Genomic DNA, 134,100 nt, shown 5'->3' with positions numbered 1-134,100 from the left:
TCTAGAGGCAGAGACCAGAAATGGGGGGGATTGGTCTCTGGTTCCTAAAAGTTTCCCAGGCCCTTTGTGAGGCCCTTTGAACTTGTGGTTTCTGAGTGACATTTATCTAGAATAAATCTTTTAAGCTAACTTAACTTGTACCCAAGGCAGAGCTGGGTACAAATTCAGTGTCTTGGGTTGGGCCCATAGTGTACTCAGCAATCCTTATACAGGGCAGCTTCTGCCACCATCCCCCATTCTGCTTCACAGAAAAAAATGAAGCCAAGGAGGAAGCAACTGCCTTAGTTTCTAGGCCCCTCCAAGCATCTGACTCTCCCAACCCTTCTTTCTCGGACAAGAGAGATCTCCCTTCAATCCAAAATTAATCCTTTCACTGTGATGTGTATTTCATTCCCTTTTGTCTCTTCAGGAACTTTGCTCCTTCACTTATGCCTCTCCTACATGGATATTGAACTTTTTCCTCTTCCCTATTTTTGATTTCAGCACATAAACTTGATCAACTAGCGCAACCTAAAAAAAAAAAAAAATCCAATTTTAATCCCACACACCACTGACTGTTGCACATTTTTTCCTTGCTTTCAGCAAGCTTCTAGGGAGTAATGTGACTCTCCATTTCAACTTCCTCACTTCCCATGCACTCTTTTAAATCTAGTGCTTAAATCTAGTGACCTCTTCCCAAGATCTCTACTGAACATACTCTCACTAAAGTTGCAAATGACTTCTGAACTGAAAAATCCACTGGAAATGTTCAGGTTTAGCTTAGTCGACCACTTGGTGTCATTTAGCTTCGCTGATCACCCTGACTCTGTACCCCTTTTCTCTCTTACCTCCTGTGGGCTACATAATTTCAGTTTCTTCCAACACTCACTACATACTGCAGCATCCTTCATGGGCTCCTTTTGTGTCATTCACTATTTAAATAAGAAAACAGGGCACCTGGCTGGTCAGGCAGCAAAGCATGTGACTCTTGATCTCTGGGTTGTAAGTTCGAGCCCCACATTGGGTGTAGAGATTACTTAAAAATAAAAATCTTCCAAAAAAATGAGAAAACAGTTTAACCCACACCAATTTCTCATCTCCTCACTCTTCCCAGTGATCTCCACAGCACTGACCCGAAGCAGACCTTGGTAATTCAGAGCTTCTCAGAATCTGATTCTCCTTCTTCTTACAAGTCTTGGAGGTAAGCAGAGCCTATGTTCTATGGCAGACATTGAAAAGGTTGACAGCTAAGACAGAGGCATGTGACCTAGGCCTGGCCAAGCAGCCCGCAGAAATGGAGATTGTGGAGTTAATGCTTCAGAGAAATAGAGCCATGGAGAATTCATCCTGGCAGTGGGCACAGCAGGGTCAGCGCTCTCCCATGCTTGGGGGCTGTAGTGATATTGGTACTGGTGGTGGTGACATCAAGCACCCACTGATGATGAAATCCACAGTATTCTCACTGTCTGGTTCTGACATCTGACTTTGGCTTTTGTTCTGGTAGCCTGGCCTCCCATTGTTCCCACTCATTTCCCAACCTTGCATGTCCTGCTTGGCAATACTGTGACCCACCCAATGCCCTTTCAACAAATGGCTTTTCTGTTTAAATCATCCTGTGTGGTACCCTGACTGCAGGTGACTAGGACTCCCAGATGTATATCTCCCTCCTTTGTGAACTTCAAGTTGCCTTTTGGATAAGTTACCTTTTAGACAGCTCCATTTGTACGTCTCACAGGCAAACACATCTTGTTGTCAGTCTACATCTCTTCCATGTTCCTAACCTCATAAATAGCAACTATGACTTGTTCAGCCTGAACCCTGAGAGAGAAGCATCTTAGACTTCTCCCACCCTCATTTAAACAAAACCAATTTTATCTTGTAAACATCTTACATTTCACCTCTGATTTTACAGCTTAAATTTTACACTTCACAGCTTAAATCAATCTTTCCTTTATACTCCTATCTTCCTCACCGAAATCATTGCACTGTCCTCCTGTCTAGACCCTCTATCCCAGTATCTACTCCTCTGGTCTGTTCTCCACCTGGATGTCCAGTGGAATCTTTTTAAAACACAAATCTGATCATGTCACTCCTCTATTAAAGCCCTTCAATGGCTCCTTCCTGCCCCCATGATAAAACTCTTACCCTTTCTATAGACCTGCTCGCAGCTGATTCTCACTGCTCCTTTGTGGGCATCTTAAACTCCAGCCAGGTCAAATCACATATTCTTACAGACCCTGCAGGACATATCTTTATACTCCATAAGTCCTCAATGGGCCTGAGAGTCACAAAGCCACCTCCATCCCCTACCGCTTTCATCCCACAGAGGTGGATACAAGACCCATTAGGCCAGGCAAGGGAATCCATCACCCTGCCCTAAGTGATTAGTTTAGACCTGAGTTTGTGATCTTAGTAGAGCCAATCGGTTTTCTCTTCAAAGCTCTCTTGTTTTTAAGGCTATGGTGCTAGGAGCATATGAGATTGAAGCTGCTGGCATCCGGCTCTCTCTGCCACATGGAGAAAGTGTGTCTGTGGCAGGAAAGAAAATGGGACCAAGGTACAAAGAGAAACAGAGCCCGGAGAGATGAAGTGAGGGTTAGCTGGTAACATTTAACTGAGCCCTTGAATTCAGCCCTGCCTAAAGTCAGTAATACCACTACACCTCTCAGTTCCTTTTGCGGATTTGTATTGGTTTCTATCACCTGTCACCCAACCAGTTCTAATACAAAAATGGAGTGGGATGTGCAGACTGTAGAATGGTACAACCGCCGTGAAATGGGGATAGTGGAGATCTGACAGTCCTTGGCTGGGAAGTTGGAAATCCCTGTTATGTGATATCAAATTAGCTGGTTAAATGGTCTTCTATTTTATCTTCAGATTTGGGTCATGTATCCATCCTAGATGGAGATCTCGGGGACACACTGGAAACATGTCTGGATGTTGAAGTGGGCTGGCCTCTTAACATTTTCATTAAGGTCCTGCAGTTCAGCTCACTTCCATGCTGGCAGAACCAGAATTATACCCAGCTTTGTTCAGAGTTGCCCTTTCTGCCTGTGGCCAGCAAGCTAGGCTGCCAAGGGTCATCACACATCTTACAGTTTATAAAAGCCAGATCCTCTTCCTCAAGCTTAAGTAAGTGAAAAGAAAGGGATAGATATGGGACATCTAACAGGAGATACTGGAGCTTATGGCCTGAGAAATTCCAGAGAAAAAGTCTAATCCTCCACACCACACCTGAATGCATCTTTTTTTCTCCCAAATTAAAAATATATGTATATTTATTTCACTTAGAATTCAGACAGTGCTGGGGATTCTGGTGCCTGGGGATATTGGCTGTGAATGCTGTGGGGAAATGTAGGATATATAGGTCACAAACCTCATGTGCCTTCTTGAATTTAAATCCCCACTTATGCCAGAAAGCCCCTTCACTTCCTCCTCTGTAGTGGAGATGCCACATGGTGGGCCGTGGGATCTAGCTTTCCAAGCAGTCACCTGGAGGCAAACGATGGAACTCTGAAGTACAGTGGAGGTAGCTCTCTGGGGCATGCACCTTGGTCAGTGGGAAACGGAAATGAAGAGGAAAACAGATGGCTAAATTCCCTCTCAATTCTCCCTTGGCAGACTGTTCCAAAGTGGTTTCTCCTTGCAAGCACCATGTGCTTAGCAAACAACACTGTCACGTGACCTGTTCTCTCCTCATGGCTCCTGTGAAGATGTCATCACTTCACATCTTTCCTGACTCATGCTCTCCTCCCTGTTACCACCCTGTGCTTCCCTCTCCCCAGACAGTGCGAGCACCATAACCCTTGCCTCAGAGGCTGTTTCTGGATACTTTGGCTAAGACATGGAACCACAATCAAAGTCTCTGTCCCCACATTGAGCCCCAAGAGTGAGAGAGCAAAAGGTCCTGTGGGCACAGCAGATTGCCTGCTCAAATGCAGAGCATCTAGCCCAGACTGCTGGCTTGCTATCAGGAGCCCAGAGCCAAGGTTGTGGGCAGGGGGGCAGGGATGGGGAGGGAAGTTGGGCCATTTCTAACCTACTCCATAGGGGAAGCTGAGACTCATTTCACAGGCTGTCTTCGTGCTTCCCTGCATTTTCTCCTGGGCACCTAATACTTACTTCCCTTGGGAAAAGTCAGACCCAGGCTTGCAGCCTTCTAGGTCTCTGCTCTTAGGCATCTTGAAGGCAGGGTGCCAGAGCCTGGAAGTTCAAAACCTCCTCTACAGATGGCCAGGCAGTCAAAGGCTCTGATCAGCCCAGGCTGCTGGAGGGTGGAGAGCGCGGAGAGCAGTGTGTAGAACCAGGGCTAGGGAGAGAAAGGGTGGCTCTCAGCCCTTTCCAAGTTTGTGCTTGGCACAGATTTGATCACCCATTTGTGGACCCCCACATGGCTCAGCCTGGAAGGGCAGCTACTGTGTTGGCTCTGAACTCCCTGCGCCTATGAGGTTTCTCCCTCACTGGTTCTCTGAAAAACACAAGGTTGTGTGACATCATTGTATACATATACGGGCTGTGAGGGGAGGCCCAGAGGCCAAAAACACCTGAGTCCCTGCTGGATTTGGCTGTGTCGTGATGCGGGCAGTTGAGGTCAGAACAGTAGAGGCCCAAAGATCACAACAGAAGCTGGAAATTATCGAGAAAGATCCTGTGACCTCTGTGTCCTTAGCACTTCTCTGGGAGGGCATTCCATGCTCCACTGAGGCAGAGGCGAGACTGCAGGTCTGGTCAGAGCACACAGTGGATTCAGAACTGTTTCCAGTGTCAGAGATCATTCATCCCATCTCAGACTAGAGGGCTTTTCTTCCTACATCTAAGATACCCAGGCTGCACCCAGGAAGAAAGACATGCCAGAGGCCCTGCCAAAGGCCGAAGATCCTGCCCACAGTCTCCAAGTGATACCAGTTCTCAGAGGGCCCACGAATTCAATATCCACAGACTCCTCGTAGGACTGCTTTAGTGATGTGGCCTCAGGGTAATAATAGACCATGGCCAGGGGGCTGGGAATGGAGCAAGCTGCAGGTTGGCCCAAATAAGTGCTTGTCCAGCTGCCTCACTCCTATCCCAAGCATCTCCTTGGGTCTGAGGCATAGGAGCCAGTACCACTCAGGGATTTCGACTATCTGGTCAGAGCTACTAGAGCACCAGCCAGCCAAGTGTTGAATAATGTTTCTTTGGGGGCACACCGAGCAGATTAAGATTGACTTATCACCATAGACAGACCATTGTGGAAGCCATGAAGCTGAGGGGGAGGGGAACAGGCAAAGTGTGACCTATTGCTAAAAAACAGAAACAACAAGGGCCTGATCCAGGTTCAAGGACAAGGATTCTGATTCTTGATGATGGTTACTAGCTCACAGAGGGCCTAGGAATAAAATCAATTGGTTTGAAAGGAATTGTATCACCAGAGAATCCTCACCCCTGGCATACAGGGCTCTGGGAATGCATAATTTCTAAGGCAGTCTTTGGGTCTGAAACCATTCCCAAAGGGAAGAAGAATGTTTCTATTCCAGAAGGAGCATCCTCTGAGGGATTTCCATGAACGACATTGGATAATAAGAGATACTTCCCAGGGGAAAGGACTAAAAGCAATCAATTTTGCTAACCAAGAAACTCGTTCCACTGCCTAGAACGATGTACTATATGCTATAGGTTAGTGACCATTGTTTTTTCTTCTCCCCTATTCCAAATGAAGGATTTCTTTCTTTAAAAAAAAACAACAAAAAAAAAACTTGGGGCGCCTGGGTGGCTCAGTGGGTTAAACCTCTGCCTTCAGCTCAGGTCATGGTCTCACAGTCCTGGGTTCGAGCCCTGCATCGGGCTCTCTGCTGAGCAGGGAGCCTACCCCCCCCCCCCCCGCCTCTCTGCCTACTTGTGATCTCTCTCTCTCTCTCTCTCTGTCAAATAAATAAATAAATAATCTTAAAAAAAAAGACTTATCCTATTCCCCCTCCCATTTCATATTGGTTATGCAGGGGTAGCTAAATCGATCTTTTAGTCATAGATTATAAAATCATAAGTTATATCCAGACCTGATCAAGAATTGCACATCACAAAGGGACCCTGGACTGAGAGTTCAGTAAAGCAATTGGACATGATTCTGTTTTGTCTCACATTGTTGGGCCTAGGATCATTTCACTGTTGGGCAGGCACATTTTTGAAAATGTAGGTTTGTCAAGAAAAATATAGGTAGCTGCTGAGCAATAAAGGGGTGGGATACAGTAGATTCATATTGCTTATTTACCCATCATCCCTTTGTTTGGGGACCCATTTCTCCCCTCCACGCAATCCTGGAGAAGTTGTCAATTATGGTGGCCTACTCTTCCACCCTAGGCATAGGCATGTGTCCATTGTGACCAAAGTCCTCTCTAGGACTTTAGAGCTAGAACTAGTGAGTCTGACATATAGAAGGATGCAGAGCCAAGGGATGGGAGACATCATCAACTGAACCCCTAGATCCAGCCACGCATGACAGCAGACCCATCCTTTGGTCTATCAGTTGTGTAAGCCAGTTAATTTCCTACTGGATTAAACATGTTTGAGTTGGGAGTTTGATACTTGCAACTGAAAGAATTCAGACTAATACATGCACATACAACAGAGACACAAACACTATATTGTTCAAACTCATTGGGTATTGTACACATCCTGCATGATCTTATAGGGGTCAGCAAACTTTTTGTCTAAAGGACTAGATAAATATTTTAGTTTTGTGGGGGCAGATACAGTCTCTGTGTCATACTCATTGTTTCTTTGTTTTATTTTCAGATCCCTTTAAAAAAACGTGAAACCGTTCTTAGTTTGTAGGCCATACAAAACAGGTTGCAGGCCAGATTTGCCCACAGGCCACAGTTTGCCAGCCCCTGATCCAGACCCTGCCGCCCTCTGCAGCCTTGGCACAAAGTTTATCAGTCCCTAACCATGAAGCAAAATGCGAAGTGCCATTTTGGTTCAAGTGTCTTGATATGACTTGGTAATGAGTTAAGGATCCGGGTGGAGATGTCTTCATCCCCATTTTCTCCCACATAATTGGCACGGAATACATGGTAATCATTATTATTTCTTGGTAATAAAGGTAACTTATCAAAATGGTGCAGCTGTCCAAACAGCTTTGATCAAAGTCCCAATGCCTCCTTGAAGACCCTTTTCTCCTTAAACTCCTTTACGAAATCTTTCTCCTACCTCCCTTTCTATTTGAGTCTGAATTAGATACTCTTCTGCTTGTGATTGTAGACCCTGTGAGGCCTTGGATTATAACTACCTAACTGGTCTGTCTTTCCCACTAACTCTGGGCATGTATCACATGCCTGAGCCCCAGCTCCTAGCAAAGTGCTTAGCACCTAGCAGTGAAAGGCCTCTTTGCCACCATGTGAGTATCTGTTTGAAGGCATGGGTACTTCACATGTCCTGTGTCCAGGGTGATCAGTCTAGGTGTCAGCATTGTGCTGGTGTAATGATGCCCTCCACACTGTTTCCCCTCTGGATTGGAAATAATTTGTTGATACACATTACACCTTACCTGGTGATGTCATTACCATATCTATTTTTCATCCCATTCCCTCCAAAAACGAGTCAAAGACAGAGGAACAGGTGGGAACAAGTTTTCTTAGAAACTGTTATGAAGGAGGAACCCTCCAACCCCACCCCCACATCCTTTCCTTTACTATCTGATGTGATAGCAAATCAGAGGCCTCCAGCCTCAGCGACATCTGGGGATCCGAGTGCCCACCACACAGCTGGGGCCCCATACTACTTTGATCCATGTCTGTGAGGTGGAGGGGAAATTAACCTCCCGGGGAAAATATGTGCAAGGCCCTACAGGCCCAGGACAGGCTGACCAAGGCAAGGTGAGTCATGGTGTTCTAAGCTGCATCTTTTGCCCATCTCACAGAAGCAGGCAGGAAGCACCACCATTGATCAGTTTTATATGGCACCCACTGAATACAACAGAGAGACAAAGACAGACAGAGCACACACCACTTCTAAGCTGAACACTGCTCACCATCTAGAAGCACCTTGGATAAGCACATGTGAGACACTCTTGCATAGGAAAGATGTACTTTTTAAAGGAATGAAGAAATATTTTGGCAAAACATCTACTTCCCTCCCAGGTCCTGGGTAAAGAGGGACCTCTAAATTCTGAAGCTTCTACATATTGAAAATGATCCCCTTCTCAATGGCAGTATATACAGTAGCAAATCTTCCAAGTCTGTTGTCACAGCCCTCTAGGTATATCCTGAATCTGCTTTACAGGTGGGCAAACATAGACTTGGAGACAGAAGGTGGCCTGGAGCAAGGGGACACTGGGGCTGGCTCAAGGTGAGGGGAAACAGGAGGTGTCTCGGCTCAGCCAGAGGCAGGGCCTCTGTCTATCCAGATGGGGAAGGGAAATCCTGGGGTGGTTAAAACTCCCTCTTTCTTCCTGTCTGGGGAAGCAGTGGTTCCACGGAAAAGGCTGTCAAGGACACTCCTGCTGGCCAGTGGGCCCCTTGGGATGGCAAAGGCCAGGGCAGGCCAGAGCTCCTCCTGGCTTCAGGGATATTCTCTGAGTTTGGGGATTGTGGGTTCCCTGCTTCCATAACCCTCTTTGTTGCCTGCATGGGAGCCTACCCCTAGACGTTAAGTCCTTCATTATTTTAAAAAGGTGGGGAGGGGGGACAATTTAAGAGGGAATGAGACACAGAACACTCTTTCCACAGCCTTCCTCTGCCTAGGCTGGGCTTTTATGGATCTCCTTCACCCTGTCTCCTAGGGATATTTAAAGGCAACTTGTATGAGACTCTATACTGTCTTTTTGTTTCTCTTGTGGTTTTTTTCCTTTTGTTTTTATTTTCTGTTTCCTTCTTTTAATTTATATAGATATATTTATATTCTTAAAAAAGCAATAGTCCTTTGGTCCCTAAACTCTAAGGAATGATATGATTTTGAAAGAAGTAAATCTGGGCTTCCCTTGCAGAGAAGCCCTTGGCACCCCCAAGGCCCTCTGCTGGTTCCCCTAGACAGTCAGTCCTCAGCCAGCCCCAGCTGCCTTGCCAGCCTGTGCTCTAAGCCACAGGCACGGGACAACCCACTTGATGAAAACGATCCTTAATGTGGCCTGAGCCCCAGGCGCCGGCCTGGGGTCCGATCCACCTCCATCCGTGGCTGCTCCTTCAGGAAGGGCTGCTCAAGCATTTCTGTGCTTTTCCTTTCCTTTCTTCTCACTCTTCAGTTTCTGTTGTTGGGGATTTGTTGATTAGGACAGAGGAAAGAGAAAATTAAGAAAAGGCAAAACTCACTCTGGCAGGCAAGACAAGAAGAGCTGCTTGCCCCAGCAATGACATTGCCGGTGAGTGGCTCGACCTCTCTTCCTGAGGAACAGAGCTGCTGCAGGGTCAAGGCAGTTGCCTGGTCCACTGAAGTGACCTTGGGGCCTCTGGGGAAGATGACCCCAGCCCCTCAGCCTCCCTAAAGGGCTCCCCGGGGTAGCGTCAGTGAGGCCGGGCCACGTGGACCTCTGGAGATGGCAAATCTCTAGAAGGTGCAGGCAGCTGGCCCTGCCAGAAACCTAAGGGAGCTTGTCATCTCTCTCCCCATCACCCCCCCCGGCCCTGCAGATCCTGCTTCTTTAGCTTATTTGCTTGTATCCTCATCTCCAGGTTCTCTGCCAATAGCCCAGCCCCTGCATCTTATCCCCGCTTTGCTTAAACTCCCCAGATGGTTCCCTACCATCTTCAGGATAAAGTCTCAACTCATGAGCCTTCACAACTATTCTGGTCTTGTTCTCCACCCCCTGCCCTTCCCCACACACAGCTTCTCTACTCCCCGCTGTGGCCACCTCTGGAGGAGAACTAACTAGTTAGATCTTGCCGTAACTGTCTTGCCCAGACTGTGGGGGCAGGACGGTGTCGAATTTATCTCCATCCTTGGACCAAAGGAGAAACACAAAGTCTCCAACTGAGGATCCCTCCTTAACTTCCAGCTCTTCTCTCCCAGACTTTTTCAGAGGTGGGTGCTCCTAACATCTCAAAAGAAACATCAAAGCTGACAGGGGCTCCATCACTCGGGCCCCATCTGCCCAGGGTCCACCCCTGGACTTACCTTTCTGTGGCTGGTCAGTGAGAGAAGATCAGTAAGGCCGATTGGCATCCTTGGGCCTCTTTAGCTGGACCTTCAGCCTCTTCATGCCAATTTGAAAGCCATTCATGGCCTGAATAGCTGTCTGGGCACTGGTTGGATTGTCAAAGCTAACAAACCCTAGGGGTGTGGGCAGAGAGGTCAGCTGGAAACTTAGCCTGGCAGGGCCTCCCTTCTCTCTGACCAGCCCGCTCTGTCCGTGTCCCCTCAGGCCAGTTCCAAACATATACCCTTACAACCTTCATTGTTTGCACGTGCACCCGCACACACACAAACACACAGTCATACTTACATAGGCAAATGGCCTAAGTCTCCTATAGGTGTAATTCTTGGAAGAACAGGAGGCAATTCTGAGAGTGCGTATTGGGGTGAGGAGTGTACTGGTTGGAGTGTTTCCCTCTTTCCCTGGCAGCGGTTGTATTCTCTCCCTCTACAGCCCCCATTCTGGTCCTCTAAACTGCAGCTAGGATTGGAGGGGATCTTTCACCTCAGATTCCTACTCTTCCTGCCCTTCTAGACTCTGAAGCCTGACCTGCTTGAACGTCTTCCAGACACCTGACTTTTCTGGGTGAACCTGAAATAGACTTGTACTTGGGCTGGGCTTAGTCCAGTCACTGGTCTTTGAGCCTGCTTTTTGCCATACACTCAGTCTCTGGGAGCCATTGACTTATGGACAGACACGCTTAGGGTCTGCAGTGAATCTCAAAGTTAGGAGTGGGAGAGGCCCATGGATGGGGCTCAGCTCACCGAAGCATTTGCTCTGGTTGGTGGCTCGGTCCACAAAGACTTTGGCAGACACAACAGCTCCAAAGGGCAGGAATGTCTGTATGAGTTCTGCATCACCAAACTCCTGAGGCAGGTGATAGATGAAGAGGTTACAGCCTTCTGGGCCTGCAGGAAGAGCAACAGACTGGTTCAGGGGAGGGACCCTGAGCAGAGCCCCACCAGGTGCTGATCTCCAGCCCCTTGTCCCTCACCTTCTCTTTGCTGCTGGGGCAGGGCTGAAGACTGCTGGGGAAAAGCTGTGCTCACTGGGGCGTAGGCCGATGGGTAGGCTGCTGGAGACAGAGGTGGGAGTGGGCAGTGACCCCCAGAAGCCATCCCCCAACCAAGCATGTCCGCATTTGCCTGGCCACCTTGGACCAATTCAACCCAGTCCAAGTAATTCTCCTTAGAGAAGTCATTCTGGGCCCAGGGGTGGGGGGATGGGAGGGTCGACTCAAAGAGAGCCTAACCACCCCACCCAAATCTCCCTATTCCTTTCTGGGGCCCTTCAAACCCCCCAGGCCGCGTAGCGCCAAGTGAAACCTGCGTAGTGGTGCATCCCAGCGTAGGCCTGCTGCAGGGGGTCAGCCACACCAGGGCTCTGGGCTGGGGAGAGAGGGGCGCGGGGCCCACGGTGAAGGCAGGCGGGTGGGGAGGTGGAGCGACGTTGTGAGAGGCAGCAGGGAAAGAGGAGTCCCTTCCCAAGGCCGTAGCCGCCTCCTCCCCCCCCCACCCCCACCCCCCCCCCCCCGCTCCCCACTCCATTTCGGGGAGATTTGGGCGGAGCGGAGGGCCCACCTGGGTAAGGGGAGAGCCCGTTATTGTAGAGACTGTCAGAGCCCGGCTGCCCGTTGGTCTGGGGAGTCAGGGGGCCAAATCCATTGACCCCGATGGGCGCTGGCAGACCCGGAAGCGAGCCCGGGCCACCACCAGGCGGGGAGCTGGCTGCTGGAGGCAGAGGAGGTCGGAGAGTCAGGCCATAGCCCTGCCTTGCGGGGTCCCAGCCGCCGCCCAGCCCCTGAGCACAGTACCTGCGGCGGGCAACAGCGGCGCGGCCACCAGGCTGAAAGCCGCCACGTGCTGCATCTGGGCCGCCACTGCAGCCACCGGGCCTAGGCCTGGGCCCTGTGCCGCTGCTAGCAGGGCCGCCTGGTGCTGCAGGATCTTTGGAAGGGAAGAAAGGTGTGTAGGACCAGCGGTGGGCAGGTGCCCCGGCCCCCGGCCTCCTAGGGGCGGGCCCACAGGCGCACACAGGCCCCTCTCCCGGGAGCGGGAGCAGGGGTTGGTGTCAGGCACCTACCGCGGTGGTGTAGGCTCCGCACGCCCCCAGCGGCAGCGGTGCGGGGTGGAAGGCGCCCAGCTGGCCGGCCATCTGCTGCATCCGCCGTAGCGCGCGCTCCCGGTCCGTGTCCGCCAGTTTGACCACGAGGCTGGACGAGGCGCCCTGGGTAGGGCAGGGGAGGCCGCCGTGACCAGTCCAGACCCCAGTAGGCCAAGCGCTTCGCTCACCAGGCTCTTTGCTGGGGCACTGATCGCACGTGGGGAGGAAAAAAGCCCGTCCCCACCCCACTGGCCTCACCCTGGGCCCCCGGTGCCCGCCCTCACCGCCATGGTCCGGCTGCCATGCAGACTCTGGATAGCTGCCTGAGCTTCCCCCTGACTCCCGAACTTCACAAAGGCACAGCCTGGGGCAGAATAGAAGGATTGGGTGGCTCAGGCCACAGGGGCCAAAGGGTCATGCGGCCCAGAATGAGTCAGGAAATCCCAGAGTCAGCTCAAGTCACCTTTACTGGTGCCATCAGGGCTTCGCAAGACGGTGCACTCCTCGATATGGCCAAAGGGCTGGAACAGGCGTCTGACGTCCTCCTCACCCTGCTGCTTCCCCAGCATCCCCACAAACAGCTTTCGGTCCTCTGGGGACAAATCCAGGAGTGATCTGGAGACCCTAAGTCCTCTTGGACTACCTTCTTAAGATAGCTTACCCCAGTCGAGCTCTGGGAAGAGGTATAGGGAGTAAGAAGGCCCTGGGGCTATAACGTTGGGTTTCTTTGAGGAACAGGATGATCTATAGACAGATCTGGAGGAAAAGAACTCAACCCAGATCCACCATGAAAACCTGGGTCTTGGGAAAGAAAAGAAAGACTGATTGCTGCTCTTATGGAAAGTGATTCAGTGATGTCTTTGGTTGGGTACAGCCCCATATGCAGCTTTTGTATTTTTGAGCTTTCTGTTCTGAAAGTTTGGGAAAGGCAATTTTGGACCATTTTAGCCCTGGGGGGGGGGTGGTATCCTAAGAGAAGGACTTTGTATTCAGATTGAATTCGGAGAAAAAAAGCACACCTTTGCTAGTCAGGCTGATGGCAGCACCATCAATGCCCCTTCCTGCTCAAATCAAGGAAGGCTCTGTGACCAAAAAAACAGCACAGAAAACAGTTGTCTCATTGTACTGCCTCATTCCCAGATGTTGAGCACTGAGAATGATGAATCTCTAAGCCTAGTACAACACTCAACTTGGGTGCTCCTCCCAAAGGCCTAAAGAGGGCAGGAAGCTTGGGTTCCTGAGCCTCCAACATTAGCATTTCTCCCCCTACAATCGCTAAGCCCTTGACCCCTTTCCTTAACTCCCATCTCCACTGCTTCATTCCCTAACTGAGCTTCCAGGGCCTTCAGTGAGCCCTTCTGCCTTCTTTCTGCCTTCCCTTGTGCTCTGCCCATCTCCTTCCCCAGGTGTTCCCACTATGGAAGGACAAGTTCTGCCTGTAGACTTGGATGGCCCCTTAGAACAAGTCTGATCCATCCCTTTGTTCTCTCTTCCTCTGGGAGAGTGTTCCTTGGAGAAAACTGGAGAGCTGGGACTGGAAACCAGGGCTTAGCCACACTTCTAGCAAGTTGGGCCTCAGGAGACTGTCCAGGAACCCCGGATAGAGGGGTCCATGTCACAGGGCCTGGTGTCAAATCCTGCTCCTTTCTGCACCAACATAAATCTCTGAAATAGGATGTGGCTTCATGCAGGCAACAGAAGTGGGAAGAGGAGCCGGTGAGAATCTGGTTTCAGGCTTCACCTTCAGATCCTGGAGCCCAAGAAAACCCATCCTAAACTCCTTTACTCCTTGACAATTTTGGCTAGGCCAGTGGGGATCCTTGGATCCTGAGTCCAAGGAAGACAAGGCTGGTGAGGGTCATAGACTGAAGCCTGGGTGGCAAAGAAAAGGAAGAACAGACTGCCTGGAGTTAGCAGTGGACGGACTTTCCAGTAGTGTTATTATGTAAGTGTCCAGATTTTATCTGGATGGTGTGGGATTCAGCCTAGGCTGCCCAGGGACCCTAAAGTGTCTGTCAGTGCTGTGTCTGTGAGGAGGGTGGGGGCTGTAGTTAAATGGGATGGACAGAATATGTTTCAACAGAATCCTGCCTCCTCTCCGGGGGACTACTGCTTAGTGATCTCAAGGGGGAAGGGATATGTAATGTACTTGTGGCTGGAATCTTAGAGGAAGTGCCGGTCTGATGTGGCGAGACACAGTCGGTGAGTGTCCTTCACTTCTGGGAATGTTAGCCACAAAATAGTGCTTTTGGAACAGATCACTGGTTTCCCAACCTTTTAAAAAAGCTGTGGAATCTGTTGTTCTAACAAAAATATTAGGATGAAGCTAAAAAATGAGCGACAAATAGAACTGCTCTGACTGAAACCAGAAAGGTGGGGTGTGGGGTTGGGGCTGAAGTTCCTTTTACTTCATCTTCTCCTAGTACCACCTAGAGGGGGTTGCAAGGAAAGTCCTTTTAAAACCACTGACTGAAAAGATAATGAATAGAGTTCCACATGGTATAGGCAGAGGGATCTAAGTTCACTCTCTTCAGGAAACCAAAAAGCTAAAGAAAAAATTGCCTCATCAGTCTGCTAGTGGCTTTGCCTTGACATTGGAAGACAGGCCCCATTTGGCCAGGGAATCAAATGTCAGAAGACTGTGTCATTGTTCTGAGCTGTGACTCTAAAGCATGCCCATGTGTCTCTCAAAGGCCCAAGAGGGACTAGAGAAGATCCTTTGGCCTCCAGAGTCCCAAGGCTTAAAGAGGGTTTAAATACCCTAATTTATAGTGCAGCTGTGTCATTGGATAGGGTCTGCAAGATGGTGATGGCTCCTAGGTAAGATATCATGCCACGGGGATCAGCATCCAGATAGCCCTAGGTAGGAAGTGAAATGTCAAGACTGAGATGGAGCCCCCAAGGCAGGAAATAGGTTTGTGTGGACAGTGGTCTGATCCTTTAACTGCCCTTCCTCTTGTTGCTCTTTCCCGCTGATGGTGGTTAGTTCAGGCTCATGCCACAGACCATGAAATTCTCTGATCCTTCTTTTCCAGTGCCCAGTCAAGAATTTTAATCTCCATGAAAAGTCACAGACCCTATGGTCCTGGACTACTGAGCTATACAGAATTTGAAATTGAAATAAGCCTGCATTATAGGCTGGGCTCTATACTGCCTGTTTCACAGGTATCACCTTGAATGCTGGTATTCTCTTTGCCACTTTACAGGGAGCTTGATAATGTTTGGCAACAGGATGATCAAGGTCACAATGACCAGGAGTTTCAGGTGATCCCAAAATGGTGGGATAAGTTTCTCAGGAGACCTGTCTAAGAGAAGTACAGGCTTGACCTCCTAGACTAGCCCCCAAATATACAGCCCTGGAGGTTCTGAGGTCAATAGGTGATGATGGGATTTAGCCCAGGTAATTCAATTTCCTCCACTTCAAACTCTACCAGTTAGGTAAAGAGAAGATTCTATAAGAAATGGATCAGAAATCTCTGAATAAAATCATCCCCTGGGTGGGTCCTCAGAAAGCTGGGAATATCAAATAAGGAGCTCAGCCTTCCTGGAGTGGAAGGAATTGGAAGACAGCATTAGTATAGAATTGAGACATAGTTGGATAGAAACACAGACGAATGGTATAACTGCCTTCTCCTGTTGTCAACTAATGTGTATGCCTTGCTCTTCTACCAAATGCTTTTTTAAACCCAAACCAAGCTGTTTGAGCCCCCGAGGCCCAGCTCCATAAAGCTGCCTTGTGCAGCTGGTCATATAGGTCAGGGATTCTAATGTAGTAAATGATGGGATTGAGAGATCAGAGTCAGAGTCAGTCCATTCCTTCTTCCTCAGGAAAGGCGCCAAGATGCCGTTCAAGAAAAGAGGCTCTACCTCAAGTCGGCTCAAAGGAATTCCCGAGGGGCCCAAGTTTCTAGCTTCTAGGCCTCTCATACTCATTCACCTTCCTGTTGGTGGGATGCCATGATTGTAGGGACTGTGTAGGAATGAAGTTTCAGCATTGGGGTACCAACTACCAAATACATCCTAAAAATACTCATCCACTTTTCAGTCCAAATACCAACCCAGGGGATCATGCTGGTGGCAGCATATGGAGCAAAGCATCTTTCCCCTGATGTTCTTAGTAATGACTCCAGCATAAGGAGCCAAGAAAGCCTGGGAAAGTCAATAAAGAAATATCCAGGGCAAACAGAGTCTTCTGGCCTGATCTGATAAACATCAAGAAGAGCTTTAATTCCCAAAAAACCACTGCTGGAAATAATAAACAAATCCAGCAAAATTGTAGAATACAAAATCAACAAATAAAATGGGTTATGTTTCTATACACTAGCAATGAACAATCCGAAAAAGAAATTAAGAAAGCAGTTCCACTTAAAATAGCATCAAAAAGAATAAAATACTTAGGAATAAACTTTAAAAAGGAGGCAAAAAGACTGGTATCCTGAAAACTATAAAACATTGCTGGGGCATCTGGGTGGCCCAGTGGGTTAAGCCTCTGCCTTCAGCTCAGGTCATGATTTCAGGGTCCTCGGATCGAGCCCCGCATTGGGCTCTCTGCTCAGCAGGGAGCCTGCTTCCTCCTCTCCCTCTGCCTGCCTCTCTGCCTACTTGTGATCTCTCTCTCTGTCAAATCAATAAATAAAATCTTTTAAAAAATTGTTGAAGGAAATTAAAGACACAAATAGATGCAAGACATCTTGTGTTCATGGACTGAAAGACTTAATATTGTTAGATATCACTACTACCTAAAGAAATCTACAGATTTAATGCAATTTTTATTAAAATCCCAATGGCATTTTTTGCAGAACTAGATAAATCCATCCTAAAATTCATATCAAATCTCAAGAACCCATTGTCAAGACAATCTTGAAAAAGAAGACAGTTGGACATCTCACTTTCTGATTTCAAAACTTACTACAAAGCTACAGTAATCGAGCAGTGTGACAGTGGCAGAAAGACATGCAGACCAATGGAACAGAAGAGAGAAGCCAGAAATAAGCCCTCACACATAGGTCGAATGATTTTTGACAAGAATGTCAGTCTTTTTTTTTTTTTTTAAGATTTATTTTTTTGACAGATAGAGATCACAAGTAGGCAGAGAGGCAGGCAGAGAGAGAGAGAGAGGAGGAAGCAGGCTCCCAGCCAAGCAGAGAGCCTGACGCGGGGCTCGATCCCAGGACCCTGGGATCATGACCTGAGCCGAATGCAGAGGCTTTAACCCGCTGAGCCACCCAGGCGCCCCAAGAATGTCAGTCTTTTCGGAAAATGGTGTTGAGAAAAAGTGGGTGCAAAATGACGACGTTGGACCCTTACTTTGCATCATATACAAAAATGAACAAAATGAGTCAAAGACCTAAGCATGAGTGCTAAAACTATAAAACTCCTAGAAGAAAACAGGAAAAAGGCCTCATGACCTTGCATTTGGCAATGACTTCTTAAATGTGACACCAAATGCACAGGCAACAAAAGTAAACTGAACCTCATCAAAAATTTTTTTAAAGATTTTATTTATTTATTTGACAGAGAAAGATATCATAAGTAGGAAGAGAGGCAGCAGAGAGAGAAGGGAAGCAGGCTCCCTGCTGAGCAGAGAGCCCAATGTGGGGCTCGATCCAGGACCCTGAGACCATGGCCGGAGCCAAAGGCCGAGGCTTAGCCCACTGAGTCACCTGGGTACCCCAGACTACATCAAAATTTAAAACTTCATGAATTAAAAGACACACTCAGTGAAAAGACAACCTACAGAATGGAAGAAAATATTTTCAAATCATGTTTCTGGTAATATCCAAATAAAATCTGGTAATATCCAAAATGAAGAGTTCCTACAACTCAAACAAGAAAACAAATCATCCTATTAAAAAGTAAGCAAAGGGCTTAAATAAGCATTTCTCCAAAGAAGATATACAAATGGCCAGTAAGCATATGCAAAGATGCTCAATATTACTAATCATTAAGGAAGTACAAATGAAAATCACAATGTAATATCACCTTACACTAGAAGGATGACTGTTGAAGAAGGAGAAAAAGAAGGAAGAGGAGGAGGAGGGGAAGATGGAAGAGGAGGAGGGGGAGATGAAGGTGATGAGGGGAAGAAGAAGAAGGAGAAGGAGGGAAAAAAGAATAAGAAGGAGAAGAAAATATATAGAAGGAGGAGAAGATGGAAGAGGAGGGGAAGAAGAAAATGCAAGTGATGGAAAGACTGTGGAGAAATTGAAACTTTTGTGCACTGCTGGTGGGAATGTAAAGCCACTATGGAAAACAGTATGACAATTCCCTCCAAAATTAAAAATAGGATTATCATATGATCCAGCAATACCAGTTCTGGGTATTATAACCAAAAGAATTGAAAGCAGAGTCTCAAAGAGATACTTTTTTTTCCCAAAGAGATATTTGTACACTTATATTCACTGTAGCATTATCCACAACACTTAAAAGGTGGATGCCACCCAAATGTCTTTCAAACAATGAATGGATAAACAAAATGTGGTAAATACATACCATGGGATATTATTCAGCCTTTAAAAGGAAAATCTGACACAAGCTACAACATGGCTGAACCCTGCGGACATCATGCTAAGTGAAATCAGCCAGTGACAAAAAGACAAATACTGTATGATTTCACTTATATGAGGTATCTAGAGAAGTCAAATTCATAGAAACAGAAAGTAGAATGATGGTTACCGGGGCTGGAGGGGGAAAAGGAAGTTATTTAATGGGTATAGATTTTGAGCCTTGTAAGAGAAAGAAATTCTGGAGATGGTTTGCACAACAGTGTGAATATACTTAACACTACCGGACTCTACACTTAAAAATGGTAAAGGTGATGAGGTTTATGTCATGCCTATTTTACTATAATTTTTGAAAATGAAGGAGATCTTTAAGGAGAGCTGAAAACTAAGTACACTGACCAAGGAAGAACAGAGACTTTATTGTCCCTTCATTCTGATCCAGGAGAACCAGGAAGTAAGGCAGAAAGGCAGACCAAGCCCGAGATTCCAAGTTCCTCCAAGAGAAAAGAATCTCAGCCTCCAGATTTCATTTTCCTTTTGCAGGCTGTATACCTGTACCTGAAGGGCTTGTGAGGATTAGCCATTTCCATGACCTAAAAGTGTTAACAATAATCTCTGGGTGATTTGCTCTGAGTCAGACTGAAGGGAAGCACCTCCCAGAGGTAGAGTTAATTTCAGGAAGTGAAACCTTAACTTGAGTGGTCTTAAGCAGTACTGTGAAACTTATCCAGTCAGGTCTTCCCTGGAAGAGTACTTCGAAGAATTAAGTAAGTCTAAGGATCAAAGACAGATAAGTGTGTCCACTGACTGGCAGAACGGTTGTACCCAAGATCCATACTTCATTTAGATCAGAGAATGTGTCCCAGTGTTAATGAAATTCTGAAAATTCTAGCTCAAAATTTAACTTTAACTCAAAGTTTAGTTGTTAAATCCTGAATGAAGTAGAATCCTGGATAAAATTACATAAAAAAACATGACTCACCTAGTTCAATAATTATATATATTTATTATTCAAAATCTGGGCTAATATTTAAACAAAACCATATAAATTCAGTTAGAAATTACCTAAACCATTCATTATAGGTTAGTGTTGGGAGGGTTGATGTGATAACAGGTAACTGGTCTCTTCAGTAAAGACAAATTTCAAGATTGAAAAAGAGATGCCTCACTTCAGAGACTGTTTTTAAAGTTTAAAAAAACTGAAGTGGAAAGAGTGCACGGGTTGATTACTTAGCTGATATCTGTACCTCAGGCATTCTGGGAAGAAAATCCTTGGTAAAAAAAATACTGCCAAGGTTGGAGAATAGAATGAGCGGAGCAGTCACTATTGTGATTTATGAATTTATTGATTTTATGTTATGAAATTTGAAAGAGAGGGAAAAATATACAGGAGTTTCTTTTTTTAATTTTCTTTTTAAAAAAATTTTTATTTTCTTTTTTTAAGATTTAATTTATCCATTTGACAGAGAGAGATCACAAGTAGGCAGAGAGGAGGCAGAGAGAGAGAGGAGGAAGCAGGCTCCCCGCTGAGCAGAAAGCCCGATGCGGGGCTCGATTCCAGGACCCTGAGACCATGACCTGAGCCGAAGGCAGAGGCTTTAACCCACTGAGCCACCCAGGCACCCCTCTCTCTCTTTTTTTTTCTTTTTAAAGATTTTATTTATTTATTTGACAGAGAGAGAGAGAGAGAGAGAGGGAACACAAGCAGAGGGAGTGGGAGAAGGAGAAGCAGGCTTCCTGCTGAGTAGGGACCCTGATGTGGGGCTCGATCCCAGGATCCTGGGATCATGATCTGAGCCAAAGGCAGACACTTCACGACTGAGCCACCCCGGCACCCCTATACAGGAATTGCAATGATTTTGAATATTTTGCCTTAGGTCTAAAAATAGTTTTCCTATTAGATTGGTGCCTACCATTAATCTTATTTTTTGTGCTTCCATAGAAGGGATCATGAAAGGAAAAATCAACTGCAGCCTCCATGCTGAACAGCAAGTAAAACAGACTTAATGACCAATGTCTGAAGGATTTGGGGGTCCCTAACCTTGTATAATTTGATGTTGACATTTTGAAATACACGACCCTTGAATTTTCATCCAGACATTTTAATGTTTACATTCAAATAAATCCAGATGCTGAGGAGAAAAGTTTCTGGCACTATGTTCATTTTTGATGTAGAAATGGGTGACTTTACTATAATTAGAGTATCAGGTCGTTTGGACAGTTAGGAGCATCTTCCTTTTAAGAGTATCGCTCGGGGCGCCTGGGTGGCTCAGTAGGTTAAAGCCTCTGCCTTCGGCTCAGGTCATGATCCCAGGACCCCGCATCAGGCTCTCTGCTCAGCAGGGAGACTGTTTCCTCCTCTCTCTGCCTGCCTCTCTGCCTACTTGTGATCTCTGTCTGTCAAATAAATAAATAAAATCTTAAAAAAAAAAGAGTATCGCTCAATGCCACAGGATGTAAAATATAGGCATGGAGTATGAAGTACATAAACAGCATGGAACTTAGCTGCAGAAATTATGGGAACAAGTTGAGATCACGAAAAGGCTGCTATAGGCGCCTGGGTGGCTCAGATGGTTAAGCGTCTGCCTTTGGCTCAGGTCATGATCCCAGGGTTCTGGGTTAGAGCCCCACATTGAGCCCCATATTAGGCTCCCTATTCAGCAGGAAGCCTGCTTTCCCTCTCCCACTCCTCCTGCTTGTGTTCCTGCTCTTGCTATCTCTCTCTCTCTGTCAAATAAATAAGATCTTAAAAAAAAAAAAGCCTGCTATAACATAGTCCATGAAGACCTGGATGGCCATCTAACGCTCAGAGTATCATCAGGGTTGCAGAGGATGACCATGGAAGAAGAGGACCCCAGCACCTTCTATCAGGCAGATTCTGTTGTGTTGCTACTATTATTGCATTGTAAGTATCGAATGTACAGGTGTTACCAGTAACTTCTAAAAGTGATACACATACAGTGTGTTTAAAACATAGGTTATTTCAACCATAAACTTCATGTCTATTGTTTTAAAATAAGAGGTATACTACTCTGCTGCATTGGCATCAAAATTCAAGAAAGATAATGTAAAGTAGCTGTTTTCATTAAAAGCTCATGTGTGCACAATAGATTCCTCCTATATGCAGATGGGAAAAATGGAAGTCTTTGGGCCAAAGAAGCAAAACTGGTAAGTTTGGTTAAGTTCTGGCAGTGCTGGTCAACTTTTAAAAGTGGAATCATTTGCCAACATGTAATATAATTAAATGTAAATTGTAATTAAATCATGACAGTCTCATCTATTTAAAGTTATCTACCTGGCTCCTGTAGCATTTGAGTTGGAAATCCCTGCTTTATTGAGGGAGGGGGATGGAAATCTAATAATCCCTTCCGGAAGAAAATGGTGGAATCTTGGAAGATTATACTGTTTGCCTTGATACCCTTTAGATTACGTCTGCATTGATATCAGTATTCTTTTTTAAAATTTTTAATTTTTTTATAAACATAATGTAGATACCAGTATTCTTAAAAGATATAGAAATCATTGCTATTCCATTGTAAACTAAGGGATTTAATTTCAGGAATTAAAAAAAACACATGAAAGTTTATAGGGATAAATATATTAGGACAGAGATAAGACTTGAATAGGGCAAGCCGTCTCACACTGATGTCAAATGTTACATTTCAAAAGCAAAATTCAGTACCATTTTAAAAAGCTGAGTTTCTAAAGCGTTAGTTTGTTTTAAAATTCAGCAGGAAGCTGAATTCACTTAAGAAGAAATATATAACATTGAAGAAAAGGAACACATTTTGATTACTAGCAAGATTATCTAACACAGATCAGTTGGTAGTTAAATACTTGTAAATTGTAAAGGCCCAACTGTTTTTGCAAGGCTTATTACATATGCCTCCTCTCTCCTGAAGATGTAGCAGGGAACATTTGGTGGCTCTGAGTGGAAGCAGGGAAGAATTGAGAGATGTGGTCATCTAAACCTGCAAAAAGGATTATTCATGGATGCCTTTGGAGTATATACTCATTAAGAACTATCACTTGTCAAGAAATACCTGTGCAAAACGTAACTACTAAAATTATGACTTGTACTGCCAGGCAGTCCTCTTTTCAACTAGATTTGCTTTTCCTGCTCTCTTCAGCTGCTCTGAATCTGAACAGGTGTATATAGGTGGGTACAGAATCTGTCAATGACATGACACCTGAATACTCTGTGCAAAAAGGGGAGGATAATGATAAAACTCCGGCTGATGCCACTGCATGGGGTCCAGATGATAAGGACCTATGGACCAGGCCAAGCAGAAGCATCATCAGAAGCATGCTTTGTAGAGCTGCCCTTTCCCCAACAAGATGTTTTGGACTCCAGACAGCAAGAGTGCCCCCAGCACTGTGAACTTAGTTCCTGAACCAGAGCCAGGTTGCATCATGTTCTGAACTCTGTGCATGCTATGCCCTTTGCCTGAGCACTTGCTCCCTCTCCCCTCCTTTCTCTATTTGACTACTACTTTTTCATCCTTGAGATCTCAGCTTGAATATTACTACCTCAGGAAGTCCACCTTGACCTCGCAGACTAAGATAGATGCCCCCTTGTTATTGTGCCCACAGTCCCTCCAGGACTTGAAAAGCACTGATCACACTGAATAGTAACCTCTTATTTACTATCCCCTCATAGCTCCAGAGCTCAATGAGGCCAGATGCCAGGTCACAGATGCTCACAGAGAAGTGCTCACATCTCTATTCCTAATGTGGAGTAAGTTACTAGGAAGATGTTGGTTGGATGGTTGAATAAACTACAGGCTCAACTTGCCTGCTTCTTAACTCACTTGGGTGCTCTAAACTAGCCACTGAGCTATGGAGTAGTTAATGTTTCTGGACAAGGCTTAGAAGAGTTCCAACAATGGCCAAAAATGGCCTTGATGCCTAACAGAGCTTCCCAAAAGGCAGAAATTCTCAGGACAAGTGAACCAGAGGTTCCGTAGGGAAGCTGGAACTTTTCAAAAACCTGTCTGGAAAGAATGAAGTGGGAAAGGAGGACATGTGAAGGGGAGGAGGAAACTTGTGAATATCTCTTCAAGGCAAAGTAGAAGTGGTAACACCTTGACCTCAAATTGAGAATCAGAGACCAGAGGTCAGATAATCTAAAAGGATAAAGGAGGATTTCATAGAGGATTTAACTCCACAATGGACCCATGAAGCTACCAGAGCCCCTTGTAAGTGCACAGTGAGCATGAAGTCTGAGAGGATGTGCACAGTTAGTAGGCATTAATAAAGGCCTGTCAGTTGGGTTCCATTCTCTCCCTGATTGTGGGCAGCTTGTTCCACCTAACAATGCCGTGACTGATCTTGGGTAAGGCAGGGAGAGAGTCTCATCCAAAGGAGAGAGTCAGCAGACATCAGGGCTATAGGCAGATATCCTGGAATGATATAAGAACCAAGGGTGGGAAAGACACCAAAGAACTGACACCAAAAGCTAGCATCACTTTTCCAGTGTGGAAACTGGCTAGAATGTAGCTGGTTGTCAAAAAGCACAGGCTTTCTACACCTCCTGTTCTTAAGGAGCATTGGTTCCAGGAAACAGTACTACAAAAAAAAAAAAAAAAAAAAAAAAACCTTCAAAGACTTGCCATGGTCCTCATTATAGAGTCAAATTCCTTCATATGACCTGCAAAGTCTGTCTTACCAGACTCATCTTTTACCATAAGTAACCAGGCAATTGCAGTGAGGAAATGAGTGGTCCCAATCCAGAGTGGACTGGGTCCTCTCTGATTAGAAGAATATGAAAAAAAAAAATTCCAGTCTGGTTTTTCAAACAAATCTGGAAATTATATCTGAAAAAACAGGAATGAACTCTCTCCAGGGCAAGGTGACAAGAGCCCCCCCTTCCTTTACCTCCAGCATCTTCTTAGTCTCTTCCTGCTTCTTTGGAGTCTAGGGGCCCTGGGACCCCATCTCTCCTCAGCCTGAGCTGGGAAGACTAAGCTGTTTCTGGTGATGAGCAATTCTGAGACCCACTTTCCCTTTGACCCAAGGGAGCTCTAATATAAACCATGGGTAGGACTGACTCGAGGAATAGGCCCACCATCCCCTACATAGGTGATACCCTGAGGTTTGTCACATAGGGAAGTTACCTCCTCGGCCCTCACTGGCAGCCGGCTTCACTTGGATCGGACGATTCATCTGAAAGACATTGGACCAACACACCCAGTCAGCATGACTGCCTGGTCCTGGCACCAGTCTTCTCCCCTCGAAGCCTCAGGATCTAAGCCCTGGCCCCTTTGAACTCTGTACTCCATCACTCTCATGGTGGACTATAGATTCTCTCCAAGATTCTTCCTTAAACTGGGAAATTCAGAAGGTAGGAAACCTGGACGGTGGGGTGATAGGAAGCTTGGTGACAAGCCAGGATGAACCGTGGCGGCTAAAGAGATTCAGCTCTGGGCTGGGACTACGTGAGACCTGTCCCTCTGGCTTCTAGACCTCCTTACAGGCTTTGGGTGAGGAGTTGGGTTGAAGGGTGGAATTGCTACTGAAGATTTGTGTTTTGTACTAAAACAGAATATAATTCTATATGTCATTTAGATTATACAATCTGGGAATCAGACTTAGTGCTGCTTACCCCAACTCTGCCTTTTCATGGTTGTATGACTTCGAGTAAGCCACCCTCTCTCAGAGTCAGCGTGTTAAATGGGGGAAAACCTTCCCCAGCTTCTGTGTCACCACAGTTTCTACACTCAACCCCTCAGTTCCTTCCCTGGACCCCCTTCCCACGAGGATGCTGGCATTCTCCAGCGTACCATCCTTGGCCCTGCTCATCCCGTTGTTCCCATTCTTCCTGGATAGTCTCGCCCACACCCGCAGCTTCAGCTACCGTCCCCGCAGGGCTGACTCAGAGCTCTGCATCCCCAGCCCACACCTCCCTCCTGAGCTTCAGACCCATGTACCCAGCTACTTGCTGGACAGTCCCGCTGGCATCTTCCACTCAACACACCCACACCAGAGCTTATCGTTTTGCCCCAACCTGATCCTTCCAGTCATCCAAGCTAGAAACCTGGAAAGCAGCTTGACTGTTCCCTTTCTCCCCTCCCCCACCAGCCAGATTCACCTTCTAATTCAGGGGTTCCCTGATAAAGGTGGATAAGAATCACCTGGGAACCATACCAGACTCTCAAGTTGGGGGATTGTACAATTTGCAAAAGCTTCTAGGTGATTTCAACATACACTCCCACACATTCCCAATCCCCCAACCACCCTGAGAGAATTCATGATTGAATCCCCATCTCACCTTCCTCTCATGGGTGTTGTGGGGATCACATGAGATAATGGGGACGCAAAAGGTCTTTGTAAACTGCCAAAAGCTGGGAGCGTAGGATGTGAGGAATTATTGTTGGGGGCAGACAGCTGAGTGCCGGGAGGAAAGAACAGCGGCCTTCCTGTTCATGGAGGAAGGGGTACTGATGCCCATCTGGCCTGAGAAGGTGATGATCTGACCCCCTCCCTTCAGGAAATGCACTGTTTCTGCACCAATCAGGGCCATTCCATCCTCTACCGATGTGCTCGTTGCCGAGACAACAGGCAGCTTCCTGTTACCATAGCCACAAGTGCTACCAAGTAACCATGGTAACGCCCTGGCAGTCACAGTTGAGCAATTTCCTTTGGATCAAATTTGGGGGTGGGGGACTGGGGAGGGCTTATTAAAAAAAAAAAGGGGGAAAGGAAAGGAAAAGAAAGGAAAACAGGCCAGGCCTGAACCAGCGCAATCCCCCTCCCACCCAGGGCTCAGGTTCTTATACGCTCTGACACACCCACCCGCTGGCAGTGGAGCCCCTGCAGTGTACCAGGTTGTGGGTGGGGGCCGAGACACCGACAGGACTCAGGCTGCAGTCTAGAGGGGATGACAGATCAATCCAAGCAGATCAGGGCGAGCTGGACAGGTCTGGATTGGCTGGGACCAGGGACCAGGAGGAACGGGAACCGTCCCTGGGCATGGCCACCTGTGATTGTGAAGGAGAGACCAAGAGACAGAGCCATGGAGAGCAGAGAAACAAGTAGAGATGAAGAGACATAAGAAGACAGAAATTATAAGAGAAAGAGACACACCCAGAAAGGGGCAAGGAAAGAGAGAAATACTGGTGGATATGGGAAGGAAACGAAGGGATAAGGGGTCAGGAAGGAACACAGGAAAGGCAGGGAGGAGTATGGCAGGGAAGAAGGAAAAAGGGCTAGAAGCCTGGGGTGGGGCGCAGTGAGGGTGAGCAAGACCATCATTATTTTATTAGTTCTTAAATAGATCCTGAGAATTTCTCTCTGGAACCTAGAGGGACAAGCACATGTGACAGCAGTGGTTTCCATGGCAGCTGCCTCCCTGGCTGGGTTTCTGGAGAGATGGATCTCATCAGTGCTCTGGGGGACACCCCCTTCCCCCTCCACCCTCCCCAACTCTTGAATGGAGGGTGGGCATTAGGTGATAAACATGTTCATAGACCTGGCAGAGTCCAAGCCTCAGAGTCTGGCGCCTAAGCTTACCACCGTTCGGGCATGCTGCCAGCGTGTCCTGAACTCTGTGAAGAGCCCCAGCCTGGGCCCTTCATGGAATACAACAGTGACCCTTGAGACCATGTCCTTGATGACTTATGGAGGGGAAGATAATGCCACCATTTCTTAAGAGCCCACTATGTACCAGCGCCTTTCTGGGACACCATACATACATTGTCTCTAAATTCTTTCCAACTGCTCTGCAAGGTAATACCATTGTCCCCATAGTATAGATGGGAAAGCTGAGGCTGAGGGAGGATAAATCACTTGTGAAAGTCACAGGATGGGTAAGTGGTTGAGCTGGGATCTGTCTCCAAGTCTGTCTGATGCTGAAGTCCATGTTTTTGCATTGTGCTGCTCAACTCCATTCTTAAGACATGAACACAAGGAATGAGGCATAGAGTGACCAGGGCCTTAGGAGGAGTGCAAGGTAGAATACTGTAGGAAAGGCTGACTCCAGCTGGAGAGGTTGACACAGGGAAAGCTTCACAGAGGAGGCAAAGTTTGACCTGGACTTTGCAAACTGGGGTCACTGAGCCATGTGGAGATAATGGGAGAGATAAAGCCGGAGGCTTAGCACTCCAGATGGCTGCGGGATCGAAAGGAAGCTGCAAGTCTGAAGGAGCAGGGATTCAGGTAGCCAGGGTAGAGCAAATTGCTTCTGAGTCATATGGATGTGGATTTAAATTGTGGCTCCGTCAGTGGCAACTTCTCTAAGGTCGTTGAGACTCAGTGTGCACATTAGTAAAAGGGAGAATTATGATCCCACCATGCAGTGTGTGTTTGCTTGTTTGTTTTTAGTGGAAGGGTATGAAGCTAAAAGGTAGCCAATGACCACGGTGGGAGGGACTGTGAAAACCGCAACAAGGAATTTTGGCTTTGTTGTATTTCCAAGGCAGCAGGGATCCAGGGAAGGTTATTAAATGGGGAAAGATCCCATGAGCTGTCACTATGCAGAAAAAAAGATCGGAAAGGAAAGATTAGAGGTGGGAAGATCAATGATATAGGTAAGGGGTGAGGGTGACCTGGACCAGGGCAGAAGGAAATGGACAGATTCAAGAGATGTTTAGAATGGATTAACTGGACTAAAGTTCTATTGGATGCGGGAACTGAGGGAGAGAAGGAAGTATTGGCTGACCTTTAGGTTTATGGCTTAGGTGTTGAAGAATTTGGCAGTTTGGGAGTTTGGAGATGCAGGGGGAGTCCCAGGGGAGGAGCCCAAGAGGATGAGGACAGAGGTGGGGAGAGTGGTTCTTCTTTGGTCCCCACTGGGAAGTGGTTAGGGAGGACACCTGGGATTTAGGTACACTCGGTATGACTGGAGGAAAAAGAGAGCTGTCTGCATGAACTGCCTAAGCAGCCCTACCCTGCCTCGTTCTTGCCAGCCAGCAGAGGGATGTGGAAGTAGGGTAAGGCAATCCCAGTTCCCCTTTGAAGAAGGGGAATTGCATCCTTGGCCAAGAATTTGTCCTGGGATCTCAGGTGAGCTCCTGCCCTTGGCTGAGTACCTATTCACTTGAAAGTTTCCCAGAGAGAGTCCAGGCCCACGTCTGCTTCAGGGCCCAGCCCTGGTAGGGAAATGAAGGGAGAGAATGTCAGAAATCAGAGAGAAGACCCTATTCTAGGCAGTGGAGTAGGAAAGTTTGGAGGCAGTTTAGTCATACATGAGACCCTGGTACTTTGGCCCCCATGAGTAGACAGGAAGGCAAGGCCCTACCCCCTTTTCCTGCTTGATTTGCCTAAAATTCCTGCTTTGGGGTCAGACTTAAGTCCATCAAGACACTTCTGTGTCTTACACTGAGCACTTTTGCCCTCAACTTCTTAACCACCACCATGGGAAGAATATTTATCAGAATTACTGGTGTGTCCGAGAGAGGTGTCATGGATGCAGGGAAGAGAGAGGCAGAGAAAAACAAACTTCACCATTTTCAGCTCTTTGATCTACCTACCCTCTCTTCTAATCCAATCCACTGCCAAATCCCACTAGTTCTAGAATCTATATGGATATCCTAAATAGCTCTCAAGGCTATCCTCTCTTCTCCATTCCTGCCCTATCCCCAGCGCTAGGCCAGCAAACTCATTCAGCTGCATTCAAGCAACAGTGTCCTAATGGATCATCTGCCTCCAGTGTTCTTTCCTCTCTAACCCAACCATCATACTATAGCTGAAGTGAGCTTTTAAAACCAGTCCCTCACTCTTCCTTGATTAAAATCCACCTATGGGGGTGCCTGGGTGGCTCAGTGGGTTAAAGCCTCTGCCTTCAGCTCAGGTCATGATCCCAGGGTCCTGGGATCAAGCCCCACATCGGGCTCTCTGCTCAGTGGGGAGCCTGCTTCCTCCTCTCTCTCTCTCTCTGCCTGCCTCTCCCCCAACTTGAGATCTCTGTCAAATAGATAAATAAAATCTTAAAAAAAAAAAAGTAAAATCCACCTATGGTTCCCTATTGCAAATCTCCCGATAAAGCCCAAGATCCTAAGACTGGCAGTCCAAGCTTGTGAGTCCTGCCTCCCTTGCTGCCCCAGATACACAACACTCTTCATTCACATAGAGCCTTGGCTGTCTTCGCTGGACACCTTCCCTGCCAGTCCTCACACTGTATCCAGAATTCCAGAAGTCATCTTGTCTTTCAGCTTTCTAGACCCTCAGATGTGATGAAATATGATCATATTTGGGATCATGTAGCATTTCCTCTGTGAAGCATCTCCTCTCTCTCCATTCCTGATGCTTCGTTTATGTGCCCAGGTGTAAACTGCACTGAGATGCAGTGAGTTATTTCTGGGCTGGAAAAAGCTCCTTGAGGGCAGAGTTCCGATTTGCTCACTAGGCAGCTGCTGGCACATACAGTGCCTTGTGTGAGTTACAAAAAGGCACTCCCCCAACTCTGTAGATGAATTTGAAAAAAAAAATATGCCTCTTCCTTTGGACTGACACAGCCCTGTGATAATGTGCATGGCTTGGTCAAGAGAGCATGGATGAATTTTAGCCCCCACTTGCCCTTTCCACACAAACTGTTTTGTGCAGGACACAACCTGCAAAAGCAAATGCACTCAGTTGTCTGTCTCCTTCACAGTGTTTGAAGGGATGAATGCCCAACTGAAAGGAAGTCATGAGCAGGGAGAGAGACAAGTGGGGGGGGCACCTTCTGGGCTAGGGTTGGGCCCACCTTCTTTAGGTGGATTCTGCAGCCTAAAATGAGGCTGCAAGACATAGCTTCAGCTTTATTAAGAAGCAGCTACAGAAGATGGGACAGAGCACTGAGGTTTAAAGGAAGTCCTGAGTGGGGAGCCAGGTTTTGATAGGTAACAGAAATTAGCAGGGGCATGTGAAGGGGAGCAAAAGGGAGATCCCAGTCTAGTAGATACTGTGAAATTTCCCCAGAGGTTCAGGCTTTCTCTTTGGGGAGCCCCAACCTTTATGGCTCCCAGAGTGACAGTCCTGCCTGTCTCTAGTAGGAGCCCAGATTAAAGTCTTCCCCTGCTTCTCCAGCAGATGGCAGCTCTGCCCAGGACCCAGTGTCTACAGAGAGCTGGACACCCTCCTCCCTTCATGCTGGTGGGCCTGAGGCCAGGTGACTAAAGCTGCTGCTGCCCCTGGCAGGCCCAGAGGAAAGATTGATGGCACGGACATTGCTTGGGCTGGCCAACAGAGCCATCGATTTTCATTTAGGAGAATAATTAAATATTAATTTTCACTTTGTTAAGCTGGAGAGGGTGAATAAAGCCAATCCTGGCAGTACAAAGGAAGGCCATGTTGGAAGCCTGCGGATGATATGGTGGGAGAGGGCAGATGTATGCAGTCATCATCCCCTCCAGACCCTTAGACCTGTCTGCCACCAGCTTGGCCCAGGTAATAGTGTAGTAGTTATGTGACTGAGCTCTGGAGCCAGACTACCTGCATCTTCTCAGGTCTTCCTACTAGTAGCTTCATAACCTTGGGTAAGTCACTTGTTTCCTTTGACTGAGTTTCCTCACCTGTAAAATGGGAAGGCCAATAATGCCTTCTTGTAGAGGATTAAATGACTTTGAACGTGCAAAATGCTGGGAACACTGTCTGGAATCAACAAATGCTAGTTATTATTTTTTTCTTTTTTCTCCTTCAGAAATTATTCGGTTAGTCCAGAGCCTCACAGCTCTTATCTCAGGTGCCCTCAGCCTCATTCAGTCCTCCCTTTCTGGAGCCATGTGGCTGGTTGAAGAGGGTTTTTGTTTTTGCTTTTTTTTTTTTTTTTTAGCTTTTTAAAAAATATTTTATTTATTTGACAGAGAGAAATCACAACTAGGCAGAGAGGCAGGCAGAGAGAGAGGAGGAAGCAGGCTCCCTGTGGAGCAGAGAGTCCGATGCGGGGCTCGATCCCAGGACCCTGAGATCATGACCTGAGCCGAAGGCAGAGGCTTTAACCCACTGAGCCACCCAGGCGCCCCTTTGCTTTTGTTTTTTAATTCCAAAGTTCATCTTAATTTTTTCAGTGCTCCCATTTGCTTTCAAGATAAAGTCCAAGTCCTTCATCCTGGCATCCAAAGTTTCCTCTTCCACCACTGCCCTCTGGTGGATCATCTCTCTGGACTGGCCCATGCTCACACAGGCCCTCCTCCACACTTCCAACCCCATTTCACACCCATCGTGTTCCTTCTGTCTCTGCACCTTTACTATGCTGTTTCCCACATGAAATGTTACAGTTTGTCTCAGTGACTTTCAATTTTAGCAGCAGAAGTCATTTTCTCCCATGGTTGGATGAGTAATAACTTATACTACTACCCCTACAAACGCTGCTGTTACTATTACTACTACCATCACCACCACCTAACCCATATTGAGTGTTTGTTGTCTACAAAGAACTATGCTAAGTACTTTATGTGAGTTAGTTCACTTAATTATTATAACTATTCTATGAATTTGTGTTTACATATGAGGATGCTTAGGCTTCGAAGTAAAGACGTGCCCAAGGTCATACACCAAGTTAGTGAGTGCTAGGCCTGGATCCATACCCAGGTCTGTCTGACTCCAGAGCCTACACACAGAGACTTGATGAGGATAATACGTTGGTGTTACTTAATGCTGAGTCTTCATGAGTGAGGCTCAAGTTGCTTCAGTTACTGGGATTAGTCTTATGAACTGATGGTCCACTAACAGCTTGATTAGCTCTAGACAAACCTTGCGCCATTGCTAGACAGCTCTGATTCAGAAAAGTGATTTCTTTACACTGAGCTGAAATTAGTGTCTGTTCTTTTATCCACTGATACTCATCCTGCCCTTTAGAACCACCCACAGCAAACCAAATCCTCTTAATAATCTGAAGGTGGTTGCCCCCACCCCAACAGTAATATTTATTGAGATCTTACTCTGTGCCAGGTATTTGCTAAACCTCAGTTAATCCTCGTGATAGCCCAGTGAATTAAGTGTTAGTATAACCCACTCCTTATAGATGCAGAAATTGAAGCTTGTGAGTCTAAATAACGTATCTGTGAGACACAGAACTTAAATGACAAATCTGGGATTCAAATCTAGGTCTGTGAGACTCAAAAAGTAGTATTCTTAATCATTATGTTGTGATACTTCCCTATTAAAGCCCCCATTTAACCCTATCTTCTCCAGCCAAATATCTCAATGTCTTCAAATCATCATCCAGGATAGTTTATGTCCCCATCCCATCCTGGTCTCTTTCTGATAGGCTAATGATCCTCTTAAGTCTGAAGCCTAAAACTGGAAATAGTCCCAGGCTTGGCCTGTCCAGGGCATTTGAATAGTGCTTTTGTTGTAGATCCATCACTCCTTTGACAAGAGAAAATGAGGTTCTGTTGTACGATTTGCTCTTGGTGAACCCACACTAGTTCTTAACAATCACCATTCTCTTCCTGCCACATGGTCTGTAGGTCCCACTTTGCTTTTTGTTCAGTGATTAGCCATTAGCTAATGCCATATGAGGTGCCACTGATATATAACGGCTTAACTGTGCACGTATAATTGGGTCCTCTTAGCTTTAACCAAGTGTTTGGGGGAAAAGAAGGAAAGCAATCTTGGTGAGTCAAGGCACCCAAAAAAAATTACAGGAAGAGGACAAAGGGAAGTGCTATAAAGGACCCTAGAACTGGAAAAAGGTAGGATACCAGCCCAGCAGAGTCTCTACCCCATGTATCTGCATATATTCTCACACCAGGGACAAATGACACATTAAGCCATGACTTTAGCCAAGGCTGGAAAATTCTAGCATAGCCCACAATACTTATGTCTCTCTGAAAAGGTAAGGTGGAATATTTGGCCCAAGTGTTAAGCCCATTTCTTTGAGTCAGAAGACTAAATATACCAAAGAACCTATAGCTGGTTTGGGGCATGGGAAAGCTAACTTCTAGAAAGGTGACTCTGCTTCTAGTTCCTGGTCCCATCCCAGCCCCTACATGCTACTTTGGCATGCACATAGGGCATGTCCCCAGCCTGAGGTGATCCCCACCCCCCAACCCTGGTGGACTTACCCCTGGCAGGGTCTTCTGCTCGTGCAGTGCACTCTGGGCCTTGAGAGCAGAGTCCCGGGCGCAGTAGGTGAGGAAGGCACAGCCTGGAGAGGAAGAGGCTGGCTCAGGGGGTTTCCTGAAACCCCCAAATTCTCTTCGTGGAAAGACCCCATTAAGTGACAAACTTAAGGCCACTCTCCTTTAACAAGGCACTGCTCTGAGAAGCCTTCTCTGCCTCCCACCTTCTCTGAATGGAGGGCCTTCATGTATCTGAGTCCCAGACTCTGGCTCCCTCTCATTCACTCCTGGCTTCTTGCCTAGGGAACATGTGTACCCACATCCAGCCACATGCTCATACAATCCCACATCTCCCCTCCCCACTCCAGCCATAAGTCCGGTTGGGGTTAAACCTCCCTAAGCAGCTTTTCCTTCAGCTTTAACCCCAGCCTCCCCCTTCCTTTTCGTATTTATACTCACAGAGTCTCCCAGAATCAGCCTCAATTCCTTCCCAACTCAGTTTCAGATGGGAGGAGGCAAAAAGGTGGAGGAGGGTTGGCAGTCAAACCCAAGGTATCACAACTTCTTCTTAATGCTTTCCTCCTCCAAGTTTGAAGCTGAGGAATGGGTTAATTTGAGGCTTGCAAGATGGGGCTGATTTAAGGACTTTCTGTAGAGAGGAGCTTTCAGGGACCTCCAATCCTACTGAAGAAGCTTGATCTGTCAGCTCTCCCAGTACTTCAAGATAGGGACTGTTAAAGGGTTATTGTGCCCCAAGTCTTACTTCTCTAAAAGAACCAGTAGTTATGGGACAGAGACTGGGTTGAGTCCAAGGATCAGTCCTACTCCTCTTAAGGTTCAGCCTCAGAAACTGTAGCCTGCTAGGAAGCACTGAGGCAGGGATCTCTTCCTTTCCAGTAGTCACTGAGCATTCACGCATTCAAAAAATATTTGTTGAGTACTGACTTGTTATGGTGGGGCATTATAACGGGCTTGGGGATGAAGTGGTAACAAGGCAGACACATTCCCTATTCTCATGGGGATCATGTAAAGAATCATGAGAGGAATGTAATTTGAGTCCAAAGGGTTGAGGAATGCTTCAAAGAACACATTGAATCCTCAATAACAAATAGGGCTTAACAAGGTGACAAGAAGGGTGGTGATTATTTCAGGCTGAGGAAATAGCATGTATGAAGACTGAGGCAAGAATTTGGTGTCTTGGGGGAAATAGATGGAAGACTAGTATGGTTGGAGATTGGTGAAAGGAGGCAGAGTGGACAGTGAGGTGTGTAGGGATCAGGTCATCGATAACCTTGTATGCCTCAGTCTGGATTTTGAACTTTTCTCTAAGAGCAATGAAGAGCCACTGAAGGATTTGAAGTGGGTATCTGACACAATAAGATCTATGTTTTCAAAAAGAGTCTTCTGAGTGTAGGAAGGAGAAAGATCGGAGGAAGAGAAAGTGGATGTGAGAAGCCATTAGGAGCTTCATGAAGTTTTCCACTTAGACCTCAGCAGACTAGGAAGGCAAATGGGAACATTTTCTCTGATGTCTTCTATGTGGCTGTGCCCTTAAGGTGGGTGACTATCTGCTATTCATTTAATTAAACAGACCTTAGAGAACACCTGCGACAAACTCTTACTGTATCAATAGGGAAACTGAGCCCAGAGAGTGTGTCAGTGGCAGAATAGGGTTTCGAATCTCCTAACTCCTAGGCTGATGTTGTTTTCAAAGCACTGTGACTGCCTCCCTCAGTACCCAGTCATCAGAAGGAAAATGAGTCACTCTGGCTTTTGGATGTCGCTGTCGCTGGGGAGAAAGGAGGGAAGATGTTGACTTGGAGACCCTCCCCAATCATCCTGCAAGGCAACCCTGCCTTGGAGAACTTTGGGTTGGTTTGGGGATATATCACCAAACACCTGATTTTGCTTACATCTCTGCTCCATCTTCTGCCACTCAGCCATATCAGCTGACGTCAGAACTGGGCAGGGCCGGGGCCCTGTCTGAAAGGCTCAGGGGCCCAATTGCTGCCCAAAGGAGCCCCGTGTGGACTACTTGGGGTAGGGGGTGGAAAAAGGAGGAATGAAAAGACAGAGAAGCATAACTTGAGGGAGAGACACACGAAAATAAAAAACAGGAAGAATTAGAGCTAAATGGAGAGGGAGAAAAAGGATGAGGGAACAATTCAGAGACTCTGATGGTATTTGAATGAGAAGAGTGATAATTAAAGGTATCTTATACACTTCCCTTATTGTACAGATGGCCCAGAAAGATTAGCTTGTGCTTACATACTGAAATAAAAGCCTAGAAAATAAGAAGATGAATTGCTATGGATGGATGGACAGCCAGGCAGTTGGACAGCATTAGAAGGAATCTGGGTGGCATAATCTTACTCTTTCATGCCCCCTTGTAATGTAACCCCACCCCAAAGTGTCAAAGACACATTGCTACCTCGCTGGTCCCAGATCTTCTGTGGGCATTTTTGTGAAACCCCTGTGTAAGTGTGCCTAGGGACGTTCCAAAACCTCCCAGTTGAAAAGAGGTGGCAGCCTCATTCCAGCTCTCAGCCCTTAGGAAAGTATCTTTAGCTGGTATCCAGGGCCCACCACTTTTTTCCTAGGAAAATCATGGAGGATAGTTGGTGACCCTTCCCCCTCAAATCCTGAAACTGAAGTGTGATGAACGTGGAGAGAGGTAGAAGTGTTTCTCCTCAAATAATTTCTTTCCCCTGCCCCTGTATGACATGTGACTCCAGCTCTCTTACTCCAGCCCAGCCTGGACAGACTTTTCTGCAAGTAAACAAGCCTCCTCCCTCTCTCTACAGGAAGAAAGGGGTGTGGCTGGAACAGGACTGTGGTGCCTGTCTCTCTAGCAAGGGCAGGGGGAAAAAATCCCTCTGCCTCTTCAACCTAACCCACCCTGAAGCTCTGGTCCACAGGCTTTGCTCCAGGACCAGCCTGTGAAAGAGGGAGAGCAGGAGGCTATAAAGAGGATTGGGGAGGGTGAAGATGAGGCACCTAGTGGGGAGATTAGAGGATAAAAGAAGCATGGGTTCACCTGACAGGAAACATGAAACAAGGGGGTACAAGGTGATGGATTTTCCCAGCTGAGGTCAGGGTTCTGGAATCAAGTCGGAAGAGGCAGAGTATTGGCATTCTGGCAGGGAGGTGGAGAGATTGGGTTATTGTCCAACATAAGGGTGGAATTTGGAGCTGAGAGCCTCCTTGAGGGGAATTGGATTTTGTGAGTTAATCAGGCCTGGATTCTGAAGAAGGAAGGACCTTGGGGTTGGGGGGGGTAGCAATCTGCCTCAAAGGAAGGCTCTGTAGGGGTTGGCTAAGCTTAGAGGCCAGAATGAGGGGTACAAGTCCAAGATATATGTGCAGGTGGTTAGGCTTGAGTGGGGTGGTACCAGATTGGGGGAGGAGGTCAAAAATGATTGGGTCCAGGGTTTGGGAGATTGAGGATATCAAAGGTCAAATAACTTTCCGAATTCCAGGATTTGGAATGTCTGATGAGAGGGGTGGATAAAGGTCCAGCTGAAAGGTCGGGACTGTTGGGATGTGAGAGGTGAAAGGTAGGGAGTTAGAGTTAGAGTGGAGAACATGTCAGGGGATCAGAATGATGATCAGTGGGAGGATATCGGAGAGAAAATTCCAGGTTGGGGGTTCTGTGATCTGGAGAGGAGACTGGGCTGAAGTGGGACTGGTATTGGATTGGTGTTGGACTGACTCTAGGTAGATCTAAGGTTGGGGCTGCGGTTGAGGCTGGGGTTTGGGCCGGGCCCACTCTAATCGGATTGGGGCAGGGCTGGGCTGGGCTGGGCTGGGCTGGGCTGACCCCGCGCACCTTTGTGGAGGCCGGTGAGCCGGTCCTTCAGCACCGTCAGCTCGTAGATGCGGCCGAATTCCTCGAACAGCGGCTTGAGGTCCTGCTCGTCCAAGCCCCGCGGGATCTGCCCCACGAAGAGCTTGATGGCGTCGTGGTCCTTCATGGGCACGGCAGGACCGGGGTTTAGCCCGCTCATGCCGACGCCGCTGTCCGCGGTGCTGAAACCCAGGCGCGGGCCGGGGCCGGCGGGCGGCGCAGACCCTCCGGGCGCCGCGGCCATATCCCCGCCCGGTCCGCCCTCCCGCCGGTCCCACTAGTCCCGTCGTCCCGCCGTCCCCTCCCTGGACCGGTGATGAGGGCCAGGGGGGAGGGGGCGGGGTCCGGGCGGCGGGGGTGGGGGGGCTGCACAGGGGGCGGGGTCCGGGTGGAGGGGCGTAGAGGGGGTGGGGCGGGCTGGAGAGGGGCGGGGCAGGGGGCGGGGCAGGACCGGGCCGAGGCGGCGGGACGCTGGGGTCTGGGTTGAGGTCCCCGCGCGGCGCTATCCGGGCTCCCGCCCGAGCTCTCCCGGAGCCGAGCCCCGAGCCCCAGCCCCCGTGCTTGGTGACGTCAGGCAGCCGGCTGCCGAGTCTACGCAAATGATTTGCATAATGAGGAAGCAGCGACCAATCAGAGCTGGAGTTGTCCGGGCTCGGCTGGGGGCGGGAGGGGCGGCTGGGCTCACGCGCTCCTGTTCGCCATGGCAACTGGACCCTCGGACGCCCTGTGTGTGTCGAGAGTGTGCGGGCGTGGCTGTGGATCGCGCGTGTGCGCCTTGGACCGCGTGAGGGGAAGTAGCTTCGTCATGCGTGGTGATGTCTGCGGGAGTTGGAGTTAGCCCCCTCCTCACACAGAGGCACACACGTAGCCACACACACTTCCAATCACTGGAGCGTTTCCTGCGGGGGTGGATGGGGATTCCTCTTCTTCATTCCCACTACCAAAGCCAGTTCCTCAGAGCCGATCCCACCCCGCCCCATCATACATCTCTCTTCGGTATGTTAGCCACGTGCCTCAAGCACGTTCGTCTCCCCTGCATCCCCCCAAATAAAAGTTAAAACAAATTCTTAATGAGAGAAAAAAAGAATAAAACAAAACAAAACTCCAAAACGTTCCTTGGACACGGATTCCTCCTCAGGAGAGTGAGGGAACTTATATTAGCCATATTTGCTCAGTTGCCTCGTTCATTCCAATTCCGTAAGCTCAGAAATGTTATCCTCCTTTTCTGGAGAAGGGAGCTGTGGCTCCGAGAGTTAAGGAGGACAGGACCGCTCTAACAACCGCTGAGCACAGGGTAAGAGAAGAAAGGGAAATACACATACAGTGTATCAAAATATTTAAAAGATACAAATCAAGTTACAATGTGCCTCTTACTTTCACAAAAACACGTCTATTTTTTTAAAAAGTACGTGTAGAGCTGTTTTTTATATGGCTGAAAGTTAACAAAATATCAGAGCTAATGGAATCCTATTACTCTTGTTTGTGTCTGAATGTTCTGATAGGCTAATGACGTTTGAACAGAAGAATCCAATAGGGATAAATAATTTATAAATTCTATAATTATTTCATAAAACTTTTTTCTTGCTTTCTTTCAATAAAATTGCTAACCTCTGCTGATTGACCACTCCAAGAAACTTAAAGAGCAGCAGTAGCAATCGGAATTAACAAAATATTCTTAGAGAAACATTCAATTTCAGAAATAAATTGTGATTTTTAATTTTTTAACTTTTAATAAAAGCTACCCTTTTAATTACCTAATTATGAAGTGTGTTGCCAAAACATTTCACTTTTATTCAGTTTAATGTATTTTTTAACTTCCTTGCAACTTGCTCTTTGACCCACGGATTATTTATAACTGTATTGTTTAGTTTCCAAGTGTTTGGAGAATTTCCCGTTATCTTTCTGTAATTGATTTCTAGTTTGAGTTCATTTTGGTCAGAAATAATCTGTATGATTTCAAGTCTTTTACATTTGTTGAGGTTTTGTGGTCCTCAGAACTTGATCAAACTTAGTAAATGATTTGTTGGTGCTTGAAAAGGATGTATATTCTGTAGGTCGATGGAGTGTTCTATAAATGACTATTAGAACCTGTTCCTTTATGATGTTGAGTTCTTCTATATCCTTGCTGACTTTATGGGCTGTTATTTTATCAACAATTACTTGTGAATTTAACTATTTCTCCTTTCAGTTCTATTAGTTTTTTCTTCACATATTTTGTAGTGCTGTTGATTGGTTCATAGAAATTTCGTATTGCTATGTCTTCTTGGTGAATTGACTCTGATCATTATGTAAAGTCATTCTCTGTTCTAGATCTTCCTCTGAGATCTACTTTATTTCTTGCTCTGAGATCTACTTTATCTGATATTAGTATAACCACTCCTGATTTATTCTGGTTAATGTTTGCATATTTTTTCCATACTTTTATTTTCAATCTACCTATACTGTTATATTTGAAGAGAATTTCCTGTAGACAGCATATAATTGGGTCATTTAAAAATCCAAGCTGTTGATCTTCATCTTTTAATTGCTGTATTTAGACCATTTACGTTTAATGTAATTATCCATATATTAGGGCTTAAATCTGTCACTTAGTTTTTTTGTTTGTTTTCTTCTTTTTTTTAATCTTATTTGAGATAGAGAGAGCGAGCGAGCATGAGCACAAGTTGGGGGGGGGCAGGGCAGAGGAAGAGTGAAAAGTAGGATCTCCACTGAACAGAGAGCCTGACATGAGATTCAATCCCAGGACCCTGGGATCATGACCTGAGCCAAAGGCAGACACTTAACCCAGAGGCCCTAGGTTGTTTTTTTTTCCCCCCTCTTTTGTCTTTTGCCTTCCTAAGGGTTACTTGTTCCTTATTCTAGGTATATCATACATAAATATCACAGTTTACTGGTATTAAAATTTTATGAGTTCAAGTGAAGTACAGAAAACTTACTACTTTTAACTCCTTTTATATTCCCTCATTTATAAGTGTCTTAAATATGTTCTCTCCATTTAAAAAAAGATTTTATTTGACAGAGAAAGACACAGCAAGAGAAGGAACACAAGCAAGGGGAGTGTGAGGAGAACCAGGCTCCCCCGCCCCAGCAGGTAGCCTGATGTGGGGCTTGATCCCAGAACCCTGGGATCATGACCTGAGCCGAAGGCAGGCAGTTAATGACTGAGCCACTCAGGCGCCCCTGTTCCCTCCATATTTTGAGAACGACATAAGAAAATGTTATTCAAGAACAATTTGGAAGACTGGAAAGGAGCAGTAAAGCTTCTTGTATACACCGATACTTCTGTTCTTTCCATTGTTCTTTCCTCCTTCCAGATAAGCCAAGATTCCTTCCTTTTTTTTTTTAAGATTTTATTTATTTATGTGACAGAGAAAGAGAGAGACAGTGAGAGAGGGAATACAAGCAGGGGGAGTAGGAGAGGGAGAAGCAGGCTTCCCGGTGAGCAAGGAGCCCGATGAGGAGCTTAATCCCAGGACCCTGGGATCATGACCTGAGCCAAAGGCAGACGCTTAACAACTGAACCGCCCAGGTGCTCCTCCAAGATTCCTTCTTTCTTCATTTCATTTACATATTAAAAATTTCTTTAGCTATTCTTTATTTTTTTCCAAACTGTATCCAGCTTTATTAAAGATACTTTTCATAAACAATCATGGTATTTCAGGCAGGACATGGGCAGGCAATCGTTAACAGTATACAACAACTTTCAAACTCCCTTCTTCAATGGACTACCAAAATCAGAAAGCCACTATAAAACCCAATGCCGTGTTCATGTGATGCTCAGAGCAGGGAAGTTTAGAGTGAGGGCGGACAGTTCACATTTAGCATATTGTTTAACAACTTTTCACAAGCCGACCCTGACTTTCAGGAAATGAAATGAAAATGGCAGGATTATCCATCTGAAGATCCACGAGCTAAAAAAGGAACTCTTTTGAGGGACGCCATCTCAGTGGTGACATTTTGTCAAGTCCAGATTGCCTGACATACTGGGAACCATGTCTTGGGGGTCAGGTTCCAACAGGTCTCTGGGTTTAAGGGAGTCAAGTCTATGTTGAAGGCAGAGAGGGAGAAGAGGACATAAAAACTGAATTTTAGTTTTTTCCACACCACCAAGGGATTTGTGCCCAGGCGGTTCATGTGTGTCAACGTCAAGGAACCCCTCCTCCTGGGAGCCAAGAGGAAGTTTCTCAAAACTAGGAGGGAAAGGTGTTTTTCCCTTTGTGTCAATCTAGCTTCAGAAATAGTCTATTAGTGACATATGCCCTTCCCCCAAAACAACAATGAAGTGTTCTGTGTGCTAACAACATAGCTTAAAAAAAAAAAAGTAAAACAAAATTCTGCATTTTTATAAAACTTGATAAAAAATAGTATTTCAAACTGTACAGTCACCAGAAGTACACAGTTATCAAAAATGCACACCCTTCACTTGGCATCTCCAGCACCTTCAGCTTTCTGTGCCTGGTCTGTTTTGGCATCTCCGTTTTCTGCAGGGTTATTCCCATCCTTGCTGGCATCAGCTTTCCCCTTTTTCCCTTTGGGTACCTTCTCTCCCTTCTTTGCTGGGGCCTTTTTAGGCTTGGGCTCTGGCTTTGGAGGAGCAGGTTTAGCAGATAACCTTGCAGATCTTCTCTGTGGCTCGTCCTTCACCTTGGCTTTATCTCCTTTAGCATCCCCCTCAGCCTTTCTCTTGGGCATGGTGGCGACGGCGGCGGGACGTAAGCGCTGGACGCGGGGATGCAGCGGCGCGCGGGCTTTGGCCCGTCCGGGGGTCGTTCTCGCCTCTTCTTCACACTGCTCCTTTAGCTATTCTTTTAAGATAGTTTTACTGCTGACAAATTCTCTATGTTTTCCTTCGTCTGAAAAGGTTTTGATTTCTTCTTTCTTGAAGGAAATTTTTGCAGATATAAAGTTCTAGTTTGACAGTTCTTTTCTTTCAGCACTTAAAAAATGTTGTGCCACTTTTTAAAAGTGGCATCCATAGTTTCTGATGAGAAATCTTTTATCATTCAAATTGTTTCCCACCACCACCACCACCATTGGTAAGGTGTCATTTTTTTTTTCTTGCTTTGAGAATTGTTATCTTTGTCTTTAGTTATCAGAAGTTTGACTGATGTGTCTTTTTTTTTAAATATTTTACTTATTTATTTGACAGAGAGACAGCAAGAGAGGGAAGACAAGCTGGGGGAGTGGGAGATGGAGAAGTAGGAGTCCTGTGAGCAGGGAGCCCAATATGGGGCTTGATCCCGGACTCTGGGATCATGACCTGAGCCAAAGGCAGACGCTTAACGACTGAGCCACCCAGGCACCCTCCCCCCCCTCTCTTTTTAAGAGAGAGAGAAAATGGGAGCAGAGGGAGAAAAAGAATCTCAAGCAGGCTTCATGCCAAGTGCTGAACCCAATACAGGGCTGGCTCTCACAATCCTGAGATCATGACCTGAACTGAAACTGAGAGTGGGACACCTAACCGACTGAGCCAACCAGGCACCCCTGTCGTAAAGTGAATTTATTTGGTTTTATCCTGTTTCGGTTTGCTCTGCTTCTTTATTTTATTTATTTATTTATTTTTGTAATGATTTTATCTGTCAGAGAGAGAGAGAGAGAGCACAAGCAGGCAGAGGCAGAGAGAAAAGCAGGCTCCCCGCTGAGAAAGAGTCCAATGCGTGACTCAGTCCCAGGACCCTGGTATCACAACCCCAGTAGAAGGCAGGGCTTAACCAACTGAGCCACCCAGGTGTTCCTGATCTGCTTCTTCAGTCTATAGATTTTTTGTCTTTTGGTAAATTTTTATCATTATTAGCCATTATTTCTTTAAGTATTTTTTTTAAAGATTTTATTTACTTATTTGACAGACAGAGATCGCAAGTAGGCAGAGAGGCAGGCAGAGAGAGAGATGAGGAAGCAGGCTCCCTGCTGAGCAGAGAGCCCAATGCGGGGCTCAATCCCAGGACCCTGGGATCATGACCTGAGCCAAAGGCAGAGGCTTTAACCCACTGAGCCACCCAGGTGCCCCAAGGATTTTTCTATAGATTTTATTTATTTATTTGATAGAGTGAAACATAGCAAGAGAGGGAACACAAGCAGGGGGAGTGAGAGAGGGAGAAGCAGGCTTCCTGCTGAGCAGGAAGCCCAATGTGGGGCTCCATCCCAGGACCCTGAGATCATGACCTGAGCCGAAGGCAGATACTTAACTACTGAGCCACCCAGATGCCCTCTTTAAGTATTTTTACAAACCTCTTCCTCTTTCCCCTTTTTCTCAAGGATTATGATGACAGGAATGTTACATCTTTTGTTATAATCCCATAGGTCCTTGAGGCTCTGTTAAATTTTTTAAATCTGTTTTCTCTCTGTTGTTCAGATTGGGTAACTTTTATTCTGTCTTCAAGTTCACTGATTCTTTCTTCTGTTATCTGCATTCTGATGTTGAGCCCATCTGATGAGTTATTCATTTTGGTTGTGTATTTTTTCAGTTCTCAATTCTCCTTGTGGTTCTTATTAATATCTTCTATTTCTGTGCTGAGACTTTCTATTTTTTTTTCTTAAATTTGTTTCAAGTGTGTTTGTAATTGCTTCTTGAAGCATTTTTTTTTATTTGCCAGAGAGAGAGAGTACACACAAGCAGGCAGAGAGGCAGGCAGAGGCAGCGAGAGAAACAGGCTCCCTGCCAAGCAAGGAGCCCGATGTGGGACTCGATCCCAGGACCCTGGGATCATGACCTGAGCCGAAGGCAGCAGCTAAACCAACTGAGCCACCCAGGCGTCCCGCTTCTTGAAGCATTTTATGATGGCTGTTTTAAATCTCTGGCAGTTAATTCCAATATCTATTTCATCTCAGTGTTGATTCCTATTATGAGACTCTGTTTTTTTTTAAATGAAACTCTGAATATTTGCAATTTCTTTTTTAGCAGGTTTCCTTTGACCCTACACTAATCATGAAACACAGCCTTGTTACTGACAGATGGGGGTGTAAGTTCAGGTTTCCTCCTAGGTCTCTGCTGAAATCACCCTAAATAGGAGGGAAGGTGGTCTTATTACTTCTGGTTGGAAGTAGGAACTTCCAACTAGGCCCCTTAGACACCATTCCAGCAAGGAGGGAGTTGAGTCCCAGATGATCTTCACTGAACCCAGAGAAGAGTAGCTTGTTATGTTGGGTGGGGATGAAAGTCTTACTTGCCCATTTGACCTCCTCTGACACCACCTTGGTGGTGGGAGGAGAAGGGGTACTTCTTATAACCATAGGCTAGACTACATGAATCAGAATTTCTGTGGTGTTACATAGGCATAGTGTTTCACAGCTGCCCTGTTGATTTCAGCGTCCTTGAAAACAAGTTTCAAAACTACTGCTTTAGAATTTCCTTTAGTGAGGAGTCTGTTGGTAAACTTTGCTATGCTCATCTGGAAATTTTGTATTTTGGCCCACTTCTTGAATGATAGCTTAGTGCGTGTATGATTATTTTCTCTAAACATTTTGAAGATATGATTTCACCATCCTTTGGTTTCCATTTTTGCTCATGAGAAGTCAACTAACAGTCAACTTGTCATTTCTCTGCAGGTAATTGGGTTTTCTTAATGGCTGCTCTCAAGATCTTTTCTCTTTTTTTCTATAATCTTCACTTTCAAAATGTGTTTAAGTGTATAATTCTTTTTCTTTAAATTGCTTGAGATTTCTTGTGTTTCCTAAATCAGCATATTTATATTTTTCTTCAATTTTAGAGAATCCTCGGTCATTATTTTCTTAATTAGTGTCTTTTCCCCATGTGGTATGATGTGCTGTCCAGGCCGTCTTCTCTCCCCTTTGGTGAAGAATCTGGTGTTATAGTTGCTGAGAGTGCTGTGGGCAGGCAGCCTTCAGCTGTCAGCACCTTCAGGGATTGCCTCAAGGTCATGTTTGGTTGTGGTATTTTTTGTGGTCCAGGGCAGTCCACATCCAGTGATTGATCAACAGAGGATTATAAAGCCGACATATCTCAGCCCAAATAAGAACAATTTTGAAGGCCAACAGAGCTCCTATGGGGTCATCTGTACTTGTTGTTGGCCCTGAATCACAGCTCACATTCTCCCTCTATCTATTCCTGCTTCCTCTCACTCTCTCTTTCCAATAGCTCTCCTTAATAAACATCCTGAATGATAACCTTGGTCAAAGAGGCAGCTTCCCAGGGAAACAAACCTGCACTATCCCATTCTTTCTAGTCACTCCCTCATAAAATCTGATTAGATATGTCAGATGGTCACACTCTCTTTTTCCCTATCTCTTTAACAATTTCCCCCAACCTTGACATTCTTTGATGCATTTTGGGTAATTTCCTAAGACCTATTACTTTGGATTAGCTCACTAATTTTCTTTTCAGCTATTTTTATTATGAATTCTGATTTTAAGATATTTCTTTACAAAATTTTGTAGCACACTGACTTGGAAAATTTTAATAAAATGTGTTTTAGGAGAAAAAAAGCATAAAACTGATTTTTAAAAGGCTTGGTGTTTTGGTTTGGTCCATCTCTTCCATTCAGATATCTGGTACCACACAAATATGTTCATACTTCTTCATTAGTAAATTTTAGTAATTAATAATTCCTTTAAAAACTCATGTTGCCGTGTTAATTGTATTTGTACAATATTTAATCCCATTTTTCTCAGTTTTTCCATTTCTTTTATTTCTGCAGCAGTATCTTGTTTTACATTCTTAAAGTTTCTCTCTCTCACTCTTTTTTTTTTTTTAAACTAGGCTCTGTACCCAGCATGGAGCCTAACATGGGGCTTGAACTCATGACCCTGACATCAAGACCTGAACTGAGATCAGGAGTGGACTACTTAACTGACTGAACTACCCAAGTGCCTCTCTCTCTTTTAAAAAATATTTTATTTATTTATTAGTCAGAGAGAGAGAGAGAGCACAAGCAGGCAGAGTGGCAGGCAGAGGCAGATAGAGAAGCAGGCTCCCTGCTGGACAAGGAGTCCAAAGCAGAACTCAATCCCAGCACCCTGGGATCATGATGCAAGCCAAAGGCAACGGCTTAACCGACTGAGCCACCCATGTGTCCCTCTCTTTTTTCTCTTGATCATGGTTGGCTAATGTTTACATTTTCCAAACAATAATCTTTTTGTATTATTGACTCTGTTGTAATTTTTCATTTCACTAATTTCTATGTTCATCTTTTTTGAAATTTTTACTCCTTACTGCTTGCTACAAGGTACGGATTGGTTCTCTAAAGCAACTAGTTGCTTTACTGATTTTACTGGTATACCCAGTATTATGCTGATTTTACCCTAAATAGGCACACTTCAGAAATATTGTAGGTTCAGTTCTAGACCCCTGCAATGAAGTGAATCTCACAATAAAGTTAGCCAAACAATTTTTTTTTGTTTCCCAGTTCATGTGAAAGTTATATTTAAGACTATACTATAATCTGTTTGGTGCCTGGGTGGCTCAGTTGGTTAAGTTGCTGCCTTCTATTCAGGTCATGATCCCACGGTCCTGCTTCTCCCTCTCCCTCTGCCTGCCACTCCCTCTGCTTGTGTTCTCTCTCAGTCAAATAAGTAAATCTCTTTTAGAAATATTATACTGTAATCACCTAAGTGTGCAATAGCATTATATCTTTAAAAATGCATAATTAAAAATACTTCACCACTAAAAAATGCTAACCACTATCTCAGCTTTCAGCAAGTCATAATCACTGATCACAGATCACCATTACAAATATAATAATTGGGAAAAAGTTTTAAGTACTATGAGAGTTACCAAAATGTGACACAGACATGAAGGGAGCAAATGCTGTTGGGAAAATAGTGCCAGTAGACCTCCTCAATTCAGGGTTTCCGCCAACCTTCAATTTGTAAAAAATGCAGTATCTGTGAAGTGCATGAAGTGAAACACAGTAAAATGAGGTATGCCTGTATGTATACTCTGGGAGATACCCTGAAACCATTCCCACTTATTGCAATAATTTTTTTTGGATTGAGACTTCATCTTTAATCCTAACCCAGTTCTTTTCTGTTTTAGAGAAATTACTCATAATTTTAACCCAATACTTTGAACTTGGTAGACATATCTTTTCCCAGCATTTTGTTTCTGTTACAGAACAAGAAAGGAGGGAAACACTAAGATTTTATTTATTTATCTAAGAGAGAGAGCACAAGCAGAGGGAGGGGGAGGGGGAGAAGCAGGCTCTCTGCTGAGTAGGGAGCCCAATGCAGGGCTCAATCCCAGGACCCTGGGATCATGACCTGAACTGAAGGCAGACACTTAACCTGCTGAGCCACTCAGGTGCCCCAAAACATTAAGATTGACTAGCTGTAGTAAGAGCTCACTGTTCATAAATCAATGTGACTGACCTGTGGACACTGAAAAGTAATAGTGAGAATCAGGAAACAGATATGACAAGGAGCAAGGGCCCAAGTTGAGCCAGGAGCTTTGTGCCTTGGTTCCCCATCTATTTCTGCTGTGGCAATAACCATGGGCCAAAAGTACTTACTATTACATAGTAATAGGCAATATAACCATTGAGTAGGGTTTTATGATGAAGAGGATAGCTTGTCTCCAAGGAGGGGGCCTCAGAATCATGTGGGGGACTCTGTAACCCAATTGGCAATGTCTCCAAACAAACCCCAGAGAATGCAGTAGGGTTTCTATAGGGCCTGGTTCACTTCATAATCAGGGATGCCGGCCTGTATGTTTGAAAGATTTCAAGGTTGATCGGTGTAAAGGATGTGACCACAGGGTGGCAGTAGCACACAATGAGTTTTACGTGTGTGGCGCTTTGACCGGTCTGCAAGGGGGGTCTTGGGGGTTGGTTTTTCTCAGAGCTGGAGACCTTCCAAGGTCACCTGCACAGGGGCTACCACCCAGAAGGGGAAGAGAGCAAGAGAACCAATGAGGGGAGGAAGACCAAAGAGAGGGTTTACATGTCTACATGATGCTCAACAGTGGCCTGGGGTCTTTATAGCCCTGGGGTTTATCTTATTTATGGCTTTTAATGTCAGCTTCAGTTTCATAGGCATTATGAAAATTAACGAAATGAAACCTTATTTAGAATGGAGTCAGGAGTCAATGGGAGCTCCAGCAGGGGGAGCTCTCATGCTCCTGGTAGATTGCAGATCCAGCTGGAAGAAACATACCTCGCAAGTCAATACCACTTTAACTACTACTTTATTACCCAAGAAGGAGGAAAAAAGGCTTTTCTCCTCTCTGGGGAACAGCCCAGCAAATAAAAGACTGTCCACAACTCAGTCAATGAAATTCCACTTTACTTCAGACTCCCAGTTTACTCCACTAAGCTTTTATTTTACTCCCAGTGTTACTCCACAGCCCTCCCGGAACTGCCCCTTTCTTCTGCAAAACAGCATTCCTCTCCTCTGTTTTCTGTACTTGCCCGTGGATTTGCTGTAGTTTGCTTGTCCTGAATCACAATTCCGTCATTCCCGATTGTAATAAATAAAATCTTTTTAAAAAAGTTAAAAACAAGTAAAATTATCCAATGTGTTAAAATGTTGCCAGTGGGCTTTGGGCTAGTAGGTCTTAGTCTGTGTGAAGGAGTAAACAGCACAGGGCTGGTATACAGAGACCATCTTTGGTTAAAGGCCCAGCACTGGCACTGCAGATGTGTGTTACCATTTCTTCTGTGTTGGCCAATCCGAGTTTGTTTTTTCAGTACATGTGTGTCTCTTCAACCTGTAGTTTGAAGCTTTTTATATGAGAAAAATATTATTAAAGTATAGCTTTAGTACATATTCTGTTCTGTTGCTTTGTTTCCCTTTTTAGTAAATCCTATCATACATATGTTAGATCTTCTTTGAGTATCTTCTTTTTCTATCACTTTCTCTAAAATCCATTTTTCTTTCTTTCTTCTTTTAAAAAAAGTCTTTCATTTAAACTTGTATGAGTGAAAATTTTATGCATTGTCATTTTCTCTTGGGTTCCTTCTCATTTAGTTTTCATTTCAGAAATAACTTTTAGTTTTTTTCTTTTTCCTGAGTTCTATAAACTGACTTCTAAAAAATCTTATTTTTTTCCTATTATCACATTTCTGAAATTTTCAAATTCTTATACTGATTTTAATAGCTTTTTTCATTTTCTTAATGGTTTTCTTCTTCTTTTCTTTCTGGGTAAATCCTTCTGCCATGCTTTCATTGTCAATGGGAACATTGTTGTATTCTTTTCTTTTTTATGATGACTATGTGTGGGATTCAGCTGAGATCAGTTTCAACTGCTCATGTTTGAGTGCAATGAGTTTTCCTGATTATAAGGAACAATGGGAAGAATAGGTATTTTAGCTTCAAGGCTATAGAGTTTTCTTTATTTTTCCTTAATGAAATAATGAAAGTATGGCCTCTGACTTCTGAGATCATCAGGGCCTTCTCTGTCTTTTGCCTTTATAGTCCCTGCCCAGCTCTATTTGGATTCTACTCCCATCAGTTTCTCCTCAGTTTGGCTTTGTCCTGGAAGGAAGTTTTGATTTGTTAGTATCAAGACATTATAAGCACTCAGACCACTTCAACCTCTCCAGAAATTACTGTAGATTCTTTGGATTTGGCTGCAAATTGAGTCTGCAAGACTTCCTCCCAGTTTGGAGTGATTCTCAGATTGTATTTACCAGTTACTTACTATTCTAAAGAATATTACACCCCACATTGCCTTCCCTTGTTTTTTCCTACATAGATACTGAATACATGTTGGTTGTGATAGGCATAGATTCATCCCTAAATACTAGTATTTTGGGGGATTATTGGGTGATAGCTTGTTTTAAAATAGCTTTATTGAGGTTTGATTGAATATAATAAAATGCACATATTTAGAATATATAACTTTTAATAGATTTCATTTAAGTAATCTCTACATGCAATGTGGAGTTCAGATTTACAATCCCAAGATCAAAGTTGGTCTACCAACTGAGTTAGCCAGGCGCCACTAGAATATACTATTTGATAAATGTTGACGTAAGAACCTGTGAAATCACCGTGATCAAGATAGCGAACAGATCCATCACATTCAAAGGTTTAGTTGTGCTCCTGTTTCTCTCTTCTGCTCCTTCCTGCCTATCTGATCCTCAATCACTGATACATTTTTTTTTTGCCAGTACATATTAGTTTGTGCTCTCTATAGTTTTATATAAATAGAATCATACAGTGTATGCTCTTTTTTTCTGACTCTTTACTTAGCAAATTATTTTTAGAATCATCCATGTTGTTGTATGCATTGATAATTCACTCCTTTTTTATTGCTGAGTACTCTTACATACCATTATTTGTTTATCCATTCACCTTTTAATAGACATTTGAGTTATTTCCAGTTTTGGGCTATTCAAAGCTAAGCTGCTATGAACACTCATGTACAAGTCTCCTTATAGGCATATATTTACTTTTCTCTTAGGTCAATACCAAGGAGTAGAATGGCTGGATCACATCACAGGTATATGGTTAGATTTTTTTTTTTTAAGATTTTATTTATTTATTTGACAGAGATCACATTTTTTTTTTAAGATTTTATTTATTTATTTGACAGAGAGCCCAATGCGGGCCTCAATCCCAGGACCCTGGGATCACGACCTGAGCAGAGGCTTTAACCCACTGAGCCACCCAGGCGCCCCTATGGTTAGCTTTTTAAGAAAATGCCAGACTGTTTTCTAAGGTGGTTCTTACATTTCACATTCTTACAGTGTATGAGAATTCAAGTTCTTTCACATTCTTAACAACAGTTTTTATAGCCAGTCTTTTAAATGTTAGCCATTCTAATAGGCACGTAGTGATGTTTCATTATAGTTTTAATTTCCATTTCCCTAATGATTAATGATGTTGAGAATATTTTCATGCACTATTTATAATCTAATGTGATCTTTTCCCCAGTAAGAAAAATTGGATTGTTTTCTTCTTATGTTTTTGTAGACAAAGATTTTTCTGCCAGGCTGTTGCTTATATTTTCACTCTCTTAACAGTAACTTTTGAAGAGCAGTTTTCAACTTTAATTTTTATGATGAACAATTTAGCAATTTGTAATTTAATGGATAATGCTTTTGGTAGCATATCTAAGAAATCTTTGGCAAAGCCAACGACACAAAGATTTTTCATGTTTTCTCCTGGAAGTTTCATAGCATTCAGTTTTGCATTTAGTTCTATGCATCATTTTTAGTTAATTTTTGTGTGTAGTGTGAGATATGGATTGAGCTAATTAAAAGATACACATTTTTTTGCATATGAACATCCATTTGTTCTTGCACCATTTGTTGAGAAAGGTTATCCTTTCTCCAGAGAATTCCCTTTGTCAAAAATCAGTTATATGAATATGTGTGACTATTTGGCTCCATTGATCTATTTCCCTTTTTTTTTTAAATTTTATTTATTTATTTATTTATTTGACAGATAGAGATCACAAGTAGGGAGAGAGGCAGGCAGAGAGAGAGGAGGAAGCAGGCTCCCTGCCAAGCAGAGAGCCCGATGCGGGGCTCGATCCCAGGACCCTGGGATCATGACCTGAGCGAAAGGCAGAGGCTTTAACCCACTGAGCCACCCAGGTGCCCCTATTTCTCTATCTTTATGCCAGTACCACACCGCCTTGACTCTTGTAGCTTTACTGTAATTTTGAAATCAGTGTGAGACCACCAACCTTGCTCTTTTTCAGAGTTGTTTTGGTTATTCTAGGACCTTTGCATTTCCATATAAATTTTAGAATCAGCTTGCCAATTTCTGCAAAAAAAAAAAAAAAAAAAGCCTGCTGAGATTTTGTCTGGAATTGCATTGAATCTACACATCAATCTGCGGAAGAATCAACATCTTAACAAAACTGAGACTTTTGCTCATTGAAGAAAGTATGTCTTTCTATTTGTTTAGGCTTTTCTCTCAAAAAAATTTTGTAATTTTCAGTATATGAGGTCTTTTATATATTTTGTTGAATTTCAAATTTTTAATTGCAAATGGTATCTTTTTCAAAAATTTATTTTCAGGGCGCCTGGGTGGCTCAGTGGGTTAAAGCCTCTGCCTTTGGCTCAGGTCATGATCTCAGAGTCCTGGAATCAAGCCCGCATCGGGCTCTCTGCTCAGGGAGCCTGCTTCCTCCTCTCTCTCTCTGCCCACTTGTGATCTCTCTCCCTGTCAAATAAATAAATAAAATCTTTAAAAAAAATAAAAAAAATTTATTTTCTAGTAGTTTGTTGCTTGTATATAAAAATGTAAGTGATTTCTGTATATTGATCTATATCCTGCAATGTTGCTAAACTCAGATATTAGTTCTAGTGGCTTTTTAATAGATTCAGTTGGATATTTGCCAAGAACAACCACATCATCTGCAAATACAGTTTTGCTGCTTTCCTCTCTGTATGCCTTCCTTTTTCTTGCCTGATTGCACTAACTAGAACTTCCAATACAATCTTATTTACTTACTTAAAATGATTTTATTTATTTATTTGACAGAGAGAGAGACAGTGACAGAGGGAGTACAGGCAGGGGGCATTGGAAAGGGAGAAGCAGGCTCTCCTCTGAGCAGGGAGCCCGATGAGGGACTTGATCCCAGGACCCTGGGATCATGACCTGAGTTGACGCAGATGCTTAAGGACTAGGCCACCCAGGCAATACTACAATCTTTTTTAAAAGGTGTTTGGTTGTATTTCAAAATAAACCATTAAGGGAATAATCACAGAAATATAGGACCCAACAATGTTTAGCTGTATCTAGTCCAATTTCCTCTTTATATATATGTATATATAAAATAAGATATTGGTGGAATCCAGGTCTCTGGTAGGGGAGTTTTTCCCCCTACATAGTGGGATTACTCACAGTGATGATACTATGATATATAAACTCTACCTTAGGCACTTTTGTTTTTAGTATATGCTATATTATTATTACATAATGTCTATAGCACACATCTGCAGTAAGCATTAGCAAAATTGAATTCTTAAAATTCAGAAAACTGGAACATTTGATTCTCCTCCACTATAATCTTGAATACAAAAGCCAAGAATGGAAGTCCATGCTTTGTTCCCAATATTAGGGAAAAATAATTTAGTCTTTCATCATTAAGTATAATGTCAATTGTAGATTTTTTTAAAAAAGATTTTTTAAATGATTTGCCTTCTCATTTATTTTTTAACCTATTCAGACATGGAAAGTATCTACTTTTTTAAAAAGATTTTAATTATTTATTTGACAGACAGAGATCACAAATAGACAGGGAGACAGGGGGAAGCAGGCTCCCCGCTGAGCAGGGAGCCCGATGCGGGACTCGATCCCAGGACCCTGAGATCATGACCTCAGCCAAAGGCAGAGGCTTTAACCCACTGAGCCACCCAGGTGCCCCTGGGTTCTTTATTTCATTCCATTGATCTATTTGTCTATTCTTTCACCAAATGCCAAACTGTCTTGGTTATGGTGACTACAGCTAAGTCTTGAAATTAAACATTGTCAGACCTCCCAACTTTGTTCTTCTCTTTCAATATTGTGTTGGCTGTTCTGGGTCTTTCCATATAAACTTTGAATCTGTTTGTAAATGTCCATCAAATAACTTGCTGGGATTTTGACTGGGATTATATTTAATCTCTAGTTCACAATGGGAAGAACTGATAACAATATTGAATTTTCCTATTCGAGAACATGGAATACCTGTTAAATCTTCTTTGATTTCTTCATCATAGTTTTATAATTTTCCTCATATCGTTCTTGTACATATTTAATTTTTTAGTGCTAATATACATTGTGTTGTGTTTTAATGTCAAATCCAATTATTCATTTTTGATATATAGGATAGCAATTGACATTTGTATATTAGCCTTGCATCCTAAAACCTTACTTTAATTGCTTATTAGTTCTAGGAGTTTGCTGACTGTTTCAAATTTCCTTCATAGACAATCATGTCATCTGCAGTTTTATTTCTTCCTTCGCAATCTGTGTATCTGTTTCCTTTTCTTGTTGTTACTGCATTAGCAAGGACTTCTAGTACAGTGTTGAATAGGAGTGGTGAAAGGGGACATCCTTGCCTTCTTCCTCTTAGGGGAAAGCATCTAGCTTTTCATAATTAAGTATGATGGTAGCTGTAGGTTTTTTGTAGATGTCCTTTATCAAGTTGAGGAATTTAATTTAATTGAGGAAGTTCCCCTCAATTCCTGGCTTACTGAGAGTTTTTATCATGAATGGGTTTTGAATTTTGTCAAACACTTTTTCTGTATGTGTTGATATGATCACGTAATTTTTCTTCTTTAGCATGTTGATACAATGGATTGCATTAATCCTCAAATGTTGAAGAACTAGCTTTACATCCTGGAGTAAATCTCATTTGGTTATGGTGTAGAATTCTTTGTGTACATTGTTGGATTTGATTTGCTAATATTTTGTTGAGTATTTTGCATCTATGTTTAGGAGAGATATTGGTTTGTAGCTTTCCTTTCTTATAATGTATTTATCTGGTTTTGGTATTAGGATAATGCTGCCCTCTACTTTCAAAAGAGATTGTAGAGAATTGGTGTCAATTTGTTCTTCAAATATGGTAAAATTCACCGATGAACCCATCTGGACCTGGTGCTTTCTATTTTGGAACAATATTAATTATTGATTCAATTTCTTTAGTATATACAGGACTGTTGAGATTATCTAGTTCTCCTTATGAGAATTCTGGTAGATTGTTTCTTTCAGGTAACCGGTTCATTTCATCTAGGTTATCAAATAGTTATCTATAATGTTCCTTTATTATCCTTTTAATGTCTATGGGGTCAGTAGTGATGGCTCCTCTTTCATTTCTGTTAAGAGTAATGTATGTCTTCCCCCACCCCCTTGGTTAGATCAGCTGGGGGTTTACTGATTTTATTGATCTTTTGAAAGGAGCAGGTTTTGGTTTATTCATTTTCTCTATTTTTGTTTTTTCTATTCATTGATTTCTGCCCTAATTCTTACTTCTTTTCTTTGCTAACTTCAGATTCTTTTCTAGTTTCCTAAGGTGAAAGTTTGATCTTAGATCTTCTTTCCTTATATTCAGTGTTGTAAGTTCCTTAGTACTGCTTTTCTTGCATCTCACAAATTTCGATAAGCTGTGTTCTCATATTCATTTTATATATATATAATTTTTTAAGTAGGCTCCATGCCCAGTGTGGAGCCCAACGCAGGGCTCAAACTCACAACCCTGAGATCAAGAGTCAGTTGCTTAACTGACTGAGCCACCCAGGCACCCCTCATTTAGTTCAAAATATTTTAAAAATTTCTCTTGACCTGTATGTTAACTTAGAACTCTGTTGTTCAATTTTCAAATATTTTGGGATTTGGGGCTATATTTATTATTGGATTCTAGTTTAATTCCATTGTGGTCTGAGAGCATACATTATATGATTTCAACTCTTGAATCTGTTAAGGCATGTTTTAAGTCCCAGAATGTGGTCTATCTTGGTGATTGTTCCATGTAAACTCAAGGAGAATGTATAGATCCCATTGACTTATGATGCTAAATTATGTTAAATGATGTTATGTCACTACTAATTTTCTATGCGCCAAATTTGTCAGTTACTGAGTCTTCAGCTGAGAAAGTTGAAGATTCCAACTGTCAGCTTCTCCTTGCAGTTTCATAAATTCTTCCCTCATATACTTTTATGCTTTATTGTTAGGCCACACTCATTAAGGATTGTCTTCTTGGGGAATTGACTCCTTTATCATCATCTAATGCCCCCTTTCTTCCCTGATAATCTTCCTTGCTCTCGAGCTGGCTCTGTCTGAAATTAGTATCACTTTCCCAGCTTTACTTTCAATTAATATTAGCCTGGTATATCTTTTTCCATTCCTTTACTTGTAATCCATCTGTGTCTTTATACTTAAAGTGAGTTTGTTTTTAATTTATTTTTCACTTTATATTTAAAGTCAGTTTTTAAATAAACAACATAATAAACAACATATAGTTCTGTCTTATTTTTTTAATCATCCTGGCAATTTCTTTTAATTGGTTTATTTATTTTTAAAATTTTAAAAAAGATTTTGAGAGAGATGTGAGTGAGAGAGAGAGAACAAGTTGGGGGAGGGGTAGAGGGAGATGGAGCAGGGAGCCTGATGTGGGACTCCATCCCAGGATCCTGGGATCACAACCTGAGCTGAAGACAGACACTTAACTGAGCCACACAGTCACCCTTAACTGGTGTATTTAGGCCATTCATATTTAAAGTTATTATTGATAAAGCTAGATTACTATCTAACATATTTGTTACTGTTTTTCATTTGTTGCCCTTCTTGTTTCTATTTTTGGTAATCCACTATTTTCCTGTTTTTTATGGTTTTAATTGGGCATTTTATGATTCTATTTTATCTCCTTTATTAGCCCATCAGTTACACTTTCTTAACCTTTTTAGTGGTTGCCCTAGATTTTGTGAAATACATTTACAACTAATCCAAATCCACTTTTAAATGACACTATACTTCTTCACAAGTAGTACAAGAGCCTTATAAGAGTATTTCCAATTCTTCCCTCCCATTATTGATAACATTACTGTCATTTATTTCATTTATAAAATAACCAAATACATTATTATTCTTTTGAACAAACTGTTACCTGTTAGAACAATATAGAATAAAAACTAAAATTTGGATTTTAATTTGAACCACATGGAATCTATAGATATTTAAATCCTTATAATTTGAGTCTTCTCACTCATGAACATATTACCTACCTACATCTGGGTCTGCTTGTGTCTTTCAGAAATTTAATAATTTTCTCTATACAGTTATATTTTTTATTAGATGTACCCCTAGGAGTATATAATTGTTGACTCCTGTTACATGAAGTATGCAATTATGTGAGGCAATGTTTGCCTTTTTTTGCTTAAACCAGTTTGTTTCCTTGCAACTAAAGGAGTTCTAACTAACACAGATAGAATGTCAGGAAATGATGGCGAGTTCAAGAGACACCCCATCTTGAAGGGGAAAACTAGTATACCATAAGTGAGTTGGACAATGGGGTGATTCTGAAAAATTAAAAGCAGAAAACTAACATATTTATGCCTGTTTGTGCACAGAAAGAAAGGAACCATTCATAAGGAAAAGGTCTGAAGAGCAAGGCGAGAGGAAATGGACTCGAGTCCAGATATTGCTGAGTACTCGGCTTTATCTGTGTGCCTGAGTGTAGTGTCCAAGAGCAGGAAGAGTGCAGCGTGGGGCAGTGGCCAATGGCCGGCTACAGTGTAAGGTAGAATTAACCAGGTGAGCTGAGATCCATATTTGATCCATATTGCCTGGTACAAATCCTGACTCAGCCTAACTGTAACCATTTAGTTTTTCTGTTTCCTTATCTGATGATAATAAAAAAATAAAAAGTGAGGAAAATATTGATACCTAACTCACTGGTTAGGACGAGGGTTAAATAAGTTAATATCCAATAAAGTCCTTTTAACAGTGCTTGACACAGAAAGCACATAAAAATGAAGAAGCTCTGTTCGCCTAGATGGATCTTCACAAGTATCTTCATTCAGATTTCCAAATTACGTGACTCTGAACATCCACATAGTTTTCTCAAGATTCTTATGTTCAACATCTTCTCCTTTAGAACAGATTATCCAGATACCGCCAACATGCTTTCTCTTATAATTCAGCAGCACCCCAGCACAGCAGAGATGCTCCTATTCCCAGCCCGTGTCTGCCTCTCAGCTGGTACATACACACACACCCCGTCTCCTCTTTTGGGGGTACCTTTTAAAACTGTAATTTGCTATAAAGTGAGCTATAAAAAAATTATTAACAATGAAGAAAAATCACAGCTAAGTATCAGATACTCCAAAGGAAATGAGATTTAAAATAAATTCTAGAAAGTGGTTATTTTGGGAAGGGACTGGGACTGGGAAAGGGGACATATATAACATCTCCTCTCTTTTAAAAAAAAATCTGAAGCAAATATAACTACTGAGATGTGGTAAATTTGGGTGGTGGTTATACTGTGTTTATTATTTTATTTTCTATACTTTTCCATTTGTTTGAAACATTTGAAATAATTAAAAAATATTAAGTAGTTACTGTGGTAGAGAAGACATAACATGGATGTGGTTAGAGTACAGTAATTACTGTGAAAATAAGCTAGACTCATGGACTTTTTCACTTAAAAAATTTTTTTTTGAAAAATGCAGGAAAACATACATACACACACATACACACACAGGGACTGCTGCAAAAAGGATTTCTAAAAACAACTGCAAGGACTGTGAAGATTTATATTCAGAGTGAATAGTAATGAAAATATTCAACAAGTAAATATTTCACTGAAATTGGTTAACATGTTATACATTTATTTATTAACACTTAGAATAAAAGGATACTAATTTTCAAATTTTCAGAGTTTATTTATAAGAAAAAATACAGAATGATTTTAATAGACAAAGTACCCAATTCCTACTTATTTTCTTAGTGGGAAAAAGTATATGAAACACAACTGTCATGGCCTGTATTGATTAATCTTACAAGTGATGTTGACAAAAACTATAAAAACCTAAACTTTAGAGTACAGCAATGTTGCCACCATGTGTGTATATGTACATTAGTATAAATTAAATCAGTGTATGTCCTCAGACCCCTTGTCCACCCTTTCCCAGGTTCGGCTTTCCGAACCCCCTTGCTATTTATTCCCCATCATTACTACTGCAGAGTGCCTGTGCTCTCGGGTCCTCTGCTTTCCCACCCCTATGCTAAGGCACTGATGTGCACCTAGATTCCAAGGGCAGGAGTGGGTGGTATCTGGCACTTAATCTCAATTCCTACCAAGGAGAGAGGACACTGCATGTCCTCCCAGCCTCCATTCACTCCTTTACTTTTATCCCCATTGGGCCTGCTTTGCATCCTTACTAAGATTTACAGGAGAGCAGCACGGACACTGCACTAAGATGAATCAGGAATCAGTCTGGGCACTTCCTCGCCCCCTGGTGGTGCACAGGGAACATAAGCAGGCTGGAGCCGTCTGGCCCTGCCCAGGGTGGGGCACTAAATCCACAGCCCAAGGGAGAGGTGGAGATGGAGAAGCCGTGATTCTGTGCACTAGAACAGACTGGGCAGTTGCTGCACGCACTGCCTGTGACCTCTCAGCAGTTCCAGGTCTGATGAGGATCTTTAGGTCAATGTGCTCATGATCAGTGGGCCCACAGGGGCAATGGTGGAGGTTAGGGAACAGCACATCCCACAAGTGAAGTCCTGACTGGGCCACACGGATTTATTTTAATTGTAAAAATAATAACATTACAGAAAATGTTTATAATAGGAATAAGAAATCATAGAAACATACTGCTGCAACAGTGTTTTCATGGCCTCTTCCCACCTGATTGAGACAAACTGTCTGATCAGTTTATTTAAATTATCTCAAAGAATAGCAATGTTAGTTATGATTGGGAAGGAAGCCAGGGCATTTGAAGTGAGCAGCATTTCAGGGTCCCAGGTAAGGGGGGGGGGGGGCTCCTTTGGTAGTGCAGATGGTAGAGGCTTAGCTTCTATCTCTCTAGGCCAGAGCCCTAGGCTTGGCTAATCCGGGCTGTATGGAGACCCTATCCCCAAAAGGAGCAGATAGAAGATGCCCACCCTGTCCCTGTAAAAACCGCACAAGAAGGCAAGGCCGGTGCACCTCCAACCAGGTCCCCAAGGGAGTGTGATAAAGGGACTGAAAGATGCCATTTAAGGACCAAATTCTACTCAGATGCCTTCTCAGGCTCTCTTCCCCAAGTTTTTGTACCCATCAGACTGGAAACCTTCTGAAAGAAACATCTGAGACTTCTCCACTACCCTTTCAGCCCAGGGCCAGATAAAATAATTAAGTAATCGTTAAAGAAATCCTTCTAAAACAGCTGCTGTCTACTACTGTCTCAGCCTCTGGACTGTATCATTGCTTCTGAACATGAAACCACCAAGGGGCAGTCTGGCCCAATAGGGAGCCATTTCTTCCTAGGCAAAACTGGTCACATGTGCAAAGACTCTCTTCCAGAAACACATGACCACCTCCTGGCGCTCAGAGTTTCCTCTCATGGCTTCAGCTGTGCCATCAATTCTTCGAGAAAATGCTATTGGGCTGCAAATGGATGGGAGGAGGTGGGTGGAAGCTGCTGACATACTGGGAAGTGGACCAGGGCCTCTAGGGACCAGATCCTTCAAATGCAACACCTACCACAGGGTCAAGACCACAATATATGTTCAGTATTATTAAAATAATGGTTGCATGAAACTGAACTAAGGAGAAACTCAAAGCAGAAAAGCTCTAGGGGAAGGAAGTGTGTGAGTATGCACCGGGGATGGCTGCTCTGTAACTAGGGTGAGTCTGGAGCCCTTGCCACTCCCCGGAACTTCCTGGGGCTACTACAGTGCCTTCTTCCATACACAGAAGCCTCGGAAGTCTACGTGACCTCCGCACTTGGAAGGAAGTGAGCAGACTGAGCATGAGGGCATGTGTTTACACCACATGTTGGGGGTGGGAGAGGCATCACATAGCTCAGAGGCTGCGCAGGGTTTCATTCCCAGCTGTCAACTGACAAGATTCCCCCAGGGGCAGACGCTGGCTGCCCAGCCCGTGAGCAGCCTGGCTGGGCTGCTGCACCCTATCGCTCTCGGGAGCAGAAGGACAGTGCAGGCAGCTCCCTACCCCAGGGCCAGTCACATTTCTCTTACACAGGTAATCCATGTTCATTATGGAAAATGCCACATCACTCTTTATTAGATGCTAGTGCCAACACTGGCCCCCTTCTCTCCATGCACAGGGGCACGTGGGCAAGGGGCTCCGTCCCCCGGCCGGGATGCAGTGGAAGCCTGGCCCCACTCCCACTCTCCCAGGGCCAGCACTCTCCTCAGTGCCTCGGGCTGCTTGCTCAGGTCTCTTCAAACTCCTGTTCACAGTAGCCTACATTGAGGGGCTGGGCTTGGACACCTCGCCTGCAAGAGGACATGAAGAAACAGGGCGCAATGAGCCACTCAGACGGGGTCAGTCCAAGGCCCCACAACATCTCTACCACAACCAACAGTCTCCCCTTCCCCTATTTCAGCGCACCTCGAACTGCCGCTGTACACCAGAATTACTCAGGGATCTCATTTCCAGAGATTCCTACTTGGCCTGGGCTCACATGTTGGCAAGAATCTGCATTCTGAACAGGCGCTCCAGGTGATTCTGACACAGGGACATCCAGGAATTTGCGGGGGGACACCTATTTCTAACCTGCCTGTCTCTGTACTTCAATCCCAAATAATGCAGTTCCTTTAGAAAAGTGCTGATGCCTAAGGGATACCCAGTGCTCTTGGCCCCCTGAACCCCACTTTAATGGCTCAAATGCTATAAATGCAGTGGTGGTGGGGGGGCCACTGTGCTGTCCTGTTCGTGCACGGGGTGTGGACATGAAATCCTGTTTAGCCTCCCAAGTTCCGGGATGTGACCAATCTCTATAGCGGACCCCCGGGCATGGCCTATTTCAAATGAGCAATGTACTGAGAGATGGTAAAGAACTAGCTCCAAGTTGCCCAGTGAATTACACACAGTTGAGGCCGAGACCTTGCCACAGCTGGCTCTCAGCCCTGCATCACTGAGTCCTTCGGGTCCTGAAGACTTAGTCAATGAATACATCAGGGAAATGACCATCTTAGGCAGGCCCATCCCCAACAGCAGCACAGCTGTCATCCGAGCCCATAAAGGCATGGCCATGACTAAGAGCAGAGACTCCGAAGTGGGCTTGGATCAAATTCTGGTTCTGAGTGACTTGGGGCTTTACATTAACTTCTCTGTGCCTCAGCTGCCTATCTCTAAAGGGAGGATAAAACTGCCTACCTTCCAGAGTTATGGTTAAGATTCAATAAAATAATGCCTATAAAGGGCTCAGCACAGTACTTGCCACAAAGTAAACCTCTGTAAGCACCAGCTATTGTTTTTCCTGTAGGTCCCCCATCTGTCCACCCACTGTGGGAAGGCCCCAACACGGCCTGCTTGCTTACCTTAGTAGCTCACAGCGGAATCGTGTCAAACGTTTAAAGGCAAAGTCCAGGTTAGTCACCAACTTGTTGCTCCACAGCCTCTCAGCAACAGCCCCTGCTCTGGGCCTAGAGGGAAGGGTCACGCTGCAGGTTGGCTTTCTTCAAGGGAGCCAGACACTCACAGGCTGCTGCCTCTTATTCAGGCACCCTGGACTCAGGGCCAAGGTTATTCAGAGTGACAACCTGGCTGGGGGGCTCCTAGCGACTTCTAGGACACAGCTCCATCTTCATTAAGATGGGGTCACGATCCCACTCTCCTCCTCTCCCAAAGATACGGAACCAGAGTAAGTTGTAAAGACATCATGAACTGTTACTGACAGCAGCAGCAGGTGTTCTCATAATTACAGCTCCTTCTCTCTCAGGCTGGGGAGGAAGGTACTTGTCTGCGGGTGACTGGACAAGAGTGAGTCTCTAAGGGAGAACCCGTGCCTACAAGCCCAACCACCCACATCCTCAGGAAACCCTTACCAGAGTCTGGGGGCCAGATTTGTGCTGTCCACATACTCTCCCCACATACAGGCCTCTCCACCAATCACTAGAGCCTTCTGCTGAGGGCTACCTAAGGGAAAACAAGGAACAACAGGCTGCTGATGGGGTAAGGGGTAACCCTAGGGTTTCCCCTCAAACACCTCCCTAAAGTAGCCCTCTCTTCAGATAGGTCATAGCTCATCTAACCTGAAAGGTCTAGCCCAGACCCTCCTGTCTCCCACTCTGTGCACCGGCCCAGCCTCCTCTGGTCAGCCAGGAGAGCTCCCTGCTTTCACCTTTAAATTCCAAGGGGTCCACCATGTAGATCTCACTCCAGTCCGGGCCATAAGTTATATGATTCAGGTACCAGGGGGCAGAGAGCAGGGCGCGGAAGCCAGCTCTGGTGATGAGCTCCATCTCCTTCATATAATGTACTGGTGTCTCTTCTCGCCATACCTGAATGACTGTATCTGGCCGAACCTGTCACAAATTAATGGCACATGGCTGAGAAGATTTCTGGCCCATATGCTATGCAAACAACCCAGGCCAAGGGATATGTGCCCACTGTGCTCTCAAGCAGCTAAGTATTTCTCTGTGACTCCTAACCCCTAGGTTCCTAAGCCAGTGCAGGGGCCAAGGACTCTGTAGACCCTAGGAGTCCTCCCTGCTGCCTTCCCCCCCCAGGCCTCCTGCAGCCTTCCTGTCTGGACTGAGACAGTAATACTGGCTGTGAGCTAAGGGAGACAAGCAGTAGCACAGGAGACTCATCAAGAGGTTCCCTGTCCAAGAATCTCCAGATGTTTCTGAGGATGAGACAAGGTTCCTACAGAGCCCCTGCATTTGGCAAGAGGCTGGGACCTAACTGATCAACGATGAAGGAGAAAGTAGCCCTGCTCCCAAACCTGGAGGACCCTGAGTCTATGACTCAGAGAGGAAGACCAACCCAGCATGCCAGTCTCAGGAATCCTGAGTAGCCTGGCAGCAGAAATAACTCTTGAACAGCTTTTGGTGATGGAAGAGAGATAGATGTTCTGACACTCACACCCAGGGCTTAGACCTCTGTGACCTTTCTGGAGGGGAAAGGAGAGATGGCCCCCCAGTGCTCTGAATATTAAAGCCTAATCCAAACCCAGGGAGGACCAGTCTGTGCAGAGGCAGAGAAGGGCTCAGAGACCAGAGGGAAGCACTGCAGGGGGGGCTCCTTCTCTCTCTGCCCCTGGCTCACCTTTACATTATTATCAAACACCTCCTGCCACACCACATAGCCCTTGCCATAGGCAGAGACGATGTTCAGCAGCCTGGAGAGTAAAGAAAGGGTCTGCTCAGCTCAAATAGGTTCTAGGCTGTTGGTGCCAATGCTCTAAGGGTGGAGGCTGCCTAGGGGCTCATTCCTGATCGAGCAATGTCTTTCCCAGTTGGGAACTGACTACTCCAAAGCTGAAAAGATAGGACAAAGTACCCCTTCAAGGGCCCAGTAAAGCAGGGCCTGGGCCTGGTATGGAAAGGGAGGACTGCATAGGAGGTAACCCCAAGAAACCCTGCCCACCCTCTTTCCTTCCTCACGTCTGGATGTAGAAGGACTCCAGCTGCTTGAAGTCATTACCAAAGCCTTGCTTCTTCATAAAGGCCTGGATATCCGGGTTGGACTTCCTGAATCCCAAGAGAAAATGAAGATTAATTCTTTCAACATCCTCAAAGCCCAAAGCTTAGGGATTAGTCACCTGGCTTCCCATGATTTCTTTTTTCACTTGAAAAACCAATCAACTTCAGATCTCAGAGGCCCCAAATACGGCAGGTGTGGCTGAACAAAGCCGTGTGAACAGGGCCACTGACACAGGCTGAGAAAGCAGGAGTCTGGACCCCCAGAGCTTTCAGTTTAAACTCTCAACAAGAACACATATGAACCTATCTGGTCTACTGCATTTGGCTCTGAGGCTCTGGCACACTGGATTCTGGCTTCCCTGTTTAACCCCCAACTCAGGCATATTCAGCTCTTCCCCTCTCACGTATTCTTTATCTCAGCTGGATATAGGTATAGCTGTTACCTGCTGTGGCTCCCTCCCCCAAGAACATTTACATTTTGCTCACATTTCTTCCTGAAATGTTTCCCCCTCTCCACTTCTCAGAAAAGCCTGTTTCCCCAGATCCAGCTCTAGTGTCCAGTTCTCAGAGAAGCCCATCACCTCTTCTGAGCAAAGCAGGTATGTGGGTTTGGACCCTCACTGACTGGACACTTTCATATATTAGTCTCAAATTCATCTGTGCCTGGACTTTTCAACCAGACTCTTTTACAAAGGCGGGGATTATTTTTCTCTCTCCCGGACCTTCCTAAGACAATTTTGTTCCCAGACCTGGTTCTTCCATAAGTCTATCAAGGATATGACAGGAGAAAGGAACAGTTTCACATTCACAGCCTTGCCAAAATCCAGGAGGGCCTCTATGTAGGTGGAAAGAGGAAAGGCCCAAGACCTGGGCCATCTGGACTGAGACAGATTGTTCTCAGAGGTTAGCCCCTGAGGAGAACACAAGATAGGTAGCCTCTTAGGAGCTAACCTCTACTGTGAGTGAGCAGTTCATCAGGCAGGGATGGGAAGATCAAAGGGATCATACCAGCAAGTGAAATCAACCTCATCTCCTCCAAGGTGAAGATAAAAATCCGGGAAGACAGAGCTGACCTCCAAGAAAAATGTGCTCATGAATTCATAGGTACTGTTGAGAATGGGATTCACTGGTCCAAAGGTGCCAGAGGGATGAGAACCAGAGTAGCAAGGAGTCAGTAATCCAGGGATACCTAAGCCGACAGAGAATCAATCCCACACAAGTGTCACAAATACAGAGACCCCCACACAGTCATATACTTAAAGATACTAAGTTGCACAAAGCAAGATAATCATGTGCATAAACATTACATGTACATAGATAGGGACCATCAGGTACTCACAGATGCTGGTGATCATGAGCTTTTAGACACAGTCAAAGAAAGAAAAATATATCCACAATCATGTACAGAGATTGGGTTATTGCCAGACAGCTATCAACACACACACCCTTGCCTTGCCACCTGCTTCCAGAAGGGGGGGTCACCTTTGTTTCCAAAGGCTGCTCTCCTCACACTGCCTTTAAGCAGTAGAGAGAGACTGCCTGATCCAGCCAAATGGCAAGATCTTTCTTCCACTCTAGGGCACAACGTGCAAGAACATCATTAAGACAAGACCATCTGAGAAGAATGTGCCTGTAGTTTAATAGTAAGCAGTGGCCTCCTTTGTCCAAAGTAAGTTCTGCCTATCTAAATTCCCAGTGGAAGGAGCTGATGGAAAACATTCTTCCAGGGACCAAGGCCAGGTCATACCGTATCCACGAGTCAAAGCCCTGAAGCCCCACCGAGGGAGATCAGTAGACTCTTTCTACCTGACTTTATTCTTACCTGGTCCCCAGGACAGAGTGTGGCCAGGGGTGTCAAACTCTGCCAACACACGGATACCCCGAAGGCGTGCATATTCAATCACTTCCTTCACATCCTGTGCTGTGTAGATATGGGTGGCAGGATTGTAGGACCCCTGGAAGGCACAAGACACCCTTAACAATGTCATTTCCTGAAGACCAGCAGAGCAGAAGATACTCAGAATGCCTCCACGACTCCCTCCTCCATTTCCTCCTTGAGGAAATCTACCCTCAGCTCTCGGTATCAGGGACTATCTCCAAGGATCTTTATCATAATTTCCAGTAAGTCAGCACATCTACTCCTTTCAGAATGCCAGTGAGACAACAAGGTAGGCAGGTAGCAGAATATAAACAAACAAAAACAAAATGAGACCAGGAGAGATTATCTGTCAGACTAAATTAATGGCAAAGTTTAGACTCAAACTTAGGTCTCCTGTTCCAAATCCCGTGCCCTTCCCCCAAGTCAGTGTGTCCCTCCAACTGGCTGTGAGGATGAGGGCCAGTGTCCTTGCCAGCAGGGCCACAGCCAGGCTCAGACATCGACCCACAAATTTGTTCTTAGAGAAATTGAGACGTACCTTTCTGGTGAGCTCTGGAAAAGTGAAGCTGTCATATGGGAAAGAAGAGTCATCGACCAGATGCCAGTGGAACACGTTCAATTTATTGTATGCCATGACGTCCTGTAGATCAGAGCACACACTGTGAACCCATCCCAGCTTCTTCAGTTCCAGCCTCAAACTTGGGAAGGCAGACAGACTGGCAGGCTGCTCCACATACCCCAACAGCCTCAATCTGCACCAGCTTCCTGATAAATGTTTACAGGGTCTAGCAAATCTTCCCTTCAGAGAATGCCTGGCTATAGAGGGAAGACCTAGCACATTTCTTCTTCTCCCAGAGCACATCCAAAGACATCGGACAGAGGCATTACCTCCTCTTTTTGAGATGAGTTTTAGCCACACTGAGAGGACAGCTGCAACTATGTGGTACCGTGGTTTTCCAAAAGCACCACTATGCCCTGAAGACTAGTATGACTTCCCGCCATTTGTTCTGGGTTGTCTGACTAGCATTTATCCAAATGTGAAGTTGACTGGTGAATTTAGTAGCCCCATAACGCCTAAATCTCAGAAGCCAAGACTGCTGGATATGTCCCCTCCTTTGGTTCCACCAGAGGAGCAAAGGAACAGGTAGACACATGCGCTGGATCAGCAACTGCAGGATAAGACTCTGCCCATCAGACTTAAGATAGTTAGGAACATCCTGAGCTATGGCTTTTGAACATCTCTTTCCTATGACCTTGTCCATAACTAAACTAAAATAAGTTTGGCTTGATCAAAGAAGCCAATTCCCCAAACTAGCTTCTGCATTCCTGGAGATAACCTGGACATTGGTCCAGGGTAGCCAGTGGGGTAGATTTAAATCACTCCTTTTTTTCCTCTTTTTTGTCTTAGAGTGGGTCTTTTCCATTTTCCCTAGGAACTCTTAAAGTTACATACATTCCCTCTGCAACTCTTTAGGAATATGGCAACTGGTCTGCCCCTTGCCCCATCACCCCAGAACACTAAGGGCGAAGATGGCCTTAAGGTCTGGGTACCAGTGTGTCCAGGATGCTAGTCAGTGGCAGGTAATGGCGCGACGTATCCAACAACAAGCCCCGGTGAGGGAAGCGAGGAAAGTCTTCAATCTCGGTTTTGTTGATAAAGAACTGTGTGGACCAAACATTGAACATATCAGGATTTGAAGGAACTCACCGTGGGGATAGAGGGGAATAGGGAAAAGTCTCCTGATCATTCTAGAGTCAATCTATGACTGTTCTGCATAGAAACGATCTCCCAAATGCCCCATATCTCAACCTCAGCGACAAGCAGGCACCTGTCAGAGGGCAATGGTCCCATGCTAGCCAGATACAGCCGTCCCACACACCACTCAACCTACACATTCTGTATTCTCACTGTTAATCTGTTTATTTTCTTTAAAGCAGTGTGGTCTCAAGGTCATTACTAAATAATGACTCAGGAGAACTAAATTATAGTGATTCCAAACAGACCGAATCTACCAAACTGGTTTCCACTCATGTCTCCTTCTAATTCTTGTTGGGGCCATCTTGAGCCGCCAGGACTCTAAGACAAAGTAAGTTATTTCTAGGACTCTCAACATTTGGAGCAAATCCCCAGAGATATAAAAAGGAACCCTTTTGGGGGGCTCCCACTCACCGTGCCCTCAGGAGATCTCCAAACAAGCTGGCTAAAAGTCTCCAGACCTATGGGGAAGTAGAGAGGCAAAGTAAAGACTTAAGGATATGGGAAAAGGATGCACCCATCTGGAAGGTTCCCAACGTGACACAGGAGGATGCTTGGGCATATGGTAAAAGTGGATATAGTACGGGCTTGACGGATCCCAACACAGATGTAAAGGGGATACTAGGAAGCCAGTAACTGTTTTTACTCTGCATTTGATTTTGGGAGGTGGCAGTGTAAGGGGCTTTAGTGCCTCTCCTAGGAACACACTAACCCTCAAAATCCACATACCTCTTATCCATATTTCCTAAGCCTTGAACTGACAAGAGTCTTAAGAGAGGCCAAGATGTCTGCTTATGAGTATAGATGCAGGGACAAGCCAGCTCACATGGGTTCAGGCTTTCCAAATTAATACAGATCAGGAGCTAAAGGAGCTGAGAAAAAGGGGTCCTCAATCTTCTGCCCTTCTATTATCCCAGACTGAACTGTGAAAAAGTAATGAAGCTTAAGTTTCTAAGGAGCCTGGGTCCACAGCTGGACCTAGAAGACAAAGAACCATCCACCTTTCCTCTTGAGAAGGGAACTAGCTATAGGAAGCTGAGATATGATAGGAAGCAACGGCCCCAGAAGGACTGCCCCAGTCCACTGGACACAAACTCCTAGATTCTGGCAAAGGCAGGCATGCTGAGTGCAGAGTGTTATATGTTCTCGACAGTTGGAGCCCCTCTTCTGATAACCCAGCAGAAGGATTTCCAGAGTCCCAAAATCTCAACATGAAAGAATCTGAGGTCTTAGGGGTCACTTGGCACCTACTTCAAGGCAGACTGCTCTTATATTGCTTTGGCTTCTTTCAACTCTGATTCTGACACCCAGAATTCTGGAGTTCTGGATTTCCCCCTGCCCCAACCTGCCTAATCACAGCACCTGCACAAAAGGTGTAAGACAGTAGAGAGGGGAGTCGGCTCCCAGTTTCTCCAAAACACAGGAGAGAAGAGAAGGGGTAAGGGAACAAAGATGAATCAAAACAAGGTTTGAAATTCTGTGAGAATTTCCCTCCTCATTCACCAGCAGGGGCTTTGCAAAAGCAGTAGAGGTATTTGGCTACGTCAATATCTAAGGACCAAATACCTTTTCAGTAAACCAAGAGGAAAGGCAGAGGCGCATCGTATGTTAGCTAGTAAAGTCCCAATTTTCTCCTGAAATACTATGGTTCTACGTATCTTATATGATTTACTTATTTTTTTGACATTTATCTATTTCTTGTGATCAAGTTTTCCCTTTTGAAAAAACTTTCCAATTACGTGTGTTTAGTGAGAGCTGCACAGGCAGTGTTTGTGGCAGAGCCCCAAGCAGCCTGTTCCCTGCTGACATGCTGAGCATCAGCCTGCAGGGTCTCTCACGGCTTCCCCAGAGCACCTGCCCAGGACAGCTGCTGCCACTATTGCATGGGCTGACACCTGTCGACTTCTAGAGACAGCTGTAAGGAGAACACTCCCTTCAGGTAGATGGGGAAACACTCCAAACGGTCTCCATAAAGAAAGCCTCCAGTATGTGCTAGGCCCTCAGTCTTGTCTTCCAACCCACTGAGGCCAACCTTCCCACTTTAGCCCCCATGTTACCTCGGAGAGCTCCCCAGACAGTCTCAGAAAGGAGGAAACAATGATCATCATTTATGGTCAGGGTGTCTGAAATGACAGAAATGACTCCATCGGTTAAGGACTTCTACTCTCAGATTACAGATCCCATGTCCTATGTAAATCCTTGTATTAAAAAACAAGAGTAAGGTCACATTTTTTTTTTTTTTCCTTTCAAAGAGGAAACATCCCCAGAGCAGAGCAGCTGCAGGCCAGCTAGGCCTTGGGCCACAGTGGGAGGGTGGTCTCCCAGAGGCTCTATAGGTCCTAGAAGATAATACATAAGGAGGGTCAGGCTAGAGAAGAAAAGTACCACCTGCCTCGTGGTTAGTCTACCCCTCCTGAAACATGAGTTCCTGCCAGCCCTTAGCTGAAAGTATGAGGCATCAGACAGGGATGCTTGGAGGGTGTATCCAGGTTATGGTGTTCCCAAAGCCTTGTAATCACCCTCCTTTCCCTTTGTCTCCAGGCTTCATTCAAGTACCTCATCCAAGAATGTGAGGAGGAGGCCAAGACTTGAACATTCATTTTGGAGACCGAGAAGTTCCTAGATACTGCTGGAGGACGGGGGGCATCATAGGGCTAATGACCTGACTTTATTCCAGTCATTATGTCCAAAAACATTATGACCCAAAACTCCTTCTCTCCCCAGAGTGGGGTCCCTTAAAGAAAATCACCAGAGTGTGCAAACTCCTAAAATGGCAACAAAATTATACGCAGTGCAGAAGGCAAGTGTTCTGTGGGACTCCGTGAAAAGCCACTATGACATTCCACACCACCTTCAGACACTGGTTAGAATGCATATGAAAAATTCACCTTCTTTGGCTCTCAGCCCTTGTTGACCCGGAGTCTCCACAGTCCTGGAGGGCTTCAGGCCTAGCATCAGGAACTTAGGCCAGGCCAAGTAGAGTTAGAGCTCCAGACAAATGCTTGCTCTCTACAACAGGGAACAGGGTACAGGGAACAGGGTGGTACTTACAGTTCTCCACCGACTCCAAAGAAGGAAGCTGGTTACATCCAGGAACAACCACAAGGATAACCAATGAATTCTTCTCCGATGCATGCTGTTTTCCTGGAAGGACAGGGTAAACTCAGTGTGGCTGACCTGCCACCAGAAGCAATAGGCAAAACCAAGATCCTACAGGAAGGTCCCTAGCTCTAGTCCCTTCTGCTTGCACGCGTGTGGGAAGAGGCAAGGGTGAGGAGGGCATTTACCCTTGGCACAGGCACTGCCTTATCACCTGTTCAACTCTTTCATTTTGGTTGTGCTCCCCTCTCCCCCCAGGAACCTGCCCTGTCCCATGTATCAATGACCTGGCAACAGCTCTTTGTAACCAGGGCTCTGTATTTCTAGTGTGGTAGAGTCAGCATGATTCCATTACCTCGACAAGTGCTTCTAAACTAGAGGCAGCTTGACAGCATTTCCACTCAAAGCGTGGTGGGCAGACTAGCTGCTGACTCGCAAGCTGCAATACCGGGTGAAAGGAAAGAGACTGACAACGCCAGAATGTCAATTGTGTCAGAATAAACACACTGCTTAGTCTTAACATGTCTTCATAACTCATTTTTTGATGAAGGGAATAGTTTACATTCCCGTGTGTGTACCTCTCCTCTCACTGCAGACTGTTGCCTGAAGCAGCACTGTTCTTGAGGGCTCCCAGTAAAAGGTTTCCAGTGTTGTCAAAGCCCAGGGGCTGATACAAGCGATGAAGCAGATGACCAGAGGAGCTCCTATGCAAAGGAGGCCTGGGATCACCGAGCCGGTGCACCAGCAAAGATACATGGTCACCATCCTATCCTGCTTCCTTCCCTCTTCCCAAATAGGTTCTCTCTCTGAGGCAGACGTCTGCCCAACAGTGGAAAGCCACCCAGTATGAGCTAACATCTAGCATAGTTCTTCAGATGCACCCCACCATGCCCCCCCAAAACCAAAAGAGCCAAAACCAAAGCCAAAATACTAATGCACCATCCCTTCCCATCCTCCTAATGGTTTCTTTGTGTGGTTCTGATTGTACCTCCCCAAGCCTGACCTCAATGAACTCCTTCTTTCTATCCTTTTCTGGAACTACATGCACCCACACTGGCACCACAACCATGACTTCCTGTGGAACCACAGAGTCAGGGATAGGATGGCCTGGGGAAAGGCAGGGAGAGAGAATTCAGAATCAAACTGGATCCCCAATGTTACCCATCTCTAGGGCAGAAATAGCGCAAAAGCCTTGAGCCTTTTCCAGAAAACCTGCTCGAACTTCACAAGCACTACTGCAGGGCTGCATCTCAGCTCTCCGGCTCACCAAGAAGAAAGCCAGTAAGGGGCCCTTTTCTATCATCAAGAACAAAACGTATTCTTTCCCCTCCCTGTAAATACTCTGCATCCCACACTAATACCTTCCTAAATCCTGCAGGGAGAAGAGAATTTGAGTCTACTCTGGGCCAGGCCAACTCACAACTCCATTCTATACCCTGAAAACCCATCTCCAACAACAGAGAACAACCAGACTGTCAGGGCAGACACTTCCCTCAAAGCAGAATCTGTAGGGCCCTTCCAAAGCTTCCCAAGCAGAGAGGCCACCTCTACAAACCCCCAAGACCAAGGAAGACTTAACTGAGAGGTAGAAGCAAAGAAAACTATAAAAGAATATTCCTCCTTAAACTATGCCCTCATCTCTTGCCTCCACTCCAATTCCACGTATCACAGAGCCCCAATATCAAGTGGGGAGAGCTAATCTGTGTATCTAGCCAGGTGGCTATCCAAAAGACAGCAAAGTCCTGAGCTTCAGCGTTAATTCCCTGGACCTTAGCCTGCAAAACTGAGAAGAAATCACAACTATACCTGTGCAACAGCCACAGTCACTGTCCTAATAATATTAAGAGGCTGCTAAACGCCAGCCTGGTGACTGCCTGCAACTATTGCCTGGAACATAAAAAACCTCTAACTTCTGTTGTTGCTGCTAGTACATTTTTATTTTCCAAAACACACCTGCACTCCATCCTCTAAATCCAGAGTCTTTTCCGGGTGGGAGGGCTGTAGACTCCTTACAAGATCCGATGAAAACAAAAAAAGGACTTTTTCCCCTAGAACAAAGGCCCTAAGTGAGGGCTCATCTCTCCATCCCCAGCCTCTAATCTTATGGTGAAGAATCCTTGTCAGAAGCGTTCTCAATGACTCATTTTGGTTGGGGCTGATAAAGGAGGTAGAGAGTCATGGCTGCTATTTAAATGAGCCATGAGGGGGCAGGTCTGGGGGAGGCAGCAATGTGGGAACTGGCAAAACAGGAGGGACACTGGGTCATTTAAAAGGATGTAAATAGTGTATCGTCATTGTGGTTTTCCACATCCAAGTTGCTACCCTGAAGCAATCAGGAAAGAGGCTGGGGACAGGCCACCTTCCTCTACACGCAACCACAGGCTCTGCACTGGGAAGGACTGACGTGTGGGAAGCCTGGCACGGCACACTCACAAGGAGCCCGGCTGGCACAACAGGAAATTCTGAAACCTCAAGTGCTCAGAAAGAACCATGGCAAACAGAGCACTGACTTGGGCAATCAGGAAAGGGTGGTTTGGGTTCTGCTGCTGCTAAGCTAAGTGAGTCTCGGGCTCTTATTTTCTCCCCGGCAAACAATGGCAAGGTAGGACCACATTCTGGCTACTCCTCCACAGTTACTACTCTGTGACTTCACACACAGATAGTATGCTCCAAGGTCTCAGTCCATGACCATGACTTCCTGTCTCTACTGCTCCCTCATCCCGTGCTTTCATATACCCCTGCTCTTCTCCTCTGGTTCACTGGAAAGTCTGCACCTTCTAAATTTAAGAAGGGGAAAAAATTCAAACAGTACAGAAGTGTTTACAACAAAAAAAAATTGGTTACTTTTGGCACCCCTCTCCTTTCTGTATCATTTAGCCTCCAAGACAGCCCAGCTCTGGACATGGAACACCTGAAACCCTTTTTCTACCACAGTCCTGCTGTTGTACTTTCTCCAGATGCCAGTGCTGTGACCTTTCCATTACGCTCCTGTTCTCAGTTCTCTCCTATTTTCACTTCCCTTCCTGCTGGCCTACATGTGCTGATCCAGCCCCTCAAACACAGTCTAGCCAATACTCCCAGCAACCTGTCCTTTTCTTCTGCTGCTGTACCCAGTGGATCAAGTAATGTCTGCCTTCTGTGCACTGATTCTGGCTACTGCATCCTACTGGAGGAAAGAGAGAAAATCATGGGACACCGGGACTGGGCTGCTGTAATATCATGGTCTCTCATCCTGGCCGTGCCCTTGGTGCTGCCTGAACATCTCCGTCTCCACCATTGCTTTTTTCTCTTCTCTGCAACAGTTACTTCAAGTTTGAGCCACTTTCTTCAAGTCTGTTACCCGATCACCACCGCCCTTCCTCTCAGCAGACAATCAGAAGAGCACTCCCATCCATCTCTACCTCCCCTCTCCTCCCATACAGAAACATCTGCAACACATGCCTGGTCTTTATCTGTGCCTCCTATCCTGGTGGAAAGGGTTTCCTTTCACCCGTCCTCTGGATCTCGCCCAAGGAGAGATCCAGATTTTCCCCCAAATCTTCAAATTATTTCTTTCTACTGATTCCTTCCCACCAGCATGCAAATATTTGCAAGTCTTCCTGGTTTCAACTCCATGTCCTCTCCAACAGACTTTCCCTTGCCTTCTGGTCCCAAAGAAACTCCAGAGGAAATGCAGCCTAAGCAGTTAGGTGCTGAACTCCAAAGCCAGACAAAACTGGGTTCAAATCTTAGTTCCAAAACTTTCTAGTTGCGGGGCCCTAGACAAATGATTTTCCTTCTGTGCTGCAGTTTCCTTCCGAAAAATGGGGATCATGATTAGTACCTACCTTACTGGGCTGTTGGGAAGATTAAATGAGTCAGTGCACGTAAAGGGCTTAGTCAGTGCCTGGCACAACAAGCACTCATGGAGTTGGCCAACCTTAGTCCTCTCTTGGTAGCCACTTCTGACATCCTATCTACTCCTTATTCCACTACAACATGGCTTCCTTTTCCTCCACTCATCTGCAGATGCCTTCACCAAGGTCCTGTGGTTCTATAACTAAATTCAAGGGACCCTGTTCAATTCATTCTTCATTCATTCATTCAACAGTTATTTACTGAGTGCTTACTATGTGCCAGGCTGTTCTAAGTGCTGGGGATACAGCAGTGATCAAAACAGACAATAATCCCTGCTGTCCCAGAGGTAATATTCTGGTGGCCGCTCACTTCTTAGGGGACCTCTTGGCAGCATCAGACATCCCTGATGTTGATGAAACTAAACTCCCTTAGCTTAGGGGACATGGCTCTCCCTTGGTTTTCCTTCAAGCTCCTTAAATATGCTTCCTCATTTTCCCTTCCTTCGCCAGCCCCTACATGCTAGTGTTCTCTGAAGACTCCAGGCTTCTCTTTTTCTCTTCACTTATATTCTCCTTGAACGATGTCATCTACCCCACAGTTGATTGATGATTCTCAAATATACCTTTCCATGCCAACTCTTCTTCTGGGATTCTAGGCTCATAGGCCAACACTCGCATAGCTTAAAAGCCCTTCAAATCTTAAATACTAAGTTCAACTAACTCTTCATTCCTCTTCCTGGCTGATCTTCTGTTTGATTTGTACCATCTATTGATTTATCTAGACCAGAAACCTCTTTCTTCTCTCATCTGAGTAGATTAAAAATTCATGTACCCATAATATTTACCAATGGTCCACTATGTGTCAAGCCCCGCGTAAGCACTGAGATTACAACACTAAAAAAGAAAGACCCAAATAAGTCCAGTTACAACAAAATCCTTATTATCTCAAAATCTTTACCACCTTCCCACCCTCACTGGGTCAATGCCTTAAATCATCTTCTCTAAATTCTCACCTGAATGACTAAAAAATCTCCCAGTTCTCTCTGCCTCCATATACATCCCATTTCAATCTACCTTTCTCTGTGATCTTTTAATATGAGATCTTGGCTCCTAAGCAGGAATTCTCACGGTAACACAATGAACTTTTTACAGAATCCTGAAAATGCCACGTTTTCTCCATACTTTCCTTTGCACATATCGCTTCCTCCAAGGGAAGCAAACTTTGCGTTGCCTCCAAATCTCACCTAATTATGAAACGGCTCTGATTCTTCCCTTTATAAGACTTTTCTATCATTCCCCCACCCTTTCCTAAGAGACCTTCCTACGAGATCATGAAACAACGTATACATACATTTTTTGGTAACACTTATCTTAATATATGCTGTTTATTTGTCTATCTCCTCACCGAGGCTGTAAGTTCCTCAACAGCAGGGGCCAATCTCAGGGCTTTTGTATTTCCAGTGCCTGGCACACGGTAGTCATTCAATAAATGTTTGCTGAAAAAATGAATGATGCTAGAATTAAAAAAATGCACATTTAATGCTATGTATGCATAATGATTGTGCTACATGATAATTAGGCATAAATGGCAAGTAGTTAATGGAGAGATAACTTTTATACGCCCAAACCTAGTATTTGTGAAGTCCTGGGACTAGGGTGGGGAATGGTAAGAAGACACCCAGGCATACAGAAAGTGCCTTTTCAGACACTGCTCTGAAGAACCTTGGCTCCATTAATCCAAAGATTCGGGTGTTTCTACTCCCTGGAAGGGAGCGCTCATTCCTGCATCAGGGTACCCAGAAACTCTGTCTTTACCTCAGTGCACAATAGCTTCTCCCTGCACCCAAACTGCTCCTCCCTGAACCAAAATATTTCCATCATATCAATGTGTTTAATTCACAGGATTTTAGTGGCATGGAGAAAACCCTCATTTTGGTTATAAAGTGGCATTTCGTTTGGCTTCTGGAGTAGACACAAGAAAAGTCAACCCAGCCTAGGCACCTCCCTGTTCTTTCAGGTGTACCCTGACCCTTTGTATCCTGGTACTCTCCTAAGCCTGTGGATTCTCCATGCTCACATTGTTCCCCTCCCCCACCCACCTTTATCTCTGTCACATCCAGGCGCTCTCTCCCCATATTCAGTCTAATGAAAGCCCTAGACATCATTCATCTACCACTCATTCTTCATTCCAGCCAGGATATACTGAACATTTACTGTAATCTGGAACTGTGCTAGGTGCTGGGGCAGTTCAAAACAAAAACAAGCCCAGTCCCTGCCCTTGAGGAGCTCACAGTCCAGCAGGAGAGACAAATACAAACAATAATTACAAAGCAGTGTGATTAGGGCTAGGGTGGATACTATAGCTACCCGGAGAAAGGAAGGGATGCTTCACCTTGGAGAGGGTCTCTGAGCAGAACCTTGAACCCTGAGATGGGTGTTTGCCAGGCTACCAATAGGGAAAGATACTCCAAGCCTGGGAAGCAGTCAGTGCAAAAGTACACCGTTGTGGCTAGGGGAAGAAGCAAGGCCACTCCTGTCAAAACTTCTTATCCCCGTTAAGTAGGAGTCTGAGAACCCAGCTGCCCCCGAGCCTGGAGGCCCTCCACAGTGCTGCTGAATTCAGTCTGGACTGTAGTGCCTCCTCCCACAAGTCCCAAGACTTTTTTCACCCTCTAGAGACTACTAATATCCACTCAGAAATACAATCTATCCAGCCCATGAATGAATCCTGAATATTCTCCCTTCCATCTTCTTTGTAAATGCTAAAGTTTTCTCATTTCCCCCTACTTTTGAGACTTAATCTGTTCTCTTCCTTTCTTCCCACCATGAGAGAGCACCTCCCTGTGATTCTGGATCTCAAAAAGATAAGTTAACATTTTGCACAGTCTTTCAATTTTTTTTTCTAAATACATAGATTCATTTTTAAAGCAAAATGAGAATTAAAGCAAAAATGAGATCCTAATATGCAGTAGTTTGCAACTTTTTCCCCAGTTACCAAATGATTTGCAGATTTTTTAATGTCTATATATAGATCTACATCTTTATTTATAAATCCTAAATAGAATTCCATTTTTGAAATATACTTTAAAAAGTGGAGAGTCCTAATTTCTCTCCTCTTTGTGGACATTATAGAATGCTTCTAAGTTTTTGATATTATAAGCAATGCTCTAGTCAACATTTTATATGTGTGTGTATGTGTGTGTGTGTGTGTGTGTGTGCATTGGTTGAGAGATTTCTGTAGGAAAAATCCTAGAGGTAGAAATGCTAGGACAAAGATAGGAAAATTTTTGGTTTTGACACAGCTCAATTACTCTTCCACATTGTTATATTTGAACAAAAGTACAAAACTGATTCATATCTGAACCAACATACATGAGCCCATTCCTCCACATCCTTCCAAAACTAGACAGTCTCAATTCTTTTTCATCTGTGCTAGCTTGATAAAGAAATATACCATTGTTTTGACCTGTATTTTATTTTATTTTATTAAAGATTTTATTTATTTATTAGTCAGAGAGAGAGAGAGCACAGGCAGACAGAGTGGCAGGCAGAGGCAGAGAGCAAAGCAGGCTCCCTGCAGAACAAGGAGCCCCATGTGGGACTCGATCCCAGGATGCTAGGATCATGACCTGAGCCGAAGGCAGCCGCTTAACCAACTGAGCCACCCAGGCATCCCGTGACCTGTATTTTAAATGTAATAACTGAATTTGAAAATCACTTCACATTTACTGGCCATATATGTGTGTGTGTGTGTGTACACACACACACACATATATTTTGTTTTTGAAAGATAGAGGGAGCTAGCAGGGTAAGGAGGAGCACAGAGAAAGAGAATCTTAAGCAGGCTTAACGCCCAGCATAGAGCCCAACTCAGGGCTCAATCTCATGACCATGAGATCATGATCTGAGCCAAAATCAAGAATTGGGGGCTTAACCGACTGAGCCACCCAGGCACCCCTTTACTGGTCATACTCTTTGCACTTTTTTTTTTCTTTTTTTCTTTTTTTTAAAGATTTATTTATTTATTTATTTGACAGAGAGAAGTTACAAGAGAGGCAGGCAGAGAGAGAGGAAAGGAAGCAGGCTCTCCGCTGAGCAGAGAGCCCAATGTGGGACTTGATCCCAGGATCCTGAGATCATGACCTGAGCTGAAGGCAGCAGCTTAACCCACTGAGCCACCCAGGTGCCCACTCTTTGCACTTTTTAAAAGATTTTTTAAACTGATTTACAGAGCTCTTTTTAGATTTTGACTGTTTTTTGTTTTTGTTTTTGTTTTTAACTTGACAGAGAGAGAGAGCACAAGTAGGCAGAGTGGCAGGCAGAGGGAGAGGGAGAAGCAGGCTCTCCACTGAAGCAGGGAGCTTGATGCGGGGCTCGATTCCAGGACTCTGGGATCAGCACCTAAGTCAAAGGCAGATGCTTAACCAAAAGAGCCACCCAGGTGCCCCTAACCTGTCTTTTAAGACCGCAAATAATTCCCCCATTTTGTCCTTATTTTTTTTTAACCTTATGGTTCTCTTGCTTTGACTTTTATGTAGTCAGATTTGTTCATCTTTTACTTTATGGTTTCTTCTATCTGCTTGCTTATAAAGGCCTCCTCTGCCTCTGGGATCATATAAACAGTTTCTTATATATACTTCTAATAGTTTTATGGCATGTCCTTTATCTTTAGATCTTTAACCACCTAGAATTTACTTTTGTGTTTGATATGAGACACAGATTTAATTCTATTTTCTCCCAAATGGATAACCAGTCATCCCTATGTATTTATTGACTAAGCAACTTTGCACTTTTGATTAGAAATGTTTCCTTTACCATATATTAAATTCTCCCATGTATATGAACCTTGCTCATTTTCATGGCAATCTTATAGTCAGGAGGATCTACCATGTCACACTGCTATCATCGTTTGTCATGCTGCCCAGTATACTGACGCCTCTGCTCATTTCTGTTCTGGACCCACACTCCCATTCCTATAAATGTTGTTTCTCCTCCTCCACCAAGCCACCTGGACTACACATCACCCACCCCCACAAGCCTCTGGAATCCTGTTATTGAACTACCAACATCCTCAGTCTCTTCTACTTCCTCTTTAACTGAGAACTGGCTCTCCCCAGGAACATTATTTTCCCTATGACTTGCTCTGAGAGACAGCTCCTTTTCAGCTGCTTCCAGGACATCTAGCCTCTACCATCAAGTGAAAACAAACAAACAAACAAACAAAACACCTCTTTTCTGTGGGTAATGACATTCAGTTGTATAATCTTGAGCCTCTCCTTATCACCAACATTCTGCAATATCCTGGTCATGTCTTTATTACCCAAGACTTTGGATCCTGGTCCCCAGTCTTCCTCTCCATTCCAAGGTTGGCTTTGATCCTAGGTGATTTCAACACTCAAGAGGAAGAACTAACTCACATTCTAGCTTAGCAGTTATCCAACAACACCTTAACACCCTCCCATGGTCACCTTTTGGACCTTCTCGTCCCCTGGAGGTGTTCCAGCTCATTATTGCAAGCCTCCGTACTATATAGCTAACCTGCTGAACCACCCTAGATCTGTGTGCTTCAACCACAGTGACACTGAGTTTCTTAAATACGTGACATGAAGGCTTCTTTCCTGAAGGCTTTTCCCACATGCAGTTCTTTCCATGTGGATTACTGTCTGCATCTCCACCAATTCCTACTTTCAAATATGACTGGACAGCTCTTTATGGAAGCCTTCTCAGAACGTGCCCTCTCCTCCACACCAACACTTATCAGTAACAATCACTGTACCCATACATTACTGTATGTCTGTATTCCCACCTCCAAAGACTATACATTCTTTAAGGACAAGGACAGTTCAATTAATATTCTTGGACAAGTGCTACTGATAAATTATAGTTGCTTAATAGATACTACTTGTACTAAGGATGGACGGAAGAAGGAAGTTGGCCAGAAACACTACTGGAATCTGATAATGATGGGCCAGGATCAAAACATTCTTGAATGCTAATGATCAAGCAGTTAGATGCTACAAGTTACTATCTGTGGCAATTAACACTCAAGTGTGATCAGGGCTTACTCCTACCAAAGGCCAGGAGTTGTCCAAAATACTAATCGGTATAATGCTTGGTGAAAATATTTAAGAGTAGTAGATTGCCCTAAGGTTGCACGTTGAAAAGAGCTAAATCTTTGTAGACTAACAGATCTGACTGGAATTTCTACTCCACAACTACTAGCTGTGAAACCCTGCACATGTTACGTAGCCTTTGTGAGTCTCAGTTCTGAAGGATGGGGATAACACCAACCTCACAGAGCTATTATAAAGATTAAAGGGCACAGGGACGCCTGGGTGGCTCAGTGGGTTAAGCCTCTGCCTTCGGTTCAGGTCATGATCTCAGGGTCCTAGGATCGAGCCCCACAGCTGGGCTCTCTGCTCAGCAGGGAGCCTGCTCCCCACCCCGCCCCCGCTCTCTTCCTGCTTGTAATCTGTCAAATAAATAAATAAATCTTAAAAAAAAAAGATTAAAGGGCATAATATACAGCAAGTGCCAGACATTCAATAAATGCTAGTTTCCTTCCACCTTCTACTTCCTTTCTCTTAAGAAGTCAGTTTTGCCACTTGGCTGGAGGAGCCCAGAGTTGGGGTGCCTCGTGGGATAACCATACCATTGGAACAGCTTCTCTGAAGGCTTTTCATGAGTTTCTCACAGGAGCCTGAAGGCTCCTCTATTATGTGATGACACCCTGTATGGCAAACAGGCTGAGACTCCAACATATAAAAGGGACATGAGCTTAGAACTCTGAATTTGCCTCAAACTAGGGCTGTGGACCTAGTCTAAAGACCAAAGCCACTAATGTGGGATCTTAGTACTAGTTACTACCAGGACAAGATCAAATAAGACAAAAGTTAAACTTTTACACTAAGACACAGTGTATCCGGTAAGCCATCTTCCTTGCTCCCAAAGCTTTGCAAGAGAAGGGGAGGCTACTTACTGGCACCCAAGATGATAAGCAACCAAACTTCCAGCATCTGAGCATACACTTCCACAGGAAGTTCACCTTCAGGAAGCGGACATTAACAGCACACCACTACCGGCTAGAGATCAGGGCTGAGTGCAACACTAAGGAAGCTTAAGCAATAACGAACGCTTAAAACAAGCAAAGGATATGAAAGAGAGAAGGTGACACAGTAATGGGTCTTATTCATTATAGTCAGGAATTGAGAAAATTTCTCTATTACGATGTATTATAGATCCATAAACCTTGAGGAAGATCACAGAAAACACTTCACACTCAAAACTTCATCACCTCTACAGATCCAGCCTCCTCTCTTCAACCATCCTCCTTGTCAATGGCTCCACAAAGGTGGGCGAGAACTCCTAATCCAACTGGCTGACCCTCTTGTTGATGCACATTGTTTCTCTCCTTATCAATTATTTCCAGGGACCGCAGAGGAAATTTAGGAAGATGCAGAAATATTAAAGTAACCTCTTTAATTTCTGAAAGTAGTATTGGCTGGGCAATAAATGTAATCCACAGGAAAAGGATTTCAGTTTATGTCTTAAAGAGGCTAAGAAATTGACAATGTGCCCCAGCAAAAAAACCGTATAGCTCAAAGAAAAAATAGCTCACACTTGCTATTAAAAACAAAAACAAAGTACCAACTGGCAAAAAAAAAAAAATGGCAATGCCTTGCTTCACTCTTCTGTTTGGAGATGAGGAAGTGAGGTAGAAGGAGACGGGAGGAAGGGCAGCTCTTGGGCTCAGACTGAATTTTTATTATTTTAATTTAAAATCACCTACTTCTTTCTTTGACTGTACCTTCCTTCAAAGATTGTAAAGACAATCATCCCTATCTCCCTGTTATCTTCAGAAATGCTTGAAATGGAGACAGATTAAAAAAAAAAAAAGCAGCAGCTACTTGGAAATTAACCTGAGGACACATAGTTAAACAAGTGATTAATAAACATTCTCTGGCTGACTCCTGAATTAATCTTGTTCCAGACCCACAGTCCTCTACTGTTTAGGTTTTCAAGCACAATATCCAAGGCAGGGGGAGTGAAAACAGCTCAAGAAAGTAAGACTTGAGTTTTTCATAAACCAGGCCTGGGATACCTATATACATCCTGACCAAGCTGAGCTGCTTGGGCTCAGTACTATCCCAGGCTACTGGGAAAGTATTATGATTTAACAATAAAGAGAAAATAAGGTTGTGGGGAAAGAGGCTGGTTGAAAATTAGAGGTCAAGCTAGTTCAGGCCTTGGGATTCAAAATGGAGCCCAATTATTCTGGCCCTCACTAAAAACTATCATGCAACCCATCTCCTTCCAAATTCATATATTTCTCCTCCTTATATATCCCTCCATTCCCCACATACCCCTTTCACAAAAAAAGCAATTCTACTACAAAACATTCCTCCTCAGTGCTTTTCTTCCTTTTTGCTTTCAAGCAATAAATTCAGTGGCAATAAAGTCTTCACAGGAATAACCTGTCCTTGAAAGGTTAAAGGGACAGAGCCACTATGCAATTAGAGTGCAGCACTAATCAGGATTGCTCCGTCTCCCCTGCCAGCTGCCCAACCTTATCTGTTTCCCTCCTACACTCCCTAGATTCACTCCTAAGGCATCTCCAATTTTGTAATGAGATAAGAGTAGTTTGAGCTGGGACCACAGCACAGAGTGATCCTCCTTTCTCTGGAATTCACATAACATTCCAAATTTGAAGCCTGAAAGGCAATCATTTCTTTCTTTCTTTTTTTTTTTTTAAGATTTTATTTATTTATTTGACAGAGAGATCACAAGCAGGCAGAGAGGCAGGCAGAGAGAGAGGAGGAAGCAGGCTCCCCGCTGAGCGGAGACCTCCCCCCCCCCCCCATGCGGGGCTCGATCCCAGGACCCTGAGATCATGACCTGAGCCGAAGGCAGAGGCTTTAACCCACTGAGCCACCCAGGCGCCCCAAGGCAATCATTTCTAAATGAAACCTGCAAATCATCTTTTTGATGCTCTTAGAAACAGACAAAAATCATGAGACTTTCTACTTTTATACAAAGTAGCCCTTTTAAGTTAATATATCCAACAAATAATTAAGTATCTCTTATGTCCCAGGCATTGTAATAGAAGGAATGGCCAAAGGAGGTATTTTAGGAGATTTAGATTGTAATCAACTGTGCCACTTATCAGTCATTTGTTTCATGTCTGAGAATGAGCAAATCAAATATTGACAATGGTTACAGAAGGAGCCAGATACTCATATAATAATCTTCCTTCCATTCTAAAATAAAAGGAGTTATTCTATTCAGGGACAGTGGCATCCTAAGCAACTCATAGGGACATGTGTGTGACTATCACAACTGGATGCAAACTTTAATAAAAACCATTATGGCTTTTGAAAACCATTGTGGCTTCAATCGACTAGTTCAGAAAGGCAAAGAATTCAGTCAAATGCAAAATCAGATTTAGCCATTTTACCTGAAAAACTGGGGCTTTATCAACTCCATCAGGCACCCAGAAAAGTATCCGGGGCAACATTAGATAGGTGTTATCCCAAGTGATCAGATCTTTGATTCATAAACAAGATGTGGCTCAATGATCAAAACAGAGAATTAGGTTCACTCAGGTATCCAGAGCTTAAACTAATTCCATTTAACAGGTTTAACAACATGCAACACACACCCTCCAATTGGCAGAAACACCTCTCAATGACAAAGATAGGTACCAGATACTAAACACCTCCATAGACCATACAGCAACTGTGGACTACAACTAATCATTGAAGGTGAATTCAGAATCAAATCAAACCTCAGTAACAGGTTTGTTTTTCAGGGAATTATGGATTCCACTGAATTCCAGGTTCAGATCAAAACCAGAAGTTGTGCTATATTAAGAAGAACATTGGCCCAGAACCTACAAAGAAGTTATGTGGAAGGAGGAGATGGAAAGCTGTTTAAAGCTAAGATTTAAATTGCATATGTTGTTTTCTTTACTAAAATCAGCCACATAGAGAAATACAGTCTGGTTTGGGGCGTGCTAACATTGCTTTTCCCTCCAGGGACTCATCCCTTGTTTTTGCAGAAAGAGGGTTACAGTTCAAGTCATCCAAAAGCCTTCCAGGAAATCAATGTTCCAAAGGGAAGGCTGCATAGGAAGAACGATAGAGAAGGAACTTACTTCTGTGTCTTTGGTAATGTTGATCCAAACCAGTTTTCATTATCTCTTAATGGGTTAAGAACCTTCAAATATAGGAAACTGATTCACAGTAAGGTAACAAACTGAAATCAACATCTTATTTAGTTTTTTATCAGTCTCTACATCTTTCATTAGGGAATTTACTAGGACACCATTGTCACATATCATCCCCATTTCTATTTTCTTCATTACACTCTAGACCTATAGCAATGGAGGTAATGACTTAATTTAGATTTGTAGGAATTATCCTAATTTACACCATAGTAACAAACATTCTAACTATCTTTTAAGCATTTTATAACACATTGTGTCCTTTTGCTTTATACTTCTTCAACTGGACTTCAAGCTTGAGCCTACTTTTTTTTTTTTAAGATTGACTGATTGATTGATTTAAAAGATTTTATTTATTTGACAGAGAGATCACAAGCAGGCAGAGAGGCAGGCAGAGAGAGAGGAGGAAGCAGCTCCCCGCCGAGCAGAGAGCCTGACTCGGGGCTCAATCCCAGGACCTGAGATCATGACCTGAGCCGAAGGCAGAGGCCCCAACCCACTGAGCCACCCAGGCACCCGTATTTATTTATTTTAGAGAGAGAAAGAGAGATAGAGCATAAGCGGGAGGGGCATGGAGAGGGAAAGAGAATCTCACGCAGACTTGCCGCTGAAGGTGGAAACCAATGTGAGGCTCGATCTTAGGATCCTGAGATCATTACCTGAGCCAAAACCAAGAGTCGGACACTTAACCGACTGCACCATCTAGGTGCCCTGAGTCTACCTTTTTTTTTTTTTTTAAGATTTTATTTATTTGACAGAGAGAGAGATCACAAGTAGGCAGAGAGAGAGAGAGGAGGAAGCAGGCTCCCTGCGGAGCAGAGAACCCAATGCGGGGCTCGATCCCAGGACCCTGAGATCATGACCTGAACCGAAGGCAGCGGCTTAATCCACTGAGCCACCCAGGCGCCCCCTGAGTCTACTTTTGAGAGTGCTTTTTTTTGTAACCTCCAGAGTACCCAGCATTGGAATAGGCACACACCAATTAGATGACAGATCTTTTTTTTCTTTTTGCACAAGCCAGGCCCTAACTTTTCCGTACCAAAATAAACACATTCTGAGTGCCAATCTTGTCTAAGGAATTACTTGTCATAAAGGATTCATAGAAATATGTGATCTGTGACACACAATAGCAGGCCTTTTATCCTCCCTGGCCTAAACTATCTTGCCAGTTAAGAACTACCCTGATGCTGAGACTCTATTTCCCTAAATTATCTATCATGCTCTAAGTACCATCTGTTTAATGAAATGCCTTTTTTAAAAAAAGATTTTATTTATTTGACAGACAGAGATCACAAGTAGGCAGTGGGGGTGGGGTGGGGAGAAGCAGGCTCCCCGCTGAGCAGAGAGCCTGATTCGGGGCTCCATCCCAAGACCCTGGGATCATGACCTGAGCGGAAGGCAGAGGCTTTAACCCACTGAACCACTCAGGCGCCCCTGAAATGCCTTTAATTCTATAAATCAAATGAGAACATTTGTGAAAGTAACTTAATCACACTTGTAACAGTACAAGATGATATTACCATATGACCCAGTCATAAATATGCTCCCCCCCCCCCGCCAACAACCTATACATTATATAGAGGGAACCAGATTCCAAAATAGTGTGGGAAAAAAACCTCTCAATTTTAAGCCCAGAAAGTAGAATTTTATTCCTTTGTGTTGCTCAATCTTTCCTACCAATTTGCTGTTAAATAAACCTCAAACACAATTTTCAGCAACTGTTTCTTTAGAAAACTGCTCAACCCTGCTGTTTTAGATGAAACCAATATTCAAAGCACTCCTGATTTTACTTCAATCCCACACTTCTGCCCAACCTCATTCTTTCCCACTCCCCAGGCCCCATCCTCATCACATACCCCCTCAAAGCACTTTGAGCTCAATCACTGTGGCTCAAGCCTTTCTTCCTTCCCGGAATACTCTTTCAGTCTTGGCCAGTTATATCCACGACCCCACTTTAAATGGCTGCTCAAAATTCATTTCCCTATGGAAGTCTTCTCCGATTTCTCTCACATTTACTGGACATGCCATGTGTCAGGCACTTTCATGTAATTTTGCACAGGTCAAGTCATCGCTAATGTCTTATCTTGCCAATCTTTGGCCTCATTCTAGGGCCCTGAGACACTTGGACACGGTCAGAGGGATCACCTTCGATGTCTCCTGGCACAGTATTTTCAGCAATTTGATATCCTTATTGAACTGCAGTCCTGTAGCAGGCATTCTCGGTGAAACAGAGCCCGGGGGCGGGGAGGCAGGATTCCAGAGAAATCCTGGCTCCAGAAGTCAGTTCAGTGAAGCAGAGAATGGAGCTGGGGGCTAGACAGGGGTGAATCAGAGATGGCAGCTGGAGAAAAGGCGCAGGAGGAAGTGGAGACCAGAGGGTTGAGACTAGAAGACAGGTAGGGCGGAAGCCAAAAGAAGGGCGTCTCAGGAGGCTTGGGGAGGTGCCCCCGGGCAGGCTCTCTCGGAGCAGGGAAGGGGGCGGGGCAGGTCCGACTCACTTGTGGGTTCAGGAGGTTGCCAAGAGTGGGAGCTGAAGACGATGTCGCGGTAGCGTTGGAAGGCCTCGTCGAGGACCGAGCAGCCCGGCTGCGCGGCCGAGCTGACGTGGTACTGGAACTGGAAGTTGTGCGGGAAGATGGCGTAGTGGGACTCGGAGGTCTGGATGTACTGGGGCCAGGGCCACAAGGCCGCGGCCCGGCCGGTGAGCACTGCCGCCAGCAGCAGCGAAAACCAGAGCCCCGAGCCCGCCATGGCCCGCCGGTCTCCTCGCTCCCGGCCGGCGGGGCCACGTGAGCCCCCGGTCAGCTGAGCGGCGCCCGCGTGACTACCGGCGTGCCACGTGACCGGCCGGCTCCTCGGCCGCGACCCCGGACGACCCGCTTCGTGCCCCTCCGGCCTCCCGGGCCGAGAGGCGCACCCGGCCGTGCGAGCGCGGAGAGGCATTGTCCCAGCCTGAACGGCGAACGAGCTGGGAGGTAGAGGACGTCCCGGGCTCAGGGAACCTGAGGAGCGGGAAAATGGGAGGATGCAAACCGCTGGTGGTTTTAATGGGAAGCGTCGTGGGGCGGAGGGGGCTGGAATCGGGTAGTCTGACTGGTTCTGCTAGAGAGGGATCACAAGACCCCAAGAATGTGATGTATTTATGACTGGAAAAAATCTGTACTTTGAGAGCAAGCTGGAGGCACCCGAGGTCCAGCCTCGGGTTTGGGCTCTTTCCTCCGCGGTTGATAATCTCTTAGTGAATGCCGCCCAAGCCCCCTCCCCCAAAACAAAACTCGAACTGGGGTACATACTTACTGCAAGCATTAAGACATTGCTTAGACTTTGGGTGCAAGACGGAGAATACCCGGAAATAAGACAGGACTCTTCAGCACTTCAATCCTGTGGGCTAGTGAAAATCATCCCAAAGGCTTGCATTTTACAAACCTCACGTCGAATAGTTGGATGGATAAACCAGTTAGGGAGCCCTTGTTTATTGGGGGTGGAAAGTAATGGGTGCTTGAACTACAGCAGTGGGGAAGGAAGAGGACTTGTAGAGCCAGAAAATAGTGGGTATCCAGAAGGACAGGTGTTAATACAGTAACAGTAGGTCAAAGTATGATTTCAGGACTGAGCATGTGCAGGGCACCCCTTTATGTGATTTATGTGACAAGGAGAGGAGTCATTTACCTAAGTTACAAAATAAAGGAGCTGGACTCTGAATAACGAGAGTGTAAAAATTACTAATGAAAACACAGAGATTTTTCTTGAGAGAATATTTCAGAGATATTATTCCAGTTATCCTCTCTCTGACCAGTATATCAATCAGAAAAGTAATGAACAACTATTAAAAGTTTTTTAAAAAAGAAAGAAAGAAAGAAAAACAAAAACAAAAAACCCACTAGGGGCGCCTGGCTTAGTTGTTTAAGCATCTGCCTTCAGCTCAGGTCATGATCCCAGCGTCCTGGGATCCGGCCCCGCCATGGCTCCATGCTCAGCAGGGAGCCTGATTCTCCCTCTCCTCCCCATTCATTCTCTCTATTGCTATCTCTATTGCTATTTCTCTCTCTCTCTCAAATAAACAAATACGATCTTAAAAAAAAATTATCCATATATTTAGAGACTAGCATAGAGATGGTAGCAAAAGTCAGTCATTTAACAATATGACTTCTTTAAATTAGTGTATATTCAATTCAACGTGGCCATCAATTTTAATTAGATGACTACCAAGAATAATGACACATAATATAGTATATGATATTTGGTTGTTTTCACAATTTTTCCTTTTATTAAAGAGCTTGATAAATGAATAAAACATTTAATTTCATATCTGTGTGTTATAAAATTGGTTTACATATCAGGAAAAGAATTCACTGTCAGACAACAAGTCCAGATTTTTGATTCATCCAGTCATCACTGTAGAAGCAGAAAGGAGGAATGACTGATTTTGCCTGAGGAAATCTTTCACAAAGGAGGTGAGTTTTGACTGGCTCCTAAAGCATGAGTGAGCCAAGCAGGGAAGGGAGCATGGGCAAAGCACAGAGGAGTGAACAAATATGGCATACAGGTTTTCGAAAGTTGCCATTAAGCCACTCCCTTTTATAAAAGACCTACATCAGTACCTGTTTTCATTAACCTAAAGAAATCTGGAGGATTTTTGTTTTTACAAAAAAAAAAAAAAAGGCAAAAAGCAAAAATAGCGTTGTTCAGCATTTGTCTTGCACCCAGTCATTATAGAGGCAGTGCATGTCCCAAGCAGCAAGAGTGGCCTCGCTGCCATAGCTTTAAACTGTGTCTGGGAACATCTGTGTGTTATCTCAGTTTATTTTGGGCATCCATTAGCAAGATGTGTCCTAAGGTATCAGAAAAACGTAAGAGATTGTTTTTTAGGTCTGGGAATGCTCGAAAATTTTCCATATAAATGAGTGGTCATTGCTTTGCCTTTGCTTTACACTACTTTGATTTATGAAAGGTGTCCTAGGAATGCTCTACTTTTAGATAGCGAGGAATCTGTATTGAGCATAGTATTTGTGGGGATAGCCAAAGGAGATGTGCCATGATTATCTCACTTTTACCATACTCTTCTTCCTGGAATGCCTTTCCTACCCCCCACTCCACCTACTTGAAGGTCTTAACTTTTGTTTTACCGCCCTATAAATTTTTGACTTCTCAGACCTGGGTAAAAAGTCCTATAACCCTTTTACCTCCAGGAGAGAACTTACGTCATAGTATTCTAATTGTTTGCCCATTTGTCTGTCTTCCCCAGTAGAGTAAAAGCTTCTTAAGCACAGGTTCTGTGTTCACTGTTGTATTCTAGCCCCAGGCACAGTGTCTGGCATATAGCAGTTGCTCAATTAAGACCTGTTAAATGAGTACCTGTAGGACTCTGAATATGTGTTCTGCAATTTAGCATCTACTTTTCCTTCAGGACTTAGCCTAGACTAGACCAACAATTATGCTGTGAATGGGGTTAAAGTGTGCTGAGACAGTGATGCCCTCAGTCCTTAGGTTGGCCAGGCAGAGCTTGGGATAGCTAGATATCCTAGCTGGTCACCTCCAGCCAAGAGCAATCTCCTTCCTGTATATGCTCTGAGGAACTTTGAGAAGCACTTAGACATTTTTTGGGTACTTCTTTTTTTTTTTTTTTAAAGATTTTATTTATTTATTTGACAGAGAGAGGGAGAGAGATCACAAGTAGGCAGAGAGGCAGGCAGAGAGAGGGGGAAGCAGGCTTCCTGCTGAGCAGAGAGCCCGATGTGAGGCTCAATCCCAGAACCCTGAGATCATGACCAGAGCCAGAGGCAGAGGCTTAACCCACTAAGCCATCCAGGCACCCCTTTTCGGGTACTTCTTTATGGCACCCTCACTTTAGCTTCTTGTATCCACCGCAGTCCACATGCTGAGTGAATGGTGCCGTTTTCACAGTTGTATCTTTACTGCCTGAGCCAGGACTCTGCACATAGTTAAGTGTTCAACCAGAATTTGTTGAAAGAATGCATGAATGAGGGAGCATTTGTATTTAAATTTTAAAGACAGTGAGAATTTCAGTGTGTAGACAAAAAGCAGTCTACGAAGAAGGACTAGAAATTTGAAGGAGAACTTCATCTAATGTGTTTGGTTTAGGATCCAGCAGGTCCTAGAACAGTGTCTGGCACACAGATGTTTAATAAATGATTTTGAATGAATAGAATGACTTGGAACTGAACCTAGGCAGAGATCTCTGAGGAATCTGGAGTGATACCGGGGTGGTGAGAATTCTGTTGGTCTAGAATCAATAGTGTATGAAGAGGAATACTGATAAAGATGTTAGTTTCCCTTTACTGTAGGTTTTCGCCTACTTTAAGCTTTATCTCTCAACCCTATCCAGGGTCGGGGCAACAGCCTCTGACGTTGGGAGTTTTAGACCAAAAAAGGGCTAGTTTCTATAGTTAAGACCACTGTGTGATGTTTAAGGCCCTTTCAGTGAGGACCCCTTTGGCTTAAACTACATCCTGCTCCAGGCAACCTGATGGCTGCTCTGGATTAGGATTATCTTGGCTCCCGTCTGATCTCTTAAGCCTTTTGCCTAGAGCCTTAGTGGTTATAAATGCTTATGTTAGCCAAACCCACAGATGTAATCTGCAGCCCCCTTCAGGAAGGTGGGGCACTGATGCAACTTTAAACTGATTATGTAAGTCCCTTACGGAAAGTAATTTACCCCCTTTGCACGCTGGAATTCCCCAATCAGTCCTAAAAGATTTATCACTCATTTCCTTGCCTTCTTACCATCCTCCTCCTGCTTGGGTCCTCCATGTCTTATTTTCCTTCCTAGACTAATAGCTAGGCTATAGTCTGCAAGAAACCTAGAGCGTAGATCCCTTCAACACTTGTTTTTGGCCATCTATTAACATTTGACTTCAGAAAGCATTACTGGCATACTACACTGAGTCAGGTTTCCCAAATGTCCAGTTTCACTGATGTGATGGGTAGACCTCTTTGTCCTAAGAGCACAGTTAAAATGTCTTCTGTTGGGAGTGCCTTTTGGATCTTTCTCTTAGATTTCTTCTTTTTTTTTTTTTCCTATGTCTCAGTATTGATTATCCTTCTTAGAATTTTCTGTCATGTAGGTGACACAGAAAATGCCCTGGGGGCTTCCTGCCACCTGAGAAAGAACTGGGGAGATGAGTCAGGAGGTGTCCAGAAGAAAGGGAGGAGCACGATGCAGATGTGAGCTAGCAGGAGTCCCTGTGGTACCAGGGTAGTAATGCCTAGCTTGCCTGTGTAGAGTATTCATTCAAGATCTGGATCAGGGCCCCAGCTATAGTGTTCCTGAAGTATCCTCAGCATGTCTCTTCCATAGGGACCTGGCAGGTTACTACCACAAATAGGCAGTTGGTCAAAATTCAATGGTTTGAATACTCTGCTCCAGGCCTCATGCAGTCATCAGTAAAGGTCAAGCATTCATGAAATTCCATAGAGATAGGTTCGACTTCTAACAAAGATTTAGGGAGAAACACTATGCTATTGAACTCAAATCAATATATGCTATTTGAAAGAAATATGTACAGGTGCCCGGTTGGCTCAGTTGGTTAAGCATCTGCCTTTGGCTTGGGTCATGATCTTGGGGTCCTAGAATTGAGCCCTGTTCCAGGCTCCCTGCTCAAGTGGAAGTCTGTTTCTCCCTCTCCCTCTGCCTCTGCTTCCCACTGATGCTCTCTTTCTCTCAAATAAATAAATAAAATCTTTTAAGAAATGAAAAATTTGTGTATATGCTGTTGGTAATGTGTATTTGAAAACTATTTAATCCTCCCTTGTAAACTTTTGCTTGAATTAAAACAATAACCAATCTCTTTGCCCTACCCCCACCCCAAAGGAGTACAGAGGTCTAGGAGGAAATTCTGAGAGGCATACAAGTTTAGACCTAGATATGACCTTGGAAATTATCTAGTTTACTTCTTATTTGAGCTAAGAGAACTGAGAACCAGAGGGGTGAAGACTGTTCCTCAAGAGCAAGAATAGGATATTGTTCATAGTGAAACTGCCAGCACCTAGTGACATGTACATGGCAGACGCTCAGTAAAAGTTTGTCAAATGACTAAATCCAATCCTTGCTACACATAATACAGTGCTTTGCATGCAGTAGGCACACCGATAAATTTTTATACTGCAATTATTCAGCTAGGAGCCAATATAGCCAGAGAGTGTTAAGACTGGAACCAGACCACAGATATGTGGCCTTCCTGACTGGGATTCTCTCTACCCCACTAGATTGTGCCTCTGGAAATGCCTGCAGTCATCTAGTCTCCTTGAGATTGAATGCAGTTGAATCATGGAGTCCACTAACCCTACATCCTGTTCTTAGCCCCCTGCCTTATTCTAGAAAGGAATGATCACTGGATTTGAATGTGCATGGCAACTTTCAATTAACTTTAGGGCTAGAAAGAAGAAATGATGCAAGTAATACAGAAGTCACTGTGTTTGGCCAGTGCTTCTCTCCCTTGACAGCAGCTGACTCCCTAAAGTTTGCTTAGGAAAATAAAATCCATTAATCTTCCTTGAGTCCACATTAGCCAGATAGTGGGAGGAGGCCGTGGAAGGATAAAGAATTGTTCAGAGTCAACAAGTGAGCACACAGGTAATTATGAGGTCATCAGAGCTCTATCCATGGAGATAAAGGTCAAATAAATAGTGATCCTTCTAATTATTATGAGTGATGATATGTAATGTAAGAATGCCTCAGAAATCAAAATGATTCTTCACATTCTATGTGCAAAAGGTTAGACACTTGATATTCTTGTTAGAGATCTTTTAGTTGTAAGGAAGAGAACCCAGCTAGCTCAACAGTGGGGAGTTTTTCATCCTCACAAGCATCTAGACATAAGAAATTAGTTATAGCTAAGGTCAAATGGTCTGTAATATCTATTAGGAATCAAGGTCACCCCCTTTGGTCTCTCAGGACCCATTCTGCCTATCATCCCCACCCCTGCATCTGTTTCATTCTCCTTCTCTTCCTAATTTATTCCCTTAGTATTCCGGTTTTAAGTTCTCCAGAGAGAGAATATGATGGGTCTAGCTAGGAAGAGATGTCATTCTTGATCAAAACAGCTGAGGCTATAGGTAAGACATGACAGAGTCATCTAATCTGTAGATGATCAAAGCTCTTTCTTTGAGCTGATGCTAGTGAGGGAATAGATTCACTTAGAAGGGAGTATTTGGGGGAAGTAATGACTGTCATTTCTTTATTATAAAAGTAATGTATACTTATTTTTAAGAATTCAAGAAGCACAATGTTGTGGGTAGAAGGTATGATTCTCACTTCACAAATTCAACTATACAAGAATTACAGTTTTGTTTTCCAGGATAATTTATTGTCTAACTTCATGACAGCTGGGTCATGAGGGTCTACAAGAAAATATCCCCATAGTTCTTCCTGATGTTCATACACTTCCCAGGGCTTACTTCATACTCTTGAGCTCTTTACCATGCCAAGGGAACACATAAAAGCCAGAAAGAGAAAGACTGCTGGCACTTCAGTACATAGTTCTGTGTATATATATGTATGACATAGTACATATGGTCATTTCTGTAGATGACCATTTTCTATATGCACACATCCATAATCTTTAACAGCAGAAAATTAGAGCATGATGTCACTACAATCATGCTCTAATTTTTCAGCTAACAATGTATTATGCCAGGTGGAATAAGTCAATCAGAGAAAGACAAATGCTATAGGATTTCACTCATATGTGGAACTTAAGAAACAACAAATGAGCAAAAAGAAAAGAGAGAGGCAAACCAAGAAACAGACTCTTAACTATAGAGAACAAACTGATGGTTACCAGAGGAGTTATGAGGGATAGATTAAATGGGTGAGAGAGATTAAGGAGTGCACTTGTAATGAGCACCAGGTATTGTATGGAAGTGTTGAATCAATATATTGTACACCTGAAACTAGTATTACACCATATGCTAACTAACTGGAACTTAAAACTTTAAAGAAACATTATGTAAAAGCTAATACTCTGGAGTTCCCCAGTTTTATAGAGATGTAATTGACACTCTATAAATTTAGGTTGTACTGTATAATGACTTAATTTACATATATCATGTAATGAACACCACAATTATTTTAGTTAACATCTATCATCTCATATGTATTTAATTTTTTCCTTGTGATTAGAACTCTTAGGATCTACTTCCTTAATGACTTTCATATATATCATATGGCAGTGTTAACTATAATCATCGTGTTATTCGTTGCATCCCTAGGATTTTGTGCCTTTTGACCACCTTCATCCAATTTCCTCTCACCTCACTCCCTATAATATGCTATTTTTAAAAAACGAATAATAATAGTAATGGTAGCTACCATATCCTATATACTTACCATGTACCAGACACTGTTTTAAGGGTTCTACATGTTTATTGAAGCCTTACAATAACTTTATGATTGATATAGATTCTCTTATTATTCCCATTTTATAGATTAAAAAATCAGAGTTGAGGGGTTAAATAACTTTCCCAAAATGACAGAGGATAATAGTGTGAAAGTTCCATAAGTTCCTCATTAGTGCACATGTAGGTTTCTTCCAAATTTTCTTACTTATAAGCAATACTACAGTGACCATTATAGAGGATATTGGTTGCCATGCCAGCATCTATTTTCATAGTTTCCTACCATTAACACCTTGTTTTTCACTTCAGAGTTTCATTTTTCAGTTTCGTGCCTTGGATGAGATTGATCACAGCCCTAGGCCCTTTCTGGATTAAGCCATATAGTTAGGGCTACTTTCCCCACACACTCTCTATAAATATTTGGAAACATGGGATAAAAATTTACATTCTTATCAATGATGTATGAAAATGCTCATTTTGTCACTCTCTTTCAACATTAGTATTATCCTTTCATCACTACTGTTAATGCCTTAAAATTTATTTTAAATATATGTAATAAAATTAATAAGTAAGATCTAGGAAGACAGAAACAGCATACATGACTTCCATGTCATTATAGAAAAAGAGAAGGACCAAAGAAAATCGGATCATTCTCGCAAAATAAAAGGGAGGTAGGAGGAAACAACAATATGTATTTAACAGAAAATAGAAAGAATGAGAGGATAGGACGAAGCCCAGTCTGTCTGAATTATCATATTTTATTTAAATAGGTTAAATTACACTAGTCAAAGACAAAGACTCTCAGCTTGAACAAAGAACAGTCTAAATGTTGTTGGTAAGAAATATTTAAAATGATAGTGGGTACCTGGGTGGCTCAGTCAGTTAAGCCTTTGGCTCAGGTCATGATCCCAGGATCCTGGGATCAAGTCCCACTTTAGGCTCCCTGCTCAGCAGGGAGTCTGCTTCTCCCTCTGCCCACCCCCCACTCATGCTCACTTGCTTTCTGTCTCTCTCTCTCTCTCACACACACACACACACATAAAAATAAATAAAATCTTTAAAAATATATTAAAATGATACCAAATTAATTTATGACAAAGTAGGCAAAGATATGTAATGGGGGAAAAGACAGTCTCTGCAATAAATGGTGCCGGGAAACCTGGACAGTCACATGCAAAAGAATGAAACTGGGCCACTCTCTAACACCCTACACAAAAAATAAGCTCAAAATGGATTAAAGACTTAAATGTGAGACCTGAAACCATAAAACTCCTAGAAGGGAACATAAGCAGTAATTTCTTTGATGTTGGCCATTGCAGCATTTTCCTAGATGTGTATCCTAAGGCAAGGGGAACAAAAGCAAAAAAAAAAAAAAAAAAAAAAAAAAAACTATTGGGACTACATCAAAGTAAAAAGCTACACAGTAAAGGAAACCATCCACAAAACAAAAAAGCAACCTACTGAATGGGAGAAGATATTTGCAAATGATATATCTGATAAAGGACTAATACCAAAATATATAAAGAACTTATACAACTCAACACCAAAAAACAAACAATGCAATTTAAAAATTGGCAGAGGACTTGAATAGACATTTTTCTAAAGAAGAGATGCAGATTTCCAACAGACACATGAAAAGATGTACAGCATCACTCATCATCATGGAAATGCAAATCAAGACCACAATGAGATACCATCTTATACCTGTCAGAAGCTAAAATAAAAAAGAAAAGAAATAGCAAGCGTTGGCAAGGATGTGAAGAAAAAGGAATTTTCATGCACCATTAGTGGGAATATAAATTGGTATAGCCACTGTGGAAAACAGTATGGAGGTTCTTCAAAAATTTAAAAATAGAAATACCATATGCTCCAATAATTCCACTACTGGATATTTACCCAAAGAAAATGAGAACATTATTTTGAAAATATTTATGCACCCTTATATTTATTGCAGCATTATTTACAAGAGCCAAGTCAAACTGTGTATTGATAGATAAATGATTAAAGAAGATGTACATACACACACATACATATACACACACATGTATATGTACATATATATCACATATATATATGTATGTATATAGAATAGGATATTATGCAGCCATAAAAGGATGAGATATTGCCACTCAAATAACATGGATGGTCCTAGAGGGTATTATGCTAAATGAAATAATATAGGGGAAAGCAAATACTGTATGATTTCATCCACATGTGGAATCTAAAAAACAAATGAATGAACAAAAAGCAGAATCAGATCTCTAAATACAGAGAACAAACTGAAGGTTGCTGGAGGGAAGGGAGTGGACAATGGGCGAAATTGGTGAAAGGGAGTAGACGATACAGGCTTCCAGTTATGGAGTAAGTCATAGGAATAAAAGGTACAACATAGGGAATATAGTCAATGATATTGTAATAGTGTTACATGATGACAGATGGTAGCTACAACTGTGGTGAGCCTAACATAACATAGAGAAGTTGAATCTCTATGTTGTACACCTGAAACTAATGTAACACTGTGGGTCAACTATACTCAAAAAAATTTAAAAATAAGATAAAACAATACCAAAACAATGACAGTTAAAAAAAAAAAGGTATATCACAGATAATGTAAACGAAAAGAACAAGTTAAGATCTGACAGAAACCAAGGCAAAAAAATTAAACAGAACAAAGGTGAATATTTTTAATAATACAGGGTTCAAGTCACAAAGAAGGTGGAAATCATGAACCATCACACACCTAACAACAAAAATACAAATATAAATATAAAGTAAAAACTGGAAAAATTATAAGGGAAAAACTATAATTAAGATAAATTAACATTTATCAGGGAATATTTTATCAAGTGCAGAAAAAGTAAATGGGGACATCTTGAACAATATTAACAATGTGACTGTAATAGATTTAGAATCATTTTCTACACAAGTAAATTCAAAGCTTTGTATCTTACATATTGTTTTTAAATGTTTATAGGACATTGAGAAAAACTGGCCCCAAAACCCCAAATATTGGTAAATTCCAAAAAGTGGAATTCCTTTTTTCATTTTTTGAGGTGTAATTGACATATAACATTATATTAGCTTTAGGTGTACAACTTAATGATTTGATATGTGTATGTATTGAAAAATGATCATCACAACAGTCCAGTTAACATCTATCAACATATATAGTTACATTTTTTTTCTTGTGATGAGAAGCAAAAAGTAGAATTCTTATAGGACATGTTCTTTGATTATAATATACTAAAACTGGAAAAAAATCTAAACATGTGGATACATTTAAAAAAATTTTTTTAAGATTTTATTTATTTGACAGACCGAGATCACAAATAGGCAGAAAGGCAGGCAGAGCGAGGGGGAAACAGGCTCCCTGCTAAGCAGAGAGCCCGATGTGGGGCTCAATCCCAGGACCCTGAGATCATGACCTGAGCTGAAGGCACCCAGGCGCCCCATGTGGATATATTTTTAAAATTCTAAAGAAGGGGTGCCTAGCTGACTCGGTTAGATGTCCGACTCTTGATTTTGGCTCAGGTCATGATCTCAGAGTCCTGAGTGCTCATCAGGAAGTCTGCTTGAGAGTCTATTCTCTTTCTTCCTCTGCCCCTCCACTGTCCCCTTCTGTGCTCTCCCTTTCTGAAATAAACCTTTTAAAAAATAGAAAAATAAAAGGACAACTAAACATACTAAAAAGCTTGTGCTTTGATTATAATATTGAAATTACTGGAATAAGTTCTCCTATGTCCCAAGTTCAGATAGGAAAAAAAATCAATATTATATAAATAATGGCTAATATATTAATTCAACAATGCTATGTTTTTGTTATTAATGGTAACTACTAACAGTACATATTGATATTACTGGTGCAGCCAGTCTGAAAAACAGTATGGAGGTTCCTCAAAAGTTGAAAATAGAGCTACCCTATGACCCACCAATTGCACTACTAGGTATTTACCCAAAAGATACAAAAATACTGATTTGAAGGGGCACCTGATGTTTAGAGCAGCATTATCAACAATATCCAAATTCGTAAAAAGAGCCCAAATGTCCATCAACTGATGAATGGATAAAGAAGATATGGAGTACATATACAATGGAATATTACTCAGCCATCAAAAGAATGAAATCTTGCCAATTGCAACAATGTGGATGGAGCTAGAGAGTATTATGCTGAGCAAAATCAGTCAGAGAAAGACAAATACCATATGATTTCACTCATATGTGGAATTTAAAAAAAAAAGATTTATTTATTTATTTGGGAGGGTCCAGTCAATCCAATAAGGTAAGTTTTGTAAAGGAAGAGACAGAATTACTACTCTTTGATGATGATGTAATGTTTACTTAGAAAACCCTAGATAATTAGCCAAAGGAGCTATTGGAATTAAAATAACTCAGTCAAATGGCCTGATAAAAGATAAATACATAAACAAAATAGCTGATTTATATGTTAGCAATAATAATTAGAAGATGAAAGGGAAAAATGTGATTCCCAAAAGCAAGCTGGTTAATGTATTTTATATACACAGTTCCTAGTAGACAAGAAGTTATATTAAAAAGCTATAAAAATAATATTGATCTCATAGATTCCTAAAGGTGAAATTACTGAGACAAAAGATAAATTTTTAAGATTCTTGACTTTATACATGCAGATTATTATTTTAACTTTGAAATTATTAAAATATGGTATACATATAGGACTCTGGTAATCAATGCCCAGATCAAGAAATAGAACATTTCCAACAGCCCCAAAATCCCCTTGTGTATTCTTCCTAGTCCCTAGTCATCCTCTCCAAGGTTATTTCTGACTTCTGAAAACACAGAGTAGTTTTGCCTGTTTTGTACTTCATGTAAATGGAATCATACCTATGTAGTCTTCTGTATCTGGCTTCTTTTGCTCAGCATTGTATTTATGAGATTCACCCATATTGCTCGTGTGCTTGTAGATAATTCATATTTCTATATATTTTTTCATTGTACCACGGTTTTCCATTCTTTTCCATTCTTCTGAATGTACCACCGTTCATGAATGTACCGTGGTTTTCCATTCTTCTGTCGATGGGCAATTGGGTAGTTTCCAATTTGGGACTGTTAGGACAGGTGCTGCTATGGGCATGCTAATACATGTCTTTTGGTGGACACGTGGATAATTTTGTGTGGCCTGCCTACCTAGAATGAGAAGGGCATGTGTTTATTCACCTCTAGTAGATACTGCTAAGCAGTTTTTCAATGATTGTACCAATTTATACTCCCAAAAGAAGTGTATGAGGGTTCTAGTTGCTCTGCATACTTGCTAACAGTTTTTCATTTGAACCATTCTGGTGGATGTGTAGTGATATTGCACTATGGTTTCTTTCTTTTTTTCCAAGTGGTTAACCCTTTTATTACCCAATAGAGGTAATTGACAGTGATCACGTGGAACATCAGGTTTCCCCTTAGAGAGGCTCTGTGAAGTTCAGATTCTCCAGGACACACTCTTAAAAATGGACAAGACACATTAATATCTCCTGATATTAATTACATTGAAAGAACAGTGATCCAGCACAAAAAATAATTACACAGCCCCCCTACAATTTATAAATTATAGACACAGATTAGTTGTCATTTAAAGAAGCACATTTAAATACAAAATAGGAAAAAATAAATAAATACAAAATAGGAGTTTTGAAAGGATAAAATAAACTTTTGTGTAAATTAAAGTTTAATTCTTTTCTCTACATATACATGATCAGAAGCTACTTTTACTTAATTTTAGGTGTTACATGATTAAGAAACCCAAATATCATACTATGCATTGAGCACAATTCTAATGCTTTTCAAACATTAATTCATACAATTCTCGTAACTGCCCTGGGAGGAAGGTACCGTCATTCCCATTTCACATATACAGAAATTGATGTATAGAAGGCTAGGTAATGGGCTCAACATCAAACAGTTAGTAAGTAGGACTGCCAAAATTTTAATTGAGGCAATCATAACTGCTACTCTATTCCTATTAAGAATCATCTATCTCAAAAGTCATTCATGGGGCGCCTGGGTGGCTCAGTGGGTTAAAGCCTCTGCCTTCGGCTCAGGTCATGATCCCGGGGTCCTGGGATCGAGCCCCACATCGGGCTCTCTGCTCAACGGGGTGCCTGCTTCCTCGCCTCTCTGCCTACTTGTGATCTCTGTCAAATAAATAAATGAAATCTTTAAAAAAAAAAGTCATTCATTATTAATTCAATCCCAAATTCCCAGGTGCCTTGGTGCATTATGGATTTAATTTGCATTTTCCTCATGACTAATAAAGTTGAGCACCTTTTAATGTTTATTGGCTGTTGTCATGTCTGGCAAAACGTCAGTTAAGGACTCCACTCATTTCTTTTTTTTTTTTTTAAAGATTTTATTTATTTATTTACAGACAGAAATCACAAGTCAGCAGAGAGACAGGCGGGGGGCGGGGGAAGCAGGCTCCCCGCTGAGCAGAGAGCCTGATATGAGGCTCAATCCCAGGACCCTGAGATCATGACCTGAGCCAAAGGCAGAGGCTTTAACCCACTGAGCCACCCAGGCGCCCCGAACTCTGCTCATTTCTTGATTGGTTATCTCTCTCATTGATTTGCAAGAGTTCTTTATATATTCTTGCTATGAGTTTTTTGTTAGATACACATATTGAAAAGATCTTACTCCACTCTATGGATTGCCTTTTTACGTTTTCAGTGGTATCTTCTTGTGAATAGAAGTCCTCATTATTTTATTTTATTTTGTTTTATTTTATTAAGATTCTATTCATTTATTTGAGAGAGAGAGGAAGCACAAGCAGGGGGAACAGCAGAGGGAGAGGGAGAAGCAGGAGTCCAATGTGGGGCTCAATCCCAGGACCCCAGGACCACGAATGGAGACGAAAGCAGATACCCAAACTGACTGAGCCACCCAGGCATCCCTAGAAGTCCTGTTTGTTTATTTATTTTTAAAGATTTTATTTATTTGAGAGAGAGAACACAAGCAGGGGGAACAGCAGACAGAGGGAGAGAGGAGCAGACTCCCCACTGAGCAGGGAGCCTGAAGTGGGGCTTGATCCCAGGACCCTAGAATCATGACCTGAGCCACAATCAGTCACTTAATACAGGTGCTCCATAGGAGTTCTGTTTAAAAACAATTCTTGGCCCACTGCAAGGTCACAAACATATTACTCTGTTTTCTTCTAACAAAACTGCTTTTTTCCTCCAATGCCATGAAATTATTTTAAGTTCTTTTTCTTCATGACTGAGTATACAAATAATGGAAGTAATGGAAGCATTCTTTTGTAAAGATGGTTGGAATATATAAAAATTTATTTGTTGGATTTTCTTTAAGTAGTCCTCCAGAGCAACTTGAAGAAAAGCAGGAAATGCTTTCACAAGAGCACCTTTGCGGAAAGGCCTAGCATGCTTTAAGTGCCGGCGTGCTGGGCTAGCAATGACACAAATATCTCATCCCTCACATTTATATCTTGGTTTTTCCATAGAAAATCCTCTTGTGAGAGGTGCCTGGGTGGCTCAGTGGGTTAAAAGCCTCTGTCTTCAGCTCGGGTCGTGATCCCGGGGTCCTGGGATCGGGTCCCGCGTCGGGCTCTCTGCTCAGAGGGCAGCCTGCCTCTCCGTCTTTCTCTGCCGGCCTCTCTGCCTGCTTGTGATCTCTGTCTGTCAAATAAATAAATAAATAAATCTAAAAGAAAAAAAAAAAGAAAATCCTCTTGTGAAACACCATGTATTGAATTTTCAAACATACAAATATCTAAGGGAAGGAACACCCCTCTCCTTCTACCATGATAGGGCATTGCTCTCAAGCATGTTGACAATGCCCTGTGCTTTTCCCATGTGACTTGTGGCATAATCTGTATGAAGTTCCTTTTTACCCAGTAGTTCTAGTATTAAATGAAGAGGAGAGGTCTGTGCGTTTTCAGCATAGTTTTTCAGTTCCTGGTGTTATAATAGGCTTTGTCATCCAAATTTTGTCTCCTTTACCAATGATTGTCATAAGCCATATTTTAGTCAGAGTATATCTTTTTTTTTTAAGATTTTATTTATTTATTTGACAGACAGAGATCACAAGAAGGCAGAGAGGCAGGCAGAGAGAGAGGAGTAAGCAGGCTCCCTGCTGAGCAGAGAGCCCAATGTGGGGCTCCATCCCAGGACCCTGGGATCATGACCTGAGCTGAAGGCAGAGGCTTTAACCCACTGAGCCACCCAGGAGCCCCCAGAGTATATATTTTGATGGCAGCTTCCCAGCTGCTTTTTTTTCTCAGTCCCCTATGGTGGGGGCCTGGCTTTTCATTCCCCCTGGGTTTCTGCGAGGTCAGTCTGGGGCCCAGGAGTGGGACTTGCCTCCTCTTGTGCCTCCCCTAGTTCACGGGCCAGTGGCTGCTGTGGTGGAATGTTACAGGATATACCATCCACATGTTTCTTTTCAAAACTGCATTCACATCAGTCTAATTGTTTTCTCAGAGACTGAGTCTTTAACCAGCCTGAGCCAGTTCCACATTGAAGGGCATCAATGCAAGAGCAGAGCTCCAGGATTCTGCAGGGAGGGGCTGGGAGCATAAAGATCCCCTATAATCTGGTTTCTGCAGCTCACGTTGTGTCAGGTTGGCGGTAGAGGCTCCTCCTGGACCCCACAGGCTGCAGGTCAGTGGCTGCTGCACAGGCTGGGAACCCCAAATTGCTTTTTAAGGTGGGGAAATGGCAGGATACACAGCCCCCAGTTATGCATGAATGCTTGTTTGGTCATATGCATGTAGGCCCTAGTAAGTTCCCAGCTGGCCAGAGCATCCTACCTTTCAGTAGGCCCTAGAGTGCAGTGGTGCCTGACCTGTTCTTTCAATTGCTGGAGAATCATTTACCAATCAGACACTGGCCACAAAATGACCTGTTACCCCCCATTACATCAATATCCTCTCTTCAGTAATGTTCTGGTTTAGGGTGACATGTTTTATCCATCAACATTAGTATTTCATCTGTCTCAGGGTGGCCTGTTCCAAGGTCATGCTCCAGCAAACTCGGAAAGACAATTTAAAAAAGAATAATGAGGCTGGCTGGCTCAGTTGGGGCAGCATGTGACTCTTGATCACAAGGTGTAGAGAATATTAAAAAAAATAAAAAATGATAGTATTTACTGAGCACATATTAAGGCGCTGTGCTAAGAGCTTTATGCGTATTATCTCATTTAATCTTCACAAAATTCTATGAGGCAGGAATGATTTTTAACCCAGTTTTAGAGAAGAAGAAACTGATGTTCAGTGAGGTTAAGGAAATTGCCCCAAGGCACCTAGCCAGTGAGTGTTGGAGCTAAGTAAGTGCTAGAATGGGGACTGAAATGCAGGCCTGCATATTCGATGCCTATGTCTAGCTCCCTAGGCATGCGCGTGCATCTCATAGTCATGCCGTGCAAGCCAGTTTGCTGCAGATGGAAAAGTCTTTCCTATAATCAAGTCAGTAGTGCTAGCATATTATATTAATTGAAACATCACAATGTAATTGGATTCTTTATGATCTAGCTCTGGCCTCTATCTGCAACCCTCAACTCTCCCCTTGGACTTTGTACGTAGTAGAACACTGCTTCTAGTGCCCCGAGAACCTCATGCTGTCCATGGCTTCCTGCCTTGAGACATACTATTCTCCTCGCCTCAAGTGTCCCGTCACCTCAATTACCTGGAAAATTCCTTTGAAATCTAGCTAATACCACTTCCAGTAAACCCTCCCTAATTTTCCTCTGACAATGTTAACCATTCTGTCCTGTGTACCAACCTCTATCTTTTATATAAAAATATATTGTGGGGTGCTCAGTCGGTCAAGCATCTGCCTTCAGCTCAGGTCATGATCCCAGGGTCCTGGGATCGAGTCCCACGTCAGGCTCTCCCTGCTCCAAGCAGGGGAAGCCTGCTTCTCCTTCTACCCTTCTCCCCTGCTTGTGATCTCCCTCTCTTCCTCTCTCAAATAATAAATAAGATATTTAAATATATATATTATTATATATAATAATATATATGTTGTATATAATAATATATATAATAATATTATTATATTTATATATTATTAAATATAAATATAAATATTATATAATAATATTATTATATTTATATATTATTAAATATAAATATAAATATATATATATTGCTCATTCATTCCTATAACATTAAATACTATTCTTTCCAGGCATTGGATTAAGTACTGGGAATCAGAGAGTCAAATGACACTTTTGGAGAAAGAGGACTTCATGCTAAAGCAAGGACATAAGCAAGCTAAGTGCCAGTTGTCCCCCACAGCTGACATAAAGTATAGGTTTCGACAGGTTGGGGCGGGAGAGAAGGCATGCTAGGAGAAAAGTGTGATAGGGCATTCTGATTCAGCCCAAATTTAGGACTCAGAATTTATCTGTTTGTGGAAAACAAGAGCTGGCAATGCAGCTGGGCATTTATTTGAATAAATGTCCGGGATGGGGAACAGGATGGCATCTGTTCAGCATCTTGGACTAATTTTGAGCCCTTGTGGGAGGAGGATTTAGGACCAACGCTGAGAGAGTTGTTTGAAAAGAAGACTTTGAGCTCCTCTGGAAGCAGGGAAAGGCCATTCTCCTTGCTTTCACACAGAGCCCAACCCTGCAGCCGGATTGTGAATGGTAGCTTTCAGCACGCTGGCGGGTAGCCCCCTGCACTGGGGAGACTGGCATTTTCACAGTGGGCCCTGTCAGCACTGGCAGCAGCAGGCAAGGGTGTAACGCCCTTCAATGGCTTCATGAGTAGAGGGCATTGAAGAAGGGGAACTCAAGCAAGAAAGGAAGAAAAGGCTGGATGCTGCATGCCCAACCATGGCTGACCCACTGGCTCCTGAACCTACGGAGACACACCTGCGGCCTTCCACTTTGCAGAGGGGCAAGAGTAATCTTGAATTCTTGAATCTTGAATCTTGAATTCTAACCACACACTATTGAGTCCTGAAGACATCTGAGTTAACATCTTTATTTGCTGTTAGGAAGCTGTGCCTCATCCATCTTTCTAGTTCAGGTCCTAACACAAAGCCTGACACACAGTAACTGCCAACAGAGTATTTATGGATTTATTTAATGAAGGAGCTAAAAGAGGGTCAGAAAAGGGAGGGTGGGGACTGTCATATACACAGGCACCTGATTAACATGGCATGATTTGTTCCTGATCCAATCAGATCCAGAATATGAAACAGACATGGAATCTGCCGGCCCGTGTGGGAGGTGCAGAGACAAATTCCGTGGCAGTTAGAAAGCAAGCTGGCTGCCAAGATGGAGAAGAGGCAACCTTTAGTCTTGACCTTCCATAATCCCAAGGCTCCCAAATTTCATGGGAACCGGAAATACCAAAGGGTGAGGAGGTACCTAATTGTAGGTCAGATGGGAGGAAGAGGACTTACTTAAAGGCGGGCCTAAACAGAGTGTCGTAAGATAGAGAAAAGATCACCCTGGGTAGGGAGAGACATCCACAGATCAAACCCACATGGGGATCCTTAAGGGAGAGATGAGTAGGAGGCCCTGGGGATCAAGGGTGATCTTTTTGGTAGGCAATATTTCCCTCATCCTTGTAGCCTACCCTCCCCGTCAGCAAACATCTGAATGTCACGATGCCACCCCAGAGGAGGCAGCACCATGTGGATCAGACACACATCTACATCCGAATGTTCTGTGGCAGCCTGTGTGGTTTTGGTCTCCTAATGTTGATCTGCACGACCCCACTGAGCTGGGTGCAATTCCTGGTGATCAAGAATGGCCTTGAGCTCTACGCAGGACTCTGGATCTCATGCAGCCATGAACTGTGCTGGAGCCGCACACCCAAACCTCCCTGTGAGTGCCACCGAACCAGGCCCCACAGTCCCCAGAGCTTTCAGCCACGTTGGCTCTTCATCTTTCTTCCTTCAAGATCTCTTTACCCTCACCTCTTTGAGTCCAAGACCGGTCTCAGGCAAATTGTGAATGTAGCCCTGCTTTTCCTAGGTGTTCTCAGTGTACCCTTTTCCCCTCTGACTCCTGGTTGCTTCCTCTCCCAGCTTAGTAGCTGATACTCTCTTTACTCTCTGGGAAGAACTCTCTGGGCCTTTATAAGCTGTCACTGCGAAGCAATGTGAGTATTCTAATGTGGTTGTAGAAATACAAGTAATTGATCAGAATTGGGAAAGAAAGTGAAGTGTCTCAGCCTCTATCAGATTTAACTTTTTAAAATTTTTTCTTTAAGATTTTATTTATTTGTTTGAGAGAGAGAGAGAGTGAGAGAGAGAGCACAAGTAGGGGGGGAAGGAGAAGCAGACTCACCACTGAGCATGGAGCCCCATGCGGGGCTCGATCCTAGAACCCTGAGATCAATGACCTGAGGCGAAGGCAGATTCTTCACCGACTGAGCCACCCAGGCGCCCCAGATTTAACTTCTAAGGTCAATTTGTTCTTCTGCTAACAGTAGAAGGGAATACAAATGCATGTCAGATATGCGGTATAACAAATGCCAGCTATTTAGAATAAATTATTAACATCAGATTTTATGTGAATTTAGGTAAATCTAAAAATGCAATACAAAACATTTAAAAGTAAGTTTATAGGACTAGAAGATGCTATATGCATGAGTTTTTATTTAATTTTATTTATTTATTTGGCAGAGAGAGAGCGAGAGGGAACACAGGCAGAGGGAGTGAGAGAGGGAGAAGCAGACTTCCCACTGAGCAGGGAGCCCGATGTGAGGCTCGATCCCAGGACCCTGGGATCATGACATGAGCTGAAGGCAGATGCTTAATGACTGAGCCACCTAGGCACCCCTATAAGTTTTTTAATCAGAACCAAAACTTAGAGGAAAGACGTAACTACACTAAACAGTTTCCTCCATCATCTTCAAAAAATATATTTACACAGAGAAACAGGTATTGTGAAAGAAAACATGCACGAAAGAAGCATTTATGTCTCTTTGTCAGATAAGCAGGGGCCCCAGATGCTGGAGCTGGGGTCGGGGGTTGCACCTAGGCTCCACCCTGAGCTAGAGCATCTACGCCATGTGGAGCTAAGGAGCAAGATCTTGAGATGAAACTAAAATCAAAGGCTGGCAGATAATTCAATTGCATTCTTCAGCTTCAAAGAAAAACTAGGGAAAATATTTGCAACAAATATGAAAGATAAAAGGCTAAATGGCATTGATATTTTTAAAAACGTATTATTAATAAAAAGGTGAATACCCCAATAAATAAATTCTTAATAAACAGGTCACAGAACAGAAACTAAAAATATCTAATAAACATAGGAAAAACCATCTAACCTTAATCGATCATTAGAGAAAGGCAAATCAAATGAACGATGAGATAGGATTTTTCAAATATGACATTAGCAGAGATTTTTTTTAAAATTTTTTTAAAGATTTTTTATGTATTTATTTGACAGAGAGAGATCACAAGTAGGCAGAGAGGCAGGCAGAGAGAGAGAGAGGGAAGCAGGCTCGCTGCTGAGCAGAGAGCCCGACGCGGGACTCAATCCCAGGACCCTGAGATCATGACCTGAGCCGAAGGCAGCGGCTTAAACCACTGAGCCACCCAGGCGCCCCTTTAGCAGAGATTTTTAAATGATGCACACTGTTAGACACTCTCATACACTGGGGACCGTAAGTGGGTATAACCAAAGCAATATGATTATGTATATCCAGAGATATACACTCACGAATTCCATTTCTAGAGAAATTCTGGGAATTCGTGAGTATAAGATACAGGCTAAAAGGAGTAGAAGATATAAGCATAAAAATTGAGCTGCAATCATATGTAGGTAATTGTGCCCAGGCTAAAATTCAGGACTTGAGATTATTATTTTAACGTTTAATGAGTCAGAATCTTGGAATTTTGGGGCACCTGGGTGGCTCAGCCAGTTAAGCCACTGCCCTTCGGCTCAGGTCATGATCCCAGGGTCCTGGGATGGAGTCCCGCATCGGGCTCTCTGCTCAGTGGGGAGCCTGCTTCTCCCCTACCTGCTACTCTACCTGCATGTGCTTGCTCTCTCTCTCTTTTTAAAAAAATCTTTAAAAGATTAAAAATCTTTTTTTTTTAAATCTTGGAATTTGCCACAGTAGCAAATAGTTTATTTCTTGCAGCCTAGAATTCACCTGAGGCCAACTGTTAATGATTTAGAGAAGGTCAACTGAGTCCTTTAGGTACACAATTATAAGTCAAGTATCTACCCTATTTCCAATGTTCACTAGTCCCAATTCTAAAATCAGTAAGTAGTCTGCAATACAGAGCTCATAAAGAATTCCCCAAATGTAATTAATATGTCCAGGTCTCATCAACCTGTGACAATATATTATCATTGCCCCAAACATTATTATCCAAATTGAAGAACTTTGAATTTTTACCTACTGACAGCGAGAATTTAGTCCCCTTTTCCATGGTAAACCTGTCATTTCTAAGAGTTTCACGGGGACTCTCTCAGGTGTTCTCAAGAATATGTGTGCTCATGGTCTTGTGTCCCGGACTCCCATTAGGCCACTGTGGCTCTGGCTCTGACTTGACCTGGTTCTAGGTGACTGATGGCTTCTCTGCTGTAGTTGTTGCTAATGGAATGGGGAAGGGGTGGGGAGTAGTAGACACCATTCTTCACTTATATTCCTAAGTCTCAAGTGTGGAACAGACCCTTCTCTTAACTCTCCTGTAGCACAGGTGAGATCAGACCATAGCGTAAAGGAATGCTTTGGCACAGAGGGTAACTTGAACCATCTGGAGGACTGTAGGGAAGCAGGGTAGGTCTTTTTAGTCAGAGTACTGGGGCCTCCAGAGCCAGGCCCTGGGAACCACTGCACGTGACACACAGCCAACCTGGGTGGGGATGCTCGATTCTGGCACTCCAATGGGGTTACCAGGGAACCTGAATCCTCAGCCAGTTTCACAGCCTCCTCTCCAAGGTGCTGGTCCCCATCCACGACTTTTTCCATTCCCAAACCACCTTCTTTTCCTTGGGTCTGGGGAGATTTTGTCTCGCCTTTGTGTGGTTGGAATGAAGGTGTGATGTCAACAGCGTGGAGGTTATATTTAGCTAGATAAGTGGGTCAGTCCCTCAGCAGCACCTTCGTTATCCATATCCACACCCCACCTCCACTCACTCAGTCTAGCTCCTTCATGTTAAAAAGAGCCTGATCCTTTCGGAGCACTACCTCCCTATCCTGGCTTTGATTTTTGCTGAAGGACTTAGGATGCAGTGCGAGGAATCCCATCCCCAAATCTCTTTGGTACAGCGGAGTACCAGGTGCTTAGCATTTCCTATGGCTGGCTCCTCTCCTATGCTTCTTCCTTCTCATGTCATCTTGGCTTCCTCCACTGATTCCTTCCAGAGTGTCAACACCTGTAAAGGAAAAGAGCATCTAGTGTTAACTTAGTTTATTTGTTAGAGCAAGAGCAAGGTGATGTATAGCCCTGCCCCTCTCACCTTCCAGAACCTCCAGGACAAAGTTTTACTTTCCTAACAGTAGGAGATCCTGCGCACAGTTACAAACCACCAAATGGTGAGTGTTCTCAGTTCGCTGAGCATCGTTACTGCTTTCTGGTAGGGTCGTATTCCTTCCAGTTGCTTTTATTTCCTACTTGATGGTGCTCTGAAGTACAGAATCACTGACTGGGATGACCCTGAGGACCCTACCGAGGATCTTAGCAAGCTTTTCAAACATTCAGATTTCTTCCTTTCCAAATTGAAATTGACATCCCCTCTCTTCCCAAGGCATTAGCTTCATTGCCTTCAGTAAACTGGGATGTTTGCCTTGCTTTTCCTGCAACCCAAGTCCACATCCAAGAATATGACTAAGGAAATCTTGAGAAATGTTTGGGTACAGATGACCTAGGTGGGTGTTTCTTATATCTAGGACACTTCCCTTTCACTGGACCAAATCTTCTTACCGAATAGTAGGGCCTTTTATAACTTAGGTCCTAAGATCTTTGAAACTTTGACAAGTAAGCTGTTGTAAAAACTAATGTTTAAAAGCTTATGGCTTTTGGTCTTAGAGGAGATGGAGGCTCAAATGCAGCTTTAGGATGTTTCTTTTATTTTGCTCAGTGAATAAGGAAAGAAAAGCCATGAAGTTAAACAAATGCAGCCATTTTATATTATGGAGCCAAGTGTTTAGTTTGGTCAGATAATTAGTTTTGTATGATTATAACTAGTTGACTTGCTTCCTTGGGAGGTGAGACTATTCTATGATGTAAATCTTCAGTTGTTGCTTCGGGGGTGTGAGTGATCTTATTTATGTAGTTTCAGGAGATGAGGATCTAAGAGAAGATTCTAAGAACATGAAGACAAGTCTTCCCCTCATTGGTGGAAGAAAGACTAGACTGTAACATATCTTAGACAGGACTTGGACTGGGTATCTTAGTACACTTTTATGTTGTATTTCACTTGAACTAGCATAACCTAAAGAGTGAACCTATTGGGGCGCCTGGGTGGCTCAGTGGGTTGGGCCTCTGCCTTCGGCTTGGGTCATGATCTCAGGGTCCTGGGATTGGGCCCCGCGTTGGGCTCTCTGCTCGGTGGGGAGCCTGCTTCCTCCTCTCTCTCTGCCTGCCTCTCTGCCTACTTGTGATCTCTCTGTCAAATAAATAAATAAAATCTTTTTTAAAAAAGTGAACCTATTTATGAAGATTCAGAAGAATCTCATAGATTCCCAAGGGCAGGAAGTTTGTTGTCCCTTAGGAGATTCCAGAAGAGACTGGGATCTCAGACGAAGAAAAATCAAGCCTACCACTCAGTCTCTTTAGAGATGCTTTAACGCTCATCTTTGTTTAATACTTTGCTTTATCACTACAGCTCAGTTTTTCCTTTCCAGTTTTACTAGTATGCAAATGCTCAAAAGTGATATCTCTGTATCACTGGTAATGTATCTATCTTCTTGGTTCAAGAAAGCAAAGTTCTATATATAAGGAAAGTAGCATCAATCAGTCTCAAATCCAAATTTCCAAGCATAAGAATCAAATTAGTCCAACATAGGTCAGAGTTCCTTCTTTTTTCCAATTAGCTATGGTCGGGGGACTACAGACAAAGGGCCAGGGCTATAGGCAAGGGCTGCTAGGTCCTGTGGGGGACTGTGGGCTAAATACCAGGAACGATGCCTATCACACTGGGCTTCATGCAGCTAAAAGCAGGCTGATGGTTCTGACTGGCTACGTATCTTGCTAATTCTGAGTGACCCAGGTTTCAGGAAATGCGTTGCTCTTGGGTTATCATTTTTTTAAAAGATTTTATTTATTTATCTGACAGAGATAGAGAACACAAGTAGGCAGAGCTGCAGGCAGAAGGTGAGAGAGAAGGAGGCTCTCCACAAAGCAGGGACCCTGATGCAGGGCTAGATCCCAGGACCCTGAGATCATGACCTGAGCTGAAGGCAGATGCTTAACCTACTGACCCACCCAGGCACCCTGAGTTATCTTGTTTTAATGTGGCTAACTTGTTTCGGCCACAGAACAACTCACCTCTGTGGGTAGGCATGTGGTTTCCCTTCATGGACTTTACTATTATCAATGATGTTAGTAAGTGGTGAGTTCTAGAGAAGAAAATGAGACTTAAGAGGCAGATCTTAAACTGGGATAAGCTTTAGTATATTTTCTTCTCTCTTGGTTAGTTGGAAGCGGAACCGGGATTCTCAGGCATAGAAGTGCTTAGAGACGAGCTGACCCCTGCTACCTTGAGACAGGAAAGAAGCTAGACAAGGAGGCACCCTCTAAAGGGTATTGAAGAGATTGCAGGATCTGTAGCATCTCAGAAGAGCTTTATTTACTTGCAATTGTGTGTTATCCTTTATTTCTTTTTATTTTATTTCTTTTTTTAAAGGCTTTTATTTAAATTACAGTTAGTTAACATACAGTGTTATTTTAGTTTCAGGTGTCCAATATGGTGATTCAACACTTCCCTACAGTACTCAGCGCTTATCACAACACATGCCCTCCTTAGTCCCCATCACCTATTTCACCATCCCCCACCCCAGCCACCTCCCCTCTGGTAACCATCAGTTTGTGTTCTAGAGTTAAGAGTCTGTTTCTTGGTTTGCCCCCCTCTCTTTTTTTTTTCTCTTTGCTCATTTGTTTTGTTTCTTCCATTCTATATATGAATGAAATCATGCAGTATTTGTCTTTTCTCTGACTTATTTCACTTAGCATTATACTTTCTAGATTCATCCATGTCATTGCAGATGGCAAGATTTCATTGTTTTTTATGGCTAATTGATAGTCCACTATAAATAGATGTAGAAACACAGATATAGATATGTACACACAATATAGATGGAGATAGATGTGTGTATATATCTATATCACATCTTCTTTATCCATTCATCAATCAGTGGACTTGGGCTGTTTCCATAATTTGGCTATTGGTAGATAATGCTGTAAACACTGGGGTGTATGTATCTTAAAAATTTGCTGTGGAAGTCAAGGGAAGGATCTGTTTCACATTAGGGAGGTTGTAGCAAAAAGTAACGTTTGGCATGCCCCTTCTTCTCTCTTACCAACATCCGGTCTGCAGAGAGCAGAGCTCTTGAGCCAGGAGGTGAGGGAAGAAGTGTTACAGTGCTTGGGTAAGGGCTTTGGAGCTGAAGACCTTTTTAGCAGACCTCTCCCTGAGCAACTGCGAGAGAGGGTCTTGAGGAACTCTCAGGAAAAAAAAAAAAGCAAATAGAAGATATTTTTAAGATGTTAAATTTCTGCAATCCAGTAAATTCAAGCTTGAAATCATTACAGTATGGGAGTTTAAGTAAATAGGACTTCATTTTGTAGTCATGGGCTGACAAGGCACATGCAAGTCAGATATATTTAAAAGAGAAAAAGCAAACAGAAACAAACTACAAGTCCAACAGTGGTTAAATCATTAAGTGAAACAAGTTAATATGATAAATTAAATAAAATTTAAAATGATGTTTAAAACAGGTGATTTGGGGGAAAAATCTTACCATAGAATCTTAAGGGAAAAAAATCACTTGATTTTTAGTATCATATCCACTATGTACAGAGGATAGAAAAATGCTGGAAAGAAATAATATAAAATGCTAATAGTAGCTGCCCTTGGTAGTGGGATTGTAGCTGTTTTTCTTCCTGCTTCTTGGTACTTTTCTAGCCTTTCCAATGCTTATATTGACATGTATTACTTTTAGAATTAGAATTAGGAATAAGAAAATGTTTTAATCTGTGTCGTGATGTTAGAGTCACACCTCTTAGAAACTAGTTTATAGGGGCACCTGGGTGGCTCAGTGGGTTAAGCCTCCACCTCCAGCTCAGGTCATGATCTAGGGGTCCTGGGATCGAGCCCCGCATCAGGCTTTCTGCTCAGCGAGGAGCCTGCTTCCCCCTCTCTCTCTGCCTGCCTCTCTGCCTACTTGTGATCTCTTTCTCTGTCAAACAAGCAAATAAAATGTTTAAAAAAATAAAAGCTAGTTTATTCTGTAAATAAACAAATAAAAAAAAGAATGACACATTGCCATTAGCAACAACATGGATGAAAGTAGAGGTGTTGTTAGGTGAAATAAGCCCATCAGGGAAAGTGAAATATCTTATTATTTCACTCATATGGTATTTCGAAACACTATCTAGAATTTAGAAACAGAACAGATGAACCTAGGGGAAGGAAAGGAAAAAATAATACAAAAGGAAGTCAGAGAGGAAGGCAAACCATAAGAGACTCTTAACATTAGGGAAGAAACGGAGGGCTGCTGGGGGGAGAGGTGATTGGGGAAAAGGTAACTGTGTGATGCGCATTAAGGAGGGAGCTTGATATAATGAGCACTGGGTGTTATTTGCAAATTTTGATTCACTGAATTCTACCTCTGAAAGTAATAATACGTTATATTTGAAATTAAATACATTAAATTTACAAAAAAAATAAAAAAAATAAAAGCTAGTTTACATCTAAGTTAGATGGGTTAATGCAACCAGAACTATTTGTATATCATCTTCAGTTTTACAATAAAGGCTTTACCTTCACAGTAAATAATTACAAGTATCAATGAAAACCTGGGAAATAAAATCCTTATTTGTGCCTTGGTTGCCACATGGCGAGCTCTGCTTCATCCTCCTTAGTCCTCACGCCCTTCTCTGAGCCTCTGTCTGGTTTTCTTAAGAGGGGTCCCCTGCTGGACTAATCAAGCCTTCCCTTTCTCCTCCTTCTTGGCAGATTACCTTCAAATTTCCAGGGCTTTCTTCCTCATCTCTCTCTTCTCCATAGTCGTTGCCCTTGCCTGGCTCATCAGCTCTTGCTTGCCCAGAAGAGGAGGTTTAATCACCAACTTGGATCTGAAGGTCTCCATGCTCAGCTTCATTGCAGGTACAGACCTAGACTGGCAAGGTAATACCAGGGTGGAACTGTCAAGCAAACCAAGTTTCCCGGTGGGGCTTTCCTCCTCTTTTTCTTGTCCTTTTCCTCTTCTTTAGTATCACATCCAGTTGCCAGTTCCCTGCCCTGTTTTACTGTACACCTCAAGCTGACTTAGCCCAGGGGAGAAGTAGAAGCCCCTTTCTCTTTCCCATCTTGGTCAATCCCTAAATTTAAATTCTGCCATACATATGGCATCTGGAAGCAGAAGGAGAGTTGGGGGTGATGGTCAAGGCAAACTAAAGACACTGATGCTTTGTGACATCTTTTCTTCTGGTCCTAGCCATCTCCCTGCTCCTCTGCCTCGCCCTATTTCTGGCACAGGTTCACTGGCATGCTAAGGATGCCTTGGAGCCCGATTTCCTATGGGCCTATCACATTAATTGGTGGAGTGACTTCTTATACACATTTTCTGGTGAGTCATTCCCCTGCCTAATGCAAGAAGGATAGAAGAGGAAGTCCCTTCTTGAAAGGGAGGTAGAGTCTAGGAGAAATAGAAGCACTGACTGTTCCTATTTAGAACATTCATGGAGAAGCAGCATGATATGGTGAGGAAAGCATGGATTTTGGAGTCTGGAAACCTAGATTTAGCAACCTGTTCTACCATTAACTGAGGCATGCACAGGTTGAGCAACTTGCCTGAGACTATACAGATAGTTGTGGAACTATCAACTATCATTGAAGGTTCAAGCTTGGTCTTTACCATGTAAGAAATACTGTATGGCAATGAGAGCACAGGAGGATAAAGAAACTGCTGAGGGAGAGGAGGGTTGGCTTTTAGAACTGAGGAAAGCATGAGTAAGAATTTTAAAAGTCAAAGACTATCTCTGTTTTGAAACTCACCTCAAATTCTTTTCCTCTAGGGATCATCTCCTTCCTCAACCACATAACTTTCAGATTTCCTTCCCTTGATCGAAATGTCAGTGCAGTTCCCAAAGAGCAGTCAAGGCTGGGGGTTGGTCCGGTGACTACAGTAGTACCTGATGAAGATGAAAGTTTAAGGTCTGATAAGGAATCTACAATTGAGGAAGAGGAAACAACCCCAGAATCAGAATCGTCATAGTGATAGAAAAACCCAACTACTACTTGTCTTAAAAACGGAGGAGAGGCTGAACTGGAAATGATGGTGCAGATTCTAGGAAACTCTCCTAATATCATGTCCATGTTACTGAAGGAGAAAGCATTAAACCTGCTGAAATGTGTTTTGTGTGCACTGGATCTAAAATATATATTATAGTCATAAAGAAAATAATAGACGTTTACTTAAGAAAAAATTTCTAAGAGAATACAGCAATGTTTAGGGTCATGAAGGAAAGAAACTAGCAACAGATACAGTGTGTAGATCAGATCTCTTTGGGCATCAGGGATCTTACAGACCAGAATGATTCATGGAGAAAGATGCCACCTAATTCTACTTGAAATTTTCTTTTTGTGTGTGGCCTTGAGCCACTCAGGGTAGAAGACATTTGGTTAATTTTGTTGAATCTGAATTGCAGACAATGGAATGAATACCAGTGGAGATAATACCTACCATCCAAAGAAGCCGAAGGGTGCTGGGGTAGGGGGTGGGTTCTGGGGAATCCGTGAGATCCCATTTCCTATGAGGATTGGTAATTTGAAACCCTTACAGTCTTATTACATGAACCCACTGCTTCTCCCTAGGTGGGGAAATATCTTAACCAGGCCCCCCACAAGCTCTCTGAAATTCTACACAGAATTTATGTATGCACTTTTCTGTGAAGAAAGCCACAGACTCCAACAGTTTCTTCATAGGTCTGTGACTCTTTCGATTCCTTGGGCATCAATTTTGTTTTAATGAGCCAGATGATGCTGAAGGACTCTCTTCAGCCTACGTATGTATGTGAACCAAGTTGAAAGATTTTTTTTTTCCATGTTTTATATACCCTGTAAAACTAAGTGCGGGGGGGTGATGATTTCAGGCCACCATGTAATTCTTTAGATGGTTAAAGATCCTTTTCAAACCCAAACCAGATTCCATGCAGAAAGTCTCTGACATTCGTTTTGTCCTTTATTCCTTTAGAAGCTACTATTACGACTCTACTGGTTCAGGTTCCATACTTCTCCTCCCCAAATCTGGCAATGGAATGGACTAAAATGCCCAGTTTCACCCCTTGCTGCTCTTAAAGATGAGCTTTTGGGTCCTTTTGGTTTAATTTAGAGATTTATTGGTAACCTTTGTAGAAAACAAACATAGACATGGAGCAATTATGTAGTTGTTTGTTTGTTTGTTTTAGATTTTATTTATTTATTTGACAGAGAGAGATCACAAGTAGACAGAGAGGCAGGCAGAGAGAGAGGGAAGCAGGCTCGCCGCCGAGCAGAGAGCCCGATGCGGTACTCGATCCCAGGACCCTGGGATCATGACCTAAGCCAAAGGCAGACACTTAACCGACTGAGCCACTCAGGCACCCTAGATTAATATTTTAGCTTTTATTCCTAAGGATAGGCATTTAGCAGCACATATATGTGTGCACCCCCCTTCGAGACACACATGCAAACACACATATATACTGGCACTGCACTTCGACCCTGTCTTAGAAAACTCTTTCTCCATGTTGGCTCCTCTTCCTAGCAGGTGACCTTAGTTATAGCAAAATGACTGGTGCCTCATTTAAGAGGCTCCTCAGGCAATTCCAGAGCCTTTGCAAGAATATATATCTATCGAAGTCCAGCTCCCCTTCCTCCCACACCCCTCATATACTAAGTATACCCCACACATTGACTGATGAAGAGTTCATTAAGGTCACAAGCTTTATTTATAATTCAGTTTGAATACTTTACTTGTAGGACTAAACTGACAAGAGAGCTAAGTGTTCACGACTCTTTAGGAGATGGGAGTCTTAAGTGGGATGAGAAGAAGGAAGTAGGTCTGAGAGTGGAAGATGCTAGATTATAAGAAAGTAAGCATAGGAGCACCTGGGTGGCTCATTGGTTAAGCGACTGCTTTCAGCTCTGGTCACCTGGGATTAAGCCTCGTGTCAGTCTCCTGCTCCTTGGGGAACCTGCTTCTCCCTCTCCCTCTGCCTGCTGCTCCCCTTGCTTGTGCTCTCTCTCTCCCTCTTTCAAATAAATAAATAAATATTCTTTAGAAAGAAAGAAATCAAGAAAGAAAGGAAAGAAGGAAGGAAGAAACCTCTCTTTAAAGGAGGAGGAGGAGAAGAAGGACCATAAAGGCTGTGACTTTTAGGAGAGAATGGGTAATTATTATAACTAAGCTTTCTACTTTGCAAGATCATTATCTTATAAGAAAGAGACAACCTTTCATTGCTCCTTTAGAAGCTGAATGCTCTATTTTCTTCTTTCTCTCTTTCTTTGCATGTAGAGAATTCCTTTAAAAGCTTAGGTGAGTTTCCAATAAGATAGCTCAGTAAATCACCCTTCTGATATCTTCCCTCTACTTGAAACACATTGCATGATAGATAAAGTGGAGGGAAGAGGCGGGGGGAGAGGGAGGCAGGAGGTGGGAGAAGAAAGAAGGGAGAGAGATGCAAGATTGAGAAGTATAGCCAGGTTAAAACAAGACAAGCATTTTCACAAACCAGAAAAATGACCCAAACACAAGGCTGTGATTTGACTTAAGCCATGGATTTAATGGGCTCTAAGTCCTAAAGCTAGTGGAAGTGAACAGGAAGATAGATCCTGTAGAGTGAAAAGAGTTAAAGTACATCTCAAGACATGGACTAGAGGTAAGTCTACTATTCTAGCTCAAACGTGGGACTTATGGAAAGCCACCAAGCCCTGACTGGGGCTGTAGCTTACTTGGAACCTTATCCTTGAAGAGGTAAAAGGACACAAATACAACCTTGCTTAACCAAGAAACCCATTGTTTCATAACCAGGTGTGTGATATTCCCTGACAACATAGCAGAACAGGAAATCTGAAATACCATATTATGAGAACTGATTCTGGACTAGGGCACTTGACTAAAGTAAGGAAACCCCAAAACCATTCAATCGAATGAGCATAAAGGGAAAGAAAAAAAAGAAAAAAGGCAACAAAAAAATTTGTGTGCTTGCAAATAGGAATTCCAAACATGTAAAGAAATGTTAAGAAAGAAATTCAAAGTCAACAATCAAAATATTAATTCATTTCAGATTAATTTGCAGTATAGTATGATAGAGGCTTTAAGTATTCTTAGGAAACGTAAAGAAATATATGACAGAAAAAAAAAAGAAATATATGACAGAATCATAAATTACCAAAAAAAGACCCCAAACTATGAAACAAAAATATATGGAAATAAAACAAGAACAGTTTTGGGGCGCCTGGGTGCTCAATGGGTTAAGCCTCTACCTTTGGCTCAGGTCATGATCCTGGGGTCCTGGGGTAAAGCCCTTCAGTGGGGAGCCTGCTTCCTCCCCCCTCTGCCTGCCTCTCTGCCTACTTGTGATCTCTGTGAAATAAATACATAATATCTTAAAAAAAAAGAACAGTTTCAAGTGAGAAAGAACCCAGTAGAAATCATAGGAATGAAAAATATAGTAGCTATTAAAATAAAAAAATCTAATAAATAAAACCCTAGATAGTACACACAACAAAGAGAGAAATATTTTATTTTCAGATATATCTAGAATATTTCACCAAATAATATGTCTGAAAGTTTCAACAATATTTTTAAGATAAGTTTCTTTTCCTTTTTCTTTTTTTTTTTTTTTTAAAGATTTTGTTTATTTGACAGAGAGAGAGAGCAAGTAGGCAGGGCAGCAGGCAGAGGGAAAGGGAGAAACAGGGTTCCTGCTGGGAGATCTATCCCAGGACCCTGGGATCATGACCTGAGCCTGAGCCAAAGGCAGGTCCTTACTTGACTGAGCCACCCCGGTACCCCGAGTTTCAACAGTTTTAAAAGACTATTAATCAGTCTGTGTTTCCTGACCACAATGACATTAAGTTAGAATTCAATAAAAATAATAATTTTTAAAAATATTCTTTGTGTTTTATCTAAAAATGCTCCCTAAAAAAATCATGAGTAAAGAGGAAATCACAATGGAAATGACAAAATATCTAAGAGAACAATAAAAGAATTGCTACCATAAAATCCCACAGGTGGATTTATTTAAAACAAAATAAACATTAAAAAAATAGTTTAAGGGGAGCCTGGGTGGCTCAGTGGATTCAGCCTCTGCTTTCGGCTCAGGTTATGGTTTCAGGGTCCTGGGATCAAGCCCCACTTTGGACTCTCTGCTCAGTGGGGAGCCTGCTCTCCCCTCTCTCTGTCTGTCTCTCTCCCTACTTGTGATCTCTCTCTCTGTGTCAAATAAATAAATAAAATCTTTTAAAAAATAGTTTAAAATAAATGATTATACAGTCAACTCAGGACTTGAAAAAGAATAACTAGACAAACCAGAAGGAGAAGAAAGAAAAAAAATTAAAGTAAACAGTAAAATATGAAAAGGTTTTTAGGCTCAAACAACCTAATACGTAATTCTTTGGAAAACAATAAAATAAAAGACAAACTACCAGCCAATTTAATTAAGAGAAAAAAGAAAAAGCATAAATAAATAATTTCAGGAATGATAATATATTATACATATATAAAAAACATATTTTTTAAGATTTTATTTATTTATCTGACAGACAGAGATCACAAGTAGGCAGAGAGGCAGGCAGAGGGGGGAGGAAGCAGGCTCCCCACTGAAGGGCTTTACCCCAGGACCCCAGGATCATGACCTGAGCCAAAGGTAGAGGCTTAACCCATTGAGCACCCAGGCGCCCCTAACATTAAATATATATTACTCAAACATATCTTATTGTTTAAAACTTCTGTTTCTTTTGTGTTGGTTGTTATTTCTCTTTTCTCACTTCCTGATTTTATTTGTTTGGGTCCCTTTTCTTTCTGATAAGTCTGACTAGAGGTTTATCAATATTACTAATTTTTTCAAAGAACTAGCTCCTGGTTTTATTGATCTGTTCTATTGTTCTTTTAGTTTCTATATAATTTATTTCTACTCTAATCTTTATTATGTCCTTCCTTCTGCTGGCTTTAGTCTTCATTTGTTGTTCTTTTTCTAGCTCCTTTAGTTGTGAGGTTAGTTTGTGTATTTGAGAGTTTTTCTTGCTTCTTGAGATAGGCCAGTACTGCTACGTATTTCCATCTCAGGACTGCTTTGGCTGGATCCCAAAGGTTTTGAGCTGTTGTGATTTCATTTTCATTTGTTTCCATGTGTTTTGTTTGTCTGTTTTTTGTTTTTTACTTTCTTCTTTGATTTCCTGGTTGATCCATTTATTGTTTTGTAGCATGCTGTTTAACCTCCATGTATCTGTGATCTTTCCAGATCTTTTCTTGTGGTTGACTTCTAATTTCACAGTGTTGTGGTCAGAAAAGGTGCATGATATGATCTCAATCATTCTGTATTTGTTGAGGCCTGTTTTATGACATAATAGGTGATCTGTTCTGGAGAATATTCCATGTGCCCTTGAAAAGAATGTGTATTATGCTGTTTTAGGATGAAATGCTCTGAATATATCTGTGAAGTCCATCTAGTCCAGTGTGTCATTAAAAGCCCTTGTTTCCTTGTTGATTTTCTGTTTAGATGATCTGTCCATTGATGTAAGTGTGGTTTTAAAGTGGGATTTATTCCTGGATTGCAAGGTGGTTCAGTATTCACAAATCAATCAACAGGATACACCACATTAATAAAAGAATGGATAAGAACCTTATGGTCATTTCAATAGATGCAGAAAACGCATTCAACAAAGTACAACATCCATTCATGTTGAAAAGCCCTCAACAAAGTAGATTTAGAGGAAACATATCTCAACACTATAAAGGCCATATGAGAAACCCACAGTTAATATCATCCTAAATAGGGAAAAACTGAGAGTTTTCCACTAAGATCAGGAACAAAACATGGACGTCCACTTCCACCACTGTACTTAATACAGTACCATAAGTCCTAGCCTCAGCAGTCAGACAACAAAAAGAAATAAAATGTATCCAAATCAGCAAAGAAGAAGTAAAACTTTCACTATTTGCAGATGATGTGATACTATATACAGAAAACCCAAAAGACACAACCAAAAAATTACTAGAACTGATACACGAATTCAGTAAAGTTGCAGGATGCAAAATGAACATACAGAAATCTGTTGCATTTCTATACATCAATAATGAAGCAGCAGAAGGAGAAATTAAGGAATCGATCCCGCTTATAACTGCACAAAAAAACAATAAGACACCTAGGAATAAACCTAACCAAAGAGGTGAAAGACCTGTACTGTAAAACACTGATGAAAGAAATTGAAGATGACATGAAGAAATGGAAAGATGATTCCATGCTCATGGATTAGAAGAACAAATATTGTTAAAATGTCTGTACTATACCAAAAAAATCTACATATTTAATGCAATCCTTATCAAAATACCAACAGCATTTTTCATGGAACTAGAACAAACAATCCTGAAACTTGTGTGGAACTACCAAAGACCCCAAATAGCAAAAGCAATTGTGAAAAAGCCAAACCCTTGCTTGGGACTTGGGGATGGCTCAGTCGGTTAGGTATCTGCCTTCAGCTCAAGTCATGATCTCATGGTCCTGGGATCAAGTCCCTCATCGGTCTCCCTGCTCAGTGGGAATCCTCCTCCTCCCTCTGCCTGCCTCTACCCTTGCTTGTGCGCTCTCTCTCTCTCTCTTTCTCTGACAAATAAATAAAATCTTTAAAAATAAAAAAAGAAAAGCTGGAGGCATCACAATTCCAGACTTCAAGTTATATTAAAAAGCTATAGTAATCAAAGCAGTATGATACTGGCACAAAAACAGACACATAGACCAATGGAACAGAATAGAAACTTGAAAAATGAATCCATAACTGCATGGTCTTTGACAAAGCAGGAAGAAATATTCAATGAGAAAAAGACAGTCTCTTCAACAAATGGTGTTGAGAAAATTGGACAGCAGCATGCAAAACAATGAAGCTGGACCACTTTCATACACCACATACAAAAATAAATTCAAAATGTATTAAAGAGGGCATGAATGACTCATTTAGATAAGCATCTGACTCTTGGTTTTGGCTCAGGTCATGATCTCAGGGTCGTGAAATCAAGCCCCATGTCAGGATCTGTGCTCAGCGGGGAGTCCGCTTGAGATTCTCTCCCTCCCTCTTCTCCTGCCCCTCTCCCACTCTCTCTAAAATAAAAGTAAATAAATCTTTAAAAAAAAAAAACTTCAGGGGTACCTGGGTGGCTCAGTGGGTTAAAGCCTCTGCCTTCGGCTCAGGTCATGATCCTAGGGTCCTGGGATCGAGCCCTACATCGGGCTCTCTGCTCTGCAGGGAGCCTGCTTCCTCCTCTCTCTCTGCCTACTTGTGATCTCTCTCTCTCTGTCAAATAGATAAATAAAATCTTAAAAAAAAAACACAACCAAACTTCAAAGTGGAGTAAAGACCTAAACGTGAGACAGAAAACCATAAAAATCCTAGAAGAGGACACAGGTAGTAACTTCTTTGACAATGGCCATAGCAACTTTTTCTAGATATGTTTCCTAAGCAAGGGAAACAAAAGCAAAAATAAACTACTGGGACTTCATCAAGATAAAAACCTTCTGCACAGTGCAGGAGACAATCGACAATACTAAAAGGCAACTTAGAGAGTACGAGAAGATATTTGCAAATGCCATATATGATAAATGGTTAGTATCCAAAATATGCAAGAAACTTGGAAAATTCAACACCCAAAAAATGAATAATCCAATTTAGAAATGGATCGAAGACATGAACAGACATTTTGCCAAAGAAGACGTACAGATGGCCAATAGACACATGAAAATGCTCAATATTACTGATCATCAGTTAAATGCAAATCAAAACTGCAATGAGATATCACCTCACACCTGTCAGAATGGCTAAACTCAACACAAGAAATCACAGGTGTTGGAGAGGATGATGTAGAGCAAAGGGAACACTCTTGCACTGTTGGTGGTAATGCAAATTGGTGTAGCCACTGTGGAAAACAGTATGGAGGTTCTTCAAAAAGTTAAAAATGGAACTACCCTATGATCCAGCAATTGTACTGTAGCTATTTACCCAAAGGATACAGAAATACTAATTCAAAGGGATACATGCACCCCAATGTTTATAGTAGCATTATCTATAATAGCCAAATTATGAAAACAGCCCAAGTGCCCATTGACTGATGAATGGATAAAAAAAGATGTGGTATATACATATATACAATACTATATATTATGTGGCCATAAAAAAAAAAAAAAGGAATGAAATCCTGCCATTTGCAATGACATGGATGGAGCTAGACAGTATAATGCTAAGTGAAATGAGTCAAAGAAAGACAAATACCATATGGTTTCACTCATATGTGGAATTTAAGAAACAAAACAAATGAGCAAAGGGGGAAAAAGAGAGAGAGGCAAACCAAGAAACAGACCCTTAACTACTGATGGTTAGAACAAACTGATGGTTAGAAGTGGGGGGCGGTGGATGGGTGAAATAGGCGATGCAGATTAAGGAATGCACTTGTGATGAGCACCAGACAATGTGTGGAAGTGTTTAGTCATTATATTGTACACCTGAAACTAGTGTTGTACTGTATGTTAATAGCTGGACTTTTAATAAAACCTTAAAAATATTTCTGTTTTGGGATGCCCGGGTGGCTCAGTTGGTTGTGTCTGCCTTTGGCTCAGGTCATAATCCCAGGGTCCTGAGATTGAGCCCCATATGGGCTCCTTGCTCGGTAGGGAGCCTGCTTCTCTTATCCTACCACTCCCCCTGTTTGTGCTCTCTCTCTCTCTGACAAATAAATAAAATATTTAAAAAGATACAAAAATGTTTCTGTTTCTTTACTACTCTTTATTTGTGTGTTTCTCTATGTTCAAATCTCCCTTGATGGCTTTAGACTTTTCCCATTTTTTTCTTTGTAATCCTATCAGTGTCTACGTAACATTTTGAACTATTAAGATACCAAATCTCTAAATTAATCTGTGGATTCAACACAATTCCAAACAAAGACTGACTGTTTTTGTTTTTTGTTTATTTATGTATTTATTTATTTATTTATGGAGAATGCCAAGCAAGTCCTAAAATATAGTCCCCCATCAGGCTCCCTGCTCAGCAGGGAGTCTACTTTTCCCTCCACCCTTCCCCACACTCATATTCTCTCTCTCACTCTCTCTCTCTTTTTCTCTCAAATAAATAAAAATTTTTATTTAAAAATTAGAGAAAATTCAGAATCAGTGAATTTCATCTGTTTTATGTCTGTTGTATGTCTGTAGTCTCCTTCAGCTAGAACAATCCCATCACCACCCTCTGTTCTTCACGACATTAAATCCTTGACTAGTTTGGGTCAGTTGTCTTGTAGAATGCCCTACATTCCTGTTTTGTGGGACTATCATTAAACTCAAGTCAAACATTTCTAGCAAAAACCCTTCACAGATGAAGGTACACACCTCCCACTGTTCTACATCACGAAGTATATGATGTTAAGCTAACCTACTATTGATGATGCCAAGCTTAACTACTTAGTTACAATTGTGATTGCCAAATCGTTCTATTGTACATTTTCCCCTTTGAAATTAATAAGTACTCAGTGAAGGGATAATTTGACATCCTGTTCCCCAATAACTTTTTTTAAAAGATTTTATTTATTTATTTGACAGAGAGAAAATCACAAGTAGGCAGAGAGGCAGGCAGAGAGAGGGGGGAAGCAGGCTCCCTGCTGAGCAGAGAGCCCAATGCGGGGCTCTATCCCCTCAGGCATTTTTAATATAAATAAAATTTATAACCCACAATGAAAAATCTTTATAAATTTTGCTAATTTAAAATTAAAACTTCTGTAACACAAAATATAACAACAGTCAAAGAAATATGCTCACCCATAGGAAGATATATATCTCTATATATCTGACAAAGAGTCAGTATCCAGAATATATAAAGGAATTCTATGTAAAGAAAAAAGTTAGAGTCAAATAACACAAAATAAAAATTGACAAAGGATCTGTTTAAGCAGTTTCCAAAAGGAAATCCAAATGGCAATAATATTTTTTCTTTTTTTCTTTTTTTTTTCAAATGGCAATAATATTTTTAAAAAGTTCAACTTCAGCAGCAATTAGGGAAATATAAAATAAAACAGCAATGATAAAATGTTATAATAATATATTATGACAGCCTTATTAATATATTAGAGTAAAATATGCAAATATCATAATAAGATTATTTTTATATTAAAAATTTTGACTTTACCAACTGCAAATGGAATCTTATGCGCTGCCAGTGGGAGTGTACACTGGTGAAAAAATGCTTTGGAAAGCAATTTTTATGCTTAGTAAACTCAAAAATATGTGTATACCCTGTGACTTAGTAATTGCATCTCTGGTATTAACCCTAAAGAAAGATTTTATCATATGCATAAAGAGGCATCATGTAAGGATAATCAGTCCAGCACTTTTTGTTACAGTGAAAAATTAGAAACAACTCAAATACCTATTGACAAAAGAATGGGTTTCATTTTATACTGCTTTCCCTCTTTCTCTTCCCTCTTCCCTCTTCCCTATACTCTAGTCATGCAGGAGTCCTTGAAATTCTTTGATCCCTTCAGGCAAGCTCCCACCTTGCGGCCTTTTCATTCACTCATCTCTCTTCCCACAGCATATCCCAGAAATCCACAAATCTTGTTCCTTCACTTCTTTCAGGACTCTGCTCAAATGTCACCTTTTCAGAAAAGCTTTCCCTGACCATCCTATCCAAAAGATTACTCCTTCTCTTCATTTTCTATGTCATTAACTTGCTTCATATATTTGGTATATATATTTATTTGTTTCCTGTCTCCCACCCTTCATCATGGTAGTTTGAATCATTTTTTTCTGCCCAAACTGTCACCATGTGACTCTTCAAAGCCTCCTACCTCAGTGAAATGTATATATATGTATATGTATAGCGTGTAGTGTGCTTTGGTTCATGGGGTGTAAGCAAAGGTAGCTGTGACAATCCTGAGTTGAGGACCTAAAAGATTTCTACTCACATCTCTTATATTTCTTTCATCCACCATGGGGAGAATGTACCTCAGGTAGGCAGATTGTCCCAGAATAGTGAAGACATGTGGTGGGAACCTGCACTTGACTTGAAACCTGGTCTTCAGCTTCACCCAGCCAAACACTGGCAAACCCAGTCAAGATCAGCCAAACCGCATCTGATCTGCAGACCTGTGAGTGAGAAGAATAAGTACCTGCTATTGTAAGCTACTTAGAACACCGGGAGGGTTTATTATGCAGTACTGTTGCAATGATAGCTGACTGATATACCCCTCTAGAATGTAAACTTCAGCTCAGCAGGGACTTTGTCAGGTTTTTCACCACTATATATGGTCAGTGACAAGAACAGTGCCTAGTATGCATAGACGCTTCATAAACATTTGTTGAATGGATTGATTCATGTATTTGTATTAAAGCTATAAAACTGTTTGGTGATCCCAAAGAGCAAGGCAAGAGTTCAAGAATGCAAAGAAATAACTATAATTTGTTCTGTTATAAATGTAGTCAGTCAGAAGTTGACACCAACATATGAATAACACCTCCAATCAAATAAACAAGGAGCATCTTTTTTTTCCAATTTTAAATACAGTTTTATTTAAGATATTGCATTTTCCACTTAACAATACAGTGCTTATAAAGTGCAATGTTTATTTCCTTTGTCTCTGCACATATTCCATATTCAAGTATCAAGAATGCCCAGTTTTTTTGCTATAGCAGCTCAACATTACAACTGCCATGGAATTTGCTACAAATTTGGGTCCTTTGAATATTGTGTGTGGAACAATGCTCAACCTATTTATTCTCAGGTTGGTTTAGTCAACCTCTTCAATGGTGGGCCCAGAGGAGGCACCACCAGAGGGAGGAGCTCCACCACCAGGGAAGCCTCCAGGCATTCCTCCTGGCATGCCTCCTGCACTCTGGTACAGCTTGGTGATGATGCAGTTGCAGACTTTCTCCAGCTCTTTCTGCTGGTGTTCAAATTCTTCCTTCTCTGCAGTCTGGTTCTTATCAAGCCAGTTGATGATTTCATTGCACTTGTCAAGAATCTTCTGTTTGTCTTCATCATTTATCTTGCCCTGAAGTTTTTCACCTTCAACAGTTGCTTTCATGTTGAATGCATAAGACTCAAGTGAATTCTTGGAAGACACTTTGTCCCGCTGTTCCTCATCTTCAGCTTTGTACTTCTCAGCTTCCTGGACCATGCGCTCAATATCTTCCTTGCTCAAGCGGCCCTTGTCATTAGTGATGGTAATCTTGTTCTCTTTTCCTGTGCTCTTATCCACAGCAGAGACATTGAGGATACCATTAGCATCAATGTCGAAAGTGACCTCAATCTGAGGGACACCACGAGGGGCGGGAGGTATGCCTGTGAGTTCAAACTTTCCAAGTAGGTTGTTGTCCTTAGTCATGGCACACTCACCTTCATACACCTGAATAAGCACACCAAACTGGTTGTCGGAGTACATAGTGAAGGTCTGTCTGTTTGGTAGGAGTGGTAGTATTACGCTTGATGAGAACAGTCATGACTCCTCCAGCAGTTTCAATGCCAAGAGAAAGTGGAGTGACATCCAACAGCAGCAAATCTTGAACATTTTCAGATTTGTCTCCAGAAAGGATGGCTGCCTGGACAGCTGCACCGTCAGCAACAGCCTCATCAGGATTGATGCTCTTATTCAGTTCTTCTCCATTGAAGAAATCTTGGAGAAGTTTCTGAATCTTGAGGATACAAGTAGAACCACCCACCAGGACAATATCGTGGATCTGAGACTTGTCTAACTTGACATCCCGAAGGGCTTTCTCTACAGGGTCCAGGGTGCCACGGAACAGGTCAGCATTAATTCTTCAAACCGGGCACGAGTGATAGAGGTGTAGAAGTCAATTCCTTCATACAGAGAATCAATCTCAATACTGGCCTGGGTGCTGGAAGAAAGTGTATGCTTAGCACATTCACAAGCAGTATGGAGACGACGAACTGCCCTCTTGTTTTCACTGATATCTTTCTTATGTTTGCGCTTTAGCTCTGCAATAAAATGGTTGACCATTCGGTTGTCAAAATCTTCTCCACCTAAGTGGGTGTCTCCAGCTGTGGACTTAACCTCAAAGATACCATCTTCAATAGTAAGGATTGACACATCAAAAGTGCCACCTCCTAAGTCAAAGATCAGCACATTCCTTTCAGCTCCAACTTTTTTGTCTAAGCCATAAGCAATAGCAGCAGCAGTTGGCTCATTGATGATTTGAAGTACATTGAGACCAGCAATAGTTCCAGCATCTTTGGTGGCCTGACGCTGAGAATCATTGAAGTACGCAGGTACTGTGACAACTGCATTGGTAACCATCTTCCCAAGATAAGCCTCTGTGATTTCCTTCATTTTCGTCAAAACCATGGAAGAACCTCCTCTGGATAAAAGCTTTTTGTCTCTCCCTTGTATTCTACTTGGACCTTGGGCCCGCCAGCATCATTCACCACCATGAAAGGCCAGTGCTTCATATCAGACTGGACAACAGCATTGTCAAATCTCCATCCAATCAGGCGTTTGGCATCAAAAACTGTGTTGGTGGGGTTCATCGCAACTTGGTTCTTCGCAGCATCACCAATCAATTGTTCGGTGTCCGTGAAGGCAACATAAATTGGGGTGGTCCAGTTTCCCTGATCATTGGCAATTATTTCCACTTTCCCGTGCTGGAAGACACCCACGCAGGAGTAGGTGGTGCCAAGATCAATGCCAACTGCAGGTCCCTTAGACATGGTTGCTTCTGTGTGGGCCTGGCTCAGGTGGAGAAGAACACAGCAATCCAAAGATCTAGCCCCGTGTTCAGTGAGAACAAGGAACATCTTAAACTGACAATAGATCCATATAAAACTGAAGGGTAATTGATGAAAGGATCAGAAGTAAAAGGTCCTGGCAAGACTTCAGTAACAAATATTTTAAAAAAGATTTTGTTTATTTGACACAAAAAGAGAAACAGAGCACAGGCAGGTGGAGCAGTAGGCTGAGGGAGAAGCAGGCGCCCCACTGAGCAGGGAGCATGATGTGGGGTTCCGTTCTAGGACCCTGGGATCATGACCTGAGCCAAAGGTAGACACTTAACCGACTGAACCACCCAAGTGCCCCAAATAACATAAATATTTAGTCAAATACTACCATCACCTCTGAATTGGAGACTGTTTTCAGGAACAGAAGAGCCCAATGTCCTACAGAAAAGATGAAATGAACTATCGTCATCTATGAGCTGGATGGTGGTAAAAAATAGAAGTTGAATAGGCCTTATGAAAAGGTCCTTGTGTATTTACATAGATAAAAGAACAAATATTAAAGTGAAAGGAGCAAAATATTAATACGTGAATTTAGATAAAGAGTATGGGATATTCCTTTACTGTCCTTGCAACTTTTCTCTAGATTTACAGTTTATTTCCAAATTTTTCTAAAAAGGAAGAAAGGGTTGTTCTAGTATATCCAGTAAGAAACAGAATATGACTAACCCCGAATAGGGCAACTTTTGTAGTCTTGAGTGACTTAGATAGCAATTGGCTAGTTTTTCTGTGATTCAATGTAAGATACTTGTTAGAATGGTCAGATGCATGTTGCCTCCCATTGCAGGGACTTTTTCGTAGGTCTGCTGTTCATAGGTTCCTCATACTTTCTCTTGCCACACCTGGGATTATCTTGAGGATCCATCATACTGTTTCTCTTGGAAGTTAGTCATCTCCCTCATTTGTGTTGAGATTAAGAACCTTTACACTTGTGAACAGGCATTAGATTCTGCCTCTTTAATTGGGTCAACCCAGTGTGTCACCTGTCTTTGAGTTCCTCCAAAAGATAATCTTAGACAGATGTTCAAGTATAAGTAAGTTATTTGAAAGGTGAAATCAAATGTTGGGTGGAGCTGATGCTCCAACTGGCATCAATACTTTTTCCCTTTCACACTTTGTTCTCTATCTCAGGATGTTAGGCTGTATATAAAGTGGAAAAGAGGAGAAATGAAAAAAGGGAGAGAAGGCAATCAATAAAGGATGTATTTTTAAGCTACCTACCACTATGGTCAACTGGAGCTTAATCCTGCAGAGATAATGGGAAACAATAAAAAACCCAAGCTTCAGAATTACACTTCCCACACACAGGGGTAGGGGACTAGTTGAGGGCTACTCACAACTAGGTGTTTATTCCCCAGAACAACTGGGTCAGTTAAGGAGAGAAGCTATTAGGAAAAGAGGTACAGATGTTGGCTACTGGAAGTCTTCCAGAAAACACTGGAGTGTTAAGGCCCAAGAGATATGGGAAGGGCACTAACAGCATCTGCTACTAGACCTAAAGATGTCTATAGAACACACACTCTTGAGCCAAGAAACTGACTAGCACTAGGTCCTGGAAAGGCAATCCAAATTAAAGGTCCTATATATCTCTCCTCTTGACAAGTAGATATCAAGATGATATGTAGTTTTCCCTTTGACAAATAGATATTATGTATCTTGGTTTAAATAGAGTACCACTACTTGGGGCATTTACATTCCATCTGCAACCACTCTACACATAAAGATTCACCATATTTTCTACCATATTATACAACATCAGGTCCCAAAACTCCTCTTTCCCATCTTGTGCTCAAACCTAAACATCCCAGGATGAAAAGATGTGAAATGAAAGTATTGATGCCATTTGGGGCATTACATTTAGAGTCCATCAATTATAATTAGAAGAGGATGAACCAGAAAAATAAGAACCTGCCTCCTACCTAAATAACCATTGAGAAAATTCTACCAGGCAAATCTAGGAAAATTTTGCTATTTCATACAAGGAGGAGGAAGCCTATCTCATTCTTGGGCCACTGAGACAGATCTACCCACCTAAATATGATGTCCACAACAGATTTGCCACTCAGAACTTGGTCCAAATTGTTTTAATATTATCTCATTTCTCATTCATTCATTAAATATTTATTGAGTATCTACAAAAGATATGGCAGCTAAACAAGATAAATGCATACCTTGTTCTCTGAAGCTTATAATTTAGTGGAGGAGATATATTATACAACAAATAATTCCTTAATTACAATTGTGTTAAATGCTAAAGAAGAAAAGCATGGAAGATTGTGAGTTTATAATTGAGAGATTACTCAATCCAGGCTGAAGAGGAATGTCAGGGTAGCCTCCACTGAGGAAGAAATATTTAATCTAAGACAAAGAATCAAGTTTGGCCAGGAGAATGAAGAACATTTGAAAAACAGCATTTGTAAGAAGTCTAGGACATTCCTGAGACTAAAAGATAGCCAGTACTGCTGGAGAGTGGTAGTTCAGGGGTATACTGCAGGATGAGGCCAGACAGATGAGAAGAGCCAGTTCATGTAGACAAAGAGAAGAAAATTTTGGAAGTCAAGGTGGAGGAAGATCAGGATCAAAATTTCCTGTTCTAGAAATTTATATAAATGGATATATTCACTCTCTCCCATCCCATCTTGTTTCATTTTTTCCTTCCCTACCTCCCAAACTTCCCACTTTGCCTCTCAAATTCCTCATATCAGGGAGAACATATGATAATTGTCTTTCTCCGATTGACTTATTATGCTCAGCACAATACCTTCTAATTCCATCCATGTCATTGCAAATGGCAAGATTTCATTTCTTTTGATGGTTGCATAGTATTCCATCATATATATATATATGTATCGCTATATATTTTCCTCTCAGGAATGCCTTTGCTGTGTCCCACAAATTTTGAATAGCTGTGTTTTCATTATCATTTGTTTCCATGAATTTTTTCAATTCTTCTTTAATTTCCTGGTTGGCTTTTTTTTTTTTTTTTTTTTTTTTTTTTGTCAGAGAGAGTGAGCACAGGCAGACAGAGTGGCAGGCAGAGGCAGAGGGAGAAGCAGGCTCCCTGCTGAGCAAGGAGCCCGATGTGGGACTTGATCCCAGGACGCTGGGATCATGACCTGGGCTGAAGGCAGCTGCTTAACCAACTGAGCCACCCAGGCATCCCCCATTCATTCTTTAGTAGAATGTTCTTTAGCCTCCATGTATTTGGGTTTTCTGTAACTTTCCTCTTGTGATTGAGTTCTAGCTTCAGAGCATTGTGGTCTGAAAATATGCAGGGAATTATCCCAATCTTTTGATACTA

The 134,100-nt window shown here is 43.1% G+C and overlaps 4 protein-coding genes, 1 long non-coding RNA gene and 2 pseudogenes across 9 annotated transcripts; 1 reads left to right on the top strand and 6 right to left on the bottom strand.

Moving 5' to 3' along the window:
• Positions 1-7,565: 7,565 nt before the first annotated feature.
• Positions 7,566-38,007, bottom strand: CELF6 (CUGBP Elav-like family member 6). Of its 5 annotated transcripts, none has more exons than XM_046009775.1 (13): positions 37,498-38,007; positions 33,672-33,754; positions 24,801-24,849; positions 12,645-12,773; positions 12,466-12,545; positions 12,161-12,304; positions 11,892-12,024; positions 11,659-11,808; positions 11,404-11,466; positions 11,073-11,150; positions 10,843-10,986; positions 10,060-10,215; positions 7,566-9,193 (listed from the first exon to the last, which is right to left on the bottom strand). In XM_046009775.1, exons 1-12 carry the CDS (start codon positions 37,757-37,759, stop codon positions 10,088-10,090), a joined length of 1,443 nt encoding a protein of 480 aa, XP_045865731.1. In that variant the 5' UTR covers positions 37,760-38,007; the 3' UTR covers positions 7,566-9,193; positions 10,060-10,087. The 5 variants fall into 5 exon arrangements, with proteins under 5 accessions (XP_045865731.1, XP_045865730.1, XP_045865732.1 ...); XM_046009774.1 differs by having other exon boundaries at positions 11,073-11,153; positions 37,498-38,006; XM_046009776.1 differs by having other exon boundaries at positions 11,073-11,153; positions 11,659-11,805; positions 37,498-38,006.
• A 3,676-nt stretch (positions 38,008-41,683) lies between these two features.
• On the bottom strand, positions 41,684-42,305 carry LOC123944261 (non-histone chromosomal protein HMG-17). The gene has a single exon (XM_046009202.1). It carries the CDS (start codon positions 42,205-42,207, stop codon positions 41,935-41,937), a length of 273 nt encoding a protein of 90 aa, XP_045865158.1. The 5' UTR covers positions 42,208-42,305; the 3' UTR covers positions 41,684-41,934.
• A 16,396-nt stretch (positions 42,306-58,701) lies between these two features.
• HEXA (hexosaminidase subunit alpha) lies at positions 58,702-88,083 on the bottom strand. Its single transcript, XM_046009040.1, has 14 exons — positions 87,794-88,083; positions 71,190-71,282; positions 70,196-70,261; positions 68,553-68,599; positions 67,934-68,044; positions 66,921-67,022; positions 66,326-66,458; positions 65,512-65,692; positions 64,465-64,551; positions 64,127-64,199; positions 63,198-63,381; positions 62,902-62,992; positions 62,395-62,499; positions 58,702-61,347 (listed from the first exon to the last, which is right to left on the bottom strand). The coding sequence occupies exons 1-14, from the start codon at positions 88,044-88,046 to the stop codon at positions 61,284-61,286; spliced, it is 1,590 nt and encodes a 529-aa protein (XP_045864996.1). The 5' UTR covers positions 88,047-88,083; the 3' UTR covers positions 58,702-61,283.
• On the bottom strand, positions 75,920-87,776 carry LOC123944178. The gene is made up of 3 exons (XR_006818751.1): positions 87,152-87,776; positions 76,479-76,569; positions 75,920-75,967 (listed from the first exon to the last, which is right to left on the bottom strand). It is a non-coding gene; the product is annotated as an uncharacterized LOC123944178 (long non-coding RNA).
• A 36-nt stretch (positions 88,084-88,119) lies between the features above and the next one.
• On the bottom strand, positions 88,120-105,044 carry LOC123943517 (annotated as a pseudogene).
• Positions 105,045-106,916: 1,872 nt separating this feature from the next.
• TMEM202 (transmembrane protein 202) lies at positions 106,917-117,076 on the top strand. Its single transcript, XM_046009629.1, has 5 exons — positions 106,917-106,997; positions 107,216-107,471; positions 115,788-115,937; positions 116,269-116,400; positions 116,849-117,076. Exons 1-5 carry the CDS (start codon positions 106,917-106,919, stop codon positions 117,046-117,048), a joined length of 819 nt encoding a protein of 272 aa, XP_045865585.1. The 3' UTR covers positions 117,049-117,076.
• An 11,484-nt stretch (positions 117,077-128,560) lies between these two features.
• LOC123944751 lies at positions 128,561-130,752 on the bottom strand (annotated as a pseudogene).
• Positions 130,753-134,100: the final 3,348 nt, after the last annotated feature.

The sequence above is a fragment of the Meles meles genome, chromosome 6 (assembly GCF_922984935.1).
Source record: "Meles meles chromosome 6, mMelMel3.1 paternal haplotype, whole genome shotgun sequence".
Classification (NCBI taxonomy): Eukaryota; Metazoa; Chordata; class Mammalia; order Carnivora; family Mustelidae; genus Meles; species Meles meles.
This window is presented reverse-complemented; position numbering and strand designations above follow the sequence as displayed.

Coding starts and splice junctions, on each gene's coding strand:
- CELF6 (XM_046009774.1), bottom strand. CDS start 37,759: ATGGCCGCGGCGCCCGGAGGGTCTGCGCCGCCCGCCGGCCCCGGCCCG. Junction 11,809..11,891: donor GCCGCTGTTGCCCGCCGCAG/GTACTGTGCTCA, acceptor CTCTGCCTCCAG/CAGCCAGCTCCCCGCCTGGT. Junction 11,154..11,403: donor TGGGATGCACCACTACGCAG/GTTTCACTTGGC, acceptor CTCTGTCTCCAG/CAGCCTACCCATCGGCCTAC.
- LOC123944261 (XM_046009202.1), bottom strand. CDS start 42,207: ATGCCCAAGAGAAAGGCTGAGGGGGATGCTAAAGGAGATAAAGCCAAG.
- HEXA (XM_046009040.1), bottom strand. CDS start 88,046: ATGGCGGGCTCGGGGCTCTGGTTTTCGCTGCTGCTGGCGGCAGTGCTC. Junction 71,283..87,793: donor GCAACCTCCTGAACCCACAA/GTGAGTCGGACC, acceptor CTGTCCTTCCAG/GAAAACAGCATGCATCGGAG. Junction 63,382..64,126: donor TGTTTGATAATAATGTAAAG/GTGAGCCAGGGG, acceptor AATTTGTGACAG/GTTCGGCCAGATACAGTCAT.
- TMEM202 (XM_046009629.1), top strand. CDS start 106,917: ATGGAGAAGAGGCAACCTTTAGTCTTGACCTTCCATAATCCCAAGGCT. Junction 106,998..107,215: donor GGAACCGGAAATACCAAAGG/GTGAGGAGGTAC, acceptor TCATCCTTGTAG/CCTACCCTCCCCGTCAGCAA. Junction 116,401..116,848: donor CTTCTTATACACATTTTCTG/GTGAGTCATTCC, acceptor CTTTTCCTCTAG/GGATCATCTCCTTCCTCAAC.